This window comes from Ictidomys tridecemlineatus, chromosome 1 (assembly GCF_052094955.1).
Source record: "Ictidomys tridecemlineatus isolate mIctTri1 chromosome 1, mIctTri1.hap1, whole genome shotgun sequence".
Lineage (NCBI taxonomy): Eukaryota > Metazoa > Chordata > Mammalia > Rodentia > Sciuridae > Ictidomys > Ictidomys tridecemlineatus.
In genome coordinates this window covers 201194301-201338479 of record NC_135477.1, presented here as the reverse complement: position 1 = coordinate 201338479, position 144179 = coordinate 201194301, and the positions used below count along the sequence as shown (strand labels likewise).

General features: G+C 40.8%; 1 long non-coding RNA gene across 9 annotated transcripts; it reads left to right on the top strand.

The window, feature by feature from the left end:
• The first annotated feature begins 71315 nt into the window (after positions 1–71315).
• LOC144364913 (uncharacterized) lies at positions 71316–141417 on the top strand. 9 transcript variants are annotated; one of them, XR_013423042.1, is made up of 13 exons: positions 71317–72098; positions 103179–103281; positions 106527–109134; positions 112692–114429; positions 115807–115953; positions 116109–116387; positions 116929–117056; positions 120511–120660; positions 121098–121212; positions 121926–122108; positions 126564–126696; positions 129648–129821; positions 139708–141417. It is a non-coding gene; the product is annotated as an uncharacterized LOC144364913 (long non-coding RNA). The 9 variants fall into 9 exon arrangements; XR_013423037.1 differs by having other exon boundaries at positions 71316–72098; positions 120511–121212; XR_013423040.1 differs by lacking the exon at positions 121926–122108 and having other exon boundaries at positions 71318–72098; positions 112692–112755; positions 114308–114429; positions 120511–121212.
• The last annotated feature ends 2762 nt before the right edge of the window (positions 141418–144179 follow it).

Sequence of the window (144179 nt, the reverse complement as noted above, 5' to 3'; positions counted from 1 at the left end):
ACTTCATACTGCCTCTGGCCTCCTGGTGCTATGACACTCTCTGCCCATAAGGTGGAATCAGGAGATCATAAACCCTGGGTTGCTTTTGTGGAAAAAGTGCTCACCGCCACTAAAGGAGTTATTTCTCTTCTCTTTTAGCTACTGAAGACAATGCCCTCCTCAGGCCCCTGTGCTGAGAAAATATGATTGCACCAGGCATCAGAGTGATCGACACATAAACTGAGGCAAGAGAAATGGAGAACGCAGCTTAAAGAGCTGTGCTTAGGAAGAAGACATATCGAAGACCACCTCCAACAGGGCGTCTCAGGAGACGAACGGATGGTGAGGAGTTGGCGAAAGAGGGGGTGGAGAAACAACACAGACACCAAAGTGAAGGTGTTGATCCCAATCTTTACTTGTGAAGTTGATCATATATACTTTTCATTTTGGCAGGCTTACAGTACTTTGTTGTTACAAAACAGGAATTATTATTCAAAGAAACAAAATATTACGTAGTTACAATTAGAATAGAAGAATGTATCTTGGCTTATGCATAAGCAAGCATTTGTACTTTCAGTTCGTGTTTTGCTTTGAGCAGTTTCTGCTTAGTTAACTTTTAATAATAGTTACAAATGTCCCAAACTATTGGCCTATACCTTGACTATTCTTTCTTGACTTACTGACTGGAACCGGTGCCATGGTTACGGCAAGTGGTTGACTTGTTATTACTTTTAATCAAACAAGAGTAAGAGCACAAACCATTGTGCACAGGAACAAGAACAAGTTGCCCAGTACTAAGCACTAATCTGTCTTCTTAACATTAATTTTTCTTCTCTAGATTTTAATTTAATTTCTCAAAAACTTCCTTGACAGGAATACAGGGAGTTTTTTATTAGACATTAACAATTTACACTCCACAGTTGAATAATTGCATTTAGAGCAAACAGATCCATGCTTTAGAAGTAGTTGCATTAATTGAGAAAGTCATGTTTTTTCCTTCATACTTAATGGTCATATGAGAAATCGCAACTACACTTATTAAAGAAATACAAAAACAAATCAGCCCATTCCCAGAAACATACTGCACTCCTCCAGAGGATGGACGCCTTGCGCCATCCACCTCAGTAGGGCCTTGCCATTGCCTGAGTCAGGGGAGGGGCGCAGCAAAGACATGTCACAGGCACAAAGCCTGTACTGCTACTGCTGGCCAGGTTTATACCTGAAGACTCAGGGTGGTGAGGCTGTCAACATAGGTGCCCATTCTGAGCATTGTCTCTTTACCTCCTGGGGCTCCTGTATTTGAAAGGTGGAATTCAGCTTCTCCTAGATGGTACACCTGTTGGTGTGGTCAAGCTCCCCACCCACCCTGAGGCTTTCTGCTCATTTATTAGGACCTCCCACCTGCTTACCCAATACCTGCACTGCATGCCAGGACCCTCCTCTAAGCCTCTCCTGACTGGTGGCAGTAAGAGGGCCAAAGGGAGTGAAGTGCTACACTTCATGGAATCTATGGAAACCAGTGGATTCAACCTTCCGAAACCAGCAAAGAGAAGGTGTCACCTAAAAAACAAGGTAACAGCACCTTCACCATTAAAGACAATAAGAAGATGCCAGGATACTGATTCTACTTCTCTTCAATTTCTGTGAAGGCATGTGGCAGAGCTCCATAGAGGAGGAGGTAATTCATGGTGTGCAAATCAATTTTAACCCTATATAACAACCCAACTCTGAAGTAAGTGTTGGACTTCAGGTTGCTACAACAGCATAGAAAAATCTAAAACATAAATGAGTACGAGAAAAACTTTGTGTGTTCTATCATCAAATCTTCATAGGGAAGAAATCTCTTCTCCTAGTGTATCAAGTGGGGAAATGTGCTCACAGAAGTTAATTAAAATTTACATCAAATACTAAACACTCATCCCAACAAATGCCTTAATCTTTGAAATTTCTGGAGCTTCAGGGTTTTTTTTTTTTAATTTTTTAGGTGTTTATGGATGTTTATTTTATTTATTTTTAGGTGGTGCTGAGGATTGAACCCAGTGCCTCACATATGCTAGGCAAGCACTCTACCACTGTGCCACAACCCCAGCCTTGTTTGTTTGTTGTTTAAGCTCCCCAAATGATTCTGATGCTAGCAAGGGTTGAGAACACCACTTCAGAAAAATTTAGAGATTTTTTTTAAATGTATTTTTTAGTTGTAGTTGGACACAGTAACTTTATTTTTTATTTATTTATATGTGGTGCTGAGAATCAAACCCAGGGCCTCACATGTGCTAGGCAAGTGCTTTACTACTGAACCACAACCCCAGCCCCAAAATGTAGTGATTTTGGGGTCTCTTTACTCTCACGTTTCACATTGGAAGAGGTGTGGAACGTACCCAGGGAGAGCAAGGCAAGGGAGCCCCAGCTGCAGGTCTCAAACAAATTTATCCAAGTATAGGAAAGAAGGTATGGTATGGCAGGAGTTCCTTAGGTGGAAAGTGTGTCTGCTTGGACAGTATTTTTATTCTGCATCTATTTAAGGAAGAGCCTGGAAGTCTCCAGTTTCCAAGACCTTCACATAGCTGTCCCTGTCCAGCATAGCCTCTCCCAGACACTGGCCCCATTCAGACTAATGTCACTTAGATCAGGTTTTATACCCACAAGGCAGTAGAGGTACTAGAAAGCAGAACTCCTGCCTCTGGCCTTTGTATCCCTGTGTTATTATGTTAATACATACAGAAAATGTAAGAATGTCTCTATTTAAACAATTTATTTCTTGATGGAAAGGGTTATATGAAAGGAAAACAGTTAAATATTAAAATGAAATTTTGAAAGGCATTTTTTTCCTTTCACCTGTAGTTTTTCTCAAATGAAAATTATGTGAAACTAATCTGATAAAAACAACCTAAAGCAGAAAGATATTAAATACTTTTAATGGAGAAAATGTATATTTCATGGAGGAAACCTAAGTCTATTATTTTGGGGTTTTGAAAAATAAAAGGAACTGTGATGGGATAAAAGGCATAAAGGACAATGCTAAGGCACAATTGTGTTCCTTCTTTTTTTAGGAACAGAAACTGAATACAATCAGTTTAAGCATGAAGGATAAAGATAACTCATAATTGGATCCAAAAGCATATTTAAGGCTACACATCAGAGAATGTCTCTGAAAACAAACAGCAACTGGCCCATAGAGACTTTCAGAAGTTAGAAAAGACTGGAGAAGGCAGCAATTAGCACAAGTGTAAACCTCTACAGACCCCCAAAGCCCCCTGGCAAATGTCAGAATACTATGTCATTCCAAGTGTTTGTGGGGAATATGTGTATGCAGTATTGCACACCAATACATGTTGGAAGGTAAATGCCACATTTATCCTATGGAAAAATCTGGCAATGCTCAGTAAATTTCAGATTATGTTCTTTTGAATGAAAAAATTATATTTATGGGTACATATTCTAGAGAAATTCTCCCACAGGTTCTTAGAGACAATTTGTGTTTGTTGATGGGGGACAGCAGCAATATGACAATCCTGCATTACAACAAAATACTCCAGGTCAATGGAGAGGTAGGGTGTGCCAAAGCACATCAGAGGCTACTATGTCAGAGTTTGAAGCAGAAGATGAAATGTACATAAAAAGATCTTAGTAACTTGCAGATAAAGTCTTTGAGTGCAGATTAGTGGTAGAAGTGCTTGCCTGGCATGCATGAGGCCCTGGAGTCAATCCCCAATGCTATCCAAACAAACAAACAAACAACAAAAAAGAAAATGTTAAGATTTCTTCTAAATAAAATTAATTATGTCCCGTGAAACTTTTTTACATCAATTGAAAATATAATCACAAGAGGTTGAAATCATTGTGTTCATTTGAAAACACAAAGAAACTGCCAAGGCTATCAAGGGTATGAATATCCAAAGGGCCAATAAGTATCATAAAAAATGTCACTTTAAAGAAACAATGTGGTTGGGCATAGTGGTTCATGCCTGTAATCCCAGCATCTCCAGAGACTGAAATGGGAGGATCCCAAGTTCAAGGGCACAATCAACAAATTTGAGAGGTCTAATGCAGCTTAGTGAGACCCAGTCTGAAAATAAAAATATAAAAATAACCTATGGATGGACTCAGTAGTAGGTATCCAAAATAATAATACTAATTAATAACCAATAACTAAAACAAAACAATGTGTGCCATTCCACTGTTAAAACTAAAGAGTTGGTATGTGTGTCTTGGCTAAACAGTGGGGCTGACACAGGTCCATATACCTAAAGAAGTGCTATATTTTGGCAGACGTACTTAAGTGTGGAGAAAGTAATACTGATCTTGAGGGTTTAAATGTGTATTTTCTGGTCATTTAATGTATCCAGATTAACAAGGAACCAAGATACACTGCCAAACTTACAGATCTCATGGCCAAATTAACCCAAACATTTACTCCCCCTGCAACATTGAAATGAGCCTTAATGAAAAAAAATTTTTTTCTGAAGCTAGAAGAAAACACACACATGCATGCACACAACCACATACACAAACACACACACACACACACACACACACACACACACACACACACCCTAAATTTCTGAGACTGTCCTTGGACTTTAAATCTTCCTCTTGCAGGCTCTTGCTCAAATTACAGGTGTGCTCCATCACACCTGGCTAAATACACATTCAAATAAAATAGAAATGGGAAATATTGCAATGAAAAAAGGGAGAGTAGGCAAAGGGGAACAACTAAGGATAGAATATGCATATTTACATTAAAAAGGTTGGAGATCCTGAAAAAAATACTGTGGATAATGTGACATTTTCTCCATTCATTAGCCCTTTAGACAGGAAAATCATAGCAAACTTAGATATCCTTTGATGCAGGAAACCTAGACAAAGTTTAGAAAAATTACACTTCTAAATAGGCATATGATATTTTTTTCTCAACACCACCTGCTCCCTTACTCATATCTCCACTTAGCTATGTATGCTTTAAAACTTAGTTTCTCTATCCAACTCCAGGATGAAGTAGCTTACAGTCTTAAGATTATGATCCAGCCCCACTAAGTCTGATCTCGGAAACCAGCCAATCCTAGCACATATAAGGAGAATTAGCTGGGTACAGTGACCCATTTAGGCAATCCCAGAAAATGAAGAGACTGAGGGAAGAAAAACACATTTGAGGCCATACTGGCAATTTAACCTAATCTTGTTTAAAAACTGAAAAGAAAAATGGTTAAGAGGAAGCCCAGTGATAAGGTCTAAAATTAAATCACTAGCAGCACTGGGGAAAAAAAGAAAGAAAGAAAATGGGTGCAAATTTTGACACGGTAATTACACCATGTGTTTGTTTGTGGGTATACCAAGGATTGAATTCAGGGGCACTTGAGAATTGATCCACATCTCCACATGCCCAGCCCAGCTTCCCACTCCCCCAGTGTTTCTTTTTTTGTATTTTTTTAGAGAGAGGTTCTCTTTGAGTTTCTTAGCACCTCAGCCTTTCTGAGACTGGACTTGAACTCAACATCCTCCTCCCTCTGACTCCCAAGACTCTGGGATTACAGAAGTGTGCCATCATGCCCATCTAATTTGTCTATGTTTATCTGAAATAGGGAGATAATTTTTACACTGAATTGAAACTGCCAAGAACTGGAGCCTAGCTTCCATTCCACTAAAACCCACATTTTCACAAATTTAATCAAAACCAAGAAATTTCAACAATGCCTTCAGGAGTTCCTTAGGTGGAAAGTGTGTCTCCTTAGACAGTATTTTTATTCTTTAGATTGGTCCATTTGCAACTTAATCCTGTTAGGTTTTTTAATCAATTTGTAAAGCAAATAAATTTTCCTCCCACATAACAGGGTATGGCTTCTAAGGTCAACTACAGGACAACACTGTAAAAAGGTGCAGTCCATAAGAGACTGAATGATTTGCTTCTTTTCCTAGACCAGGTACACACCATGTCCTGGTAGGAAGCTGAAGCTATGGAAGTCTGTCTGTCAACTGTGGATCTCTGACTCCCAGGAAGGCATGTCCTGAGATCCACAGGCGACCAAGTCTGAACCCAGACTAGACTTGGGCCTGGGCCCTGGATAATTTTCCTGAACTGAGCCACCACTCCTGCCAGTGCCTCTAGAGCTGTGAAGATGTGAACTTTCACAGAAGCCAACTGCCTCACTAGGCTTACACAGAGCAGGGAGCTGTCTTAGGAGAACTGTTAGATCTAGTGTTCTAAGAGACTATGTTGTTACACAGGAGCAGGAAGTTGAGAGGGGGCCAGAACCAGGTTCAAGACCCAAGCATCCAGCAGCCAATGGCTGAAACCACACCATAACTCCAATGTAAGAATGACCTTAGCCTAAGCAACTAAATTTTAAAACTCCATTTTAAAATAAACCTGTAGTCCCCACCAGGCACAAGTCTACGGAGCCCTCCAATATTGTCATCAGGCATAATCTGATAAAATAAGTCACTTTTCACAACCTTGATAAGAGTGAGGATAAAGTCATTTGCCTCAGCCTTGATAAGATCAGAGGTATGATATCAAGGCAGAAATCACCTAACCTTTTGTCCTGACTCTGAGATGTAAAATGTCACTAAAACCTGGTAACAGCTGATAGGAATCAAAAGGGAGGACAAAGTCCCCAAAGTTTAATATAATGATGGAGCCAATGAACAAGACATTTGGGCCAAAAAACACTGATGCACTAAAGCCTCAGAGCCTGATGAGCGCCTGGACTGACATTCCAACTCTTCTCATCTTTCGCCTGATTTTCTGCATGGTCCTCACTGCTCTCAAACTCTGCAGCAGACTCTAAACCCTGGTAAGGAAGCTGACCTCTCCTTAGGACTTTATCTCCTCAGCCAGTCATTGACTCCACCCGAAAAGAAGTCTCTATTAATTCCTGACCTGATTGCTGAGGTCTGAGTTAAGTGTGACTCTGCTGGATTTAAGACCTAAGACTGAAGACTTTAAATCTAGCACAACTAGAGGATAAGTCATGGTTAAGAGTATTTGCAGTGATTTAGAGTTAACTTAGAATGTGTTTGCTTTGAATTAGTTGTGTTTATTGCTTTTATCAGTCTGAATTATTGTTTGTAGTTCCCAGCATTGTCATTTCTTGATTAAGAACCTATAGGGCTGGGCTGGGGATGTGGCTCATGCAGTAGCATGCTCGCCTGGCATGTGTGCGGCCCATGATGGATCCTCAGCACCACATACAAATAAAGATGTTGTGTCCACCGAGAACTAAAAAATAAATATTAATGGCAGTTCATAACCCACTTGAATCAAAGTATGAAATATGATATATCAAGAACTATGTAATGTTTTGAACAACCAACAATAAAAATAAAAATAAAAATAAAAATAATAATAATAATTTCTCTCTCTCTCTCTCTCTCTTTAAAAAAAAAACTATAGGGCTGGGTTCTGGCTCAGTGGTAGGGTGCTCATCTAACACATGTGAGGATCTGGGTTTGATCCCAAACCACACATATAAATAAATAAAATTTAAGTATTTTGTCTACCTACAAATAAAAAAAAAAAGAACCTACAAAGTGAAAGTTATTGAGTGATTTTGAGTGAATAAAGCATTGAAAATGACATAGAGCATGGACATTCTTTATCTCTCCCCTCAACTCCAGATTTCCTACCTTTGTCCACCACAACATCAAGTCACCCCTAGAAGGGACAAGCACTACTGTCAGTGGGACCCAGTGGACCCTGAACAATCAGGGAGGTGCCAGTGTCTGGGCAATTAGACAGACACATACTCATGCTGTCTCCTGGAACCCAGGTCAACCCCAGGAGCTGCTGAAAACTGAGGCTTATATCACAGAGGAACCCAGAAAGGAAAGGGACCCCAGGCTTGAGGATGCCTTGCAATACAATGATGCCCTTCAGCCAGTGCCCTGGAAGCAGGCTAAAAGATTTAAGTAGGGACCCTCATACTGTCCCTGTGGACTCATGCACTGGGACTGTGCCTTGCATACCTAGGAGCCTTGAAATCTTGGCTATGGTGATCATTTCTTATTTTGTTATTTCACTCCTGAATGATTTAAAAGTTCTTCAATATGAAAAAAAATTCATGTGCGCTGGGGATGTGGCTCAACAGTAGAGTGCTCACCTAGCACATGAGAAGAGCAGAGTTCAATCCTTAGCACCATGTAAAAAATGAATAAATAAAAGGAAGGTATTGTGTCAAACTAAAACTAATATATATATATATATATATAATGTGTGTGTGAATGTGTGTAAAAAGAAAAACTCTTCATGTAATTAACTTGTTAAGGAACTCTGATTTTAGATGGATGTAAAATTCTCATACTTTTAATCTGATTAAATTTTTCATGATGATTAAAGCCATTTCTTTGCTCACTGCTTGTGGAATTAATTCTGAGGGGTGAGTTAGGGTGGGAAGTTCTATAGGTTTGTCTGGAGCAAAAAAGATACAGTTATCCAAGTCAGAGCTATGAGCTGAACCCAATAGCCTCGTTGCAGATATGAGGGTAGTGTGGTCACTTGCTGGTGTTTCTTCAAAACTGAATGTGACATTCTCGAAGTTGGGACAGAACCGGTATCAATAAATGTCCTTAAGTGGTCTCCAGTTACATTAATAAGGAAAGGAAACAAAAATAAAATCTCTAGTCTTGGGCCTTCTGAGTTGACAACCAGAGGATCCAAGACATCGGCTTAAGTCAGACATGTCTATGCAGTTTCAGAATCCTGCCACCATGGGCTGTGTCCAGGATAAGAGACTTCATAGATTATACTTCAAGATCCACCAAAACTCAAGGCTTGTGGGTGGGGTCACATGCCTAAGGTCAGTTTGTTCAGATGTCTTTAGCAAACTGTCATCAAGAGGGTGCCATTATACATATCATGTGGGTAGTGTGCTAACTGAATATGTAGTTGGATATACCAGTAGTCCAAGCTACATAGGAGGCTCAGACAGGAGCACTGCTTGAGGCCTGGCTTTGGAGCCACCTAGGCAACAAAAAATTAAAAAAAGATAAATTAGTATACACTGGGCAGAGTTTCAAGAGCATGGATATGGACTTTTAAACTTTCCTGTCTCCTGAAATCCAGTAGGTTTTAGATTGAAGGGATATGGATTTAGAGGGGCTTAGGTGCCAGGTCTTCCTGAACTGTGGGATCAGACATATTTGCCTTTTTTTTCTCATCAGTTTCCTTGAGTGTTAACTGTCCATGGCAAGAAATGGGAGTAGAGGGTCAAAGAGGATTGGAGTGTTTTTGTGGTTCAGGTATAGGAGAACATTCCTAGGTGATCACTCTTAACTCTAAAGACCTTAAGTCTAAATCAGCTTTTCTTTTTCTCCCTCTCCTCATTGATTTCATTGAATCTTGGGGACAACTAGAGGATAAGTCTCCACAATAAATAAAGGCAGAAAGGCTAGGTGCAGTGGCCCATGTCTGTTATCCCAAGGACTTAGAGTGTGAGGGAGGAGGGAAATAAGTTCAAAGACAGCCACAGTAAATTAGTGATTCCCTTTCTCAAAGCAAAAAAATGGAGATGTGGCGAAGTGGTATAGGCCTTGTTGACCATGTGTGAAGCCCTTGGTTCAATCACCAGCACCACCAAGGGGAAGAACCCCCAAAAAGTGATCACCACATATGCCACTGCTCAAAGACCCCAGACCTTGAGAAATTGTACATTTTACAAAAGTAGTTGTACAAAAAGACATTTTTCAATTTTTGAGGAACTTTCATTGTTCTTATACATATACACAATGCCTACCAAAATAACTAACAATGTCATAATGTACTTTTCTTTGGTTTAATTAGCATGAAACCACAGTAGAATTCTCCAAAAGTCTTTATACAATTCATGCTTTCAGTATTGAAATGATGGGAAGGAATACATAGCATAGCACATGGTAAAAAGTAATGCTGGCAAAATAAAATAATAGAAAAATTAAAAGAAAAAGAAAAAAAAGTAAAATTGATATTTAAATGTGACTCTTTTTTATTTCTTGGTACTTGGGATTGAACCTGGGGCTCGTGAACACTGAGCTACATTCCTTGCTGTTTTTATATTTTAAGAGAGAGTCTCACTAAGTTTCTTGTGGCCTCATTCAATTACTGAGGCTAACCTGGAACTTGTGATCCTCTTGCCTCAGCTTAAGGAGTAGCTGGGACTACAGACATTTTAAGGATTAATTCTGAGCAAATGCACAGAGATAGTCCACACAGCTGGCTGGCTTTCACAATGACTAATTATATTTTAAAATCTTACATTGAAATGAATTGTGCCTTTTTATTTTTTTCAGTACTGAAGATTGAACTCAGGGGCACTTGGCCACTGAGTTATATCATTATTTTATATTTTATTCAGAGACATATTCTCACTGAGTTTCTTAGTGCCTCACCATCACTGTGGGAAGCTTTGAATTCACAATCTTATTGTCTGGGCTTTTGGAGCTGCTGGGATTACAGGCATGTGCGAATGTGCTTGAGCAATTTTGCCTTTTTTTTTTTAATTTTAGGACAAAACTCTCCTCAAAGATTATGTTCACATTTATTTTCTAGATGGTATTGTTTTTCTGAAATAGAGTCAAGAGTTTCATGATCTTGAATTGAAACTGATTCATGAAGAAATCTCTGTGGGACATGTTTAAGACAAAGAAGCCACAGTGTGGGTTTTTACTGTCACAATGATTCAAGAAGGGGTAGTTTTTATCATTGGGAATATAGGAATATACACAAATTTTTAGACTCTTTTACAAAGTTGCATCTTAACCATACAGTCAGGCTGAATTCTGCTTTGGAGGGGTTTATAATTTAGCCCTGCTAGAGATAGGTCCCCAGCTGCTACTAATAGAAATTAGTAGGATACCATGCAGGGCTCACCCACCCCCTAGGCAAAGCACCTAGGGCCTTATAATACACTAGGGGCCTAAAAAATTATTTTAATTTCTTTAAAACAGAAAGAAAAAATGACTTTCATGCCTAATATAACATCTTCTATATAATATTAACATATTGTCTTAAAAATATTTTGAAAGAATATAAATTTTTAATTTAATGTATTAGTTGGGTTTTTGGTACAGGAATGAGTCCATGAAGCGACAAGTGTGCCTGGGGCCAAGAGTCATGGTGGGTCCCTTCAAGAGGCAGAGAGCCAAAGGTTCTGTTGCAATTCCCCAGCCTCAGGAAGGTTCAGCCTTTGACAAGCACAGGGAGAGGCCAGAAGCTTTGGTCTGAGCTAGGAAATGCACCAGGAAGACAACGAGTTATCTCTCAACTTGACCTTCAATTAACTGTACTATATGATACCTTTACTTGTCTTAACTTATCTTTATATTTAAAAGTTTGTCTTTTAATAATATTCGGTTCTTTTGCATCCATTTCATAATTTAATAAATTTCTTTTTTTAATTATTATTGATATCATTTGCATCCATTTTGCAAACTGAAATCTCACTATATTTTTGTAGTTTTGTGACTCTACAAATACCTTGCTAAAAAAGTCATTATTTGGGCTGGGGATGTGGCTCAAGAGGTAGCGCATTCACCTAGCATGCATGGGGCACTGTGTTCAATCTTCAGCACCATATAAAAATAAAATAAAAATGTTGTTTCCAGCAAAAACTAAAAAATAAATATTAAAAATTCTCTCTCTGTTTAAAAAAAAAGTCATTACTTAAATTTTATTACACTAGAATAATTTCCAGGAAGATAGAAAAAGGAATGAAAGTGGAAGATATGAGATTAATATAGAATTAATTTTATCAAATATTTTTTCTAATTAAAGGTCCTACAAATACACAAAATTGTGTATCATCATTATCTTTGTTTAGGGATTTAAAATCTACATGATTCCACATCAACTGGGAGCCATGTTTTCATTACTATAAATATTTATGTATATATAAAAATACTGAATGCTTTCTACTTCTTGGTATTATAAGGCATTTAATGTGTCCTAGAATCTCTATACAATCTATTCCCTTTGGAATTCTAAGGGTTGCCTTGTTTCTAACTATGTGGTTATTTTTTTCTTGTACTATGAAAGAACAGTATTTTTTTCCTAAATTGAGTTTCTTGTTTATGCGAATGAATCTGGAATAAGTTCCTAAAAGTGGAATATCTATATCAAAATAGTATATTTAAAATTTTTAGTACACAAGACTATGTTGCATGTTGAAGAGTGCTACCAAATTCATTCAAACAACAGTTTTGAGGAAGTTCTTTTCTGCCAACATTAGTAAAAAAATTTTCTTAGTTATACATGGACACAATATCTTTATTTTGTTTGTTTTTATGTGATGCCTAGGATCAATCCCCATACTTCACATGTACAAGGCAAGCCCTCTGACACTGAGCCACAACCCCAACTCTTTGCCAACATTTTAACAGCATGAGCTATAATAAAAGTTCTTCTTTTATATTTAGCAGGAAGCAAATCTAGAGACTCATGCAAGTTCTTCACCACATACCTACATCCCTGGACTGTGTAATGAAAGTTTTTAACATGTTCTTATATACCATATGAATGTGTATTTCTTTTAATTTTTTGTGTCTAACATTAGTGAGGCTATGATTATCTTTCCTACTACAGAAGCATTTAATATTGTGTATTTATCTGTGGGAATTTGAAGAGAGTTCCATAATTTTAATCACTTTTCTAATTGATTATGGGTGATAGTTGATAATATCTAACTATCAATAATTAGTACTTCCAAAGGCTTAAAGCATCCCATCGTATGTACTTTGTTTTCTATTTGCCTCATTCACATACGGTTGTTTTGTCTCTACTCTCATCACAATCTGTTCTCCTGCTGAATCTTCAATTATGATTTCAAATCTTTGACATCCTAACATCTCTTTATGGCTCCACTTAGCACCATAACAGTCAAGAACTCTGGATACCCAGTGTAATCTGAACTCTCCTTTCCAGATTCCAGGTTCACACTGCCCCCAAACATCATTACTTTTCTGTTCCAGGAGAAACACTCATGTAGTTTCAAGGCAAGAACATATCAGCAGTCAGAATTAGGTGAAATTTGGTGGGGGGGGGAGAGGACATTACTGAGTGCAGCTTTAGATTGCAAGAAGAAAAATTCAGGAAGAAGAAACTACCTAGAGGTACAGGAAAAAGCAAGTGTTTGGAGCTGCATTGGCAATAAAAGTCACAGTGGTCATGCTGGAGCTTGGAATATATCAATGTTGTGTCCAGTATCTGAGAGAGAGAGAGAGAGAGAGAGAGAGAGAGAGAGAGAGAGAGAGAGGCAAGAAAAAGAAGTAAGGATGAAGAAAGGAAAGAGAAGGAGGCAGAAAGGAAGCCCTTTGGTCTGAAACAAGATTGCCAAGCTAAGAGTGCATGAAAAAATCAGAGGGAAAAATTTTAACTGAAGAGACCAATACCAAGAACAAATATAGATATAAGTGTCAATCCAAGGGATCAACCTTTTATACTTGGACTGAAAAACCTAGTGAAATACCATCTCATGTGTTGATTTAAAACCAAACTGCTTCTTTCTCTTATATACTATGGGGTTTAAAGTTTCTAATGCAATTTAAAGTCATCCCTCACTTTCTTTCTTAGTCAAATAGATGCTATAAACACACAAGTTATGGAACCTACTTTCTTCCCAGAATTATATATTAGAAGACCTTAGCACATTCTAGTCTAACAAAATTATTTGCTATATATTCATTAAAATTACTTTATGAACTGTTTTTTTTTTCAGTTATATCACTGAAGCATAAATTTAGCTATAGGCTGATATTTTGTGTAATATCACTGAGAAAAAGTTCTCTGGCTCCCTGAATACAAAATTAATTGTAAAGATAAATTCTGCCATGTGGATCAGGACAGAACAAGCTTGTAATCTCACTGACCTAGAAGGCTGACACAGAGGATTACAAATTTAAGACAAGGCAGTCAGAGTGACACACACCTGTAATCTCAGTGGCTGGGAAGGCTGAGAAAGGAGGATTGTGAGTTCTAAGCCAGCAATAGGAAAGGTGAGGTGCTACACAACTCAATGAGACCCTGACTCTAAATAAAATATGAAATAGTTTTAGGTATGTGGCTTCTTGGTTGAGTACCCCTATGTTCAATCCTGGTATTAAAAAAAAATAAAGAAATGATTCAGCAACTTCATTAGCTTTACTTGTAGATGATCCCTTCCAAAACACTCCTCCAATCACAAAATCATGTCTCAAATCAAGAACTAATAATTACTAGAGATATATCTTGTATTATTGTCAAAATCCAAAGTCCCATGATTTCAAGTTCAAATTTTTAAAATGCTAGGAAAAGTAGGGTCCAATAAGGCCTCCCTTGTGGAAGTTCCTTGGAGGCCCTCTAGCAGCATGACCCTCTGTGTGGAGTCTTCTGGAGGATCTCTGCCAATGGCTGAATACCAAGTTTAGAGGTGTAGCTTCTGGGGTCTTTCGAAAGGCCTCACAGTAAGTGGAGTCAAGTGTGTAGTGGCAGCTGTGACCCAGACTAAGAGGCTTGCCTGCTCTTCTCTGGCTTGAGTTCTACTCTGGCTTCTTGAATCCTTTGAATCATAACTGCCTGAACAGATTCTGAGTTCCATGAAGAAGAAGTTGTACATGGCTTTGAAAGGAAGACAAGCAGAGGTATCAGTCAACTGCAAGGTGTCAGGGAACCCCTGAAATATCTTTGGGGGAACTAAATGACAGAATAGCACAGAAAGATCATTTCTCATCTGGGTTCTCAAAGTTGCTGTGTATCTACTTGGAGATTTTGTATATCACTACAATGGTGCCCTGTGTACCCACCTCTACCTAGAAGATGCTGCCAGCTCACCCTGCCAATAAGCAAAGCAAGAACAATGAGGGAGGATCCCCTTAGATCCAGCCTTGACCCCCTTAGATCTGGACATGGTCTCTCACCACCAGTGGTCTGAGCCGCCTCTTTTCCCAACATCCCCAACAGAAGTACACTAAAACCAATAATTTCACATTTTTGGCACAGTCTTATTGAGAAAACAAAAGAAAAATGCATAAAAACTTTGAAGCCTCCATGGTGGACAAGCAAATACAAGCTTTACTTGTAGATGATTCCTTCAAAAACACTCCTTCAAACATGGTTGCAGCAGAAATCTTAGTGCTCCGGAGTTCCAAAGATTGCAGACTCAAGCAGCCTCAGGAAGTCTTGTGCAGAAGGGCACAAATCCACTCCCAGGAGCCTTGGCTGGTCACCTGGTCACTGACCGGGGAAGGGGGAAGAGGACACTTACAAATGTCATCACCACCAGAGGTCTTGGGCTCCAGACATCCCTCACCCATGGACCAGGAACACAAAAGAGCCCCAGCAATTGGTCCATGGTGGGGCACTTTTGAGAACCCTGAAATTCCTAGGGTGCCTGCAGATTCTTCTGGGTTGCAGATGCCTGGTCAAGGAAAGGAATCTCTGTGTTCGCGTTCAAGGTGCTATGTGCTCTGGGAAAGTCATCTTTCCATGACCAATGCCAGGGAAGATGCCCTTGGGGGGGTTGATGCAGGTCACAGTGCCAGTGTTGGCTGTTGTGGGTGACAACTTGCAGCTGAATGTAAAAGGGCAGTGACCTGGACCCAGTATATATTGAGCTCAGGTTTGGAGGCCACTGGAGCCCTGGTGGCTGGTCTGCAGAATGCCAAGCCTTTGACACACAGCAAGGAAAATGCTGCTCCATGGTTTTGTGGGTCTCACCCCAGGTACAATCAAGTATGTGGAACTTAGCAGGCAACAGATTTGGTGTTCTGAAACTCCTTTGCCCTCCAGGGAGTTTCTAACCACAGACTGGAAATCTGGGTGGCATTTGTTTTAATCCTGAAATGAAATCCCATCAGAAAGCTCAATTAATGAGATTGACAACAACAAGAATTATCTGATAGTCTCTGTAATAGGAAGACTTGCTCCAAAGAAGACACTAAAAACTAAGACATTTTTCTTCTGGCTTTAGCAGGGTTGTCAACACAATACCTAGATAACCACAACATGGTTTATTTGTAACCCTTGTTCTTCCTAAACTCTGCCTCCATGGTAGAATACCTGTGACTTGGAGTACTTCCAAAAAGCAATTTAAAAATAGAAAATGAGTTTTGGGTTTCACATCTGGGGCTATAATCTGATTGATCTATCACCTCATCCCCCACTTCATCCAATTCATAACTTGAGAAAGAAATTAATGATATGATAATAAGAAAACTTGGGGCTCTCTGGAGTAAATGAGGAAATAATCCCTCATGAAATGTATTAAGGGCACATACTGGATTATTTAAGAAAAATATTTTAAAGATAGCTGCCAGTATCTTCAAAACACACAAGAAAATGAAGCTAGAAATCAATGATAAAAAAGAGAAATGAAAATTCAAAATTTGTGGAAAGTGAGAAAGCATTGAAAACACTATTCTGATCAAAAAAGAAACCAAAGGGATAGAAGAAAATACATACATAATTAATAACAATGAAAACAAACTGTAACAAAATTTATGGATGGAGAACAAACACTGACCAGGAAAGTGTCTTATTCAGGGTTCTGGAGAGAAACAGCATGAAAAGGAGGCATGATAATAAAAAGGGGATTTATTAGATAGGCTCACTTGAACAGAAGCTGGATAGTCCCCAGTGGCCCACTGCAGGATGCAGAGTTAGAGGAACCAATGAGTGAACAAGTGGCAAAAGCCCCTGAGATGAGAAATCAACAGTGCTCTCCTAGTCTGAAAAGAAGTCTTCTGGAAACACCCTGGACAATCCCTGGCAGAGTCCACTTTGCAGGAGTGAAAAAGCAAGAGTCAGATATCCTCAAGTGATGGCAGCAGCAATCAAGAAGAGAAGCACTGGCATTTGCTCCTGCTTCCTTGTTTTTTCAACATTTATTCCAAGCAAGCCACCATTTTATTGGATGATGCTGCCCAACTTTAGGGAGGGTCTCCACTTCAATTTCTTTTTTTTCTTTTTTTTTAAAGAGAGAGTGAGAGAGGAGAGAGAGAGAGAGAGAATTTTTAATATTTATTTTTGAGTTCTTGGTGGACAAAACAGCTTTGTTGGTATGTGGTGCTGAGGATTGAACCCGGGTTGCACGCATGCCAGGTGAGCGTGCTACCACTTGAGCCACATCCCCAGCCCTCCACTTCAATTTCTATCCCACATGCCAATGATTCCTAGACACACCCAGAAGGCTCTTACTCATTGGCATGTCCAAATCCCATCAAGTTGAATGAATGCTAACAGTAACAAGGGCTTTCAATACTGAATGAACAAGAACACCAGAACAAATCTACAACTTGATTGCCGTTAAATCAGGAAGCAAACACAAGGTGAGGCTGGGGATAGAGGTGAGTGGTACAGAGCATTTGTCTGAGGCTTTGCCTGGGTTCAGGGTCCATCACTCGGGGGTGGGAGGAAGAAACACTAGTAAGTAAAAGTTCTGGGCATAGCAGTTTCATCAGTGAATTCTATGAAATATTAAAAGAAGCATGGCTGTCTACTCTAAATCTTCTTTCAAAATGTTGAAGAGGAACGGGGAAAAAACTGCAGACCTCTACTCCTAATTCTATTAATGGCAGTTTGCAAGTTGGGTTATAGAGAACTGCCAGTGTGTGAATTCAAGGGATATTTCAATTGCACCAAAATTTTTTATTTCACCCAAATTTCAATAATGTACTTTGCAATTGATACCATTAAGTCGTGCATGAAAAAAAAAAGTATTAAATTTGGGACTGTCCTTCATTTCTGGTCTTACTGGTTGTATTTGTACTGTTCAACTCTTATAAAAAAATTAATATTTTTTTTAACCCAAAGCTGAAAATTGAAGAACTTTCTTGAAGGCATATGTGCATGTCAACAACTGATCTGGGTCATCAGTTTCTCGGGGAACATACTTTGCTTAGCATGTTTTGCCTTTTCTGAAAATATTCCTTTTGAATCTGAGAAAGTAAAACATCTCCCTGTGGTGAGTCAAGCTGTAAAAGTAAGACTTTTGCAGTTCACTGTAGGAAGTGGAGGGAAGGGGTCCAAAAGTTCAGACAACTCTGGGATAAAGTCCTGTGAATGTTTGGCCCCAGAATAATGACAGAAGTGAAATGAGCTGAAGAATTCTTGTAATTAACATTTAACATACATTGATACTGGGCAGGATTAACAGGCAATGGAGAACCCTGTCTGGCCCTGTGCAAAGGGGACCCCAGCATCCATCCCTTTTCCCGCAAAGAAAAGACACCTGCACAGGGCCCATGCTGGCATCCAGCCAACCAACCTTTCATTTCCCAATCTCCAAATCAAGCACACTAGTGAAAAACGATTGTTTTCATGATTTTATTATACAAGGGATAGAAAATTTCATGAAAATCCAAGAACCCATAAACTTCTCCCTTGATTGCTAATCTGAGAACTGTTTATTTTAACATGATTTCTTCTCAGAGGATCATCCAATGCAGCATGTTCACGGAGATGCCAGTGCTCTCAAGGCAAAGGAAGGCAGCCAGGAGTCCAGAGCCTTAAAATCTGAAGCCTCTGCATGGCAGTGGAAACTTCAGATTGGGGTAGCCTGGGCATCGGTCTTCCTGGTTTCTTAGAGGCATCCAACTCTCCTGGTGCAGCCCATGGCTCCTGCTGGGTCTGAGGCTTTGGGCCAGGGCGGGCAGGCAGGCAGCTCTGAGCCTCTTCTCAAAGTGCTGTGCAATCCAGATCCGTGGATGGGGCAGTCAGAGCTGAGAAACCCACAGGGTCTTAAAAGTGTTTCACGGTTGAAGTTCTGGTGATCCCCAGAAAGGAAGCCCATCCTGGGATACAAAGGCAGAAGCCAGGGCCCAGCATCTGCTTCCTTGAGGGCTGGCAGTGCCTGGGGCCCTGGAGCATATTCTCCAGAATACCAATTTCACACAGTAGGGAAAATGCTTCTCCATAGGAGCTGCAGACTCTCAGACTGCGAAAAGTCTTCAGAGACTGCTTGCAAGATAATTTCTACTCTCTTGGGCTCCTCTTGACCTGAAACACAAGGTGTGGAACTTATGGAGACAGGATCTCATGGATACATTTCTGCTTAAGGGCAAATTCAATCATCTTGGATGTCCATGTTGGATTGAATCAATGTTGTTGATAGATAGATAGGTTTCAAACAACTTTCTAAAATCCCAGGATCTCCATCACTGGTGGCCATGACCCACACCTAACTACCCTGGTCTCCAAGGAGGAAAAGTGAGAGAAGAGGGAGAAATAGAAAGGGAGAGACGGAGAGAGACTATGAGTTAGCCTTGGAGGAGGCTGAGGCTGGAGGATTGCAAGTTCAAAGCCAGCCTCAGCAATTGAGCTAGACCCAAAGCATTTGAGGAGATGTTGCCTGAAGAAAAGAAGAAAAAAAATGCTGAGGATGTAGCTCAGTGGTTAAGCAGTTTGGGCTTAATTCCTCTGCATTAGGCTTCTTGAGAGGAACAGAATCAACAGGAAGCTTGGTCATGAAAAGGAGACTTACTGGGTTGGCTTATGCACCAGAAGCTGGATAGTCCAAAATGGTAGTCTGTAGGCTGGAGAGCTGGAAGAACAAGCACATAAATCCCCAGAACAAGAGAGATCAGGGCGCTCCCCTACTAGTAGACCAAAGGTTTCTGTAGAATTGCTGGCACAGCCTGCTTTGAAAGAGAGAAGGAGCAAGAGTCTAACATTCAATCACAGCAGCAATCAGGAACTGTTCAAGAGGAATCAGCTTGCATCGGCTGCTGCTTTGCTTGTCCTTCCAACTTTTATTCTATCCAAGCCATCATCTTATTGGATGGTGCTGTCCATGCTTAGGGAGTGTCTTTGCTTCCATTGGCTATCACATATGCCAATCATGTCCAGTCACACCTTCATTGACACACCCATAAGCCTCTTGATCCTCTGCATCTCTTAATCTCATCAAGCTGGCCATTGGAAAGAACCATTACACCCTGGTACAGTGAATAAATAAATAAATAAAGTAATGAATTGATTACTATCCCAGGCTTCTGGAAACTCCCTGGACAATCCCTGGCAGAGTCCACTTTGCAAGAATGAAGAAGCAATATCAGATATCCTCAAGTGATGGCAGCAGCAATCAAGAAGAGAAGCACTGGCATTCACTGCTGCTTCCTTGTTCTTTCAACATTTATTCCAAGCAAGCCACCATCCTATTGGATGATGCTGCCCAACTTTAGGGAGAGACTCCACTTCAATTTCTATCCCACTTGCCAATGATTCCTAGACACACCCAGAAGGCTCTTAATCATTGGCATGTCCAAATCCCATCAAGTTGAATGAATGCTAACAGTAATGAGGGCTACCGAGACTGAATCAACAAGAACACCAGAACAAGTCTTCAACTTGATTGCCGTTAAATCAGTAAGCAAACACAAGGTGAGCCTTGACATAGAAGTAAATACTAAACCCACTCTATCCTCTTTATGATGACAACATGTAGATTGCCATACTAAATGAGGATAAATCATTAAAACAAACTATAATATATTCTAAATATTTTCTTGGTTAATTTTTTTAAACATCCATTTTCTTTTTAAAAAAAAAAAAAAACATTGCTTTTAAAAAATATCTTTATTTTTTTTAAATGTGTGATTTTGAGGATCAAACCCAGAGCCCCACAAATGCTAGTTGAGTGCAGTATCACTTTGGCCACATCCCCAACCCCTTGATTTTATATTTTTAAATAGATTTTATGTGTACCATGCTGTCTCTTTCAAACTATAAAAGTCTGTCTGAGGAAAGGCCTACTTAGTTATAGAGAGAGTAAATCAAGCACAGTTTTTCCTCAATATTCATAAATGTAGTCTAAGTCATGTGAGTTTTTCCTTGGTAAGATTTCTTTTGTTCCCTTTGCCAAGCATTCTAAATTCTAAAGAAAGTTTGCACCTAATTGACCACTATGTTCACTGCTAAGTAGACTTTCTTTAGATTGACAGAACTTAGATCATTTGGTGACCTTCACATTACATCAGAATGTGAAATGCACATCCTAAGTCTTTACTTCTGTGTATCAGTTAACTCAAATCATGTAAATTGCTGTGAGATTTAACTTGCAGAAAAGTAATCAGTCTGGCTAAAGAAATGTAGGAACTATTGCTAGGAAGTTCAGGTTGGTTGGAATGTTCTAAGGAGGGAAAACTATAAAGCAGGCAGATGCCCTGGATGAAGATCATCCCCATCACACCTTCTTCCTGCCCATTGCTTGCTACACAACATTTTCCTCACTTTACAAGCACATTCATGCACCTGAGTTCCCTGAGGTGGTCTTTCTGGGAATGATGTCTGCACCCCAGCTACTCAGGGTGCCAACCTTTGAGTAAACCTGATTGTTTTTGAACTCTTGATTCCCAAGTACTTACACACCAGGGGTGAATACATGGACTTGGATCCAGTAATAGATTCAGCTTTTAACAATTTGAGTTCACTGGGGACCTGTATCTGCATCTTTCTCATGCCATACATGCACTTTTGAATGGCCTGGCCTGGCCTTTGTCCTGAAATACCAAGCAGGAGAGTAAATCTATTTCCCACATGAATCTATTTCCCCAACTCAAGCTCTGATACTCCAAAAGTGGATTTCTTGTTTTGTACTGAATACCTGAACTGGATTTACTCAGACAACTCAACACTAAGTCTACCCTCTTTGTGGATTCCCTGTCTTGAATAATGATACCCAGAAATGTTAACAGTAACTCAGAAATCTAGGATGAATGTTCTCTCCCTCCCTCTCTCATTCTTTTTTATTGGCGTCCTTTTTCCTATTCTCGTTTTGAAATTCCCTACCTCCTCCACCACAATACTAACTCTAATTCTATCTAGAGACTGAACCCTTCATGCCATATTAGTTATCACTGGTTAAAAAAAAACTGAGATATTCTAAATTTCAAGACAAGGGCTAGAGAATGGGGAGAGAGAGAGAGAGAGAGAGAGAGAGAGAGAGAGAGAGAGAGAGAGAAGAGATATTCAATGAGTTTACTGTTTAGGGTCAGACTGATAGATATGTCCCACATTCCTGAATATATGCTGAAATTTTCACTTATAACCCCATCTGGTAGCCAAGCAGAGCCACCACATCTAGCTTATGTGTGAATTTTCTGGACTATTAACATTGTCCAATCCAGAAGCAACAAGTGAACTGTCTCACTAGTCTTCAAATTTTCCCATTCTGCACTGTAATGCCTCTCTTATCTATAGCCAATGTAAGCTAAATGTAAAATGATTTATGCTTTCCTTCCTCACATTTTCATGATAAGAATACTTTTGGATCTTAGATTTGGTATACATATTTTCAGCCACACTCCAGCCTTGTTGTTGATAGTTGTGGAACTTGTCTTGGGTCCTGCCCCTTTTCTGGCTAGCATCCAGCATGGCCCAATGTGGACAGTGATTTCAGAGAACCTTCAATTTAAAGGGGTTTTGTTTAGTTTCACCTTCTATGTACGCATTCCCCTTTGTAGGGGGAATGATGTCTGCATTCACTGTCCTCAGTACATGTTTCTGAGGCAAGTTCACTAAGACTCACTCCACAGTTTGGTAAAAGAAGAAATTCTCACTAGGTTCTTAGTGGTTCAATTCATGCCTAACATTCATGGACTCAGATTGCCTTGTGTAATCTGAACTCAACTAGGCCCAGGTTCATGCTGTCCCCATGCACTGCTGCTTTCCTTTCACAGGAGAGACACACAGTCCTATCCCAGAGTTGGGTGTGCTCCCGAATTCAGTAACTGAATACAGTCCTAGATTATTAGAAACAACTGTACCCAAAATAAAAGTAGCACCAGGAAGGAGACACTATGTGGAAGGATTAGGAAAAAAATCTTTCATTAATGTATTGTGAGTGCTACATAGGAAGATCCTCTTCACCCTGCAGGAAGTAGAGAATCAGGGTACTTATAATCCATCCATCTCTTCTAGAAAGCATCTCAAAGCAAAGTCCTTTGAGCTGCAATAAGGATGAAAAACTGACACTAAATGACCAGAGAAAAGGGTAAATTTTCAATCCAGGAGCCCTATGGAAAATGGTCTCTTTTTGGCTGGTGAATAAGGTGCACATTGGAGTTCTATGTTGAGACTAGAGCCAAAAAAAAAAAAAATGTGAACTTTGTATCTCAATGTTACTGACCCTGGGGAATGTTCTCTTTTACTTGCTGCTCATTGGTCACCATGGTCTTTTTTTCACCTGAAATACCAGGCCCAGGGGTGATCACTGTTACCTCAGTATTGAGCCTCAAATTCACATTTGAAAGAAGGAGATGGAGATCCTTGTTATGGTTTGAATGTATCCCTGAAAGCTTATTCACATGAATCTGAATCCCCCCATGCAACAGTATCAGAAGATGGGGCCTGAAAAATGTGATTAGGCCAGCAGAGCTCTGCCTCCATAAATAGCTTCAGTGCCCTGTACAAAAGGGCTTTTAGTAGTGGGCCCTTGCATACGTGTTCTTGTGCCTTTCCATTATAGGATAAGGTAGCACAAAGGCCCTTGTCAGTTGCCTGCACCATGTTTTTTACCTCACTAACTCCAGAACCCATAGAAAATGTGTTTATTTTCTTAATAAATTGCCTTGATCCTGAGATTCTGTTATACTGACAGGGACCAAATTAATACAATTGTTACAATTAGGAGTTTTTCTAATGAATGGGATTATGAAACAAAGTCAGGATATGCCACCCTCAATATATGCTACTTGGTCTAAGGATTATTTTGAACTAAAGTCATTTGAGTTTCTGAAATCTCTCTTTATACCTAAAAGTAGGGCTTTCCCAAATAACTTGATCATCATTAGTACTCACCCCAGGAACAATTACATCTCCCTCTGATAAGAGAATTTGCCACCACACTCAAACAGACATTCTCTACAAACTATCTTAATTCCCTATTAAGAGGATTGTAAATTCTCCTATTTTACCACTCCTTTGGAGGATTTAGTTCTTTCTGTGATGCATCCATACACACAAAACTTAAAATTCATAAATCGGTTATGCCTTTGGTCCTGTTCAGCTGTTTCCAAATTATTTCAGTCCCAACCAAGGCCATTGAATCTACCAAGGCAGAGGAAATTCTTTTCTTTGTTTTCCTAGAAAACATAAGCATGTATTATTACTATCTCTCTAAGATATTACTGCATAGCTTCTGAGCCATGTCCACACCTCCCACAAGGCTCACATGTGCACACTGATATGGATCCAAACTTCCTTTCTGCATTTTTGCTTCAAATGTTAGAGAATGTCTGTTGTGTGTCACCTTCTTTCAGTCAATAGTATCTTAATAAGTCTTGTTATTGTACTGCGTTTCTTAGTTTCGTAAAGCTTTTTTTAACAACATTTTACAGACATATCTTTCTCTGTTTACACTTTGTTTTCTCTTTCCAATGACAAACAAGCATAGACACTGTGAAAAGCTGCAAATCATATGTTTTTCTGTGCCCCACAATTGGCCCTGGGCTGTTGAAACCATGGCCTAGCTCTCGATATGCCTGACATTGCCAGCCTGCCTAGAATGTAGCCGATTTCAAACTGCAAAAGACTTAGAGTCTCCTAATGGGGAATATGCCCTTCCCATAACTAGTGTCCGGCCATTCTCACAGGTGCACAGCATACTGGAATTAGACTGAATTTGAAGGCCTGAAATAGCTCTGATGCACACTCCTTCACGGGAGTATCTCCTACCAAACTCCTCTTTAGATTCCTAAACTTGAGTTGGTCACCCTTACCACTAGTGGTGCTAATTCTAACATTTCTTCTAAGATGCAAGGCTATGATGGAGGGAAAGAGTTGAGGGTTTAGCTCAGTGGTATAGCACTTTCCCAGCATGCCTCAAGTACCTGGGTTCAATCTGCAGTACTTAAAGTGGGAAGGAAGGAAGGAAGGAAGGAAGGAAGGAAGGAAGGAAGGAAGGAAGGAAGGAAGGGGTGGATGAGTGGGAGAAAGGACTGATGGGCCCTCAGTTTTTCTTTAAACAGTTCTCTTCCATGGCCTCTTGATCCTGATAAGGTGGCTGTAACTTTTCCTATGGGGACAAGGCACTTCTTCCTTTATTCTGCAGATCCACAGCAAAGGAGGCAATTGGAAATGCTTCAAGTACTAGATAGGGTTTTGGCTAGGGGAGGAAATGGTAAGATAGTGGGGGAAGACTGTAGTAGTCAGCTTGAGAGTAGGTGAGATAAGAGTTCAAATGGGGTCCCCTTACCTCTCTGGGGCACCTGTCCCCTGCTGCAAATAGCCGAGGTTCATCTGGAGAAAGGATGGAATTGATGTGATGAGAGCCAGAGGAGTATGGGAGATCTTAAGGGCTGCTGGAGATGCACACGGTAGAGTCTGCAGTCTCTGTGGGGCATCCCTTCCAGTAGTGCAGATCTTTGGGGGAAGCATAAAAAGTCGTGGGACAGAGCAATTTCCTTCTGTGCAGTGGCAACTCCATATTTTGTAGAAAAAAAAGTAATTCAGAGGCTTCAGTCTTTCTTGAAAAGTGAGTGGAAAGGGAGGGTTCAAGTGCTTGAAACTTTGCCACCATTGCAACATCTCAAGACAGGCAAGCCTTCAATGACTCATTTAAATAGTTAATTTGACAGAAGAACACCAACTAAGCAATTAGGGAGGCCTAGTTTGAAGGTTCGGGGGCAGAGTTTTCTATCAGAAAAGGATGTGTTTCTCTGACTTGCCTTAAAAGCACTGAGGTATCTATAAAATGAGAGGGGTCCTAGACCAAGACAGAGGGGTGGCATGCGAGGAGTACCCATCACTGCTTTTTGCTAGCAGAGCTGTTGGTGTTCCGGAGGCCTTACTTTTCCCTTAGACCAGGCTGATTGGTGCCCGCCTTGGGCGCTACTCAGCCTGCTCTCACCGCGTGCAGCCCTCTGGGTAAGTTGCTGGAGGCTTTGGTAATTGGGGACCCGGACTTCGCCAGGAAAAAGAAAGGTTTTGTTATGAAGCGTGAGTTTGGGTACAGCCAGTGGGAGTGGAAATCTCACTAGCTTCATTGACTCACCGACATTGCTGCTACCTTCTCAGAGCTGGCATAGATTTACCTGCTGCACCGCTGATGGAGCCAGATGTGATGCCTTTGACCTTGGCAAAGCCATAAGCTGGGTTTGGCTTTTGCAGGGTCCAGTGATGCCAGCAACTGGAATCCTGGTTCACTAGTGCTGCACCCAAAAGGAAAGGAGCCTGCTTTTCCCCTTAGCACTGCCATTAGTTGTGGCATGACTCAGGAGAGAATGTTTCTCTCCACCCTGGGCAGTCCCTTTCTCAGTCCATCCTAGGAGGGTTAGTGCAGCCTTTCCCAGTGGCCTTTCCTGGAGTTCCCATTCGCTTTCTGACCCGATGCCTGACCCCGACAGTTTTCCAGTCATAGCACATATTTTTACGAAGCCTGGGTGGCAGTAAGGCTCCTTTCTTTGCATCACCAGATTCTAGGTAACAACACCACCGTGGTTAGCGCCAAAGTGGAAGTTTGTCAGTGGCAGCAAGGCTAGTTGAGGTCCTTTGCAGAATCCCAGACCACCATTCTCTCCTGCCCACTTTCTCCTGGTCTGGACTCAGCTAGTTGTGCTGTGTGTGCATTTTTCGGTGGCACCCCCAAGTACACAGGTCTCATGGGTTCTAACGTGCAGTTTCTGCTGTTTCCCAGAACAGAGTTCCTTAGTGGCAGCCCGGCTGGCAGGGTTGAGGCGCCTCTGCCACTGATCCCTTCAGCTATGTTCCAAGCACCCTTCTATCCTTCACTGGCAAAGAACTGAGTTTTGTTTTGGTGGCAGCTGCCCCTCTGTCTCAGGATCTCTGGCCTCCCTGCGCCATGCATATATTGGCTTAGCAAGCATCAATTTAGAGGCTCCTGTGATTTCCATTCCTTGTCCGCCCAAGTATCAGAAGTGTCCTGATTGGAGGCGAAGCTAGAAGCCTAATCGCGTCCTGAGGTCCCTCCCTGGGTTTCTGGTACTTGGAGTCCCCTTTTGTCCATGGCCAGTTAGGACTTAATACCAGAGGGTGATCTCTTCATCCCAGCAAGTCCGGGACTGACCATTTCTTAAGGGTTTATTCCAGCCTCCAGTGTTTAGTCCTAAGAACTCGGGTTTAGCAGCAGCACCTGCCATTTAAGTGGAAGCAAGTTTGGAATCCTGAAAGCAAACTCCATTCCAGCTTTGGGGGTGATGGTTAAGTCGAGTACAAGCGTGGGTACAGGAGAATGCCATTTTTCTGAAATGCCACTTAAACAATTGCCACTTTACCACTATGGGCAGTTTCTTTTTCTTAACAAGTTTGGTTTTGCAATGGAGAGTTCCGCTTTGACTATGCATGCAGCCGCCTGTGATTTTTTTATTCACATAGAACTCAGGGAACACCAGCTATTGGGACTTGTAGGTGTCGCCAATATTGGTGTCTTTTTAATATTAGGAAATATAGGTTAGGCAGAAAAGGTCTCAGTTACATCACACGGGGACATCACAGTTCAAGATCACACCATGCAACAAACCATGGTTTGCAGTTTCCTTGTAGGGCTCTCTCTGTTTTGTTAATTTTGAAGAAATTTTTCTTTTGGTAAATTTTGCTGTGTGTTTTGTTATGTTTTTGTATTGGCTTTTAATAAATTTATTACTTGTTTGTACTTAAGTAAATGTTATACTTTTCCTAGGGATTCCCTCAGTGTCGCCCCAGGGCTTTTGCCTCCAGACTTGTTCCTCCAGGAGGTGGCATTATGGTTTAGGTGTGGTGTGCCCCATAAGCTCAGGTGTGAGAAAATGCAAGGTTTGGAGGAGAAAAAAATGAGCTTAATTAGCCTGGATTTAATGGGTGAATGGATCGCTGAAGGGATTGACTGGGTGGTAACTGGAAGCCATTGGGATGTGGCCTGAGGAAGCCATTCCCTTGGGGCGTGGATAGGGGCTATAAGTCCCTATCTTGCGGGTGGGGTCACCACCACCACCACCAGGCTACAACAAGAGTTTGTGCCACTGGGAAGTTCTGCCTCACTCAAAGCCCAGAGGAATGAAGCTAGCCTTCCATGGACCAAGACCTCTGAAAACTGTGAGGCCTTAAATAAATTTTTCCTCCTCTATAATTGTGCTGGTTGACTCCTTTTAATCACAGTAGCAAAGTAGTCAGGAAATAGAGCTTGGCCTCAGGGCGGCTGGTGCACAGCCAAGTTCTGGTGCCTGCACTCTCTTAGCCCTACAGGGAGCTGGGTTTCTCACCAGCCCTTGAGGAAGCAGCACCTAGAGGATTTCCAGGTTGAGGCTCTGCTCCAATCACCCCCCAAACCTTGTCTCCCTCAGGAGACCTGGTGGTTCCCTGTGCAGGCACTTTCTTGTTCCTAGCATCGCTATTTTCCCAGGGCTACTTTTCTTTCAGGAGGTGTTCACTGAGAGGGCTGGACCTCGATTTTTCTGCCACAGGTTTTCACCGCCTGTGAGTTTTCAAGGCAGAAAGATAACTGAACCCCAAGAGATCACCCCTCAGTGACTGCAAAGCCACTAAGCACAGGCAGAAGGCCTGGGAAAAGTCTACTACTTGTAGTAAGCAAGGGGAGCACTGAGACTGGTTAGCAGTGTCCCCCAAACAAGAAAGGCAGGGGGAACACTACTGGGAAGACCTCGAGCCTATTCTTGCTGGTAAGACTTGTGACAAGTAGCAGGTGGGCAGTTTCCTGCGCATGCTCAATTGAGACACTTAGAAAAGTCAGTTAAAAGATCTGGGCTGTAAGGCGCTAGGACCCTTCCTAGCCTGAAACTGTGTGCAATTGAGTGAACCCGTGTGGGTGCTGAAACAATGTAGGTTTGTGCATCATCATGGACTCTAAGCTATAACACCACAACTTGAGCTCCTTTTGCAACTGTTTTATTGAAACAGTTTGAAGTCCATTTCATTATGGCATAAACCACGAATCAGATTAGTAAATGGACATTCCTCATTTAAGTAGTCCAGGAAATAAAGGTAATGCCCTAGTGGAGCCAGGAGAATAATCTGGTGAATCAGTCATTTATTCCCAGGTGCTTCTGTGGATATTTGTTAAAGCCTAGATGCCTGTTATGAATTTTTTCAAGGTGCTTTTGGATTTCACAAGTGTTAATATTAATGCAATAGGAAGTATATTGGCAATAGAAAAATATCCTTCTAGTTGGGCTGGAATATAAACTAAAGAAATTTTGTTATGGTACACTGATTTCCCTAAGAATTCTATACCTTTTTGGTGGGCACAAGATGGCCTAGGAGATTTTATTAGTTGTACTTTTTCAGGGTTAAAGACTTGTAATCACATGTAAAAACACAGGCACATGCTGGCACTTTCCTGAGCATGTTCAGTTAGGATCATGATTCTTCAAACCTGTGTTCACGGGTGGCAGAGGGAACTCCTCCAGGGTGAACAATTCTTCATTATAAATAATTTGAAGCAAGTGGCCTCCAGATTCCTGATGAAGGGGTGTTTCCAGGCAGCTTGGATTATGGTAGTCAGCTAGGTGTAGCTGAGCCCTCCTCCTGCATTGCTTGGAACTGCCAATTCTAGTCTCAGGAGTCCCACCATTCATCCCTGAGGACCAAAGAACCTGAGGTGTCACCTCAGGCTCCTGGGTCTTGTGTGAACTAGGGTCAAATCATGTGTTGGTATGTGTCTTCCTCCTCTTTGGAGAGTCTCTTTTGCTTCCCTAAAAACCAGAGAGGATCCAGCCAACAAGGATTAGTAGTAAACCAGTGGTATCCCAAGTTTCTGACTCAGGGACTCCAGGCTAAGAGAGTATAAAGCACACCTGCTCAAGGTCCATCCCACACAATCCTCACCACAACTAAGCATCCACTCTTATGTGCAGACTTCCAGCTTAACAAGGTTCCCCACCAGAACTCTAGCAAAACTTCTTTAAAGTTTCTGTGTTGAGAATGATGAAGCAATAATGGATACTTGCCCAGCTTTAAGTGGCCAATCCACTGCAGCTCCATAAGATGCAAATCATGAAGACTCTATACTTGTATATGTGTACTTCTTCTGAATAAAACAAGACAGTGTCCTATAACCAATCATTCCTACTCATGTACATGTAAGCTGGGATTTTAAAAACAATAGCCTCAATTTATCCCCAACATATTTGGCTACCAAATGAGCTTCATAGTCAAATGTATACTCCAAACATTAGGTTTAAATGTTTTTGGATTATTGTATTGCTAATGAACTTTCATTGAACTGTACTCCAAATTCTTTCTTGCAAAGGAGCCTATGGGAGCTGAGTGCCATTGTGCATGCCTGTAATCCCAGTGGCTCAGGAGGCTGAGGCAGGAGGATCAAAGATTTAAAGCCAGCCTCAGCAACTTAGCCAGGCAATAAGCAACTCAGTGAGGCCCTGTCTCTAAATAAAATATAAAAAAATGATGGAGGGGGGGTCATTGGGGATGTGGCTAAGTGCCCCTGAGTTCAATCCCCTGTACCAAACAAAAAGAGACTGCCTATGGGGGCCTGTCATTCTCTTGCTGAAAGCAAAGAATATTACCTAAATTCTTCACCTTCCAGTGAGAGGTCTTATTGATTTCAATACCAAAAATAGTTGAGGAGGAAAGTGAGAAATAATTTTGAGAAAATAATTCCTTTCCATTGCTTACTGATAGTCTTTCCTATCTGTATCTTTTGAGAAATAAGGTGCAAAAAAGTAAATTACAGTCTTTAAATAATGGCATTTCAGTGTCCCCAATATATGTCTGTGTCCTCACTTTATAGCCTAGGTCTTCTTTGGAAAAACTCACTAAAATATTTCCTGGAATACTGAAAACACAGAGTTATCCTTCAGTGGAGTGCAACACATGGAGAAAAGTAATACTTTGCAATTCACAACAGGGACATGTATGGTTCTTCAATAATGGCATCCACATCAACAGAGGCAACACAAAGAAGTGTGACACAAAGAAGATGTGCTGGAGACTGGGGTCTCTCTAATGCCCTGATATGTTGTAGCAGCACAAAGGAAGGATCATCATCTTAGAATTTCCACTTCCTGAAATATTTGATATTGTGCTGATCATCTATTTTATGTCAGTGTTCTGCTTGCTTCTCAGAATGCAGTGGGTGCTCTCAATTCCATTCCCTATTGACCCTATTGAGATGTTCTGGCACTTAAGCCAATTAACAGATGTTGGAATTTCAAGCAAGATACTGTCTCAAAAAAATAAAAAGGGCTGGGGACTGGTAGTAGCTCAGTGTCACAGCACCCCTGATTTCAGTCCCCACTACCATGAGGAGAAGGGGGAAACTGCACTCTTATGACCTGATGGCAGGTTGCCTTCTTTTCAGGCTTTTTACGGTTTAGGTAGTAGTTGCCCCCCCCTCCCCAAAGCTCATGTGTGAAACAATGCAAGAAAGTTTGGAGGTGAAATTACTGGGTTATGCAGATATTAACCTAATCAATGCATCATTCCTGTGATAGGTATTAACTGGGGGGTAAATATAGGCAGCTAGTGTGTGGATGAAGGAGGTGGGTCCCTGGGAGCTGCCTTTGGTATATGTTTTGTCCTTGTTAAGTGGAGCTACTTTGTGCTCTCCCTCCCACCACTCCACTGTTGCTCTCACTTTTTTCTGGTTCAGTGACCTGAGCTGCTTTTCTCCACCACACATGGTGTTCTGCCCCACCTTGGGCACAGAGCAACAGAACAAGAGTTGGTCACCTGTAGACTGACATCTCTGAAACTGATAGCCCCCAAATAAATGTTTTCTTCTCTAATCATTCTTCTCAGATCTTTTTATCACAACAGTGAAAAAGCTGACAAAACAAAACCAGGGCCTGGCACAGTGGTGGCTCATGCTCAGGTGCAATAGTGAACCATCTGCCCCCAAATAGCTCAGGAGACTGAGGCAGGAGAATCAAGAGTTCAAAGCCAACCTTAGCAAAGTAGCCAGGCACTAGACAACTCAGTGAGACTCTAACTAAAATACAAAATAGGGCTGGGGATGTGGCTCAGTGGTGTAGTGCCCCTGAGTAAATCTCTGGTACAAAAAAAAAAATGGGACTCAGACTACCACATCTACTTCCAGGCTCTGTTGTTGCACAAATGTTACTAAGGAAACTTGAAGCCATGTGCCTGACACTCAACCAGCAGAAGAAGAAGTCGTTTAAATAAAAAGAAAGAAAACATTTCTGCAGTGCAATTAGGAAACAATACAAACCAAACATATCCATCCAGGGCCAAAGTATCCAAAAGAAAATTTAAAAAGCAAAGCATCCAGGCAACCATTTTCACAAAGTGAAGCTACAAACTTGGGGCAAGGGCTGTGGGTGGAACTCAGTGTAGCATACTCCAAGCCCTGGATTTAATACCCATGCACCAAAAACAAAAACAACACCCAGTGCATTCTGGGCTACTATATTGATTATCCACGTATCATTCTAAGCCAGCGTTCTTGCTAACTAGAGTTGCTGGATAGGCTAAATTAAAAAGATTTGTTTACACTTGTGCAACTGTGACTGTTGTAAACTGTCATGCGACCAAGAAATTCTTGGCGCGGGTAAGAGAAAGGTGGTAATGCCTAAGTAATCCACCAATCAGGTATTCTGTGCAACTAAGAAGTCTAAGGCACTGCTTGGCTAGTACTGGTTTCCTCTCACTAAGTTCTAACCTGAAAACGCAAGGCAACCTTGGGAGGCGGTTCAAATCTCAAGCATAGCTAGCTGGATTTGATTTCTTACTCTTACCAAAAAACAAAACAAAACAAAACAAAACAAAAAGAAAGAAAGAAAAAGAAAAAAAAAGAAAAGAAAAAATCTTTCACCAGAACTTACTCGGAAAAAAGAAAATTTCAAAGCACAACTAAGAAATCACAGGCAAGGAATAAACAGGAATGTGTTCCGCTTAATTGGTTCACATTTAAGGCTACAGGAGACGTGGAAAATTCTGAGAGCTAAATCTGAGAGCTAAATCGGATCTCATCAGCCTACCCGCACTTGCCTGGACAAAGAAATCTCAGATATGGACAAATAGAGTTCTGGTACACTTAAATAATGGTAGCACTCGCCTTAAGTGCTAAACTGTGCCTTCCACAGAAACAACCCCCCCACCCACGCAGGACTTTTGACAGGATCAAAATTACTGAGCATGAAACCCAATGGAATGCCATCCTTAAAAAAAAAAAAAAAAGAAGACCTGAGAATAGAAATAAAACGAACTGGGACTGGAAAAAAATGACAAAAATATACAAAATACATAAATACTAAAAACAAATCAGTTTGTAAAATCCCATTAGAGCCCAGCATGGTGGCGCATGCCTACTGTAATCCTGGCAACTCGGAAGGCTGGGGCAGGAGGATCACAACTTCGGAACCAGCCTCAGCAACTTAGTGAGCCCAGTCTCCGAAGCAACTGAGCTAGACAGTGTCTTAATCAATCAATCAATCAATAATTAAAAACCACGTTGTAAAAACGAAAGGGATATGAAATGAGCAAGCCACGGCATATTTATATTGTAAATTGCACTAAGTAACAAATCTTAATGAGTATTAAAGATTAAGAAATAAAATCAAGAAACCAATTCATTCTTTGAAGCTACAAAATTCTGAGAGTGATTCTAAAATCGTACATGTCATTTCTAAAAGTTGAAAAGGATAAAATTCTAAAGTTATGGAAGGGAATATGTAATAGGACAAATACAAATGTTTGAAACAGAAGAAAACGGCAAGTAATAGGCGACCTGAAACGCTACAGAGAATCGTCAGGAGAACGAGAATTTTTAAAAATTGACAAGGAACAACTAAAGGCAAATCTCAGTGCGTTTTGATTTCCTAGTGAAGCCGTTTTGTAACCCAGAATCTTTTCACAGAGTAAGACTCCAGAGGCTCTTCTCTGACCTAAGGCTGCCTTGCTGCCAGAGAAGGATGGCAGCACCCCCCCACCCCCCAACCCACCCCCACACACAGGGCGCTGAGAACTCCAGGGAATCCACCAGGAGCCTGAGGAAAGCAGGTGCGGGTTCCACCAGTTGGAGGAGCCAACTGGGAACTGAACCTAAGAAATACAGAGCCAGCTCTGCAGGCGGCATCACTGTAGTGGTTGCACAAATCACCTCCTGCCCATTTGTGCGGTGTCCTGCTGGCATTTGCACCCGCCGCTGTGCGGGCTCCGGCTCTCTTAGAACCACAAGAGTGGCCTGTTACTGGCACCGGTTTCCTACCGCGCCATGGCATTTCTCCCAGCTGGGCCTGTGGATGGAGGTGCCGCACCCTCTCCCCAAGCTCGCTGCTTCCCTGTGACTGCCCAACTAAATGACTAAATGCAGCCCAAAGCGGTGTTCTTTGGACAACAGCAACACCCTTCCCAGGAGCCCAGTATCTCCTACGCCACCGTCTGGGTTCCCAACCCGCCAGGCGCAGGTCTCATTGCCAGGAGACCTAGGGGCCAGGCAGTGATTGCCGCCCCTTATAGGTTCAGTTTCCCTTCAGCTCCATTTATTGCGGTTTGTTATTCAACTACATTTTCCTATGGCATTTAATCCTTTCGGTTTTCTTTAGGAGACTCCACCCGCCAGAGAGCAGTGTATACCCAATAGCCACGCCCCCAGGGAATCCCTTCCTCAGGCCACACCCACCTGCCTCCAGTTACCACTCATTCTCATCAGAGATTCAGTCACCCAGTAAATCAAGGCTAATTAAGCCCAATCATTGCTCCTCTAAACTTTGCATTTTCTCACACATGAACTTTTGCGAAAAATCACATCAACTGTAACACAGCCTCCTGGAAGAACAAGTCAGAAGGCACAAAGATTTCCAGACTGCAGATGGCCATTGTTGACTGCCCAGTTTCTGGTCAAGTAAGCCAATCTAATCAATCCCCTTTTGATAATCATACTTCCTGTTGATTCTGTTCCTATGGAGACCCCTGACTAATATAACTTACTGGTCACTGTTCCTGCTTCATCTCCCAAACTTTGGTACCCAGTGATTTTCATTGTTATTCACATCTCTATATTTTTTACTTTACCTTGTGCTTTTTTCCTTGATCAGAAAATTGTTTGAAATGCTTTTTGCTTTCTACAAATTTGTGAATTTTTACTTCCCCTTCTTTATTATTGATTTCTAGCTTCATCCCATTGGGTATATACAAGACACTGACGGCTATCTTTAAAATGTTTTTAAAAATCTCCATTATGGGCCATGTTGTGAGAATCTGGGTATTGTGCTGACAACCCAGCTAAAACCAGAGGAAAAATATCTATTTTTCAGTGACTTGTATGGAGCAAGACTGCCTCCCAACTATACAAACTAACAGATTTTTGTTATTGTTAATCTCGTTAACTGAACTTTGTGATGGGATTTCCTTTTAGGATCAAAGCCAACACCACCCAGGTTCCCAGTCTGTAGTTAGAAAGTCACTGGAGGCCAGAGGGGTTTAAAAACACCCAAACTGCTGTCTGCTAAGTCCCACATACTTGGTGGTGCCTGGTGTGAGGCCCACAAAGCCATGGAGCAGAATTCCCTGCCATGTGCCACAGGCTTGGAATTCTTCAGAGCAGGCGCCAGGGCTCCAGAGGCCTCCAACCCTGAGCTCACTATATCCTGGGCCCTTGCCACTGTCCTTCTACATCCACCCACCAGACATCTCCTATGACCACCAAGACTTCCTCTGTGACCTGCATTCTACACCTCAAAGACTTGTTTCCTAGCATAGGTAAAAAAAAAAAGGTGACTTTCCCAGAGAACACAGCACCTTGTGCCAGGACACAGAGCCTCCTGTCCTGGACCAGGCATCTCTGACCAAGAAGAACCCCCAGGCACCCCCATAAAAGTCAGGGGTCTCGCAGGTACCCCTCCATTGGTTGTCTGCTGAGACTCCTTTGTCATGTTCCAGGTACACATGTGAGGGATGTCTGGAGCCCAAGAAATCTAGTTGTGGTCACCCTTGTAAGAAGGCTTTCCTACTGCCCCTGCCAGCAGCCAGGAAACTAGCCAAGACTGTTGGGAGTGGATTCCAGGCCTTCTGCACAGGACTCCCTGAGGCTTCTTGAGTCTGCCACCTTTGAAACCCAGGAGCATTGAGAATTCCCGTGCAACTCTTGTTTAGAAAAGCGTTTTGGAAGGGATCATGTTTTCTCAATATAATTGTGCCAAAATGTGAAATTCTTTGTTGTATAGTCCTCCTGTTGGGAATGTTGGGGAAAGTGGAGGCTCAAATGTTGGGTGGTAAGAGACCATGTCCAGATTTAAGAGGGTCAAGTCTGTATCTAAGAGGGCCCTACCTCATTGTTTTTGCTTTGCTTATTCGTAGGGTGGGTTAGTGGCTTTTGCTAGATATAGGTAGGTTAGACGGGTAACTAGTGTACCAGGGGTTTCACATGCTTCGTCTCCAAGCAGATACACAGCAGCCTTGAGCACCCAGCTTGAAAAAAGATCTTCCTGTGCCACCCAGTCCTCTGTTTCCTCTAAGTCTAGCTCAGGGGTGCTCCTGCCATATTGTAGGATTTAATCTCAGTCATAGTTTTAGATTTGTTCTAGTTTTCTTCTTGTTTCAGCCTTGGTAGGCATTGTTAATTTTAGCATTCATCCAACTTGATAGGCTTAAGAGTTGCCAATGATTAAGATGCTTCTGGGTATGTCAATGAGGGTATGCCTAGAAATCATTGGCATGAGGGATAGCCAACTGAAGTAGAGTTCCTCCCTAATATGGCCAGCACCATCCAATAGGATGGTGGCTTCGATGGAAAAAAAGGGAGAAGAACAAGGTAGCTGCAGCAGATACAATTGCAATTCTTCCAGAACTTGTTCTTGATTGCTGCTGCCATCACTTGAGGATATCCGACTCTTGCTTCTTTATTCCTCCAAAGTAGGCTCTGCCTTTGATTGTCCAGGGAGTTGCTGGAAGCCTTCTGTTTCAGTACCTGAGGGCACTATTGATTTCTCTTGTTTCCTGGGCCTTCAGCCACTGTGTTCTCTGAAAAAGTCATCTTTTTTTTGACCTATTTAACCTGTGCAGCTACAGCTTTCTCCAGCTCTACAGCCTGCAGACGGCCATTGTGGACTACCCAGCTTCTGATCAAGTAAGCCAATCTAACAAATCCTCTTTTTATAATCATACTTCCTGTTGATTCTGTTCCTCTTGAGAACCCAAATACACCTTCCTGGTCACGGTTCTTGCTTCATTCCATAAATTCCTGTACAGTGTTTGTCATTGTTATTTATATAAATGTATTTTCTACTCTCCGTTGTGCTTTTCTTTTTGATCAGAAAATTGTTTGAATAGTTTTTTGCTTTCTACAAATTTGTGAATTTTCACATCCCTTTTTTATTATTGATGTCTAGCTTCCTCCTATTGGTTGTTACAAAGACACTGACAACTATCTTTAAAATATTTTTTAAAAATCTCCAATATGGGTCAAGAATATCTTTCATAAGAAACTTGACATAATGTGCTCCAAAGAGCTCCAAATCTTTTTATTATATTAGAGATATGTTTTTTAAGAGATTAATTGGATGGAGTCAGGTATGAGGTCATAGATCAATGAGATTTTAGCACGAGATATGAAACTCAAAACTCATTTTCCCATTTTTAAATTGCTTTTTGGAAGTATACTTAGTCACAAGTATTCTATGACTCAGGAAGAGTTCAGGCAGAAAAAGGGTTAAACCAAACCATGTTGAGAGAATCTGGGTATTGTGCTGACAACCCCAAGAAAGCCAGAAGAAAAATGTGACTTACATGCAGCAAAATGGCCTTCCAATTACAGAAACTAACAGATGATAGGTTTTTACTGTTATTGTTAATCTCATTAATTGAGCTTTGTGATGGGATTTTCTTTTAGGATTAAAGTGAGGTTCCCAGTCTGTGGTTTGGAACTCCCAAGAGGCCAGTGGAGTATACAAATTCAAAAGGTGCTCCCTGCTAAGTCCCACATACTTGGTGGTACCTGGTGTGAGGCCCACAATGCCAAGGAGCAGCACTTTCTAATCTATGTGCCACCAGCTTGGAATTCTGCAGACCAGACCCCTGGGCCCTGGCCACTTCCCTTCTATAACCACCAAGAGGATAGCTCCTCTGAAAGCCAAGACTTTGACTGCAATCTGGTTTCCACACTGCAAGGAGGTCTTTGCTGCAAACAGTCTGAACAAAGTGACTTTCCCAGAGCACAATGTACCTTGTTCCAGTACACAGAGCCTCCTGTCCTGGAAAGGGCATCCACAACCCAGACCAAGCCCCGAGTGCCCCACCATCAACCACCACCTGGGGCTCCCTTTTTGTGTTCCCAGTGCACCTGTGAAAAATATCTTGAGCCCAAGACCTCTGCTGGTGGTTATCCTTGTAAGAGACCTCTTCCTCCTGCCCCTGCAAGCCACCATGGGACCAGCCAAGGCTGCTGGGAATGAATCCGGGCCCTTCTGCCCAAGATTCTCTGAAGATGCTTGAGTCTGCAACCTTTGGGGTCCAGCAGCGCTGAGATTTCCCTTGTTTGGAGGAGCATTTTGGAACAGATCCTGTAACAGTAATACTTGTGAGTCTGCTTCTACACACGGAGGCTTCAGAGCTATTAAAAATGTTTCTTTTATTTTTTATTTTTCTCAATATAATTGTGCTAAAATGTGAAATTCTTGAGTGTAGTGTACTCCTTCTTGGGATTGGGCAAAGAGGAGGCTCAGAAAACTGGGTGGTGAGACACCATGTCCAGATCTAAGAGGGTCCATCCTCATTACTGTTGCATTGCTTATTGGCATGGTGGGTTGGTGGCATCTTTTGGCTATAGGTTGGGTAGACAGGACACTTGTGAATTGGGTGTTCTACAAGCACTACATCTCCAAGCAGAAACAGAGCAGCCTTGAGAACCCACGTAAGAATGATCTTATGTGCCACCCTATCATCTGTTTCTCCCAAGGCTATTTCAGGAGTGCACTGATACCTTGCCACCTCTGCCTGTCTTTCTTTCAAACCCACCTAAAACCTTCTTTTTGGGACTCAGAGTCTTCCCAGGCAGTTAGGATTCAAAGGAGTAAAGAAGCTAGAGTAGAAGATCAAGTCCAGTCAGGGGAGGGCAGGCCACTCCCAGTCTGGATTTCAGCTGCCACTACACCCTTGACTGCACTCACTTTGAGGCCTCTCAACAGACCCCAGTAGCTAGACCTCCAAACTCTGGGCCTAGGTATTCACCCATTGGCATAGATCTTCCAGAAGACTTCACACAGAATCTTTTGCTTCCAGGGGACTTCCAAGGTACTCTACTAAAGCTGGCCTTCTTGGGTTTTAAAAGTTTCAACTTGAAATCATACTCTGCTTTTTACAACCTTATCAGATACATCCACAATACTTTTAGATAACAAATACATCCTTAGTAGTTTTTTTGTTCTTATTTTGACACATGATCTAGTGCAGTTGCAGAAGCTTCTCTTGAATTTGTAATTCTTGTGCCTCAGCCTCCTAGGTAACTGAGAGTTTCTCCTATACTACCCTGACACATATTGCAAAATTTATCTTTACAATTAATTTAATATTCAGGGAACTGGAGTACTGTTTCTCAGTGATATTTTACAAAATATCAAAAGGGAGCTAAATTTTTGCTCCAGTGAAATAACTGAAAAAGGACAATTATGTAAAGTGATTCTAATTAATATATGGCAAGTGATTCTGCTCTGCTAAATGTGCTAATGTCTTTAGTATATAACTCTGGGAAAAAAGTGGATTCAATAAGTTGTATGATTATAGCATCTATTTAATAATTCTCAAAGCAAGGGATACCTTCAATTTGCATCAGAAGCATTACACTCTGTAGTGTATAAGACAATGGAGTAGCTTGGGTTTGAATCAACACATGAAATGATATTTCATTGGTTTTTAGGTCCAGATATAGAAGTCTAATCCCTTGGATTGAAATTTATGTTTGTATTTGCACTTGGAATTGGTCTCCTGGGATAAAATTTCACCCAGATATCTTTCCATATAGTCATAGTTTGGCGCCCTTATTTCATCTATAAGGGCTCCCTCTCCCTATCTTTCTCCTTTCCTTCTTCCCTTGCACCTTTCTTTCGTTCTTTTTCAGATACTGTGCACAATTTTGATGGATCCTAAGCTCCAGGATGACTACTGTGACTTCCATGGCCAACGCAGCTCCAGACACTGGCTTATTCCTGGACCTCTATGTAGTTTCTTCTTCCTGAATCTTGCCCTCTGCTACATTATCTTCTAGCAATCTGGAGCTCTATTCAGTGATGTCCTCCCCCCACCAAGATTTCCCCTAATTCTGACTGCTGATATGTTCTTGCTTTAAAATTACATCAGTGATTTTCCTAGAGCAGAAAAGTAATAAGGCTTGGAGGTGGTATAAACCTGGAATCTGGAAAGGAGAGTTTAGATTACACTGGGTATCCAGAGTTCCTTACTGTTATGGTGCTAAGTGGTACAATAAAGAGATGTTATGAGGTCAAAGATTTGAAATCATAATTGAAGATTCAGCAAGACAACAGATTGGAATGAATAATAGGGAAGAAAAAATGGATACGAATGAGGTGAAGAGGAAACAAAGTACATGAAAACTGGACACTTAATGCTTTTCAACCTACTAATTATTGATAATTAGATATAAACAATGACATTCACCCAAAATTAATTACAATAATGCTCAAAATTACAGAACTCTTTTCATATTCCCTCAGACAAATATATAATACTACAAGCTTCTTCAGTAGGAAAGATAAGGCTAGCCTCACTAATGTTAGACGTAAGAAAAGTAAAAGAAACACACATTTACATAAGATATTAAAAAGTGCTAAGGGGCTGAAAATGTGGCTCAAGCAGTAGCACGCTTGCCTGGCATGTGCGGGGCACTGGGTTTGATCCTTAGCACCACATAAAATAAAAGTTGTTGTGTCCACCGAAAACTAAATATATATATATATATATATATATTAGAAAAACAATTCTCTCCTCTCTCTCTCTCTCTCTGTCTCTCTCTCTCTCTCTCTCTCTCTCTCTCTCTCTCTCTCACTTTATCTCTTTTTGAAAAAAAGTGCTAAGAATTTTTATTCTTAACGTGTAGTCTAGGGATGTAGGTCAGTGTTGGAGCACTTGCCTAGCATGGATAAGTCCCTGGATTTGATTCCTATTTTATAAAACAAAAGAAAAAGTTTTCATTATAACCATGTTGTTAAAAAGTTAGCAAAAATATGTTCTTCAAAACTGGTTGTTTGGTAGGATACATGAATATGCAACATAGCCATGTGTACTAACAATTTTAAACACTTTTTGACACAGGAATTCCATTTTTAAAAATTTATTCCACAGATTCATTCCTGAAACAAGAAACTCTATGAAATACAAGTGTTTTTTTTTCATAGTACAAGATAAAAATGATCCATTTAGTTAGAAAGAAGGCAACACTTAGAAATCAAAAAGGAATAGATTGTATAGAGGTTCTAGGACATACTAAATGTCTTTATAAGTCCAAGACGGAGAGAATACTAAGGATTTTGAATCTATGTACATGTTTATGTGATGAAATCATGGCTTCCAATTGACATGAAATCATGAATATTTTAAATCTCTAAACCAACATAACGATGCTACACAATTTTACAGATTTCATGTAGGACCTTCAATCTTTCACTTTCATTTCTTTCTGTGTCTTCCTGAAAATTATTCTAAAGAAATAAAATTTAAGTAATGACTTTTTTAGCAAAATATTTGTAAAGTCACAAAAACCACAAAAATATACTGAGATTTTAGTCTGCAAAATGGATGCAAATGAAGCTTATTAAATTTTGAAATGGATACAAAAGATACTGAAGATTATTAAAAGACAAAATTTTCAGTCATACAAAGATTAATTAAGGTTAGTTAAAGATTAGTTACATAAAGGTGTCATAGTACAATTAAGTGGGGGTCTAGTCAGGAGATACCTTCTCTTCCTGGTACATTTTCTAACTCAGACCAAAGGACTTGGCCTCGCCCTGTGCTACTTGTCAAAGGCTAAGCCTTCCTCAGGCTGTGGAATTGAAACAGAACCTGTGGTCCTCTGCCTGTTGCAGGAACCCACCCTGACTCTTGGCCCCAGGCACACTTGTAGCTTCAGAGACTCATTCCTGCACTGAAAACCCAATCAATACAGTAAATTAAAAATCATATTCCTTCACTACGGTTTTAAGACAATATGTTAATATTATGTATCAGATGTTATATTAGGTATGAGAGTTAATTGTTTTCTTTCAGTTTTACAAAAAATGAAAACAATTTTGTAGGCCCCTAAATTATTATAAAGCCTTAGATACTTTTTCTAGGGGGTAGGTAAGACCTGCCTTGTATCCTAGGGATTTGTGTTAGCAACAGTTGGGCTCTGTATCTAGAGTGGCCAAATTATAAACCCACTTCAAAGCAGAATTCACTTGGTCCTGCATGTTTAAGATGAAACTTTGTGAAAAAGTCTATGCTTTTGTGTGTGTTCATTGACTCCTAATGATAAAAACTACTCCTCCCTGGATCTTTGTGAAAAAATTTGTTAGAATAAAACCTACACTGTGGCTTCTTTCTCTCAAACAGAGATTTCTTCATGAATCATTTTCAATTCAAAGTCATGAGACTCTTGATTGTATTTCAGGAAATCAATACCTTATAGAAAATAAAAACAATCTCTTAGGAGAGTCTTAAATTTTAAAAAAAAAGAGCTGGGTTGTGACTCAGTGATAGAGCACTGCCCTAGCATATGTGAGCCCTGGGTTAGATCCTCAGCAGCACATAAAAATAAATAAATAAATAAAAATAAAGTTATTAGGTCCAACTATAACTAAAAAATAAATATTTTTAAAGCATAATTTCTTTCAATGTAAGATTTTGAAATAGAGTTAGTGATTGTGAAAATCAGCCAGCTTTGTGTACTACCTCTATGCAATTGACCATTATCAATTCCTAATATGTCTGTAATTCTACTACTCCATCATTTATACTACTCAGAAGGTTGAGGCAAGAGGATCACAAGTTCCAGTATAGACTCAGTAATTTAATGAGGCCACAAGCAACTTAGTGTGACTCTCTCTTAAAAGATAAAAACAGCAGAGGATGAAACCCAGAGTAAAGGTATTTCAGATTCATTCCCAAGTACCAAGAAGAAGAAAAAAAACTATTTAATGTCAATTTTTCTTTTCTATTAATTTATTCTGCTAGCATTATTTTTTATCATGTGCTATGCTATGTATTTCTTCCCATGATTATCAATATTGTTAGCAAAAGTTGTATAAAGACTTTTAGAGAGTTCTAATTTTGTTTTATGCAAATTTAACCAAAGGAAATTACAGCTAATTGTTTTGCTAGGCTCTGTGTGTGTGTGTGTGTGTGTGTGTGTGTGTGTAAAAACAATGAAACTTCCTCAAAAATGAAAAGATTTCCTTTTTTGTACATCTACTTTTATTTATTTTTTTTAAGAGAGAGTGAGAGAGAGAGGGGGACAGAGAGAGAGAATTTTAACATTTATTTATTTTTTCTTAGTTTTCGGCGGACACAACATCTTCGTTTGTATGTGGTGCTGAGGATCGAACTCGGGCCACACGCATGCTAGGTGAGCGTGTCACCGCTTGAGCCACATCCCCAGCCCTGTACATCTACTTTTTAACATATAAAATCTCCCAAGGTCTAGAAACTTTGGGCAGTGGCATATGTAGTCATGCCTCATTGTTTTTTTTTTTTTTTCTTTTTTCCCCTTGATGGTGTGGGTGATTGAAACAAGGGATTCACACATGGTCAACAAGGCCTCTAACCCTCACCTCCATCTCAATTTTTTTTGAGACAGGAACTTGCTTATTTGCTGTGGCTGACCTTGAACTTGTTTCCCCCTTCCCTCAGACTCTAAGTCCTTGGGACTACAAAATTGAGCCACTACACCTAGCTTCCTGCCTTTCTTTATCATGGAGCCTAATACTCCAGTTGTTCTCAAGTTTCAAACAAATCAACAAGGTGAGGGAGAGGATGAAAAGCTGATTTAGATTTTAAGTCTTTAAAGTGAGGGTGATCACATGGCATGTTTCTCTATATCTGAACCACAAAAACACTCTAACTCCTCTTTTATCCTCTACTCCTATTTCATATCATGGACAATTAAACTGAGGAGAAACAATAAAAACAGGCCTAATCCTACTGTTCAGGAAGACCTAGCACCTAAACCCCTCTAAATCCAAATTTCCTTAATCTAAAGCCTACTGAATTTCAGGGAACAGGAAAATTTAAAAGTTCATGTCCATCCTAATGAAGGCATTACTTCCCTTAAAGCTCAGCCCATAAGAAACTTAGTGAGACTCTCTCTTAAAAGAAAAAAAAACAGCGGAGGATGTTACCCAGTGTTAAGGTGTCCCAAGTTCATTCCCAAGTACCAAAAAAAAAAATAGTTTAATGTCAGTTTTTCTTTTTTATTAATTTATTCTGCTAGCATTATTTTTTATCATGTGCTATGCTATTTATTTCTTCCTATGATTATCAATTTTGAAAGCATAAGTTGTATAAAGAATTTTAGAGAGTTTGAATTTTATTTTATGCAAATTTAACCAAAGGAAAGTACATTATGACAATTCTAATTATTTGGCTAGGCAGTGTGTGTTTGTGTGTGTGTGTGTGTGTGTGTGTGTGTGTGTGTGTATGTGTGTGTAAAAAAAATGAAACTTCCTCAAAAATGAAAAGATGCCTTTTGTACAACTACTTTTGTAAAATATAAAATCTCCTAAGGACTGGAAATTTTGTGCAATGGTATATGTAGCCATGTCTCATTTTTTTTTTCTTCCCCTTGGTGTTGATGGTGATTGAAACAAGGGCTTCACACATGGTCAACAAGGCCTATACCCCTTACCTCCATAGAATTTTGTTTTTTTTTTTTTTGAGACAGGGACTTGCTCATTTACTCTGGCTTATTTTGAACTTGTTTCCCTCCTCCCTCAGACTCTATGTCCTTGGGACTACAGGACTGGGCCACTACACCTAGCTTCCTGCCTTTCTTTATTGTGGAGCCTAATCCTCCAGTTATTCTCAAGTTTCAAAAAAATCAACAAGAAGAGGGAGAGGATGAAAAGCTGATTTAGACTTTAAGTCTTTAGAAGTGAGGGTGATTACATGGAATGTTCTCTCTATATCTGTACCACAAAAACACTCCTCTTTGATCCTCTACTCCTATTCCATGCCTTGGACAATTAAACTGGTGAGAAACACAAGACAAACAGGTCTAATCCTACTGTTCAGGAAGACCTAGCACCTAAGCCCTCTAAATCCAAATCCCCTTAATCTAAAGCCTACTGGGTTTCAGGGAACAGGAAAACTTAAAAGTTTATGTCAATCCTAATGAATACATTTACTTCCCTTGAAGCTCAGCCCAGTGTATACTAATTTATTTTCATTTTCTTGCTACAGGATATTGCTGTGTTGTTCAGGGTGGCTTCAAAAGTCCTGGGCTCAAGCAAGGCTTCTGAGTCTGAGCCTCCTGTGTAGCTTGGTCTACTGGTACACATCATAGCACACTGCTGATGACAGTTGGCTAAAGCAACCTGAGCAAACTGACATTTGCCATGTGACCGCACTGTCTTGATGGGTAAAAGGTGCAATTTTTGCAGTCCTGGGGGAGAAATAAATAATGTCCATATGCTTCCGCCATTTTGAATGCTTTATTCACTCATATCACTCAATACAATTTTACTCTATAGGTTCTTAATCAAGGAACTGAGAATCCTTAATGTTAGGCACTGCAATAAACATAATCAATTCACAGTAAACAATTTTAGATTAATTCTAAGAACTGAAAACACACTTAATCATGACAGGCTCATGAAAGACACTCCCTGTGCATGCTAAGCTGAAGTGTCAAATCAAACATCTCAAGCCTTGGGCTCTAAGTCCAGCAGATGCACACTTACTCTGACTGTGGAGGTCAGATCAGGAACCAAGGCAAGCTTCTCCCAGGGTGGAACTGATGTCTGGCTGAGGAGGCAGTCATAGGAAAAAGTTTTTCTCACTAGAGTTAAGAGGCTGCTGTAGAGTCAAGAGCTGTGAGAACAATGCTGTGAGGATCAGGCAGAAGAGAAGAGTTGGGATGTCAGTCTAGGTCCTCATCAAGCTCTCAGGCTTGTGTGCATCAGTTTCAGCTGGCAGAATATCTGTTTATTTGACCTATTATTTATACTAAGTTTTGGGGCTTCTTACCATCCTTTCAATCCCTATCAACCGCCACCGGGTTTTTCAGTGACATCATTTGCTCTGGGGTTAAACATCTGGTCTGGTTATTGCCACCCTGATTTTCTTGCTTTTTGCTCTGATCAGGATGAGGGTAACATGAAAGAGACTCGACTCTGAGCTTGTCAGAGTAGGGAGAAGTGACTAGTTTGGTTTGAGGGCCATACTAGAGGGCTCTGTATGTAGGCATGCCTGGTGAGACTGCAGGTTTCAAATTGGAGGGTTAAAATGGAGTTGCTTAGGCTAAGGCCTAAGGCCATACTTATACCCACAACTGGACAGAGCCCACCAGGGCAGGAATCTGTAACTGCCTGGACATGTCTGACCTAAAGATTATGTCTTGGATTCCTTGGTGGTCAACTCAGAAGGCCCAAAACTAGAGATTTTATTTGGTCTCCTTTCCTAGTTAATGTAACTGGAGACCTTTCAAAAGACACTTATTGATGCTGGTTCTCTCCAGAGCTCAAGAAGCTCACATTCAGTTATGAAGAAACACCAGCAATCGGCCAGCCAACTACACATTTTGCTAGCACACTACCCTCATATCTCCAGAGATGCCCTTGGGTTCAGCCCATAGCTCTGAGCTGGGTAATTGTCTCCTTCTTGCCCCAGATCCACCTATACATCTTCTCACCCCGACTCACCCTCTTAAAATCAATAGACAAATAGTGAATAAAAGAATGGCTTTAATCATCATAAAAAATTCAATCAGATTAGAAACTATGAGAATTCTCAGTCCATCTAAAAGAAGAGTTTTTTATCAAATTAATTACACAAAGAAGGAATATTTAAAGTTTAAGACCAGTCTCAGCAATTTAGAGACATCTTTCTTTTTTTGTTTGATTGTTTGTTTGTTGTTGTTTTGTTTTTCTTTTTTTTGTGCATGTGTTTGTGTTCATGTGTGTGCATTTTCTTCTTCTGGTTTAGGAAAACAATTTTTTTCAGTAAGGATCATCTCAGTGGGTTAAGGGAGTTCATGTACAGGTTAATCTGGCCATGAGCTCTGTAAGTGTGGCAGTATATCTTGGTTCTTTACTCATTTGGATACATTAAATGACCAAAAAAACCTACATCTAAATCCTCAAGTTCAACATTACTCTCTCCATATTTAAGAATGTCTGCCAGTATTGAGCACTTTTTTTTTTTTTTAAATCTATAGACCCTAATTCAGCCCGACTCTTTGGTCTAGACACTCCAATCAACTCTACCATTTTAACAGTGGAATTGCAAACATTTTTTGTTTGTTTTTGTTTTTTTGGATGATGAATGAACCCAGGGGTATTTAATACTGAGTTAATCTCCAGGTCCTCTTAAAGTTTCAATTTTGAGACAAGGTCTCACTAAGTTGAATAAAGCCTCACAAAGTTGCTGAGGATGATCTTGAACATGGGAATCTCCTGTCTCAGTCTCTAGAGCTGCTGGGATTATAGGCATAAACCACTATGCCAAACCACATTGTTTCTTTAAAGTGACATTTTTTTCAGACACTTGGTGGCCCTTTGGATATGTATACCCTTGATTGTTGGCAGTTTCTTTGTGTTTTAAAAGTTAGCACAAAGATTTGAACCTCTAGATTTGTAAGATTTTGTAGGGTTATGTGCATCAAGACAATAGTGACCTTTTTCACAGATCACCTTGGACAAGTTATAGGAAGAGGAGTGATTCATTTTTCAGGTGATTATATTTTCACTTGATGTAAAAAGCTTCAGGGGACATATCTAATTTCATTAAGAAGGAATTTCAACATTTTTAAAAATGTATTTATTAATTTATTTTTGCGGTAGCATTGGGAAGTGAACCCAGGGCCTCATACAGGCCAGGCAAGAACTCTACTACTAATCTACAATCAAAGCCCTTCTTTGTGAGTTACTAAGATCTTTTTATGTACATTTCATCTGTGGCTTTGAACTCAAACATAGTAGCCTCTGATGTGCCTCAGCACACCCTACCTTTTCACTCGCCTGCAGTGGATATTCATATTGCTGCTATCCTCTGTCACTACACATAATTGTCCCTATGCACCTGTGGGAAAATTTATCTAGGGAAGGTGCCCATCAACATAACTGTTCCCTCAAAAGAATATTACCGGAATTTTGCTGAGCACTGCCAGATTGTTTTTTAGGTGAACATTGCATTTACTTTCCAACAATAGTGTTGTGTATTACTGCATGCACACATTCCCCACAAACACTTGGAGTGACCCTGTATTCTGACATTTGCTGGGGCTTTGGGATTGATGGCCTCCTGGTCCACTTTTTTTCTAATTTCTTAAATTTACTCTTTATGAGTCTGTTGCTGTGTGTTTTTGAGAGATATTATCTGATGTTCAGTCTTAAATATGTCTTTGCTTTTTGAACAGATTTTGAGCTATCTTTATTCCTTATGCTTAAACTGAGGGTTTTCGGTTTCTGTTCCTAAAGGCAAAAGGAACACAACTGTGCCTATCTTTAAGTCTTTTACAATTTCTTTTATTTTTAACAACTGCAAAAGAATGGATTTAGGTTTCATTCATAAAATATACATTTTCTCCATAAAAAGTATTAAAATCTTTCTGCTTTCAGGATGTTCTTATCAGGTTAGTTTTACATTTTGATTTGAGCAAAAATATGGGTAAAGAAAATCCCTTTCAAATTTTTATTTTGATATTTTACAGTTTTCCTTTCATATAAGAGTTTCAATCAAAAAATAAATTTTCTAAACAGACATTTTTACATTTTCTATATATATATTAATTACATTAGTACAGGGATCCAGAAACCAGAGGCAGAAGTTTTGCCTTCTAAGACCTCCTCTTTTGGGTGGGTATTAAATCATATCTGAGTGACATTAGTCTGAAAGGGATCAGTTTCTGGGAGAGGCTGTGCTGGGCAGGGGTAGCTGTGTGAATGCATTAGAAACTGGACATTTCTAGGCCCTTCCTTAAGTAGATGCAGAATAAAAATACTATTCAAGGAGACACACTTCCCATCTAAGAAACTCCTGCCACACATTCTTTTCTATACTTGGATAGATTCGTTTGAGGTCAACAGCTGGGGCTCCTTTGCATTTCTCCCCCTGAATACCTTCCATACCTCTGCCCACCAAAGCAAGAGGAGCCCTTTACTAAGGCTCTGATATCAAGTCGAAAGCACAGCTCAGAATCAGAGCTTTGTCCCCCACCCCTTGCAGCACCCCTCCATCCTCTATTCTCTCTTCATTCTGCCTACTGTTGAGCAAGTGAACCAAATATTTAGGAGAACCTTTAAAAACAGTATCAACTGCCTATTAGAAAGTAAAAAAAAGAGACATGGTAAGAGAGAAATCTTATATTTGTCTGAGAGAAGAGAATAAATAGAATCTCTCAGTTTGAACGCTCAGTACTCCTGGGACTCAGTGATCATGGGCCAGGGGTAAGATCAGCATGTTTCTGGGCAGCCTGTCTCCAGGACTACATGAATGTGACCAAGAGAAGCTGCCAGGGTAGGCGACTTCATGGTTGCTTTGCAGCATGGCACTCTCCTGAAGCTGAATTTGAGTTCTTGTGTGTCATGGGCATACGGTTCCAGGGAGGCAGGCAGGAGGAACTAGGCATGTTTCTTAGTATCTGGGCTCCAGGCAACTGACTACGTCAAGGGCAGGCCCAATGTAGTGGCCCCCATGGCCTAGATATAAGTTCCCAGTAGAAATGTAGGCTGTGCCACCAGGGTTCTTCCTAGCTTAGGATAGAAGGGGAGTAGCCATGGCCTAGAATCTTCTGAGCTCAGTGTCAAAAGTAACTGGGATCTCAGTGTCATCTCTGCAGGATCCAGAGCCTGCTTCACACAGGAGTAAATGGTCCATGATGATTTTGGCCTCTAGAGCAGGAGAAACAGTGTTAGGGCTGAGAGAAGTGGCAAAGGATTTGAGTGGATGCTAAGCATTCAGATGCTTATATATGGCTCTCTTGCACAGTCTTAACGTAGAGTTCATTATGTTGGATGATGATGGTACTCTTGGAGGCAAGTTGCTTCAGAAGGCTGGGTCTGATGAACTTCAGTAGAAAAGCAATCATTTTCACTCGACTATCCTGTATATCTAAGAAGAACAAATGAAAAAAGCAAAACAAAAAAGGAAAGAAATCATCTTGAATGCACTTATAATAAATCAAAATGGTATCAGTTATTAATTAGATTAAGGTTAAAATATTTTACAAAGGCTTACTTATTATGAAATGTCAGTCTCTCTGTTTTCTTTACATATGTGATATTCTATGTCACATAGCATTTCTTCAGGGCATGAACCTTTTTCTTCTACAAAGGCTTAATTCATTATTTCAAATCAAACCACAGGCTATGCTGTAGCTGAGAATGAAATTTAGGACCTCTTGGGGAGGAATGTTTGAAAGAAGATGGAGATCAATTCTCCAGTCTTCACTGGAATTCTCAGCTGCCTGTTGTGTTTCTGTACAGATGAATTTCTATATCAAAAGGACTAAGCAGAAGAGAGAGGTGGTGGGAGGGAAGGAAAGGGAGGGAAGGAAAGCTATAGCTTAAATATCAAATAACTAAATTCATTTCAGATTTGAATTCTTGTCTCAACTTATAACAGATTTAAGTGTCATTTAAATTTTCCAAGCCACAGGTGGTGGTGATTGATTAACCTCAGAGTGAGAACCAAATTGTTAATTTCAAAAAGCAGATTGTAGATATTAAGAAATCATAGAGGTCAGTCAGGCACAGTTGTCTCATACACCTGTAATCTTAGCTACTAGAGAAGCTAACACGAAAAGAGTGAAAGTTTGAGGCCTGGCTGAGTAACTGAAGGAGATCCTGTCTCAGAATGATAACAAAGGCTGGGGATGTATCTCTGTTCTAAAGTGATTCAGCTTCAATTCCCAGTACTGAAAAAGATAAATGAAAATGTAAACAAAGTGACAGTTCCTGAGACATAATACGACTAATAACTCTTTTAAAATTATATTTATTCTTACGTCATTGGTACTATCATGCTAAAAACATAACCCCAATGAAGGACAAATGCATGACTGTGGCCCTTTAAACATCTCTCAAATGTAAGAGAATTTTTCACGTTCTTGTACCAGATCCACTTTATATTTATTTATTTATTTTTTTGAGAAAGGCTCTTACTAAATTTCTCAGGTTGTCCTAAAACTTGAAATTCTTCCATCTCAGTCTCCTGAGTGGATGGGATTACATGCATGGCACACTGTTGCCTTGCTATCGGATTCACTTTAAAATTGTCAGAAGTACATATATTTACCATCTTATAGGACTACAGTCTACAGGGATTAATTATCCTTTTACTTTCAATGTCATAAACTCTGCATTAGTATTAACTTAAGCATATACAGAGTGCTTACCTTTTGCCAGGTGTTATGAAAATAGCTATAAGTATGTCATATTCCTTCTCAAATGTGGAATTTTTTTTATAAAAAAGCATTACTTTAATGTAGAATAGGAATTATTAGGGACTCGGAAGGCGTCAAGAGAAGTAGAATAAGAGTGGATGGATGTGACATTACCACTCCATATGTATATATGGAATTATTACATTAATCCCTCCCCAATATGTACTTTTTAATATGTGCCAATAAGTAAATCAATTTTAAAGGCATTACATAAGCAAAGATGAATAAAATCCATTATTCCCTCTCCTTTAGGAGCAGGCACAGAATTCTACAACCCTAGAGCACCACCTAGAAAGAGAACAGGGTTAGGGAATAATTCCCCAGCTTGAAAAGCCTTCAGGAGACCAGATCCCAATCTAGTTTACTGGGGCTGATGAGCAGAATTCTTAAAAGCACAGAAATGACTTTCACATGGATAGGATTAAAGACTTCTGTCTAAGCACCTATCTGGTCTTGGCAGCCCCAAGCTGCTGCAGATGAGGTTCTTGTCCCAGTAGATTAGGAGATACAAAAGAACAGAAGGGAAGAAAAACCTAATGGATGCCATATGTGTCCCCAGAGGCTTTCCCACAGCCTGCTCCTGCTTTCTTGGTCTCTGAAACACATTTCTGTTTCTGATCCATTGTTCTGTGCTGCTGTCCCCACTCAGGAGCCAAGCAGATTCACACAATCCTGGGTTGGGTTGGAAAGGCACAGGGTGGAGTGGTGCCCAGATCTTGAGCCTGGAATATGCCTTGGCACAGGGACAGTTTCCTTTCTGTGCCTTTTCTTTCTAGACATTTAAGAAGTTTTGCAAATTCAACAAACATTATTTGTTCTATAATAATAATAATAATTATATATATATAATATTTGTCTTAATTAGTTTTATGGATTGTGAGGGAATATTTCTCAATGACATTCTATCTCCTCTTCAAATAGAGAAAAAAATAAGTCATCATTTCATGAATTTATTCAGTTAATTATTAAGTAGGGGAGCAAAACCCTCAGTGAATGGGGCAACAGAAGATCCTTTTTTGTCCATATGCCTCTAGGTTCTGACCTGACTTTTGCCTTCCTATTCCCTGTTACCAGCACTAGCTTTTTCCTTGGGCCTGGCTACAATCCTATCCCTATCTTTCAGAATCCCTTAAATGAGTTCACACCACACCTATCATTGAAAATACATAATTTGTTATGGAAAATTGAGATTTCCTCATTCATCTTGTTTTATTTTTTAGAGTGAAAAACTAGAAGGCCATTATGAAAGGCAGAGGTTGGAACATGACAAAAGAGACCCTTTCAAGAATGAAAAAACTTACTTCCATGCTGAGGATCCAAGGTGACTGCATCCCTGCTCTATGTATGCCCTGTCCAGTCACCTTCCATTGCCACTGTGGAGCTCTGGACTGTTCTGACGCTGAATGCCCTTAACTGTCCATGCCCCACCAAATAGAGAACAAGGACTTTGCCCCTTTAAGCAGAAAATAGCTTGGAGATGTCATTGCCCACTTTCCATAGAAATGGAGGCTATAAATTGACAATGGGAAAATGTAACAGGGGATCATTTGATGCTTTCACTATATCCCTTGGGGCTTTGAAACTTACATTTTTTTTTTCTCCAACCTTTTTCTCCCTGATCTTATTCCTAGTCTTTTTCCTATCCTTTTTTTCCCTGATCTTCAACTTCCTGATCTTTTCTCCCTAATCTCATTTTCTCTGAATCACCTCTATAAAAGCTCCCTGATCCTGCTAATGGGCAGAACCACAGCCTTTGGGAAAGGAGACCCCTGTGTTTCTCCTTTGCTAGCAAAGCAATAAACTTTCTTTTCCATTTTTATCAATGAATAAAGGGACTTAATTTTGATTTTACAATTGAATGCATTTGGATAAATAGACTCTACTCTTTTCCTGCCATTAGATGTGAAAAGACAAAGACTCTTGATCTCCCATTCCTATTTACTGTTCTAGGTTTATTATAAGGTGTTTTAAAAAATAGAGAAAGATATCTAAAGCCAAAGATAAAGTAGGAGATAGTGATAAATCATAAAGGGCATCTTTTAATCACTAAAGGCAACTGAAATTAAAATGATGTTGCGCAGACATAAGTTTTCATTGCCTAAAATAAAACTTTATTTTCCAATGCCATCAAAACCCCCAAGTATATCCAAAATATTGAAAGGGAAGATGTTGGAACACCAGGGTACCAATGACAATTGTTTCTAACGGATCCAAAACAGAAAGCGAGAGCTCAGAGTTTTGTTTATACTACCCTGCCTAATGGCACATAGAAATCACAGCTCTTCATACCTCATGAAGCAAAGATCTTCTCTTCCCTTTTTTATAATGGCGGGTGGTGTGCTGCAGCTGCAAACACCAGGATCTGATTTGTGAAAAGAAAATACAAAAGGCTTTGCCCTGTAGGCCCAGGTCATGTTGGCTGTGGTTTTTAACCTATTAGCACTGTGTGGTGTGGTTCCTTTCTGTGGGCTTCACCCGAGGGCTGGTTAAAACTGAACTTCCACCTACTGAATCAGAATCTCTTTTTAAAGTATAGGCTAGCGATTCCTTTTTGCATTAGAGTTTGAGGTGCACTTTGCAAATTGGGTCCTGGGAGTTTGGAAACTGTCTGAGGAAAAATAAATATATGGAGAGTTCAACAGCTCAGATTGCTACATCCAAATGGATGACAATAGACAAACAGTTACACTTTTATGTGCCCCTCCTTCCCCAGGCACCTCTGGGCAGGGAGATGGGCAGCAGTGGAGGTGGCCTGGACATTTAGCTCTGAGTCAGTAGGGCACATCTTTTTTTTGATTATTGCTGCCAGTTTCATAGGGCAGAGAGGCTGTAGGCAGATGTGGGGCCGAGAGAAATGTTCAGGGCTATGGAGGGTGTGAGAGGGAGATGCTAGAGTAGTTGGAGGCTTATCTCAGCTCTGTTTGTCTGCAGATGTGCTGGGCTTTGGCTAGGGCTCAAAGCTGGCTCTGATTCCTTCTAACTCTTGGGCACAGACAGTGTGTTTTGTTCTCTTTTTTCTATTTTTTTTAAACTTTCTCTGAAGGTCTCTTGACATCTCTTTATCTTTAGACCTTCTTCTTTGTTGGGGCCCCATCCTAGGTCTGGATAATGGGCTGGAAACTGGAATTGTAACATATCTTGGAGTAGTGCAGCCTGGCTAAATCTGCATATGTATATTCCTGCCTTTTGTTCTATAAATTGCAACACTAGTGTAGGATGAGAGAAGGAAGACTAGCTGCCTTCTCAGTTTGGGTCAAACTACAATTAAATTTATTTTTTTCTTTTTATGTTGTTTTTTCTTATTTCAGTTGCAAAAGCCAAATCCACTTCATCTGAACACCAGCAAGGCCTCTGCCCTGGGGTGCCAGGAACTGGGAGGTTGAGACAGAAGAATCACAAATTCAGGACCAATATGAAGTGAGATTCCATCTCAAAAGCAAAAACAAAATAATGATAACTGAAGACAAAACCACAAAAGTTTAGAAAAATAAACTCTATTCAGTTATAATTTAGCAACTTGCCATCAAAGACAATACAAACTCCCACTGTAAGAATTGTTGTGGAAAATCCACATTTACAAGACCAGAATTCTCATCCTGGCTGGACACTAGAAACATTCAAAAGAATTGATGGTATCTTGGCCCTGACCCACCAAAAATTGGTCTGAAGAGGCCAATATACAATTAGGGTTGAAAAAACCTGCCGTATACTCCATCTGTTGATTGCAGTAGAATTTCTAGGGGCAAAAATTTGTCCTGGACAGTTTTGCAAAGCACTGCATGTGCAACTTGTTCTTCCAGGGCTGCTTTTCTTCCTTCCTTCCTTTCTTTCTTCTTTCTTTTTTTTTTTTTGCCGTACTGGTGTTCAAATCCAGGGCCTCGTGGATGCTAGGATCCCTCTACCACTGAGCCACATCCCCAGTGCCCAGGGCTGCTTCTGACCAGCTTCTCACTGAGAGATGACAGGAAGTTCATTTGCTTACCTTAATCTCTCCATCCACTTCTACTTTCAACACCACCTGCTGAAACTCCCCATTGTAATGTCAGCTCTTTTTTCTTTTCTTTTTTTTAAAGAGAGAGAGAGAGAGAGAGAAAGAGAGAGAATTTTTTAAATATTTATTTTTCAGTGTTCAATGGACACAATATCTTTATTTTATTTTTTATGTGGTGCTGAGGATCGAACCCAGTGCCCTGTGCATGTCAGGTGAGCATGATACTGCTTGAGCCACATACCCAGCCCCCCTTTTTTAAATTAATACCTTTTAGTTTTACATGGGCACAGTATCTTTATTTTGTTTATTTATTTTTATGTGGTGCTGAGGATCAAACCCACTGTTTTTAAAATTTTCTTCCTTTTATGGCTCTATATCCTTGTGAGTTGGGGAAAAACAGCACATTCTATTTTATGAAACTGTCTTTTTATTTTTGCATTAAAAACAACCTTCCTTTCTTTTGTTGACAATCAGAATTATCTTTGATCATATTTAATCAATTTCTCAGTTTACCAGGGATACATGTAGTGAAGTAAACCTCAGAGATGAATGTTTAGAATTATGTTATGACGCTAGAAGCAGTTGATAAGAGACACTTGGAAGAAATTCACGACAATGTGATCATCTTGTATAAATGATTCTTTCCTCCCCTATTTCACGTAAGAATGTCAATAGATGTAGTTAGCAATCTGTTAAATAGACTACCTTGTCGAACCCAAGACTGAGAACTGTTTTTTAGTCATTTTTACAGAACTTTGTACATAAACTGCCTTGCATTTGAGATGGGTTCATCAAATATTTAATTGAATTACTCATATTAATCAAACTGTAGATGAAGAGACACCCAAACCCTAAATTAACTATAAACCCTAAATGGCATCCAGGTTCTTAAAGCTATCCAAAAATAGAGTAACATGAGTGTATTATCAAAAGGTAAATTTAACTTCCACAAAATCTGCCCTTAGGGTGAGCACCATACATGACATCCTAGGGGACTTTCTCCAGGAGACTTCCCCATTCCTGCATCATTGGTCAAAGTAGAAGGACAGCAAGTTTGGATAAGTTTAGTATGTTGTGTACCACAGACCTGAATGAGAGACCCATGTAAGAAAACTTTACCTAAATAGACCTGGGGAAGAAAAGCAATGGCTTTCGTAAATTTAGAACTTCTTAGTAAACAGGTGCTATATTGAGTTCTTTATAAATAGCAAGCCTCACTATTTCCCACCACTTGGAGATGAAGAAAGTTGAGAAAACTGAGGGGTAGAACATTAAGTAACTTCGACAAGGTCTCCCAGCTCAGGAGTAGCAGTGTTGGGATTTGAACTCAGGCTGTCTGGCTCCAAACTCATTATCTCTCCACTATGCTACCTCTCCAAATGTATTATTAAACTTTTTTTTTCTTATGTAATAAATTAAGACTTTTTCTATTTTTTTTCCACTGCCACCTAGAACTCATTTGTCTTGTATTCCATTCCTAGCTCATTGGACAAACTTATTCATAAAACCCATTCTTAAAAACTACACTCTGTTGACAAGACTCCTAAAGAACATGAAATTAATCAAGAATCAATAAATAGATGGATTCAAGCTGAAGTGTGGTTGAATACAAGAAAACCCTTGGACAATGGTTCTTTCCAAGAGTGCATGAGGCTCAATATTCATAGAAGCTCAATTCACGATAGCTAAGACATGAAACCAACCTAGATGCCCTTCCACAGAAGAATGAGTTGAGCTTTGTACATAAACTGCCTTGCATTTGAGATGGGTTCATCAAATATTAAATTGAATTACTCATATTAATCAAACTGTAGATGAAGAGACACCCAAACCCTAAATTAACTATAAACCCTAAATGGCATCCAGGTTCTTAAAGCTATCCAAAAATAGAGTATAATGATTTAATTTCATTTTGCTACATATGAATTTCCAGTTTTCCCAGAACCATTTGTTGAAGAGACTATCTTTTCTCCACAAATGTTTTTGGTGACTGTGTCTAGTATGAAATAACTGTGCTCATGTGGGTTTGTTTCTGTGTCTTCTATTCTGTACCATTGGCCTACATGTCTGTTATGGTGCCAATACCATGCTGTTTTTGTTACTATGGATTTGTAGTATAGTTTAAGGTCTAATATTGTGATGCCTCCTGCTTCACTCTTCTTGCTAAGAATTGCTTTGGCTCTTCTGGGTCCCTTATATTTCCAAATAAATTTCATGATTGCTTTTTCTACTTCTATGAAGAATTTCATTGGGATTTTAATAGGAATTGCATTAAATCTGTATAACACTTATGGTAGTATAGTCATTTTGACTATACTAGTTCTGCCTATTCAAAAATGGGAGATCTTTCCTTCTTCTAAGGTCTTCTTCAATTTCTTTCTTTAGAGTTATATAGTTTTCACTGAAGAGGTCTTTCACCTATTTAGTTGGATTGATTCCCAAATATTTTTTTGTGAGTCTATTGCAAATGGGGTAGTTTTCCTAATTTCTCCTTGAGTGGATTCATCACTAATATATTATGGGTGTTAATTTTTTATCCTCTTACATTGCTGAATTCATTTATGAGTTCTACAGATTTTCTGGTGGAATTTTTTGTGTCTTCTAAATATAGAATCATGTCATTGGTAAATAGGGATAGTGAGTTCTCCTTTTCCTATTCATATCTCTTTAATTTCTTTCATCTAATTGCTCTGGCTAGTTTCCTGGACTATGTTGAAGAGAAGTGATAAAAAAAAGGCATTCTTGTATTGTTCTAGTTTTATTTTTAAACATTTTTTAAAGTTGTAGTTGGACACAATATCTTTTTTTATTTATTTATTTTTATATGGTGTTGAGGATTGAACCCAGTGCCTAACATGTGCAAGACGAGTGCTCTACCACTTAGCCACAATCCCAGCCCCTTGTTCTGGTTTTTTAGAGAAAATGTTTTCAATTTTTTTCCATTTAGAATGATGCAGGTCTTGGGTTTAGCATATATAGCTTTTACAAAGTTGAAGTATGTTCCTACTGTTCCTAGTTTTTCTAGTGTTTTGAAAATGAAGACGTACTGTATTTTGTCAAATGCTTTGTCTGAATCTATTGAAATGATCATATGATTCTTGTCTTTAAGTCTGTTGATGTGATGAATTACATTTATTGATATCTGTTTTTTTTTAAAGAGAGAGTGAAAGAGGAGAGAGAGTGAGAGAGAGAGAGAATTTTTAATATTAATTTTTTAGTTCTCGGCGGACATAACGTCTCATTTATTGATATCTGTATGTTAAACCAACCTCGAATCCCTGAGGTAAACTCCACTTGATTGTGATGCACTATCTCTTTAATGTTTTTGTATGCAATTTGCCAGAATTTTACTGAGAATTTTTGCATCTATATCCATCAGGGATATTGGACAGAAGTTTTCTTTCCTCCATGTGCCTTTGTCTGGTTTTGGTATAGGGTGATATTAGCCTCATCTAAAATGAGTTTGGAGGGGTTTTTCTTTTTCTGTTTCATGGAATAACTTGAGGAGTATTGGTATTAATTCTTTTTTGAAGATCTTGTAGAACTCAGTTGAGAATCCATCTGGTCCTGGGATTTTCTTGGTTGGTAGGCTTTTGATGGCATATTCTATTTCACTGCTTGAAACTGATATGTTTAAATTGGATATGTCCTCCTGATTCAATTTGAATAGGTCATATGTCTCCAGAAATTTGTTGATGTCTTTAAATTTTTATTTTATTTTCTATTTCTATTAGACCCTGAACCTACTAGAAGAAAAAGTAGGTAGAACTCTTCACCTTGTTGACTTAGAAACTGACTTCCTTAACAAGACTTCTAAAGTGTTAAGAAGTAAAATCAAGAATTAATAAATGTGATGGATTCAAACTAAAAAAAACTTCCTCTTGGCAAAGGAAACAATCAATAACATGAAGAGAAAGCCCACAGAATTAAAGAAAATCTTTACCACATGCACCTCGGATAGAACATAAATCACCAGGATATATAAAGAATTCAAAAAGCTTAACATCAAAAAAAAAAAAAAACCCACACACAAAAAACCTAATCAACAAATGGGCTAAGAAATGGAACCAGATGATTCACAGAAGAAAAAAAACAATCGATCAAAAAATATAAGAAAAAGAGTTCACTATCAGTAGCAGTTAGAGAAATGCAAATCAAAACTAAGATTTCATCTCACTCCAGTCAGAATGACAATTATTAAGAATAAAAGCAATAATGAATAATGGTGAGGATGTAGGGGAAAATGTACACTCATACATTGCTGGTGGGAATGCAAATTGGTGGAACCATAATGCAAGGCAGTATGGAGATTTCTCAGAAAACTTAAAATGAAACCACCATTTAACCCATCTATTCTACTCCTCATTATATATCCAAAATACTTAAAATCAGTATGCTACAATAATACAGCCACATCAATGTTTATAACAGCTCAATTCACAATAGCCAAACTGAGGAACCAACCTAGATGTCCTTCAAGAGATGAATGGATAAAGAAAATTTGGTATATATACACAGTAGAATATTACTGAGACTTAAAGAAGAATAAAATTATGGCATTTGCCAGTAAATGGGTGGCTCTGTAGACTATCATGCTAAGGGAAATAAGCCAGTTTAAAAAAAAAAAAGCCAAATGTTTTCTCTGATATGTGGATGCTAATTCACAATAAGGGGGTGGGGGCTAGGGAAGAACAGATGTAATTGAGGTTAGACAGAGGATAGTGAAGGGAGAAGAGGGAATATGGGAGTAGAAATGGTAGTAGAATGAATTAGACATTATTGCCTTGTGTGCATATACAATTACATTACCAGTGTGATTCTATATTGTGTACAACGAGAAGAGGGAGGAGTTCTCCCTTAATGTATGATGTGTCAAAATGTGTTCTACTGTCAAGTATAGCTAATTAGAACAAAGAAAGTAAAAACGGATAAATGAATAAAGAAAATGTGGTATATATACACAATGTAATATTACTCAGCCACAAAGAATGAAATTATGGCATTTGACAGTAAATGGATGGCTCTGTAGAATGCTAACGGAAATAAACCAATTCCAAAAACCAAATGCCAAATGTTGTCTCTGATATGTGGGTGCTGACTCACAATAAGTGGGAGAATGAGGGAAGGGCTGGAAGTTTATTGCACTGGACAGGGAAGAATGGGGGAAAGAGAGGAGGGATGGGAATGGGAAAGATAGTAGAATTAATTAGACATACCTTTCGTATGTTCTTATATGAACACATGACCAGTGTAACTCTACATTATGTACAATCATAGAATGAGTTGTTATACTTCACATATGTATAATATGTCAAAATACATTCTACTGTCATGTATAACTAAAAAGAACAAATAAAAAATAAAAAGATCAAAAAAATTTTAAAAAGTGCATGTGGCAACACATGACTGACTTAATTCCAATGCAAATTCCTTGAGGCAGAGACCATCTCTACTTTGTACTTTGGTATCTGCAGTTGGCAAGTGGGTGGCACACAGTAGTATCAATATTTTGTGAAGAATAAACAAGATGCCATGAATATCCAGATGCCATGGCACATGTATGTAATCCCAATGGCTCAGAAGGCTGAGGCAGGAGGAATGTGAGTTCAAAGCCAGCCTCAGCAATTTAGCAGGGCTCTAAGTAACTCAGTGAGAAAAGGCTAGGGAGGTGATTCAATTGTTAAGCACCCCTGGGTTCAATTCCTGGTACCAAAAAAAGAATTAAACAAATGAATAAATTAGGAAGTGGTTATATCAGCCATTTCTCATGTTTGCCAACTTTAATGAAGAGTGAGTTTTCTTCACCATTTAGTTATTCCAAATGTAAACTTATAGAATAAAAATTTTCCTCATTTCAAAGGATGGTGGTTACTATAACAGCCCTTAATCAGAAGCCTGTCTTAGTGATTGCAACTGAACTTATTCACACATTTTTCAACCTTATTGGAACATAGAGTGTTTATAGAGTGACAGGAGGCACTGTTTAATCTGAAGATTATGCTGAGTCACCTGAGTTATGCTGCGGGGAGATTGATGGTACCGGAAAATTAAATACAGCACATTTTCAAGTTAGTGTAGGAATTGTGATAGGTTGGTATCAATAAATAATTAGAGGATGACATTTCATTTTATGGGTTTGTGTCAGCAACAAATTATAAAATGTCAACACTTTCTTATTTGGTATTGTAAAACACCAGATGTCAGATTAATAGTTACATAAAGATTTTATTCATTTTCCAAAAATATCTTAGACTTGAGTCATAAATAATAGACAATACACTTATTTTGTACAACTCAGTCCTTTTTAATAACAAAGAAATTGATTATTTCTTTGATAATTCCATAATTCAAATTCCACTGTAAGTAGCTGAATTGGATACATTCTGTGATATATTTGTTAGAAATATTTGCATTTCACATACAGCAGTGCACAGCGCCAGATCATTTGAGCACTCATATCTGGCCCCAAGATCTAGATAATGTCAGAAACACATGGTAATCAGAGACCCAATACTTCTTATTTAATATATTATATGACTATAGAATTTAATTCAAATATGACTGGATGATCTCTACCGTTTTATTAACTTTTTTTGTGTAATTTTCCAAATGTTCTCATTTGGTTTATTTTATTTGATTTTAGCCTGACACGGTTGGATGGGTCTCTTTATAATTGGGTATCATAGGTAAAAATAATCCAGGTGGTCTAGGACATATTTTAGAGTTACCTGTGCTCTAAATGGACAGGTGAATGGACAGAAGGGGTCCTTCTCAGCATGAGCTGTCACATTCCTTCTTTCTTTTCTCTTCCTAACACCTTTTTTTTTTTCCAACAGAGGGATATGGTGACCCAGTCGAGTAAGGGCTTACAGATAGGAACAATAAAAACTAGCAGAGTTTGAGGGCTGGTGTTATGCTCAGTGGCAGAGGGCTTCCCTCGCACATGTGGAACACAGGGTTCAATCCTCAGCACCACACAGGAAATATATAAATACAATAAATATACTGTGTCCATGTATAACTAAAAATATATTTTTAAAAGCTATCAGAGTTTGATTTCAGTAGTTAATGACTAAAGGTATAGCTTTTACAATGTGCTTTTAGTTTATCTATGTAAAATGCTATATAGGTTAACTGAACATCATTTTCAAAAAGAGAAAAAAGGAAAAAAGGGCTAGTTTAAAACCATCCTAATGACTCCATGTGACAAACTTACCTTCATTTTTGTCTTACTGTGATTGATTTAGACTTCATCAGTATTTCTTTTCAATGAAACTTGAAGTTCCAAGTCTTCTACAGACAATAAATTCTATTCAGATAATAAGTATCTTGGGATGTGCTTGGTCATTTTAAAAATTCTAAAATATCCTTATATACATGTTCTTTGTCCAAAGAATGAAGTAGGGTTGAAGATGCAACTCAGTGGAAGAGTGTTTCCTAGCATGTGCCAGACCATAATTCAATCCTCAGTATGGCAACAAATAAAATAAGGTAGATTTGATGGATAAATACAGCTTTTTAAAAATCATTCTATGGGCCTGAGGATATAGGTCAGTTGGTAGACTGCCTGCTTCACTTGCACAAGGCCCTGCGTTCAATCCCTAGCACCACCAAAAAAAAAAAAAAAGTAAAACTTGCTATGAATGTAAACATCATCAATTAAAACAAAAGGCAGGGCTGGGCTGGGGTTATGTCTCAGATATACAGCACTTTCTTAGAAGGTGTGAGGAACTGGGTTTGATTCTTAGCACCACATATAAGATAAAATAAAGTTTCATCACTGTGAACATCTAGTGCATTTGGGTCCCTGGGTAAGGGTCGCGAAATCACCGGGACACAGGGGATGAAGAGCCAAGGCAGCAATTGCAACTGCATGCTGAGGTTTATTTGCAAGTTTCTTTTATATTCTTTTTCTAACAAAGCAAGCAATTCTTCAGTAACATTTCATCTACATTTGCCCAAATATCATGTCTCAGCAGGTACACAGAGCTAAATTCAGATTGTTCCTGTTCATTTGATAAGTACCCTCCCAAAGTTCTTTGTAGACATTATCAAATCCCCGAATGTACTATTCCCAGGTCCAGTATGCAGGAAGCTTCTTCCTCTAGGCCAAACCATGCAGAAGCTTGTGTCTTGCGATAAGGGGAAGAGAAATTTTCCTCCTCCTAGCGAGGTGTGCCTCAGCTGGCCTAAATCACAGTTACAGCTTCTTGCAAAGTGTCAGGCTGAGGGAGCTAAACTCTGAACACTTAAACCCCAACACATCACCAACTAAAAAAATACATTAAGTTTTTTTTAAAAAGGAATTTGCTTACAAAATTATATTCTACACAATTTTTAAAAGGATACAATAAACATCCTTGGTAAGCATCTACCAGGTAACTCTTCCAGACCATTGCAGACCTGGCCCTGTAAGAATCTGTAAGTTAATAATTCAATCAGTTGCCATTATTGAGTCAATAAATACTCAGTAAATGTGTATGTGCACAGAGCTTTGATATGTTGTAAGAGAGACAAATATGAGTGATAATTTAAAAATTTTTAAAGTTATAGATGGATAGCATACATTTATTTTTATGTTGTGCTGAGGATCAAACCCAGTGTTTCACACAGGCTAGGCAAGTTTTCTGCCACTGAGCTCCAGCCCCAGCCTGAGTAATAAATTTTTGACTGTCAAGGAACTTAATCTTAATAGTAGCTGAGAGCCAAGATAAACAACCAAAATTACCCTAAAGGCAAAATGACACAGGAAAAGCACAAAACAGATGCAATGGGAGACACAGGAAGAAGAAAATGACAGTTGACAAGACACAATCACAAAATAAGAGGACCATAATGAGACGACAACCCATTCACTCTTGGCACTGGGATTTCAGCACCACACTCAAACCAAGGGGAGGAGCTCAGAGCACCTCAGCTAAGAGCTAAGTTCTGTCTTCAACTTAAATCACCTGCCACCTTCATCCTCAAGCTCTTGAAGAGTTTTAGGGGTAAATTAATTGAGATAAGCCATACACTTGCTAATTTCAGGTATCGTGAGTTTATAAGGAAATATTTTATGTATTGTAATTTAATGGATGCATTTTATTTCTCATCATTTCAGTCAATATGCCTAATAGTATGTCCACTGTACTTTAAGGAGCTGGCCAAGGACAAACAGACAGTTGTGATGTATGGAAGACTAGCATTGGAGCAATACAGCCTGGCCAACAATTTGGGGAAAACAGAAAAATAAACGTTTTCTTTCTAGGGACTCCATCTCAGTTAAGTTGTTTTGGTACCCAGGGGACCAAGAGAAAGAAGCAGCAACAATGACAGACAGTAGCTATGGCTGTTGATAAGCCATGAATCTCATCCAGAGTACATGTAGACATGCAGCAGGGACCAGTGTTACTAGCACACTCTTTGTTCTCTCCCCTGTTTACCCAAGTGTTTTCAATGAGATAAATCTTTTTTCTGCTCAATTTCAGACACTGCAGCAAAATTCCTCTATCCTTGGAGCGCAATTGCATGTTCAGAAGAAAGATGCAGCTGGGTGTGGTGTAATCGCAGCAGCTCAGGGGTCTGAGGCAGGAGGATTGCAAGTTCAAAGCCAGCCTCAGCAAAAGTGAGGTGCTAAGCAATTCAGTGAGACATTGTTTCTAAATAAAATACACTAGGGCTGGAAATAGGCCACGTGCCCCTGAGTTCAGTCTCTGGTCCCCCCTCCAAAAGGAAAATGCAAATGGAATTGACAATTACCAAAATCATTAAAGCCAATGGGTCAAGATGACTAATGTTCTCTTACATAGAAGCAGCAGCAGGGATTAGCAAATCAGTATATCAAGAAATCAACTGTGTTAAAAGAAAAGAGAATCTCCTTTTGTCTCATTTCATGCTTGCATTATTGCTCATTCTATTTTCCTTAATAGGCTCAAGAACTCTCTTATCATTTTTTCAATTGTGTTTGCATTCTGTGGCAGAATGTCAGGACTAAAATCACTTTCTTCCTTTTTTTAATTTATTTTTAGTTGTTTATAGACCTTTGTTTTATTTATTTATATGTGCTACTGAAAACTGAACTCAGTACCTCACACATGCCAGAGAAGTTGACTACCAGTGATCCCCAGCCCCAGCCCCTGAGATCATTTTATTATATGTGTAATACTAAGTAGAATGTCAACTGTATCAAGTTATTAAAGGGGAAGTTTTCTGTTTTAAAGTACAAAGTTAAATTTAACAAAACATACACAAAGCACCAGATAAGCATTGGGAATTCAGGACCCTTCAGAGTTTTCCCCACTTCTCAAGCACTAACAATTTATTCTCCTTAGCAAGCAGGCTGATCTCTTCCCCAAGCTAGTAAGAAAGAGGTATATTTCATCTGTAGGTAATTCATTTGCAACAAAGTTAGCTCACTCGTTTCTATTGCAGCTTAACTTGCCACTAACATAGACACAGACATACCATTCTTTACAAGTGTTGCTTCCTTGGAAGGCTCTTAGACAATTGAATTGTTTCCTTCATGAATTACATTATAATTTCATCAATGAGTTCAATGATTATTTTTGAAATGACCACAATTGGGGATTTTTATTTTTAAATTTTATCTATCTATTTATTTATTTGCAATGCTGAGAATTTAACCTAGGGCCTTGCACTTGCTTGCTAGGCAAGCACTGTATCACTGAGCTATACTCACAGCCCTATTTTTAAAATTTTTGACTTTTAAAATGCTCTTGCATTCCTCAGAAAATTTGGAATGGGAACTAGCATTTGGCCCTGCTATCCCACTCCATGCTATATACCCAAAGGACTAAAAATCAGCATTGTACAATGACACAGCCACATTAATGTTTATAGCAGCTCAGTTTATAACAGTTAGGCTATGGAACCAACCTATCATTCAACAGATGAATGGATAAAAAAAATGTAGTATACATACACAATGGAATATTCTCAGAAGAATGAAATTATGGTAAATGGATGGCTCTGTAGACTATCATGCTAAGTAAAATAAAGCCAGTTGTAAAAAACCCAAAGTCAAATGTTCTCTCTAATCTGCAGATGTAACAATGGGAGCAGCTATGAAAGTTCAGTGGATTATACAAAGGAGAATGAAAGGAAGGGAGGATAAAAAAGGATAGAAAAGACAATAGAATGAATTGGACATGACTTTCCTAGGTACATAAATGAATACATGACCAGTGAAACTCCATATTATGTATAACCCACAAAAATGGGATTCTGATTAGTATAAGATGTACTCCATGTTAGTAAAATACGTCAAAATACATCTACTATCATGTATACCTAAAAGAAGATGTTTTAAAAAGAGAAGAAAAAATTAAAAAGTAAAATGCTATTGCATTAAGTTGCATACTTATTTAGAGGTGATTATATATGTGTATACAATTTTCTGGTACAATTTTTTTATGTACTAAGAAGTACATTAAAAAAAAGCTGGGCACCATGGCATCTGCCTGTAATCTCAGCAAGTTGAGAGACTGAGGCAAGAGGATTATAAGTTTGAGGCCAGCCTTAGCACCTTGATAAGACCCTGTTTCAAAACAAAACATTTTTAAGAAGGGGCTAAGAATGAAGCTTAGTGGTAAAGCACCCCTGGGTTCAATTCCCAATACTGGGTTGGGGGCACAGAAATAAAAGAAATATTCAAAACAAAAAAAAATGTAAATAATAATATTTTTTTCCTTCAACAGCCCAAAATCTAATTATAGAAAGCTGGACATTCATACTTTAAGCAGTTGATAAACAAGGCAGAATGAATAATTGAGTGTAGACAATTTACCACACTCACTTAATGGCTTAAAAAAGCATGAATGTATTCTCTTAAAGCTCAGGAGGTTAAGGCTGGGGTTGTCACTCAACAGTAGAGCGCTCACCTAGCATTTCCAAGGCCGTGGGTTCAATCCTCAGCACCACAAAAAATAAATAAATAAATAAATAAAATAAAAAGGTATTGTGTCCAACTACAACTAAAAAATAAATATTAAAAAAAAGTTAAGGAGGTTAGACTGTGAGCTGTCAGGCCTGGTCCATATGCTGTGTGCAACACCAGTTCTCCTGTCCCACTAAGAATGCCCAGATTAGGCCAAGTGGGTCTGAAAGCCATCAAGAAAAGCTCATCCAGTGTCCTGTGTAGCTCTAAGGCACCATGTCGGACATTATCTGGGTGGGGACCAAGGCCTTTTCTCCCTGGCTGGCAAGAGGAAGTGCAGGGAGAACATGCCCAAGTGGTCTTTGAAGATACTCTGGGACTGGCTGTACTTGCACTGCTACAAGCCCTGCCCTTCAATTCAGAAGCTGAGCTTTCTGGACAGACCAACCTCTCAGTGCTGCACATATATGTCTGGCTCATCAACCTCTGGCGGTGGCTTCCCCAGACACGCTTTGGAAGGATGTCAAAGTCCCCAATCAGTTTAACATTTCCTGTCATGGTGCTAAGCCCTGGAAAGTGGCCCTGCCAGGTGGCAATAGCTGCTTACTGTAACAGTGCTGATAGTATCAGTACCAGGCCCATCAGTGTGCTCTTTGTCTGTGTGCTCCATGCTGCTCCACACAGGCCAGTGGGGAAAGCCAGCAGCCTTCTTCCAACAGAGAGAACCCCTCTCCTGCTGATCTCTAGTAGTACACCTGACCAGGGCTGAGGCTGGGAACCCGACAGGTGGACTCATCAACACACCACAGTTAATAAACTAGGCAGAAGAAATGATTGAGTGCAGACAATACCCTCACAGGTGTTAGACCACGACGCAAGAAAAGACCACTTACTCCAATTAAAATCATATTAAAGCAAGCTTATTATTTTGACCCGCCGGGCTGCCTTGCCCCTCAAAATCGTGGGAGCCAAGGACAGCCCTGAGGCTTCTTTGTGGCCCAGTTTTATAGCCCAAAAATTTACACAAAGGGGAGTTACAGATAACAACACTCTGAAGAGCATAACACAAGTTTACATTTTTGCTGGCCCCGGCATCAGAATTTATGGAGATCTTAGAGACTCAGAGAGGGTCCTTATCCAGCCAGGGAAGGCCAGAATTTATGAGGCATCACTAAGGTTTAGGAAAGGGTTGTTATATGGTCAGGGAAAACTGGACCTAGGTGAGTTCAGGGCACGGGCAGGCATTCCAATCAGCTTTACAACATAAACTAGTGGCCAGGCCATACAGACATCCTGATATTTTTACAGAAAACAGAAATGAATCCTTCATAACTTGTGACAAGCTGGCTTCTGATCTAATGAGATAACTAGGCTAGGTATATCAACAGGTAGGAATTAGAGTCAATTGAAAGAACTAGGGCTTCATCAAGAGCAGCAGGACCTGGCACCCTAGATCCTACACATTCCCATCACTTTAGTTTTTGAGAACCCCAAGAAGGCATCAGCCAACAGGAGTGCTCAAGGCTCAAGCCAGCTGTTCTGGGTTCCTGGTTCACTTCCCTTCTATGCAGAGGGTCTTCTATAGATCACTGCCAAGCATCAGGACCATCTTCTCTGTCCAGAGGTCTTTAGCAGGATGGTGTCAGCTGGCATCACTGCATTGTGACAAGGACTGCTCTACTAACACTGCCAAGTCTCCAGGCCTCCTCAGTGAAGAGACAAAAGATCCAAAGAAAGAAAAGGCCTCAGGCTGGTGTTGTGGCTCAGGGTAGAACACTTGTCTAGCATGTGTGAGGCACTAGTTTCAATTCTGGACACCACATATAAATAAACAAAATAAAGGTCCAAAAAAAAAAAAAAACCCAATCTTTTAAAAAAGAAAAGAAAAGAACTGCTAACTCTAATCAGAGCCAAACAGAAAAAGGGAATACAGAGAAATTTGGGGAGGACACTATTCAATCCTCTGTATTCATCAATACCTTTCTAATCAATGAGGTGGTATCATGGAGGGAAGGCAGGGCCACTCTGCCTTCCCAGACCATCTTTCAGCACATTAAGGGATGGCCAGCCACAAGCCCTCAGGCAACAACAGGAAGCCCAGGTCAAAATGCCTCAAAGAAGGCTCACAAAAACCCCCCTCCCTTCTGCAATCTGCATTTGGGGTAAAATTGGGAGTTCATAACCCACTTCAATCTAATGTATGAAATATGATATGTCAAGAGCTTTGTAATGTTGTGAAAAACCAATAAAAAAAAATAAAAAATTAAAAAAAAAACACTCCCTTCCCTCAAACAGAGGCCTGCCTCAGGGGCATAACACAAGGGCTACAAGGGGAGATGCCAGCTTCTGTAATCCATAGCCCAAAGTCCCTGACACACAGCAAGTGATGAGGAGTTTCCAACCATTCAGAATAGCTCAACACAGAAACTTCTGTGGGTCCTGAGGGATGTGGGCTGCTGATAAGTAGAGATGGCTGAGAAGCTGATTCTCTTTCTCAGGACAAGTACAACAAAGGTTTGGTTATAAATGGCCAGAAAGCATATTTGAAAAGACAGGGCTATTGATCAGGAAATAATGCTCTGGTGGAAGTAGCACTCTTTTCAATGAGTAATTAAGATGGTATCACTTGATAGCTACTCCAGGGATCATCCCTCTTTCTGCTCAGTGTCATTAATCTGGTGTCATGGCAACAGGCTGGCCTTGGGTTCTCCCTCTGGATCTTTCTTGTGCTAATGTGGCAATTTCCTGCCTCTGCACAAGTGTGTACATCCTTTCAGTGCTTGTTCCCTTAGCAGCAGCAGCAGCAGCAGCACTGGGGAACTTGCTAGAATCTCAGAATCTCAGACCCCACCACAGCATCAGAATCTGACCTTAGCAGCATCCGCAGATGTTTCAGAGTCACAGTCAAGTTCAGAAAGCACTGCTAGATAGAGACTTCCCTTTAAGAACACCAGCAACAGCTTCATGCAGAGGTTTCTCTTCTGAAGAGCCACTTTTTTTTTCCTATTAGTGAGCCTTGCTGGCCTGTCAAGATTTCAACAAAGAGTATGTGAGAGACACTGTTTATACTGTAAGGAAAAAGCCTTGGAATGTAGCCTGGGACTCTGGACTGTGAATCTGGCATCATGTTCCAGCTGTATAAAGCAGAGGAGGCTGTTCCAGAATCTGTACCAAACAAATGAGATCCATTCCAGCCAGGCTACAAGAGGATCCATCATAGCAATGAATTTCTTGTCTAAACACTGATCTAAGAATGTTCATGAAAAAGTGTTGCTATCCTAGAGAATCAAGTTTGAAGAAGTTTTCTCCATTCCTAGAAGGCATAGGAAAGGCCACAAGGCAGGTCTCTGCAATCATAATGAAATGAGAAAGAAGCCAATTCCCTGGATACTTTCATTCCTCTTAGTGGGAGTAGATCTAATCCTCAACAGTGTAATGATAGACCCAACCTGATCTTTTATTAAATTGGGAGCCATCTTGCCACAAAGCCATGAAAAGCTAATTTTGGCTTTACTATAAATTACTGCAAACTCTGAAGCTGCTTGGAATGCCTGCCCGTGCCTTGAACTCACCCATGCCTGGCTCTCTGACAAAATAGCAGCCCTCTCTGAAACTTTAGTGACACCTCATAAATATTGGCCTTCCCTGGCCAGACAACGACCCTCTCTGAGGCTCTAATGGTCTTCATAAATTCTGATGTTGGGGCCAGCAAAAAATGTAAACTACCATTAGTGTGATGCTTGTCAGAGTTCTGTTATCTGTAACCCCCCCCTTTGTGTAACCTTCTGGGCTATATGTTGGGGTGCAGCGGAGCGTCGGAGGGGAGAAACCACACAAGAGACTCACTTCATGCAATCCCAGGGGGGAAGTTTATTGAGGATCCTGTTCCAGCGCGCTGGGACTCTGTGCCCACTCAAGAAGGGAGAGCGGCTCAGAGCCCAGAGCGTAGGTCAGGTGGAGCTTAAGTACACTTTTTGGAGAGGGTGGGGGGGCTTTGCATACATCAGAACAAATCATCATGAGGCGCGGGAAAATTGAACAACAACCCTGAGTCAGGATTAGTGCATACATTGGCGGGAACAATTAGGGCAGGAGTGATTGGTGCTCCTAGGTGGGGTACACATTCAAACTGATTGGTTTAGGTCCTGCAATGCCTACGTGCCAAGCAACTCGGAACCCTTAGCTATTAAACAACCAGAAAGTCAGTGGAAATATTTACTGGGTAGTTCCAGTATTGTCCTAACAGCTACAGGGATTACAGGTTTTGGGGGTAGCAGAGGGACTCTAACAATACTAGTCTTTTACTTTTTAACCCAATCCCTGCACTTTGGAAACTTTAGGATGCCTGGTCTTTTACACTTTAACTCAGGCTCTGCGGCTTAGAATCAGCTTGGAAATTTTACCTTTACATATAAAGATGGGCTGTAGGAAAGGTGGGGCTGCTGTCTTGTTCCCACTGTTTTGGGAGGAAAAGGCAGTCCGGCCAGTCGAAATAATAAGCTTGCTTTAATTTGATTTTAATTGGAGTCAGTGGTCTTTTCTTGCATCCTGGTCTAACATTTTGGAGTTCCCCAGCATGATGACCCTGCCTGACCAGACCACAAGACCAGACTGCTGGAAATTCTGAAGCTGGCCTTAGCTCCAGGGCTCAGGGCTAGAGAGCCACTCTAGGGGGTTCGCAACTTGAGAAGTTCCAAGGCCTCGGAGTGAGCCTTCTGTCCCTGGAACCCTGCAGTGAACTGCCACACTAAAACTATCAGCAAGCACCTGGTGGAGGAGGCCTCCATAGGTAAGTGGCGCCTTTATAACATCTGATATCCGGTTAAGGGAGATCTCTTCTGATGACAGAGAGGTGGCCTGGCGAGGCTCACATACACTCCTGTCCGGACAGTATGAGAAATCGTTCTGTCTTCTGTTCTGTTCTGTAGGGAATTCCTCTGGAAGGGTAGAGAGGTGCAGATGGGCACGTACGCACTCCTACCCCGGAGCTTTGGCAAGACGTTGCATTGCTCCTCTGTTTTTCTGTTTTGGCGCCAGGTTTCTGTTTTTTTGTGTTTTGTTCTGTGTTCTATATGTTTTTTGTTTGTTTGTTTTTGTGCATTTTGTTGTGTGATTTCAGTGGTAAAAACTTAAGGATATTGGACGTGAAAATGGGTAATAAAGCAAGTCAGCCTGACACCCCTTTGAACTGTGTTTTAAGGAACTGTGATGAACTTTACCCCCCTTTGTAAGCAGAAGTAGAGAAGCCCCTGGCTGCCTTCTGGATCACACCCACTGCAGGAGGGCAATGCCTGCTGAGGATCTAAGAACTGAGTATCTCCCAGGTTAACAAGTGAGACTCCTTTAAAACCCCTTGTCCCTCCAGATCAAGAGAGTCACAACCTTTGGGCAGAGTCCCTGGTGTTTCTCCTTTGTTAGCAAAGCAACAAAACTCCCTTTTTATTTTTCTCAAAACCCTGTCCTCATTATTAAATTGGCATTAATTGGCTCTGAGGTCAGGAACCGAACTTTCAGTTACAAATTTTAATACCCCCCCACCCCCAGAACTTTTTGAGAACTGACTACTGAATTGTTAGGAGATGGAATGTACTTTGGGTGGAATCCTGTAAGTAAAAGGAGGGACTGAGGTACTCCCAGCAGCTGCGGAAGCCCTGTTGCTTTGGGGAATTCCTGCCTTCCTTCCTTGAACTGTAAGGATTATGCCACCTCTGTCTTCTTAAAAAAAGAGAAAAAGAAAAAGGAGAAACTTAATGCAGTAAAGTCGCCATGGAGACCCTTGATTTTATATTTTAGATTGCCCCTCTGTGAAAACATCTGGTCCCCTTGTGGGTGTTACCGCTGTTGACCGGTGACGAGTTCTTGCTCCCCGATGTTGAAGAATAACACCAAAGAAGCACGCTGAGGCAAGGTCAGAGTAGAAATTAGAAATTTATTAAAGGACAGAAGAAAGGACTTCTCCCAGAGAAAGAAGGGGACCCAGAAGGTGGAATCCGTGGAAGTGCGGTTGTTTCCCCTTTTTATAGTTCTTTCAGTGATGGAATGTAGGTTGGAAGGCCCGAAGGGTGGGACACAGGTGGGCCAAAGAAGTAGTCTGAGCAGGAAGGACTTCATTATCACTTCTTTGTGATGGGCTATCTCCAAATCTGTTGGGGCTGTATCCTGGGCTTCATTAACATTTCTTTGGGATGGACTGTCTTCAAATCTGTTGGGGGCTGTTCATTAATACTTCCAGGTAGACTTTGGCCTAGGGCATTTTCGGAACTTCATTAACATTCCATGAGTTGTCCTGTGTTTTTCCTGAGTCATTCCCAGCATGGCCTCCATTTTAGATTTCACTCGGGTTAGACCCGAGTTAACTACACTAACTACCTAACTTTAAATCTGGCTTCATGGGGACATCTATGGTGCCACTGGTGTAGGAGATTTTTCTATTATCTGCTCTGTTTTAAAATATTTCTGTCAGCCATAGCCATAGTTTCTGGAGCTCCTCTCTGTCTGTCCTGTGTCTTTGTTTCTGACCCTTTAAGACATGTGCAATAGTGTGTTGATATTATAAATTGTTTCTTGGGAATGATCTTGGCTGAATGTGTGTCTAAAAGATGATGTTTTATTGTAACAATCTGGTATCTGAATGGGTTTTTTGATGCATTGCACAATGCTGCAGTTAAAAGTTGAGTTTAGGTAATTGTTTAGTTTACGATTTCAGATAATTCATGCCAGAGAACTTAAATACTGTTGGGGTGCAGCGGAGCGTCGGAGGAGAGAAACCACACAAGAAATTCACTTCATGCAATCCCAGGGGGGAAGTTTATTGAGGATTCTGTTCCAGCTCGCTGGGACTCTGTGCCCACTCAAGAAGGGAGAGTGGCTCAGAGCCCAGAGCAGAGTTCAAGCGGAGCTTAAGTACACTTTTTGGAGAGAGTGGGGGGCTTTGCATACATCAGAACAAATCATCATGAGGCGCACGAAAATTGAACAACAACCATTGGCGGGAACAATTAGGGCAGGAGTGATTGGTGCTCCTAGGTGGGGTACACATTCAAACTGATTGGTTTAGGTCCTGCAATGCCTACGTGCCAAGCAACTCGGAACCCTTAGCTATTAAACAACCAGAAAGTCAGTGGAAATATTTACTGGGTAGTTCCAGTATTGTCCTAACAGCTACAGGGATTACAGGTCTTGGGGGTAGCAGAGGGACTCTAACAATACTAGTCTTTTACTTTTTAACCCAATCCCTGCACTTTGGAAACTTTAGGATGCCTGGTGTTTTACACTTTAACTCAGGCTCTGCGGCTTAGAATCAGCTTGGAAATTTTACCTTTACATTCCCCACTCCTTTTTTTTGACTACTTTTAATCTTAAAAGTACTGAATGAAAATTATTGGAAGGTCTCATTTTCCATTTCCACCAGTGGAGCATATTGCTGCCTGATTACCATGAGTTGTCCTGCGTTTCCTGGAATCAATTTCAGCATGGCCTACATTTTAGATTTCACTCGATATTAGATCCCGATTTGTCTAGCTACACTGACTACCTAACTTTAAATCTGCCTTCATTCCTCCCTCTAATTTGGGAACTCTTTACTGCTGTGAGGAAGGGGGACGAAGAGAATCTTTCTGGCTTCTTCAGGCTGAAAAGGGACGGCGTGGGGCAAGCAGTTCGGAGTCCCCCCTAAAAGTATCGGGTCTATCGAGTGATCCATGATAAAAGTCCAATTGAGGAGTAATAGGCTGGAGGGTCATTTGAGTGATGGTTGGTCTACAAGAGAAACAAGAATTCATTAGTACTGGAACCATATTGATGCAGCAATGAATGCCATAGCACAGGAGTATGCCAATGAGTATGATGGCAAAGACAAAGACTAATAATGTTTTCCACCAGGAAGTACCAAGAACCAGGAGCTGAGATATTGTTTCCATGACAAAGTTGCTGAGGACATGGCTTCCATCTGAGCATATAAATCTTTAAGGATATTTGTCACATTGCCAGAAATATCAGGAATGTAAAAACAACAACCAACATCTAGGGTTACAGATATCTTTTTCCTTAAGATATAGTCTAATAATTTAATGCCATCTGATTCTGCAAAATCCTTTTACTAGTATGACCTCTGTGTCTAATAGAGAAATCTTTAATTTTACTACTTAGGGCTGGATAACCATATTAGCAAACATCAAGCCTACCTGCCTTGGCTAGAAATAAAGGCCTTAGACTAAAACTGCTCTAGCAGTCCCTTTGACAGTTATCAGGCATTTTTGTCTAAGAATCTTTTTTGCAGCCTCCAGTTTACTTATTCTTGGAAGTTACATTTAACTATTATTATCATTTAAGATGTCCAGGAACAGCTGTGCTTTGGCTTTGACTGTCTTTGCTAAGTGTTTAAGATGAAGCAAGTCAAACTGACTTTGTTTCCACCTATTTATAACAGTCAGCTGAATTACCCTGGGGTGTCCTCAGGAACTTCACAGCAGCTTCTCAGTTCTGCTAGTGCCATTTGTGCTAGGATGGGTCCAGGCCTTGCTTGACCGTGTGGCTTCCCTTGGAAGCATCAGGGATGTCTCCCTTTTCTGATGACCCTCCTCTTCACAGCAAATGCACTGATTGGCTTTCTATCCTCTACTGGTCTCATTAATCTCCCTGATCAGGAGGTTATGTAGCCTAGAGTTGCAGAGCCCTTTGGAAAAGTTCCCTATTCCCTGATTCAGACTGACTCAGAGGGCAAGAGCCAAGTTTTTAATTTTAAAACTTAATCTTAAACATCCAGCAAATAAGTCAACAGCCTTATATTAAGGGCACTGAACCTCAATGTCTATCTCTCTATCCTGTAGGTGATAACTCCCCATCCTAAGTTAACCCAGGTTGTGAGTTCTTAAAGCAGTACCTCTTTAAAACATTAACAGGCAATCCTTAGACCATCTAAAAGCAAACTACAAAACAAAACTAACTAGGATAAAAACATATTTAGTTTATGTAATAGCTACCTTGAATTTTGGCAGAGTTATACATTATAATCCCCTGTTTGAGGTCCTGGCAATCGTGACAAAAACCAGCTTTTGAACACAACCTTAAATGCACTGAAATCTGGTCTATTTCTTTCATAGTCACTTTTACATGCAGTGAGATGGGACATAGAGTTTTATCTCAAGTAAGGCGGGGCTCTTTATAAATCTTAAATGCTATAGTTCTGAAGCTGATCTTTGCTTTTTAGACATCATTTTACAAATCCTACATAAACTGTTGCTCAAGTTTACATGGACATTAGCTACCACAACATAATATCACATCTAAAACATGAATTAAGGGAAGGCTTAAAGCTTTTAACCTCTTGTAGGAAAGTAGCAAAGTACTTCTGTGTTTTACAATAAAACCTTTACCCAGATTAGGCTCTCATTGTCTTAAAAATACATTTAAATTATATCTCAGTGTAGAAAGTAACATAGAAATTTACATATCTTACTGATAACAAGTCCAGTTATAGAAAACAAATGATAAATAAATTTCTAACATGTTTTTTGTTTCTTTGAGCCTAAAATTACCATACAACTTTGGAACACCAGCTTGTAAAGCTTTTACCTTACAGACTTGTATACCTGGAAGATATGAACACATTAGTAACATCACAATTACATTGATGATTTTATGCTAACCAAGTTTGGCTTTTAAAGAAATGACTAAGGGGGAGATGGCAGGGCTTGGATAAATGGCAGGCAACCCGTCTATTGGCAAGTTTTTTTCAGATATCATCACCAGCACCTAAAAAAGATCAGAGCAAATAAAAACAGAATGAAGATAAAAATTAGAGCAAAGATCAATTTATGGCAGAAGTTCCATGTTGGGGGGCTGACAGAAAAGAGACCAAGGACCATGAGGAAGCTTAAAAGGACATAAAGACTCATGAATCCAGGATGGCAGATTAAGAGGTTCTCTGAACTTGTTGTTTCCCGCTGTCCCATGTCTGACGCATTCCATTGTGCCTGGTAGTGAGCTTCAGCACTGAGTGAATTGTTCTCTTGAAGATGTTGGGGGTCCATCAGTCATCAGGGGCTGGTAGTGCCTAAGCAGAAGGTGGTTGGAAGTTTGGTTTGAGACTTTCTGAAATCGGATTTGAAGGAACTTCATTATTCAGAGCAAGAGAGCACAAGAAAGTATTGAAAGACAACAGTTGTTGTTTAACCATAGTTGTGTAACTTACTCAAAAACTTATACACATAACCAATTTACATAAACCTCCTTTATCCCTTACTTAAACCCTCTTGATTACTTAGTCACATAGACTCTCCTATCTAGAAACACAATTTTTTTTTATTAGATCCATACCTAGAACCTTTTAGTTTCTCTTTTTTTATCTACTAACCTCCTTTTGTTCACATTTTGAAACAATACTTGCCAACCTTTAAATTTAAGCAGAGTTAACATTTTATTAGGGCCTTTTTTGAACACCTAGAGAAACTTATAAGTTTAATTTTAAGGACATCTTTACTTTTATCTGTTTACCCAATCTAAATTGAACCATTTGAATCACGTGAATTAAAGATATTTGAAACTATTTTTAATTTTTCATGAGCGCTCCTCATCTGGCAATTGTTATATCACTGCAGGATATATGGACATACACATACAGACATACCAACATGCAACACATAACAGGAGTGTGCACACATAACAATAATAAAGGCCTCGTAGCTTTTCGCAGATGAAATCTCCATTGCAAGGTTTTTTTTAAAAAAAAAAAAACTCCACTGATCAGAAACACATTAACCTAGGTCCTCAGGATCAGAATTACGAGCTCAAAAAAAAAAAAAAATACAGAATCTAAGAAAAAACAAGAGTCCTATAAAAAAAAGATGACTGGCCAGTAGTTAGTAAATACCATACAATTTACTTCTTGGTTTGGTCTAGTTTGAGTTCAGGTAAAAAGACACTTTTACTCTTTTTTTTTTTTTTTTTCCTTGGGCCTGAGCTCCAAGTTGCTTCTGTTTGCATATCAGCTTAAGCCCTGGCTAAGATCTGGAAGGAGCAGGGAAAAACTGCTATTTTGAGCAGACAATTTAGACCTAAGGCATTTTAACCTTAAGTTATATTTACAAATTTAAGAAGCAATTTCCAAAATTTCATATCTTTTTACACTAGAAAAACTTGTTTACATAAAACTAGAAATAGGGTCTCTACCATCAGAAGAAATTTTTTTAGGACCTCTAAACTGCTTTGCTTTTTCTGAAGTTTTTAAAGTAGCATTAAGTTACATTAAATTTGCCCACACACTACCATGTATATCTGAAATTAAGCTTTGAAAATTTCTAAGACTGTTGGTATTTAATTATCTAATGTCATTTTAATAAGCCAGACCAACGTTGTAATTTAACACCTTTCCCTAAATCTTACACACTGAGAGAAACAAATACCAAATCATAATTTATTATCCTTGCCCAAATCAATGCACTGTATATCTAATGAAATCTCCTTAGGCTACCCAGTTCAAAAATTGATTAAAAAATAAAACTGAATGATTGGGAGTTACTTGCCAACTTGGAAGTAGAGTTCTTTAAATTTTTTTATCCTAAGTATTTAAGTTCTATGGCATGAATTATCTGAAATCACAAACTAAACAATTGCTTAAACTCAACTTTTAACTGCAAGATAGTGCAATGCCTTAGAAACTCATTCAGATGCCAGATTGTTACAATAAAAATTAATTTTTTAGACATACATTTAACCTAGATTATTTCTAAGAAACAATCAGACAACCAGATAAGAAAATATCTCTCCATGTTTTGAACTTTCATTTAATTATGACTCCCATCAGTGGCACCATAGACTTTCCCTTGAGTGGACCAGATGTTTTCACGTAGGTAAATGTAAAATTAAGGGTCTCAGTGTGACTGGCCTTACTGCATTCAGTGTCCCTTCTTTTTAAGTAAACAGAGGTGGCTTAATCCTTAAGATGTAGATAAGAATTGAGGACACTCCCCAGAGCTAAATGGCTCTGGCAGCTGCTGGGAGTCCCTTAATCTTATCTCTCACCCGCAGATCAGCTCCTCCAGTTTGGTTTGACCTTAGGCACTAGGCATTTTTTTTTTCCTAACTTTTTAGTAACCAGCTCCCAAAAAGCTCATCCTCTGCTTGCAGTTGTTTCGAGTGCTAGGCTTCCCCAAGAAAGCAGAGTGGAGACTCCTTAAAAGTTTCCTCGGGAGTGTTAAAATTTGTGACTGAAAATTTGGTTCTCATCTCTAAAGCCAATTGACACCAATTTAATAATGAGGACAGGGCTTTGAGAAAAGTCAAAGTGAGATATCAAAGTTGTTAAATCCCCAGCAGGCATCTCTATTTGCACTCAAGCCGATTATGAGAGGGAAAGAAAACATTGTTTCCCTAGCCTCAGTATTTAGCCTTAGACAGAATTTATCACCCGCCTTGGGCTGCATTTCCAAGCAGCCCGACTCCAGGAAGACCCGTTCGCTTCCTTGGCCCCGTAATCACTGCGGCCAGGGAGGGCTGTAACACTCAGGGGGATTTGGGGACCTGGTTCCTTCTACCCCCACGAGAGAGGGAGAGGGCCGGTGCCCTGGCGCCGCTTTTTTTTTTTTTTTTTGCTCACCTTGCGGACAGGGGGCAGAGCAGTCCCTTGCTGATTCCATCTCAGACCCCGCCTGCCCTGCTGTGGTGGCAGCCGGTTGCCTGCAGAGGAGCTCGAGGAGGGGCCGTCCCCCGCCGACCTCACCCCTGATTCCGTCAGCCCGTCCCCCACGCCCACCAGAGCACCCCCCCCTCCCGGGAGCCGGCCAAGGGGGGGAGAGGACAGGCAGGTGGAGGGGCCGGAACAGGGACAGGACAGATCCTCCCGGCGGACTGCGAGGACCCCACCCATGCAGGAAGAGATTCGTAGAGGTCCTGAAAGGTTAGAAGCCATGATCTGGATGGCCATGAGGCCCCGGCTGAAAGACAATATCTCTGACTTTGCAGATTAGAGAGAGAGATGGAGGGACTCTCCTGGGGGCCATTCAACTCTGAGGGTGGGCAACTCTGAAGCGCAGAGAGACAACACAAACGTGACGCAAACACCCACACACACATAGTAAACGTTTAACACAAGTTGAGAAGCAAAGATTAAAGACAGGCAGTAAACTCAACCTGAGACAAAACAAAAGAATTGCCGGCAAAACCAGACGGGTTGGCAGCACCAATGGGGACGTTTTCGCCCCCCCCAGAGGAGGGACCTTTGTCCCTCCCTGCTCCCCAGGGCATCCCTCTGGGGATCGTGGCCCATGACTCCAAAGCATCCACAGCCAGCCACAGCCAGGGAAAACTCACGTTTTCCACTGGAAACCACACGCTACCAACCCAAAACCAGAAAGGCTCTGAGACCTCACGGTCTCTGGGGGCTCACGCCCGCCATTGAGCCAGAAACCGAACCCGAATGCCCCCTGAGAACTCACGTCCTCCACTGGGCCAGACACCAAACCGAGCGATCGCAAAAGAAAGACAAGAAGGAGAAAGGGAGAGAGAGAGAGACAGAAAGAAAGGCACCTTACTTACCCCCGAAGCAGTCCGTTGCTGGGGTCTCCCTGTCCGGCGATGCGCTTTTCCCAGCCAATGCACCAAATGTTGGGGTGCAGCGGAGCGTCGGAGGGGAGAAACCACACAAGAGACTCACTTCATGCAATCCCAGGGGGGAAGTTTATTGAGGATTCTGTTTCAGCGCGCTGGGACTCTGTGCCCACTCAAGAAGGGAGAGCGGCTCAGAGCCCAAAGCAGAGTCCAAGCGGAGCTTAAGTACACTTTTTGGAGAGGGTGGGGGGCTTTGCATACATCAGAACAAATCATCATGAGGCGCGGGAAAATTGAACAACAACCCTGAGTCAGGATTAGTGCATACATTGGCGGGAACAATTAGGGCAGGAGTGATTGGTGCTCCTAGGTGGGGTACACATTCAAACTGATTGGTTTAGGTCCTGCAATGCCTACGTGCCAAGCAACTCGGAACCCTTAGCTATTAAACAACCAGAAAGTCAGTGGAAATATTTACTGGGTAGTTCCAGTATTGTCCTAACAGCTACAGGGATTACAGGTCTTGGGGGTAGCAGAGGGACTCTAACAATACTAGTCTTTTACTTTTTAACCCAATCCCTGCACTTTGGAAACTTTAGGATGCCTGGTGTTTTACACTTTAACTCAGGCTCTGCGGCTTAGAATCAGCTTGGAAATTTTACCTTTACATTCCCCACTCCTTTTTTTTGACTACTTTTAATCTTAAAAGTACTGAATGAAAATTATTGGAAGGTCTCATTTTCCATTTCCACCAGTGGAGCATATTGCTGCCTGATTACCATGAGTTGTCCTGCGTTTCCTGGAATCAATTTCAGCATGGCCTACATTTTAGATTTCACTCGATATTAGATCCCGATTTGTCTAGCTACACTGACTACCTAACTTTAAATCTGCCTTCATTCCTCCCTCTAATTTGGGAACTCTTTACTGCTGTGAGGAAGGGGGACGAAGAGAATCTTTCTGGCTTCTTCAGGCTGAAAAGGGACGGCGTGGGGCAAGCAGTTCGGAGTCCCCCCTAAAAGTATCGGGTCTATCGAGTGATCCATGATAAAAGTCCAATTGAGGAGTAATAGGCTGGAGGGTCATTTGAGTGATGGTTGGTCTACAAGAGAAACAAGAATTCATTAGTACTGGAACCATATTGATGCAGCAATGAATGCCATAGCACAGGAGTATGCCAATGAGTATGATGGCAAAGACAAAGACTAATAATGTTTTCCACCAGGAAGTACCAAGAACCAGGAGCTGAGATATTGTTTCCATGACAAAGTTGCTGAGGACATGGCTTCCATCTGAGCATATAAATCTTTAAGGATATTTGTCACATTGCCAGAAATATCAGGAATGTAAAAACAACAACCAACATCTAGGGTTACAGATATCTTTTTCCTTAAGATATAGTCTAATAATTTAATGCCATCTGATTCTGCAAAATCCTTTTACTAGTATGACCTCTGTGTCTAATAGAGAAATCTTTAATTTTACTACTTAGGGCTGGATAACCATATTAGCAAACATCAAGCCTACCTGCCTTGGCTAGAAATAAAGGCCTTAGACTAAAACTGCTCTAGCAGTCCCTTTGACAGTTATCAGGCATTTTTGTCTAAGAATCTTTTTTGCAGCCTCCAGTTTACTTATTCTTGGAAGTTACATTTAACTATTATTATCATTTAAGATGTCCAGGAACAGCTGTGCTTTGGCTTTGACTGTCTTTGCTAAGTGTTTAAGATGAAGCAAGTCAAACTGACTTTGTTTCCACCTATTTATAACAGTCAGCTGAATTACCCTGGGGTGTCCTCAGGAACTTCACAGCAGCTTCTCAGTTCTGCTAGTGCCATTTGTGCTAGGATGGGTCCAGGCCTTGCTTGACCGTGTGGCTTCCCTTGGAAGCATCAGGGATGTCTCCCTTTTCTGATGACCCTCCTCTTCACAGCAAATGCACTGATTGGCTTTCTATCCTCTACTGGTCTCATTAATCTCCCTGATCAGGAGGTTATGTAGCCTAGAGTTGCAGAGCCCTTTGGAAAAGTTCCCTATTCCCTGATTCAGACTGACTCAGAGGGCAAGAGCCAAGTTTTTAATTTTAAAACTTAATCTTAAACATCCAGCAAATAAGTCAACAGCCTTATATTAAGGGCACTGAACCTCAATGTCTATCTCTCTATCCTGTAGGTGATAACTCCCCATCCTAAGTTAACCCAGGTTGTGAGTTCTTAAAGCAGTACCTCTTTAAAACATTAACAGGCAATCCTTAGACCATCTAAAAGCAAACTACAAAACAAAACTAACTAGGATAAAAACATATTTAGTTTATGTAATAGCTACCTTGAATTTTGGCAGAGTTATACATTATAATCCCCTGTTTGAGGTCCTGGCAATCGTGACAAAAACCAGCTTTTGAACACAACCTTAAATGCACTGAAATCTGGTCTATTTCTTTCATAGTCACTTTTACATGCAGTGAGATGGGACATAGAGTTTTATCTCAAGTAAGGCGGGGCTCTTTATAAATCTTAAATGCTATAGTTCTGAAGCTGATCTTTGCTTTTTAGACATCATTTTACAAATCCTACATAAACTGTTGCTCAAGTTTACATGGACATTAGCTACCACAACATAATATCACATCTAAAACATGAATTAAGGGAAGGCTTAAAGCTTTTAACCTCTTGTAGGAAAGTAGCAAAGTACTTCTGTGTTTTACAATAAAACCTTTACCCAGATTAGGCTCTCATTGTCTTAAAAATACATTTAAATTATATCTCAGTGTAGAAAGTAACATAGAAATTTACATATCTTACTGATAACAAGTCCAGTTATAGAAAACAAATGATAAATAAATTTCTAACATGTTTTTTGTTTCTTTGAGCCTAAAATTACCATACAACTTTGGAACACCAGCTTGTAAAGCTTTTACCTTACAGACTTGTATACCTGGAAGATATGAACACATTAGTAACATCACAATTACATTGATGATTTTATGCTAACCAAGTTTGGCTTTTAAAGAAATGACTAAGGGGGAGATGGCAGGGCTTGGATAAATGGCAGGCAACCCGTCTATTGGCAAGTTTTTTTCAGATATCATCACCAGCACCTAAAAAAGATCAGAGCAAATAAAAACAGAATGAAGATAAAAATTAGAGCAAAGATCAATTTATGGCAGAAGTTCCATGTTGGGGGGCTGACAGAAAAGAGACCAAGGACCATGAGGAAGCTTAAAAGGACATAAAGACTCATGAATCCAGGATGGCAGATTAAGAGGTTCTCTGAACTTGTTGTTTCCCGCTGTCCCATGTCTGACGCATTCCATTGTGCCTGGTAGTGAGCTTCAGCACTGAGTGAATTGTTCTCTTGAAGATGTTGGGGGTCCATCAGTCATCAGGGGCTGGTAGTGCCTAAGCAGAAGGTGGTTGGAAGTTTGGTTTGAGACTTTCTGAAATCGGATTTGAAGGAACTTCATTATTCAGAGCAAGAGAGCACAAGAAAGTATTGAAAGACAACAGTTGTTGTTTAACCATAGTTGTGTAACTTACTCAAAAACTTATACACATAACCAATTTACATAAACCTCCTTTATCCCTTACTTAAACCCTCTTGATTACTTAGTCACATAGACTCTCCTATCTAGAAACACAATTTTTTTTTATTAGATCCATACCTAGAACCTTTTAGTTTCTCTTTTTTTATCTACTAACCTCCTTTTGTTCACATTTTGAAACAATACTTGCCAACCTTTAAATTTAAGCAGAGTTAACATTTTATTAGGGCCTTTTTTGAACACCTAGAGAAACTTATAAGTTTAATTTTAAGGACATCTTTACTTTTATCTGTTTACCCAATCTAAATTGAACCATTTGAATCACGTGAATTAAAGATATTTGAAACTATTTTTAATTTTTCATGAGCGCTCCTCATCTGGCAATTGTTATATCACTGCAGGATATATGGACATACACATACAGACATACCAACATGCAACACATAACAGGAGTGTGCACACATAACAATAATAAAGGCCTCGTAGCTTTTCGCAGATGAAATCTCCATTGCAAGGTTTTTTTTAAAAAAAAAAAAACTCCACTGATCAGAAACACATTAACCTAGGTCCTCAGGATCAGAATTACGAGCTCAAAAAAAAAAAAAAATACAGAATCTAAGAAAAAACAAGAGTCCTATAAAAAAAAGATGACTGGCCAGTAGTTAGTAAATACCATACAATTTACTTCTTGGTTTGGTCTAGTTTGAGTTCAGGTAAAAAGACACTTTTACTCTTTTTTTTTTTTTTTTTCCTTGGGCCTGAGCTCCAAGTTGCTTCTGTTTGCATATCAGCTTAAGCCCTGGCTAAGATCTGGAAGGAGCAGGGAAAAACTGCTATTTTGAGCAGACAATTTAGACCTAAGGCATTTTAACCTTAAGTTATATTTACAAATTTAAGAAGCAATTTCCAAAATTTCATATCTTTTTACACTAGAAAAACTTGTTTACATAAAACTAGAAATAGGGTCTCTACCATCAGAAGAAATTTTTTTAGGACCTCTAAACTGCTTTGCTTTTTCTGAAGTTTTTAAAGTAGCATTAAGTTACATTAAATTTGCCCACACACTACCATGTATATCTGAAATTAAGCTTTGAAAATTTCTAAGACTGTTGGTATTTAATTATCTAATGTCATTTTAATAAGCCAGACCAACGTTGTAATTTAACACCTTTCCCTAAATCTTACACACTGAGAGAAACAAATACCAAATCATAATTTATTATCCTTGCCCAAATCAATGCACTGTATATCTAATGAAATCTCCTTAGGCTACCCAGTTCAAAAATTGATTAAAAAATAAAACTGAATGATTGGGAGTTACTTGCCAACTTGGAAGTAGAGTTCTTTAAATTTTTTTATCCTAAGTATTTAAGTTCTATGGCATGAATTATCTGAAATCACAAACTAAACAATTGCTTAAACTCAACTTTTAACTGCAAGATAGTGCAATGCCTTAGAAACTCATTCAGATGCCAGATTGTTACAATAAAAATTAATTTTTTAGACATACATTTAACCTAGATTATTTCTAAGAAACAATCAGACAACCAGATAAGAAAATATCTCTCCATGTTTTGAACTTTCATTTAATTATGACTCCCATCAGTGGCACCATAGACTTTCCCTTGAGTGGACCAGATGTTTTCACGTAGGTAAATGTAAAATTAAGGGTCTCAGTGTGACTGGCCTTACTGCATTCAGTGTCCCTTCTTTTTAAGTAAACAGAGGTGGCTTAATCCTTAAGATGTAGATAAGAATTGAGGACACTCCCCAGAGCTAAATGGCTCTGGCAGCTGCTGGGAGTCCCTTAATCTTATCTCTCACCCGCAGATCAGCTCCTCCAGTTTGGTTTGACCTTAGGCACTAGGCATTTTTTTTTTCCTAACTTTTTAGTAACCAGCTCCCAAAAAGCTCATCCTCTGCTTGCAGTTGTTTCGAGTGCTAGGCTTCCCCAAGAAAGCAGAGTGGAGACTCCTTAAAAGTTTCCTCGGGAGTGTTAAAATTTGTGACTGAAAATTTGGTTCTCATCTCTAAAGCCAATTGACACCAATTTAATAATGAGGACAGGGCTTTGAGAAAAGTCAAAGTGAGATATCAAAGTTGTTAAATCCCCAGCAGGCATCTCTATTTGCACTCAAGCCGATTATGAGAGGGAAAGAAAACATTGTTTCCCTAGCCTCAGTATTTAGCCTTAGACAGAATTTATCACCCGCCTTGGGCTGCATTTCCAAGCAGCCCGACTCCAGGAAGACCCGTTCGCTTCCTTGGCCCCGTAATCACTGCGGCCAGGGAGGGCTGTAACACTCAGGGGGATTTGGGGACCTGGTTCCTTCTACCCCCACGAGAGAGGGAGAGGGCCGGTGCCCTGGCGCCGCTTTTTTTTTTTTTTTTTGCTCACCTTGCGGACAGGGGGCAGAGCAGTCCCTTGCTGATTCCATCTCAGACCCCGCCTGCCCTGCTGTGGTGGCAGCCGGTTGCCTGCAGAGGAGCTCGAGGAGGGGCCGTCCCCCGCCGACCTCACCCCTGATTCCGTCAGCCCGTCCCCCACGCCCACCAGAGCACCCCCCCCTCCCGGGAGCCGGCCAAGGGGGGGAGAGGACAGGCAGGTGGAGGGGCCGGAACAGGGACAGGACAGATCCTCCCGGCGGACTGCGAGGACCCCACCCATGCAGGAAGAGATTCGTAGAGGTCCTGAAAGGTTAGAAGCCATGATCTGGATGGCCATGAGGCCCCGGCTGAAAGACAATATCTCTGACTTTGCAGATTAGAGAGAGAGATGGAGGGACTCTCCTGGGGGCCATTCAACTCTGAGGGTGGGCAACTCTGAAGCGCAGAGAGACAACACAAACGTGACGCAAACACCCACACACACATAGTAAACGTTTAACACAAGTTGAGAAGCAAAGATTAAAGACAGGCAGTAAACTCAACCTGAGACAAAACAAAAGAATTGCCGGCAAAACCAGACGGGTTGGCAGCACCAATGGGGACGTTTTCGCCCCCCCCAGAGGAGGGACCTTTGTCCCTCCCTGCTCCCCAGGGCATCCCTCTGGGGATCGTGGCCCATGACTCCAAAGCATCCACAGCCAGCCACAGCCAGGGAAAACTCACGTTTTCCACTGGAAACCACACGCTACCAACCCAAAACCAGAAAGGCTCTGAGACCTCACGGTCTCTGGGGGCTCACGCCCGCCATTGAGCCAGAAACCGAACCCGAATGCCCCCTGAGAACTCACGTCCTCCACTGGGCCAGACACCAAACCGAGCGATCGCAAAAGAAAGACAAGAAGGAGAAAGGGAGAGAGAGAGAGACAGAAAGAAAGGCACCTTACTTACCCCCGAAGCAGTCCGTTGCTGGGGTCTCCCTGTCCGGCGATGCGCTTTTCCCAGCCAATGCACCAAATGTTGGGGTGCAGCGGAGCGTCGGAGGGGAGAAACCACACAAGAGACTCACTTCATGCAATCCCAGGGGGGAAGTTTATTGAGGATTCTGTTTCAGCGCGCTGGGACTCTGTGCCCACTCAAGAAGGGAGAGCGGCTCAGAGCCCAAAGCAGAGTCCAAGCGGAGCTTAAGTACACTTTTTGGAGAGGGTGGGGGGCTTTGCATACATCAGAACAAATCATCATGAGGCGCGGGAAAATTGAACAACAACCCTGAGTCAGGATTAGTGCATACATTGGCGGGAACAATTAGGGCAGGAGTGATTGGTGCTCCTAGGTGGGGTACACATTCAAACTGATTGGTTTAGGTCCTGCAATGCCTACGTGCCAAGCAACTCGGAACCCTTAGCTATTAAACAACCAGAAAGTCAGTGGAAATATTTACTGGGTAGTTCCAGTATTGTCCTAACAGCTACAGGGATTACAGGTTTTGGGGGTAGCAGAGGGACTCTAACAATACTAGTCTTTTACTTTTTAACCCAATCCCTGCACTTTGGAAACTTTAGGATGCCTGGTATTTTACACTTTAACTCAGGCTCTGCGGCTTAGAATCAGCTTGGAAATTTTACCTTTACAATACTTAGGATGGAAAACTAAAGAACTCTACTTCCAAGTTGGCAAGTAACTTCCCAATCATTCAGTCTTTTTTTTTTCACCAATTTTGAATTGGGTAGCCTGGGAAAATGTTACTGTGTGTACCAGTGCATTAATTTGGACAAGGATAGTAAATCATAGTATGGTATCTATTGACAAAACAAGATGTACAGATATAAAATTTTGTGAATTGTATCTTAAACTTGTATCATAATTTTCAACATTGGAACCTGAAAATTATGACTTATGGTTAAAATGCCTTAGGCCTGAGGTGTCTGCTCAGAATAGAGTTTTTCCCTGCTCCTTCCAGACCTCAGCCAGGACTTATGTTGAAATGCAAATGAAAGAAGCCTGCAAGCTCAGTAGGAGACTGATTTGAGACCTAAGGAAAAAAAAAAAAAGAAGTAAATTGTATGGTATTTACTAATTACTGGCCAGTCATTTTTACTAGGACTCTTGTTTTTTTTTTTTTTTCCTTAGATTCTGTATTTTTTTTGAGCTCATGATTTTGACCCTACAGACCTAGGTTAATGTTTTTCTGATCAGTCCTATTTTTGACCAACTGTGGAGCTTTTGAAACATTGCAATGGAGATTTCACCTTCGAAAAGCTACTAAGGCCTTTACTATTGTTATGTGTGCACACTTTTTTATGTGTTGTATGTCTATATATACATATGTCCGTATATCATATATATGATATACAAATTAACATATATAAGGAGCGCTCATAAAAACAAATTTAAAAAAAATGGATCCAAAGATCTTTAAATCATGTGATTTAAATGGTTCAATTTAAATTGGATAAACAGATAAAAATAAATGTCTTTAAAATTTAAGCTTACAAGTTTTTCTAGGTGTTCAAAACCTCATAAAATATTAATGTCTATAAAATGTCTAATATGCCTTGGTTCTAGGACTTTTCCTTCAACAAAAAATGGTTTACACTGTTCAATACATTTGTCTAATATTTTGATAAATAAGTAAAGTAAATGTGATATGGGATTACTCATGAGTACTTTTGTTGGATATCTGATTGATTTACTAAGGTCTATATAAGTTTGTACTAAAGTCTATATAAGATTGTAAAAATCAGTCATGTGTTAAAGAGACAAAAATTTCTTAAAACATAAGTTTACCCATAACATTGTGTTTATTAAGTTTTACTTTTTCTAGAGCAAGCAACAATAAAATTTAAACAACTGGTTAAATAAGAACTGTTATTTTAAAGCACTGTACTGCCATTTCTTTAAAAGCTAAACTTGATTAATGTAGAAACATCAATGTAATTGTGATGCTATTAATGTGCTCATATCTTCCAGGTGTACAAGTCTGTAAGGTAGAAACTTTGAAAGAGCATTATATCAAGCTGGTGTTCAGAAGTTGTATGGTAAAAAATATATTGGGGATTTATTTACCTGTTATCAATAAGATATGTAAAGTTTTGTTACTTTTTACATTGGGGAACAATTTAAATGTGTTTTTAAGTTAATGAGAGCCTAATCTATGTAAAGGTGAAAAACTTTCAGCCTTTCTTTTATTCATGTTTTAAATGTGATATCATATGGTGTTAGCTAATGTTCATGTGACCTCGAGCAATTTATGTAAACTTTGTAAAATGATATTTAAAAATACAAAGATCAGCTTTAGAACTAAGACACTTAAGATTTATAAAGAGCCCTGCCTTACCTGAGATGAGGCTCTGTGTCCCATCTTACTACATGTGAGAATGACTATGAAAGCAGTAGGCCAGATTTTAATTCATTTAAAGTTATGTTCAAAAGTTTGTTTTTTTTTCTGACAAGATTACTAGAATCTCAAACAGGGGATATAACGTATAACTCATCCAAAAATTCAGGGTAGCTGTTACAGGAACTAAGTGTATTTACTCTTGTTAATTTTATTCTGTAATTTCCTTATAAGTGATCTAAAGATTCCCTGTTAGTGTTTTACAGAAGTGTTGCTTTAAGAACACAACATGGGTTAGTTTGAGATAATAAGCCATCACCTACAAGACAGATAGGATAATACAAATCCCAATTAATAAAAAGATGAATTATTATAAAGTTATAGACATTATAGCCCAGTATTCTTAATATAAGGCTGTTAAAATTTATTTGCTGGATGTTTAAGATTAAGTTTTAAAATTAAAGTTAAATTAAAAGGGCCAGAAAAATTTGCCTCTTGCCCTCTGAGTCAGTCTGAATCCAGGGAACAGGGGACTTTTCTAAAGAGTTTTGCAACTCTGGACCACATAACCTCCCTATCAGAAATAATAATGAGACCACTGGAGAACAGAAAGGCAATCAGTGCATTTGCTATGAAGAGAAGAGTCATCAGAGAAGGGAGACATCCCTGGTGCTTCTGAGGGAAGCCACATGGTCAAGCAAGACCTAGACCCATCCTAGCACAAATGGAACTAGCAGAACTGAGAAGTTTCCCCAGGAATGACTCCCATAAAAGCTCAGCTTACTGTTAACAATAGATAGAAACAAAAGTCAGTTTGACTACTTCATCTTAAACACTTAGCAAAGACAGTTAAAACCAAAATACAGCCATTCCTGGGCATTTTAAATAATAATAATGATGATAATAATAATAATAATTATTATTATTATTTAAAGTATACACTTTATGTTAGCCTCCCAAAATAAGTAAGACTGGAGGCTACAAAGAAGGATTCTCAGACAGAAATGTCTGATAACTATAAAAAGAGACTATCAAGAGGAGCTGCCAGAGACAAAAGTTTTTAGTTTAAGGCCTACAGATATTCCTAACGTACACAGGTAGGCTTCGTGTTTGCTAGTATAATTATCCAGTCCTGAGTAACAGAATTAAAGGTTTCTCTATTAGACACAGAGCTCATACTAGTAAAAAAATTTTGCAAAATCAGATGAGATTAAATTATTAAACTGTATCTTATGGGGAAGGACATCTGTAACACTAAAAGTTAAATGTTAAATTTACAGGCCTGATAACTGGAAATGTTAAAGCCTGGTGAGGGAACTTCTATACAGTGACACGTTCCAGCTGCTGCAACATTTACTCAGTACTCATGGTTTTTGTTTCTCTCATAGAAGCACCCATCCCCAGATGACTTTACAAACTGTTCTTCCCCAACCAGACTTCAAACCGAACTGACTTCTAAAAGGCAACTCATGTCCCTCAACTGACTTCTAAAAGGCAACTCATGTCCCTCATGCCTTGCCCCCTCATGTCACCCTCTCTCACCTCAGAAGAAGCCAAAATGAGTGACGCCTGTCTTCTTACAACAATGGAGCCAAAAATAAATAGATTATCAATATAAGTAATTAATTAAGTCAGGTAAAATCAGGGAGACCAGTTTGGGGTGAGTTCTAAAAATTTAGAGACTGTTAACCTGAGGGATTAAAATTCCCTCAGTGCTCTTCTCCTACCCTATCAAAGATTTGAAAGGGACACATAAGAAAAGGGGGGAATGATAGACCCAACCTGATCTTTTATTAAATTGGGAGCCATCTTGCCACAAAGCCATGAAAAGCTAATTTTGGCTTTACTATAAATTACTGCAGCCTATGAAGCTGCTTGGAATGCCTGCCCATGCCTTGAACTCACCCATGCCTGGCTCTCTGACCAAACAGCAGCTCTCTCTGAAACTTTAGTGACACCTCATAAATATTGGCCTTCCATGGTCAGACAACGACCCTCTCTGAGGCTCTAATGGTCTTCATAAATTCTGATGTTGGGGCCAGCAAAAAATGTAAACTACCATTAGTGTGATGCTTGTCAGAGTTCTGTTATCTGTAACCCCCCCTTTGTGTAACCTTCTGGGATATAAAGCTGGGCTGTAGGAAAGGTGGGGCTGCTGTCTTGTTCCCACCGTTTGGGGAAAAAAAGGCAATCCGGCCGGTCGAAATAATAAGCTTGCTTTAATTTGATTTTAATTGAAGTCAGTGGTCTTTTCTTGCGTCCTGTCTAACAGTAATAGGGAGAAGTTCATCACAATGTAAGTGAGTCTCCTGAAACCGCTTATCCAATTGAACCTTAAAGTCCTTTTCATCCAGAACTCCGAAGTCTATACACAGTATGTAACTTCCATCTGATGTTTACACTTTTGGTCAGTAATCATATCACCTCTGTCAAAAAGCTGGCCCATTGTCTGAGCCAACAATTATTGGGACATCAAATGTGGGAATAATTTTCCAGAGAAGCATCCTAGTATCTCCCTAGCCTTTTCAGTGCAGGTGGGAAAGGCTTCCACCCAGTCAGAGTATGAACACACAAAAACCAAAAGTTATTTATAGCCCCCTGAGCATGTAGTTCAGTGAAGTTTACTTCCAAGTCTTCAAAAGATGCTCCTCCTATAGTTTGGATTTCTGTTGGGAGCTCTGGCCCCTGACAAGGATTGTTGTGAGCACAAACCTCACATTGTTTGCAGATCATCCAGGTGTTGCTTGTGAGCCAGGGGACATAGAATTGTCGACTCAGAACTGTCTCAAGTGCTGTATGTGAAGCCACGTTTAAAGATAAGTATATATGTAGTTAGTAAATTGGGTCTAATATCCAGTAAAATAAAAAATGAAGGCAATGTTGAGAATGGAGCCCAGGGAAGCAGAGCAGCACTTGGAGAAATTGAAATGTTAACATTCCCAAGGCCCAGAGCCCACTCAAAAGAAATGTTAAAGAAGCAGCTCCCAGCCAACTGGGAAGTGCTAATCAAAGGCAGCCCCAGGCCCTTCCTGCTCAGATTACTCCTCTGGCCTATCTACCCCTCACATTTAGTCTGCTCACCTACATTCTATCACTTCAAGAAAACAGAACAAAGGACAGAAATGTGGGAAAGATGGAAGAAGACCTTAGCTATAATCCCTTCCAAGATTCCACCTCTTGGGTACCCTTCTTCCTCCAGGTAGAAGTCTTTTCTGCTGTCCTTAATAAAGTTTCTACTTTCCACTCTAAATTTGCCTGGGTGTGCTTCTCAGGTGTTATACTTCAGCATTGCAGAAGCAAGGACTCATCAGTAGTAACATAGGTCCAACATGTTTTCCTGCGAAACTGTCTGATAAAGGCTGGGGCTAGAATCTCCGGGATGGCTATTCCAGCCATCAGAAAATCTCCACCATTCACCTAGGAGAAAAGTTTTTTTTTCAGTCTTAAATCACTTACTTTCATGTTGGGAGTATGTTGGCTCCTATTCTGTTAGCTAGTCAGCCAGACAGAAGGGCAGCATTTAAACCTGGGACTGGATTTTCTTCCCGTTTCTTGCAGATAGGTAACCTGGCCTCTCTGTCAACTCTCTGGGTTTAGAGTTCTGAGGACCTTGACGTGGATACGTGGATTTTCACATATAATGCCCTGATATTTGACCATTTTTTCATTAGCCAACCAATAGTGTCCTTTATATTCTAACAATGTCAAAATTGAATGAGGAACTCTGACAACCAGCTCTTGTCCCATGGCCAGTTTATCAGCTTCCAGTACCAGAAGAGCTGTGGCTACAAGGGCCCGTAAACCAGGTGGCCAGTCCTCTGCTACAGAGTCCAGCTATTTAGACAAATAGGCCACTGGACGGTTCCATGTCCCCAGCATCTAAGTCAAAACTCCCATAGCCACTCCAGACCTATCATGGACATACAGAAAGAAAGGCTTTGTGAGGTCAGGGAGCCCTAATCCAGGTGCACCTGTGAGTGCTTGTTTAATATCTTCAAAGGCCTTTTGCTTAGTTGGCCCCCATATTAGAGGATCCCATTCTCCACTCTTTGTGGCTTCATAGAGGGGTTTTGTCTTAACTGAAAGATGGGGATCCATATATGGCTGAACTCAGTAGCCCCCAAGGATTCTCTAATCTGATGGCAGGTTGAAGGGACTGGAATTGAGCAGATCTCCTGTTTCTTTTGAGGCCCAGTGGTTGTTCTTTTCTGTTGCTGAGTCAGATGGTGACTAAGGTATTTCACTTTTTCTTGATAGATGTGGACTTTTACGTTAGAGTCCAGTGCTGTCACAAAGATGGTCTACTCAAGCACCTGGGAGGAACTGTCATTTAGGGAAGGGAGGCATATATAGAGCCTCTGGTGCTTTAAGATGCAGGATTTTTTTGTTGTTGTTGTTATTTCACAGTGAAGGATCTTGGCTGCTAAAATTCTCAAACTCTTAAATCTAATGTAAATCTTAACAGAGACTGATGATCTGGCACATCATTTGTGTAAAAGCCACTTATGTCAATCTCGTCATGGGCTGTCTGCCAAGGATAAAGGGCAGTAGTGTGGTCCCGTGCAGGTCCCAGTGTGGCAGCCACATTGTGCCCACCTAGGTGTTGCTCCTTGACTGTGTGGCTTTCTCCTCCTGCCAGGTGGAAGCCTTCTCTAATTGTCCATAGTAGCTGCCCCACTTGTGTTTTTGTTCAGTATGCCTGGGTGCATGGGTCTCTGTGGCCCTTCCTGCTGGTGGCTCCCAGCATGTGGGTTGGAGCCAGGGTGGCATGTCCTTTTGCAGTGAGCACCCTATGGCCCACTATCGGCTGTTAACATGAACATATTCATGGTTCATTTGGAGGCTTGCAGCAGCTGAGCCCTCCTGAGGTGCTGGGTCCCAAGCATCAAATGCAGTTGTGTGTCTATGGGACCCCTGCCATATTTGTCAATCATTAAATTCCAAGCAAATGGGAAGAAACTGAAAGGAGGGGCTGGGGCCAAAGGCTGGAGGAAAATATTCACTCCTTCTCTGTTCAAGGCTTAGCATTTGAGCATGGCAGTGGGTGCTTGCCTGCTGGGGCCACTGGAGGCTTCCCATTTTTCTGGCCATGCTTTTTTTCCTTATAAACATGTGGACCATTGGCTTTGTTATAGTGAGACCCCCCCCTTTGAGTGACCTCTGGGTTTGTGGTGAGGGCCACTGTAAAAAGTTCCATCCTCCTCTTCATCTTTTTGGTCTGCCTGTCTTTGAGTCTCTGGATCTCGATTGATGAAAACTGTGGTTGCCACCTTAATCAACTCACTGGCACACTTCTTAGTAAAGCCCTCTAGAAAGGTAATTTTTGGCAAATGGCTCTCTGATCCTGTCCCACTAAGGCTGCATTGATCACCTGTTGCTTGCACCTGTGCATTTCTTTACTGACAAACTTGCATTGTGGCTGTTACACTTGTATGTGCACCTCCTTACCCGGACACTTCTGGGCAGAAAGAGGGGTGACAGTGGAGGTGGCCTGGACATTTAGCTCTGAGTCAATTGGGCACATCTCTTTTGATTATTCCTGCCAGAGAAATGTTCAGGGCTATGGAGGGTGCGACAGGGAGATGCTGGTGCAGCAGGAGGCTTATCTCAGCTCTGATTGTCTGAAGATGTGCTGGGCTTAGGCTGGGGCTCAGGGCCCAGACAGTGTGTTTTGTTCTCTTTTTACTTTTCTTTTAGAGTTTCTATGAGGGCTTTTTGACATCTCTTAATTTTGAGACCTTCTTTTTTGTTGAGGCCCCGTCCTAGGTCTGGATAATGGGCTGCATCAGATCAGTCATGGTCCAAGCTTTCTCCATGTAGAAGGGAGTATGATTTTTCCAGCTTATGAGCTCAGTGGTGGTGAAAGGCTGGCACATAAAACTGCCTTGTCTTACTCAGACATTTTCCTGTTGTCAACATGGGTATGTCCTTTTGTAAGGGTCTGGCGGACCGTCGGAGGGAGAGACCACACAAGAGACCAGCTTCATGCAATTGCAGGGGGAAGTTTTATTGAACCAGCATGCTGGGGCTCAAGGCTCACTCAGGAAGGGAGAGCAGCCCAGAGCCCAGAGCAGAGGTCAAGCAGAGCTTAAGTACACTTTTTGGAGAGGGTGGGGGGCTTTGCATACATCAGAACAAATCATCTTGAGGCACGGGAAAATTGAACAACAACCCTGAGCCATGATTAGTACATCTATTGGCGGGAACAGTCTGGGCAGAGGTGATTGGTCACCCCTGAGTGGGGTACACATTTAAACTGATTGGTTTTGTGGCCTGGATGCTTACGTCTGAGCTATTTGGAGCCCTTAGCTAAAAAACAACCAGGGAATCAATGGAAATATTTACTGGGCAGTTCAGGTATTGTTCTAACAGCAACAGAGATTACAGGTTCCACGGGTAGCAGAGGAATTTTAAAATACCTGGCCTATTATATTATTATTTTTAGCCCAAGCCTTTCAATTTAGAAACCTTACAATCCCCAGTCTTTTACACTTTAACTCAGACTCTTGCAGCTTAGAGTCAGCTTAGAAATTTTACCTTTACACTTTAGTCCCTTGCAGGGGAATCTGGAGAGTTCTCATCTGAGTTGTGGCTATGGTCTTAGGACAGATCTTCTACCTTCATCTTTGGAGGTGAAAGAGTCTTTGGTCCTAGGAAGCCTATAGCTCTGAGGACATCACAGAGGAAGGAATAGCCAGTATTGGGGGCCATCATGTGTTACCTCTGAGGATAAGGGGCCTGAAAGGAGAGTCTGTTGTCCCAGCGGTCTTGGCAAAGTTGTGTAGAGTGGCACATAAAGGATTGGGTCATCTTCTGGCTCACAAGAAAAACTGTTTGCCTTCCCCTTTCCTACTCAGATTTTCTGTTTAGCTCCTTTCTGCTGGGTATTAGAGATGCTCCTGGTGAACATCAGCTTGGACTGTCCATCTAGACAGGCTCTCAACCAAGGGGGCTGTTCCTGAACTATCTCTTGCAAACAATCAATATAAGCAAATTGGTTCAGGGGTTCCAACAACAATAAATAGGACCTCAGAAATGACTCTCTCTTCTAAAGATTCATCTGGTGGCCAGCCCACATCTTGGGTGGGCCATTCTAATTCACAGAGTACACAATATTTGTGGAGTGAGTTTCACTCCACAGTTACCAGGAAAACCTTCTAAAGGTTTCTAACACATTTCAGAAGGCTCAGTTTCCTTAGTGTGCCTTCATGTTCCACCCAGCATCGGTGGAGCACACTTAGAACAAAACACACTTAGGAGAAACGTTGCTTTGTCCATCTCCTGCCACTCCTCTCATGGGGACTTAGGGCCCTCTTAGCCTTGCAAGTCAGTATCAACCGCTGACCTGGAGCTTTCAACTGGATGTTGTTTGGTGAAATTCCACCATAGACTGTATGAGGTGCCACGGAACCGAGGATCAGGACTCTGCACTTGCTTTGGCCCTTGGGTTGAGTCTGAACCCTTCCCTTTGTCTGTCTCATTCACAAAGTTTAACACACTTTCCCACAGACATGGCCAGGACAGAATTTCTATACCGCCAAAATTTCAATAATTCCAAACCAAACAAAAAGGGAGTCATGGTTTCCCCTCTGCTCGCTGTCCCTGAACGGAGACTACTCTGGTGTCTCCCCGGGTTCATTTCAGTTTCAACTACTTTGGACAGTACTCCGGACCCAACAGAGGTTGATCTCTTGTAGGGTCAAACAAGGCAAGGCACTGAAGATGGCAGGAAACTGTTTTATTTGGCTGTAGCCAGGTTCAGAGGGTACAGCCTTTGCTGTAATCAATCAATTCCCTGAATCCCGAGTTCAGGGAGTTTCAGAGTTTTATACCCAGCATGTAAGAGGAGGGTCTCAGAAGTTCACAGTCTTCAGAAGTTCACATAAAAGCAGCTTTTTCTTTCACTGTTTTGGGCAAGTCAACTCTTCAAGGACAACACCTGAGAAGGGGAGAGCTTCTTTTTTCCTTTTTTCCTCTTGAAGCCAGATTTAAAGTTAGGTAGTCAGTGTAGTTAGGTAAATCGGGTCTAATATTGAGTGAAATCTAAAATAAAGGCCATGCTGGGAATGACTCAGGGAAAACAGGACAACTCATGGAATGTTAATGAAGTTCCGAAAAGGACCTAGGCCAAAGTCCACCTGGAAGAAGTGTTAATGAACATCCCCAAACAGATTTGAAGACAGCCCATCCCAAAGAAATGTTAATGAAGCCCAGGATGCAGCTCCCAACAGATTTGGAGATAGCCCATCCCAAAGAAATGTTAATGAACAGCAAACTTGACTCGGAAATGCCCAGATTACTTCTTTGGTTCACCTGTGTCCCAACCCTTCCCACCTACATTCCATCACCAAACCTATAAAAGGGGAACACATTGCCTGCTAACTGGATTCCACCTTCTGGGTCCCCTTCTTCCTCCGGAAGAAGTCTTTTCTTCTGTCCTTTAATAAATTTCTAATCTCTACTCTTGCCTTGCCTCGGCGTGCTTCTTTGGTGTTATTCTTCAACATCAGGGAGCAAGAACTCGTCACCGGTCAACAGCGGTAACACTCTCCCTGCCAGTTGTTACCAAGGAACCCAATTGTAACTTATCTTAAAAATATAGACATCTCTGTGAAGGCCAGCTCAAAGCCAGAGGCCTTGTTTGCACATTTCTTCAAAGTACTATACTGAATATGTTTGTGAAAAACTAGTAATGGGTGTCCAGAACCTGGAGTGCTGCTATCTTCTCTGCCAGTGGCCAAGTAAAACAGGGCAACAAGAATGTAGGAAGTTTATTTACATTGCACTCTTTTGCAGAGACTCTTTTGCTGACAGTAATAAAATCAGCCATGGTAGAGATTTCTGGGGAAGCCCAGTTAAGACCTTCCTGAGAGAGGGAGTGCCACTTCAATGCTTCAGGGTCTGAGCTGTGGTCTTATTAGAAAACCTGTGGGTGTTCTGGCTGTTCTGGGAACATTCCCTCTCTCCCTAGATTGTGATCTGTGCTTCAACTCCTCTTGAACTGAAGGGGGGGGTGCCTCTGGACATTTACATTATTTGCATAGAATACTATGCTGAGCACTCCCTTTAGGTCCTCAACATCTTGTTGCTAAATTTAGCAGCCTGCTCTTTCTTTCCTTTGTCTTTTTTGTCTTGTGAAGGAGAATCAGAATTCTTTGGTTTCCCACTCAACCCCTCCCTACCTCTCCTGACTCTGATTGATCTGTTGTTCTCTGAACTATCCTTCTTTGCCCACTGTCTGTTAAGATATCTGCTTCTATTGCCCCTTGCTGTTTGGATTTTTCTGTGGGTGACCCTCAACTGACCTAAGGTCTGCAGCTTTAATCTCCTCCTGGTTGGCCCCTTATAGTTCTTTTTTGCTTTTTGGTATTGGGGATCAAATATGACTCATAATCCTAGGCAAGCACCCTACCACTGAGCTATGCCCCTAGGACCTTAGTAGAGCTTCTTAATGTTTGTGCCTCTGTATCATTTAGAAAATTAAATAATTTTATTTTACTAAATTGTGAAAACAGAGTTTATTTTAAAATTCAAGTGATCTAGAAATGTCTCATTAGGAAGTAGTCATGGAAATCATAGTCTAATGTGACTTCAGTACTAATATTTTCATAGTTAATTTGAGGTTATCACCCTGGATTTCTGTTTACTATGCACATATAACACATAAATTTACCTGAATGAACTCACATTTTGTTCCCTGGTATTTTAAAATTTTGATTCTTATTTATTGGCATCAATAAATAAATTGGAATTGAACCCAGGAGCAATTAACTACTGAGCCACATCCCCAGCCCATTTTAAAATTTATATTTAGAGACAGGGTCTTGCAAAGTTGCTTAGGGCCTCATTATGTTGCTGAGGCTAGCTTTGAATTTACACTCCTGCAGCCTCAGCCTCCAGAGCCATTGGGCTTACATGCCTTTGCCTCTGCCATTGCACCTGGCTTTTTTCCTGCTGCCTTATGTGACAGTTTGTCTTAAGGTTTTTCATATCAGTAAATGGAAACATGAATAACTTTTAAAAAATTAGTGAAGCATTTTCTTTCTTTTGTATTTATTTATTTATTTAATTTATGTTTAGTTTTAATGGACATAGTACCTTTATTTTATTTATTCATTTCTATGTGGTGCTGAGGATGGAACCCAGTGGCTCATATCATGACGGGAGCAGGAGCAGGAGCCGTGCGCTCCTTCACTGAGAAGGAAACCCTGGAGCATTTTCAATATTCACAAAAGTTGAGAGATTGTGCTTTTGCCACTTTTCACCTCTTCAATAGTTCTCCATGCATGGCCAGCAAAACCTTTGCATTGAATGTTCTATTGTGTATCTCTCAATGCTAAATTTTCACAAATAGTTAAGACTATCAGCATTAATTCATTACTATTGTCACACTGGTGGTGTTTGGATTTCCTTAGTTGTCTTACAACATGAAAAGTTTGTTTGCCTCATTGTCTAATAGTTTCCGAAAGGCTGAGTGATATTTTGTTTGGATGCACACTAATTTACTCCACCCTATTGAGGGAGTGGTGATGCCAGAAGTGTGCCATTAGTGTGCTGAAACTTATCTCCTAGGGGGAGGACCCTTCCACCTTTTGACCCTGGGGGTGGAGTCCACACCCCAGGATATAGCTGTGGCTATGTAAAGAAAGTTCCAAAGTGATTCTCCCTTTTGTGAGGAGCCTGCAGGAAAGTGTCTTAAGCAATTTGGAAGCAGTCTTCAATCTCCAACTTCTACTTCTGCAAAACGGTAAAAATAAATTGTTTGCAAGGTAGAGATGCCATGGAGTCTTGTTTTAGAAGCCTGAATGAGCCAAGGCTCTGATATTTCCTCATAGTAGTCTGCCGTTGTTTGTTTAAACTAGTTTTGCTAATGGGGATTGAGCCTAGGACTACTTTATCGCTTAGCTACATCTCCAAAATATATTTTTAGTTGTCATGAATCTTATTTTACTTTTTTATATGTGGTGCTGAGAATTGAACTCCACATCTCACACATAGTAGGCAAGCGCTCTACCACTGAGCCACAATCTCAGCCCCCTCAGTCCATTTTTGTTATTTATTTTACTTTTTATTTTGAGTCAATAGGGTCTCACTGACTTGCTTGAGATTGGCCTAAAATTGGTATCCTCTAGGCTCGTGCTCCGGAATACTTGGGATCTACTCAGGCACTAGTTCGCCCACATTATTTGCCATTATTTAAGTGAGTTTGTGGAATATATTTGTTGAATTGGCCCTAACTCTTCAAAATGAGTTTGTGGAAGTGAAATCGCTGGGTCAGTACCCAAGGTCCAGCAACAGGGTTGTGAGTCTTTGCATTTCTGTGGGTTCGGTAGGTAGACTTCCTTTGCATTTTGTTCAGCACCTGTGTGGTAGAACATTTTTGTCTTTTTACAGTTTGGGGGGTCCCGGGGTTTGAACCCCAGGGAGATTAATTACTGAACCACTTTCCCAGGTGGTTTTTTATATTTTATTTAGAGACAGGGTTTGGCTAAGTTGCTTAGGGCCTTGCTAAATTGCTGAGACTGGCTTTGAATTTGTACTCCTGCCTCAACATCCTGAGCTCTGCTGAGATTATGGAGTGTGTGCCACCTTGCCCAGCCAGTCTTTTCTTATAATTGATTTTGGTTCTTTTTTTTTTTTGGCGGTACTAGGAATTAGACCCAGAGGTGTTCTACCACTGAGCTTTATCCCTAGCCTTTTTAAATTTTTTAGAGGTGTAAAGGTAAAATTTCCAAGCTGATTCTAAGCCGCAGAGCCTGAGTTAAAGTGTAAAGGACCAGGCTTGTAAACCTGCTTCTAAAACTGCAAAGCATGGGTTAAATTCCTGAGGCAGTTAGGACAAGGCCCTACTGACCATTTAGTGATTTATGGACTGGGGTCCTGTGCAACTCCTCACGTAAGCATTCAAGACCCTGTGCAGTTTGTCACATAGATATTCAGGGTCCAAACAAATCAGTTTGAATGTGTACCCCACCTAGGAACACCAATCATTCCTGCCCTGATTGTTCCCGCCAATATATGTACTAATCATGTTTCAGAATTGTTGTTCAATTTTCCCGTGCCTCATGATGATTTGTTCTGATGTATGCAAAGCCCCCCACCTTCTCCGAAAAGTGTACTTAAACTCCACTTGAACTCTGCTCTGGGCTCTGAGCCGCTCTCCCTTCTTGAGTGGGCACAGAGTCCCAGCACACTGGAACAGGATCCTCAATAAACTTCCCCCTTGCGATTGCATGAAGTGAGTCTCTTGTGTGGTTTCTCCCCTTCGCCGCTCCGCTGCACCCCAACAGAGGAAGGCTAGCTTGGAACTTTTCATCCTATTCCCTCACCTCCAAAAGTAGAGTTATTTTATATTTGTTGTTGTTGTTTGTTTTCTTTTTCTGAAAGAGGGTCTTCCTATGTTGTCCTAAAGTTCAGGATTCAAGTTGTCCTCTTGCCTCAGCTTTCTGAGTAGCTGAGACTACAGGCTGGTACTTTCTGGGTCCAGGTTTAGGCGTTTGTTTTTTATTTTCTTTATGATTTTTATGCAAATAGAGGTTTGACTCCAGTTGGGTGAAGTTTTCATCAATTCAGGAAAGTTTCGCAGTTTTATAATTGTAGAGCTTGCATGAGAGTTTATTCCTAAGTGTTTTATTATATATATTTGAGAGAGAGAGAGAGAGAGAGAGAGAGAGAGAGAGAGAGAGAGAGAGAATTTTGTAATATTTATTTTTTACTTCTCGGCGGACACAACATCTTTGTATGTGGTACTGAGGATCTAACCCGGGCTGTTTTCATTAAAATTATAATTAAAAATTTAACCTTGTTCAATCATTTACCTCTATGGATTATGAAATCCTGCTGGCAGCCAGTTGTTGTATATGACAGAAATGAGGAGATAATTTGCTGAATCAGAGTTTATTTAAATACAGTGAGAATTGTTGTGTAGGTATACATGCTCAGAGGGGAGAGAATAATGTGAAAAATCTTCATAGAATACTGCTGGTAGATGAAGTACTTTAACCACATATTAATGGTTTCCAAAATTATTAAAGCCCACTGTTTAATTAATATGGAAACAGGCTTTGTGAAAAGTAAAGAGTCCTTGAAGCTGAGATTTTCCTGTAAAGGAGCAGTTCTTGAAGAAGCCAGCTCGACCACCTTGGTGGACAGTCAGGATAAGAGGTAAGGTCTCTAATTACTAGTTGATAGCAGGTGGTATTGGTGGATGAGGCTTCTGAGATTAATTCACAGCTGATGAGGCCTTGTCACTGCTTGGCTCCAGGCTTTCAGAGAAGTGTCATGGTCTTTCACATGACAGAGGTGGCCCTACCTTAACCTAAGCTCTCAGGGTGTCTGGCAAAACTATGGAGTTGAGATTTTTCTGAAGCTCAGTAGTTTAGATCAGTGGCTGATACATGGGGAGTCTGATGGGACATATAAGGTCTGGCAACACATCATGCTCTAGCAAGGAGGGAAAACTCTCTAAAACGTCAAACTTTTAGAAGTATTTAGAAATATTTCATAGTTACATAACGTATGGCCTAGCACCAAAACCAAGCCACCCTCTGCCCTGGTTCCAGGCTCAACCCATGACCAGATGGACAGAAAATGCCATTATTCCAAGCCTTTGTAATTCTGGAGTCTGAAAAGGCTACCCAGGAGCTTTAAGGAGTAAGTGGGTAGAGAAAATGATTTCTTAGAAGAAGAACCTGACTGGCTTGGTGGCCCATGCCTATAATTCTAGTGACTGGGAAGGCTTAAGCAGCAGGTTTGCAAGTTGGAAGCCAGCCTCAGCAACTTACAAAATGCTGTTTCAAAATCAAAATGGCCACAAGTGTTGCTCCATGATAGAGTGACCCTGGGTTCCATCCCCAGCACTGCCCTCACCACCCCCCTCCAACCAAAAAATGTGTGGTTGCTCCTGCCTGCAAGACTGTGCAGTTCAGAAATAGACAAAGCATTCACTCTTGCTTCCCACATATCACAGCTAGTCTTTACAAGGTTGGCCCCCTTCCCCATACCTCTTCAGATATATTTTCCAACAACTTTATCTTACTCCCAAAGTTTGTGATATTGATTAAAATTAACATTCATTATGACATCTTGTTTCCAAAATTAATGTTTTTTTGACCCATGCAGGGCATGTGTTCCCTGCAGTCACCACATGTGCCCCTTACTGAAGTTTGGCTCTGCATATTTTTTTTTTAAAGAGAGAGAGAGACAGAGAGACAGAGAGAGAGAGAGAGACAGACAGAGAGAGAGAGAGAGACAGAGAGAGAGAGAGAGAGAGAGAGAGAGAGAGAGAGAGAGAGGGAGAATTTATTTATTTAGTTAGTTAGTTTTTGGCGGACACAACATCTTTGTTGGTATGTGGTACTGAGGATTCAACCTGGGCTGCACGCATGCCAGGCAAGCGCGCTACCACTTGAGCCACATCCCCAGCCCCTCTGCATATTTTTTTAATATTTATTTTTTAGGTGTTGATGGATACAACAAAATGCTTTTATTTATTTATTTTTTTATGTGGTGCTGAGGATTGAACCCGGGTCCTGCTCCTGCTAGGCAAGCGCGCTACTACTGAGCCACAATCCCAGCCCCGAGCTGCATGTTTTTTATGTTGTTTGTTCCTGAGGATTTAAATATTTTATGTCTGTTGTGAAAGGGAGACTTTTTTTTTTTTTGTGGTGGTGCTGGGAATTGAACCCAACATGGTGTGCATGCAAGGTAAGCACTCTATCAACTGAGCTGCATCCCAGCCCTGAAAGGGACTTTTATATGAGGTTATTGCTGATTCAGTGATTTTTCTAATGATTTTCATGAGAATGAGAAATGATGGATTTTCATTTTCTTTCTTTCTTTCTTTCTTTCTTTCTTTCTTTCTTTCTTTCTTTCTTTCTTTCTTTCTTTCTTTCTTCCTTTCTTTCCTATTTTCTACTTTGTGTAATTGGTGCAGGTATCATCAGGTAGTAGAAATGTTCTTCAGTACTCCTGTCTGGTCCCTGAAAGCTTGTGTCCTTTAGCTCCGCCATGAGGCTGGTTATAAAATTCAGTTGTACCTGTGTTGAACTCTTAAGTGGGTGTTGACCTTATAAATTCAAGTGGGTGTTGACCTTACAAAATATGTTCCTGAGGCTGTGAGGTCGATATTAGATTTAGGTTAGATTCAGGTTCTTAATGTTTAAATTTGTGGTCCTGTCTCTAGCTAAGAATGTGGTATCTTTTAATTTTTTTTTTAAGGTACTGAGGATTGAACCCAGTGGTGCTTAACTACCAAGTCACCTACCCAACACTTTTTAGTATTTTACATAGAGACAGGGGTCTCATTAAATTGCTTAGGGCTTTGATAAGTTGCTGAGGCTGGCATTGAACTCACAATCCCCCTGTCTTAGCTTCCTGAGCTGCTGGAATTACAGGTAGGAGCTACCACTCCCAGCCTGGGGCATTATTTTCAGGTTTTTGTGTCACTGTTAGACTTGTTAAAACCTCTGCCATTGTTGTTTCTGTTTGACCGATCCACCCAACCCAATCATGGCATTTTTCTGTGTACTTGAACTTTACTTCATTTAGGAAATGGTTTTTTTGTGCATCAAATTTGGCCTGCCACATGTTTTTCAAAGTAAGGTTTCACTGGAACACAGTCATGGCTGCTTTCTTGGCACAGGAGTATAGTTGAGTAGTGGAGCACACTGGATGACCTACAGGCAGAATTATTTACTGGTTGGCCCTCCAAGGAGGCATTTTCTAGTCTGTGCATTCCTGTATCCTTCACCTCCCCTAGACAAGGCTTGTGGCCTGTGTTAGTCAGGTTTTTGTCACGAACAATAAAGTACATGATAAGAAAACTAGTTTCAGAGGTTCAATCCATGGTGGACGTACTCCATTGCTCTGGGCCCAAAATGAGGCAGAATGTCATGGCGGAAAGGCATGATGGAGGAGTGCTTCCCCATTGATGTTGCCAGGAGATGGAAAGAGGGGAAGGGGAAGAGGCCATAGGGAATATGGACCCATTCCAGATAGGTACCCAGTGACCCACTTCCTTCAATCATACCCCACCTGTGTATGATTACCACCCAATTATTCTATTCAAAATAGGATGAACTGATTTAGGTCACAGCTCTAAGTCTAATCATTCAACTTTGAATCGTTCTGCATTAACAGTTTTCACTTTATGTCCAAATCATAACATGATCCTTTTCAATTAGACTGCAGGGACCTTGCTTCAGTATTTTCCTTACCAGGAAAAATGCTGCCCTTAACAGGGTATATGTTCTAGTGGGGGAGAGATTGGCAATAGGAAAGAAATTAGTAGATTATGCAGTAAGTTACAAAGTTTTGGTGGATGTTTGAGAGGAAGCAGTGGATGGTACATTAGACACTGAGGTTCTTCCCAGGCCTGGCATCCATGAGCTCTTGCATTTGTCCTTCAGCTTTGACCCTTCAAGTGAAACTGGACTTTTCACACCTCCTTCCTGCATCTCCCCAGCTGCAGCCAGTGCCCTTTCTGGTCTCTACAAACTGTGAGTACTGAGGTGAAGAACCTGCTGGACAAAGTCCTAGGGTGAGTGCTGCTGAAAATGCACCCAGGGCTGTGTGGGTGGGGGCAAAGAGAGTCTGGAAGAGGGAATTGAAAGGGAAGTGGTGTTGGGTGCCTGGCTCAACGAGCTGCAACCAGGTGGACCCTCTTTCCTGTATCCGACCCCTTTGTGGGTCTCTTGGTAATCTGTCTTGCTTTGGAGTTTGAACTTGACCTGTGGGCATTGACCACATGATATTAATATGGGAGTTATAAGAATTTTCGTCACTTGTGTGTTTTCAAAAATGATAGAAATAATGGACCCATGTGAGGACTGTAATGGAAATTCAGTAGAAGTTATTTGTAATGTCTGGCACATGGTTAAGTACCAGCAACATTTGCGAAATGAAGTAAAATAGTTGTATTCCATATAGTTATAGTGCTTAGGAACTTTGGTTTTTATGCTTAAGTGTTAGTAATAGTTGAGTGTTATCTTCTATAAGATGGAAGAGAATGATCAACTTTAGTTTCCACTGAGTATTAACTCAAATGGTTGAATATAGGTTTTCCAAGGAAAATGAAGATAAGATGTACTTAAGGAATACATTTGTTATGGGTTCATGTTTTTAGCCATTTGGTGGACATTTTCTTACCAGGAGGAACATTTATATTTTCAGTATAAAGATTTCATAGAAAAGTGAGCCGAATGCTTTTATTTTAAAAATAATGGTGATTTCAGTCATGTATTTAAAAAATAAAATACTTTTGTATTGGTACTTGTCATCAAGTTCCTATAGGTTGATGCCTCCAGGATATTAATGGTGAGGAACAGAGTCCCAGGCAAGTGGTACATTTCTGGTGTTTTAACTAATAATTTTCTTAAGTCAATATTTGTGGTTATATGATTGAGGTTTTATATATTTGATAAATATTTTTAAAAATAACTTCAGGGCTGAGGTTGTGGCTCAGCGGCAGAGTGCTTGCCTAGCATATGTGAGGCACTGGGTTTGATTCACAGCACCACATATCAATAATTAAAATAAACGTCCATTGCCAAGTAAAAAAATTTCTAAAAAAGATATAAAGATGCTATGTCAGTTTTTCATGGCTGTGATCAAAATAACCTAAACAAGAACAACTTGGAGAAAGAACAGTTTATTTTGGTTCATGGTTTCAGTGGACTCAGTCATGGTCAATTAGCACCATTGATCTGGCACCCAAATGAGGCAGAATATCATGGCAGAGGGTATGGTAGAGAAAGCTGCTCAGCTCTTGGCAGTGGGGAAGCAGGGTAGAAGAGGAAGGGGCCAAGGACAAATACTGTTCTCAAGGCCAAACCCATAATGACTTACTTCCTCCATTCATGCCCCATATGCCTATACTTTTTACCACCTCCCTGTGGTCCCTTCAAATTATTAAGCCAACTAATTGATTAACCCACTGGTAACATCAGATCCCTCATGAACATTCACCTCTGGAACATGGTGGCGTTGCCTTAACCATGGGCTTTCCATATTAAGAACAGTAACAGATTTTATTATTGGTTCTATTTTAGCATAATGTAGTTGTTATAACTGAGTTTCATGATGCAGTTTGTTGCATGACTTTGTATTGTCCAAGTGTGTAGAATATCAGAAGAAATCCAGACTCAATAAAGAGGAGACATGAGGGAGGTCGGTTATTAGGGGCAGGGTTATAACAGGGGAATTGATCCTATAAATTCAACACAGGATTGACATGTTTATCATAGAGAAATACACATCTGAGATGAGAAAGAGCAAATTCACTTCAATTTGTTCTTGTTTGGTGGCCCCATATTGTTGGTAGAATTAGAAGACTAAGGCTCTAGGACTTGTTTTGTTCTTGTGATTAAAAACCAAGGCCTGGTACAAGATAGGGAAGCAATCACTGATTGACACTCCTAGCTTTAGGCAGCAGGCTGTAAAATTTTAGGAACCTTTTCTACCTTAGCCTCTCTTTGGAGCACAATGGACAATTTTAATTGTAAGGCATAATAGTAAAAGTAATTTATATAAAGGAACAAAATGATGCTTGTTCACAGGCACACACTTAAGGTATTGCTCTATGATGAAATGTTTTCTGACAAATGCATCCTGAGGTAATTTTGTCCATATGCAAACATCAGAGTATGTACCCACATAAAGTAAGATGGCTACATCACTAGGCGATCTAGTCTGATGGGACAAACTTATAAACTAATCTTCATTGACTGAAATGTTATTTCATATGTGACTGTAACTGGGACCACAGAGGTAAACCTTTTGTCAACAGTTCAGTATTTTTTATGGGTTTGCATGATTTTCACACAAACAAACTGAGGTTTGAGCAGAAGACTTGCTCCTGAAAGTCTCCTATGTCAGACTTCCAGGAAGGGCCAGTTTGACCCATTCCTAGCCAGTACCTGATGTGTGAGAATCATGTGACTGAAATGATGAAGAAGAAGCACTTTCCATCTTGAGGGGCTATACTGGTGGCCAAGCCGGAAGTCCCTGCTTCAGATGGTAAGTCTCCTTCCTTCATATAGTGGTGGGGTGGGGTGGGGGTAGGGGGTTGCCTAGAACTTTTGGTTTCCTGAGATTGGATTGTCATGGGACTTCTGGGCTCCTGTCACACCTGGGGCTGAACACTGGACAGAGCAGCAGACCTGGAAACATCACAGGCAATCAGGCCTCTCAGCTCTACCATGCAAGTGTGAGAAATAGGGTTATGAGGAAAGGACATAGGTGCACAGTAGGTATGTGTGCAGGAAATAAGATCCAGCTTAACAGTGTCAGTGTGGGCACCGGATATGGCGATGTGACTGGGCAATGCAAGAGTTGTGACCTTTTTTGGGGGAAGCTGCAGATAGATATTCCATAAGCCCCCCCCCCATGCCCAGCTTCTCTTCCTTTTGGTGTTACTGGCTCCTTACACTAGTTGCCTAGATTTCTTGCTTTAAACCCGTTTAAATTCCTTTTTAATATTCCCTGCACCAGTACTGTGCCATTATCCCATTCCCACATGTTTACTGGCTGGTCTTAAAAACTTGGCCTCACAAAATTACGATGTCATTGTGTACAACTTCTATGGCCATAGATTCCCAAACTTGTCTAGGTTTAAAAACCCTTTCCTTAGATACATAGTCCTGGGACAGTGCCTGGGTGGACCTGGGCCTTGAGCCTTCCTCCCCCCTGTGCCACCTGCTCCACTGTCTCCACTCCCTTTCTCTCATCCCCTGGGCCTGATGGGGGCCCTGGTAATTGGCTTTCCAGACCTGGGCCTGGCTCCTTGCTGTAGTACCAGATCACTCATCTCCAGTACCCTGGCCCTGTCCCCATCTCTGGATCTCAGGCCCCTTGCTGGCACCTCCTCTTGAGCCTCCCCTCTGTTGCCCTGGTGCTGTGGGATCCCTGCACTACCTGGACCATCCGGTCAACCTGATTCTCCCAAGCCTGGGCTCCTCCATGGGTCCCGGGTTCCCTCCCACCCAGACACCAAGCTTCATGCTGGCGCGGGCAGCCTTTCCACACGAAGGGCCCTCCTTTTGCCCTTCTGTGGTCCAGGTCCCATCCCAATCTTTAGGTTCTACTTCCCTGGATTGCAGAGGAGGGCAATAGGCTGGCCTCAGACACTGAAGGTTGCCTATGGGAAACACAGGCCTGCCCCTCGCCTGGGCCCCCTTGGCTGCCCACAGCCTGACACCTGGCAGTGGATGTGGGCGCTGCGCTGACCTTGGCCTGCGCGATCCCCTCCCTTCCCTCCCCTGCCCTCTCGCCTTGTCTGCTGCCCCTAACCCAAGCCAGACCTCCCTAACCATGGAGCTTTAAGTTGTAGTCCTGGGGCCTGGCTCCTGGACTGGGCCCCTGAGCACGTGTTCCTAGTCGTGTTGCGTGGCGTGCCATGGCGTCGGGTGGCGTTGTCGGGTCAAACCGGGGGGCCCCTTGCTTGGGCCCCCTCTCGCGCACGCTCCCCTCGGTGCCCCTCAAGCACCCTCACCCCAACCCACTCTTTCCTCCTCCTCCTCTTACCGCCCCTTCCTCCCTTTCCCTCTCTTCCCTTGCGCTCTCTCCCTGCTCCTTGGCCTAGGTGGCGTGGCTCTCTAGCCAGGGCTCCTCCAGTGGGTCCTGGGACCCCTCCCAGCCAGCCACCCAGCTTCATGCTGGTGCTGGCAGCCTTTCCACACCCAGGGCCCTTGTTTGGCCCTGCTTGGTTCCAGGTCCCTGCCTGGAGGATCTACTCCCATGGATTGCAGAGGAGTGCAATGGGCTGGCCTCTGTGCCCTGGAGGCTCCCTAGGGGAAACACAGGCCTGCCCCTCGCCTGGGCCCCCTTGGCTGCCCACAGCCTGACACCTGGCAGTGGACGGGGGTGCTGCGCTGACCTTGGCCTGCTCATTCCCCTCCCTTCCCTCCCCTGCCCTCTTGCCTTGCCTGCTGCCCCTAACCCAAGCCAGTACTCCCTAACCATGGAGCTTTAAGCTCCAGTCCTGGGGCCTGGCTCTTGGGCCGGGCCCCTTAGCGCGAGTCCGTAGTTCTGTTGCGTGGCGTGCCATGGCGTCGAGTGGCATCGCTCCGGGTCGTCGAGTCAAACCGAGGCCCCTTGCTTGGGCCCCCTACTGCATGTGCTCCCCTTGGTGCCCCTAGTGCCCCCCCACCGCACTCCACTCTTTCCTCCTCCTCCAGTGTTTGCCAGTGTTTCTGATTTGCAAAGGAAGGGAGCATCCAGGAGGGAATGGACATGGGGTTGGGAGTGTTGTGTGGCTCAAATGGAGGCAAATGTAATTGGGGCTTTCCCTCAGTGTCATTCATCTATGGATCACCTTTTATACCTCTTATGGCAGCTGGGAGGAATTTTCAGAGAAGGAACCTTAGGATTTTTCCTGAGTGTATCTCAGGCCAGAAATTCCTCATGTTGTTCCATACTCCTTCATTCACTTCCACACATCCAAGGAAGATCGGGACTAGGGACACTGTGTACTCAAGCCAATTGCTCTCTGAGCCTGGACAGAAGAGTAGGAAGAGGCTTCAGCAGACCCCATCATGCCTGCTCTGTTTTTAACAGGTGATTAACAGCTGCCTAGGCCAGAAACATTTCACCCTAGTCTTAAAGAGTGGTGGCTGCACTAACTGCATTTAAATAGCCGACAGGTACTCATCATCCTCCAAAATAAGAGAAAAAAAGATGTACCTCAAGCTGATGTGGGATGTATGGAGAGGAGCTTACCTCAGTATAGAGGTAAACTCCTCAAAATAAGAATCTCCAAATATGATACTGCTGGTTATTGATGAGGACTGCTGCTTCTGCACATGGTGAAGTTTGAACATTAGAGAATCAGGCCAAGGCAAGCAAATAAAGCAGGGTTTATTTAAAAGACTACTCTTGTGAGGGAGAAAGGGGGCATAGCTGCTATCCTGGTATCCCAAGAAGCCAGGTGTTCTGTCCTTTTTCTATGTCCTAGGCTTCCTTTGATGTCCTCCTTCCCCCCTTATTTTTCCTCTTTCTGTGGTCATGACTAGGCCCAGGAATGCTTGGTGGGATGGCCAAAAGTTGGGAAATAGGTAGGCTGAAGGGGGAAGGGCAGGATCAAGTAGAGGAAAAACAGCCTAACAACCTTATAGCTCCTTGTAGGGCAGAGATTTTTCTGAGACTGGTTACTTCGACAACTGGTTGGAGCAGGGGCAGGTTCTTGATAAGTTCCCTCACGGACAGTCTCCCACTTCCCAGACTCACTCAAAATTGGCCTCCTAGATGTGACTTGACTTGATTTACTTATCTATACTGATACCTGTCTAATTCTGGTTTCCACACCCTTAGAAAATCGATCTTTAACTTCCAGAGTGCTCCTCAAACTCTAATGCCAAAAGGAATCACCTGCTCATATTTTAACAGGAGATTCTGATTCAGTAGGTCTGTGGGGAGCCTGAGAGGGCAGTTCCAGCCTGCTCTCAGGTGAAGGCCTCCCAGCAGGAAACAGCTCACAGCACTCAGTAGTCTACAATCCACAACCAATGGGACCCAGGCCCACAGGGCAGAAAGTGGGAAGGCTAAGACAGCCTTATCTGTTTTTCATTCACAAACAGGATGCTGTTGCTGGATGCTGCAGCACACCTACCACCACTGAAAAGAAGTGAAGATCTTTGCTTGGTGAGGTGTGAATAGGCGTGGTTGGAATGAGCCATTAGGCAGGCAAGACAACACAACCTGTGCCTCTTGATTCTGCTTTGGATCAGTGAGGCACACTGGTCTTCAGCACCCTGATGCTCCAACATCCACCCTATCAAATGTTAAGATATACTCTGGGGTATTGATGTTGCTGGGAAAGAAAGTTTTATTTTAGGTAGTGAAAATTTTTTTACATCTCAGTAACATTGTTTTCATTTCAGTGGCCTTTAGTGATTAATAAATACACTCTATGCATTGTCAGGATCTCTTAAGCAATGAGTTAAGATACTTTTTCTATTTTCTAAAAACTTTTTCATAAACCTAGAACATTAATAAACAATGGGAGATCAAGAGTCTGTCTTTTTATATCTAATGACAGTAAAAAAATTGTTCAGATCATTTATCCAAACACTTCTAATAATTAATCAAATTTAAGTTCCTTCCTTTTTAAAAATTTTTTAGTTGCAGATGGACACAATAGCTTTATTTTATTCATTTATTTTTTATGTGGTGCTGAGGATCCAACCCAGTGCCTCACACATGGTAGGCAAGCCCCCCACCACTGAACTACAACCCCTGCCAGTTTCTTCATTCTTGAGAGGAGACCATCTTTTTCATATTTTACTCTTTGCCTTTCATATTTCCCTCTAGTTTTCTCACTCTGAATAAAACAAGATAAAAGGGAAAATGTCAATTTTTCATAAGATATGATATGCTTTCTATGATAGACCTAATGATAACTCACTTATAGGATTCTGAATGATAGGAGTATCATAGTAGCCAGGGCCCAAGTCAGAATCTGGTGCTGGTAAGAGCTTAAGTTTGAAAATGGCAAGACAAAAGTTGGGGCTTAACCTAAAGGCAAATGTTAAAAGAAGGGGCTTTTGTTTTCCCATTCACTGAGGGTTTTACTCTTCTGCTTTACAACTAACTGACTAAATTCATGAAATAACTACTTATCTTTTTTTCCTTTATTTAAAGAGGGGATAAAATGTCATTTAGAAAAATTCCCTGGGCTGAAGCCATACCTCAGTGGTAAAGTGCTTGCTTCACACGTGTGAGGCACTGGGTTTAATCCTCTGTACCACATAAAAATACATAAAGATACTGTGTGTTCATCTACAACTAAATAAATATTTTTAGAAAATCCCTCACAATTACTATAATCCATTAATACAAATCTCATTATGTTATTATAGACCAAAGAAGGCTGATTTAATCTGAAAATCTTCCTAAAGGTCTAGAATACAAAGGGCACAGATGGAAAGTTTGCCTGCACAAAGACACTACTATAGCTAGATAATCCAGGTTCAGTTTGGGCACCACTCCACCTTGTACCTTCCAACCCAAAAAAGGAAGGTGTGAATCTGCAGGGCTCCTGTGTGGGGCTGGCGGCCCAGGGCAGTGGATCTGAAATAGAAATGGGTTTCGGAGACCAAAAAAGCTGTGGGAATGCCCCTGGGAGACATATGTGGTGTCAAACAGGCTCATATTCCCTTCTGTACTTTTGCATGCACTGATCTTTTGGGACTAGGACCTCATCTGCAGTAGCTTGGGGATTCCAAGACCTGATAGGTGCTTATACAGAAGCCTCCAACCCTATCCATAAAGGAAGTCATTTCTGTGACTTTAAGGATCCTGCTCAGCAACCCTCAGGTAAGTGGATTGGTTCTTGCTTTCTCAAGGCTTTCCCAAGGTGGGGGAATTTCCCCCCACATTGTGGTCCCTTTCCAGGTAGAACTCAAGGACTACAGAATTCTGTACCTGCTCCAACAGGAGAGAAAAGAATTAGTTTTATTCATCTTCATTTTTTGTATTGCTTTAAAAATGTATCTATTGACATATATACAACAAACATTGAAGGGGTTCATGTTATATCTTCATTCATACCGAGGGCATTGGTCACTTACACCAACTTGTCTTTCATCTTCTCCTCAATCCTTCCTAGACCCTAATAATCCTTACTCTACATTCAAGTAAACTTTTTGTTTATAAAATTCTACATTTGAGAGAGATCATGCCATACATGTAGCTCTTTTCATAACAACTGGCTGAGATATGCTTGATTGAATAATATGCTGGATTGAATAATAATGCAGAGTTGATGACATTGAAGGGATCATGAAACAGGGGGGCCAGTGTTTCTATAAGATTTAAATATATGTGTGCTTCTAATAATTTTTTAATAACCAATTTCTGGTAACCTTGCAACAGTGGTCCATACCTCTAATCACACCTATTAAGGAGCCTGAGGTGGGAGGACTGAAAGTTTTAGAAAGCCTGGGATATTTAGGAAGGCTCTGTGGCTCAAATAAAATACCAATAAAGGGGCTCTGGTAGTGAAATGTGAAAAATTCTTTTACATTAGGGAGATGTTTTAAAGGGCCACAGTTTTTTTCTACATTGGGGTTATGCTTCTAGGATAATAAGCAGTATGATCATGTAAGAATGATCAAACCTTCACAAAGGTTATTTGTTGTACTATGTTTCAGGAACTGTTGTTACTTTGTTCATATTTCCTTTTTTCTTCTTCAGTACTGGGAATTGAAGCAAGGTCCCTAGAACAAAGCTACATTTCCAGGCTTTTTATAATTTTGAGAGAGAGTCTCCTTTAGTCGCTCACCTGACTTCAGACTTTTATTCCTTCTACCTCAGCTTCCTAGTAGCTATGATGACAAGTGTGTGACACAACTATGCTGGACTGACCTATGGTTTTTTAGAATCCTAAGACATAATTTTCAAAATTAAGAATTTTGTTCTCACTTCACAGATTGAACAATGTCCACCAGCTGTGACTTAAAATTTTTAAATTTATAATCACATTTAAATATATTAAATGTTGAGATAAAAATTTAAATCTGAACCATATTTGGTTTTTTGATATTTGAAGAGTATAGCTTTCCATCCCCCCACCCCACCTCTCTATTCCCCTTAGTCCTTATAATTTAGGAATTCATCAGTAGAGAAACAAAACAGGTAGCTGAGAATTCCAATCAAGAGTGGAGAATTGATTTCCATCTTTTCTCGTAACAGAGGACTCGGTTGCAGCATTGCCTTTGGTGTGATTTGGGATAATGAATTAAGCCTTTGTAGAAGCAAAGGTACATGCCCTGAAGAAGCACTGTGATCATGGGATTTCATATACACAAAGGAAACAGAGAATCTGGTGTTTCATAATGAGTAAGCCTTTGTGAAATATTTTAACCTTAATCTGCTTAATCTAATTAATTAATTACTTAATCTAATGAATTACTCATACCAATTAGATTTATTATAATTGCATCCAAAATGATTTCTCTTTTTTTTTCTTTTTTTTTTTAATTTGTTCATCCTAGATATACAGGACAGTAAAGATGATTGCTTTTCTACTGAAGTTCATCAGACCCAACATTGTGAAGCAATTTACTACCAAGAGTACCATCATCATCCAACATAATGAACTCTACCTTGAAATTGTTCATTCAAGCGGGCCATCAGTAAAAAACAAATGCTGAGCAGCCACTCAATTTGTTCCCTCCTCTTTCAGCCCTGCCACTGCTTCTTCGGATCTAGAGGCCAAAGTCATGGACCAATCACTCCTGTGTCAAGCAGGCTCTGGAATCTACAGAGTTACAGTAAGATCTCAGTTGCCTTTGTCACTGAGCTTAGAAGATTCTGGGAAATGGTTCCCCTTTCTGTCCTCAGCTGGGAGAACCCAGGTGGGAAAGCCTAAAATATAGGCCATGGGGGCTGCTATATTGGGTCTCCTTCCACCCAGACACTTGCCCAGCGCCCATACACCATAGAACCATCACTAGTTCTACCTGCCTGCCTTTCCAGAACCCTATGCCCATGACACCAAAGAACTCAAATTCATCCTCAGGAGAGTGCCATGCTGCAAAGCAACCAGACAGTCCCCTGACCTGGCAACTTCTCTTGGTGAAATCCATATAAGCCTAGAGAAAGGCTCCCCAGAGACATGAAAACTTTTAACCCTGATCCATGACCACTGAGTTCTAGGAGTACTGAGTTTTCAGATTGGTAGATTTTGTTTTTACTTCTGTTCCAGAAAAATGTAAGATGTATTACTTACCAAAGTCTTCTTGTTTACTTTCTAATAGGCAATTGATGTTGTTGTACAGGCTCTCATGAATATTTGGTCCTCTTGATCAACAGGAGTCAGAATGAAGAAAGAAGAGAGGATGGATGAGTGCTGCATGTGGTAGGAGACAGAGCTCTGATTCTGAGCTGTGCTGTGGACTGGACATCAAAGCCTTAGAGATGGTCTCCTTTGGTGGACAGTGGTATGGATAGTATCCAGAGAGGGCGATGCAAAGGAGCCCCAAATTTTAGCCTCAAACAAATATATCCAAGTATAGGAAAGAAAGTATGGGATGGTAGGAGCTCCTTAGCTGGGAAATGTGTCTCTTTGCACAATATCTGTATCCTGCATCTACCTAAGGAAAGGCCTAGAGTCTTCAGTGTCTATGACAGCTACAAGGCTGTCCCTGACCAGCACAGCTTCTCTCAGACATTAGGATCTCTGAGTGGTGTCACTGAGATCCAGTTTAATACCAACCAGGGAGAGGAGGTCCTGGAAGGCAGAATGTCTGCCTCTGGTCCCTGGATCCCTGGGGTAATGAGTTAACCTATATAGAAAATGTACAAATGTCTCTATTTAAACAATGTATTTCTTGATGGAAAGGCTTACACCGAAGAAAACCTATAAAGTATCTAGATGAAATTTTGAAAGACATGTTTTCATTTACCTGTATATTTGCTCAAAGAAAAAATTATATAAAACTAACCTTATAAAAACATCCTAAAATCAAAAATATTTTAAATATTCTTTTTATGGAGAATATGTATTTTTAAAATATTTTTTCTCAGTTGTAGATGGACACAATACCTTTCTTTATTTCTCTTTATGTGGTGCTAAGAATCAAACCCAGGGCCCCACACATGTTATGTGAGCACTGTATCTCTGAGTCACAACCCCAGCCCAACAGGAAATGTATTATTTTATGTAGCCATTCTTCTGGGGTTGTCAAAAATGAAAGAGATTATAATAAGCTCAAGGCACAAAGTCATATATAATAGCACAATTGTATTCCTTCAGTCTTTAGGAACCCACACTGAACACACACAGTTTATGCACAAGGGATAAAGAAAATTAGCAATCCGATCAAAAAGCAGAAGCAGATTTCAGACTGAATATCAGAGAGTGTCTTTCAAAAATCGCACAGCAACTGCCTCATAGAGAGAGTTTCAGAAATTAGAAAAGACTGGACAGGTAGCCATCAGCACCAGAGCAAACCTCTACAGAGCCACAAAGCCCCTGGAAAATGTCAGAATACTGGGTCATTCCAAGTGTTTTGGGGGAATATGTGCATGCATTACTGCACATCACTATTGGAAAATAAATGCTCCACCCTAAAGAACAATCTGTCAATTATCGGTAAAATTAAGGTCATACACTTTTTATGGAACAGTTTTATTCATCGTCACCTGTTCTAGAGAAATTCTCCCACAGGTTCATAGAGACAATTATGTGTGGTTATGGGGACAGCAGCAATATGAATGTCCACTGCAGAACAATGGAGAGTTGTGGTGTGCTAAGGCACATCAGAGGCTACTATGTCAGAATTTGAAGCAGCAGATGAAATGTACATAAAAAGTTCTTAATAACTTGCAGATGGGGACATTGAGTGCAGATTAGTTGTAGAGTGCTTGCCAGCATGCATGAAGTCCTGGAGTCAATACCCGATGATACTTAAAAAAATAGTCAATAGAAAGAAAAAGAAAAAAAAAAGGAAATGTTAAAACTTCTTCTAAATACAATTGGGTATGTCCCCTGAAAATTTTTAACATCAATTAAAAATACAATCTCCTGAAGAATGAATCAATCCTTTTCCTATAACTTGTTAGAGGTTATGTGTGAAAATGATTCACTATTGTCTTGATAAAAAGCTCCAGAAAATCTTGCAAATCAAGAGGTTCAAATATTTGTGTTCACTTTTGAAACACAGCAAAACTGTCAAGACCATCAAGGGTATGCATATCCATGGTCTTAAGAGTATGATCCAACACCACTGAGTCTGGTCTCTGAAACCAGCCAGTCCATATGTGGAGAACTAACTAGGTGTAGTGAACCTTGCAGGCAATCCCAAAGAAGCAAGAGACTGAGGGAAGAAATACAGATGTTTGAGTTCATCCTAGGCAATATAGCCAGATCTTGTCTCAAACACAAGATAAAATGGGCTGAGAAGAAGATCAGTGGTAAAGCCTGATATTCAATCACGAGAATTATTGAAAAACAAACAAAAATTAAGTGCAGAATTAGACTAGTGATTTTGAATTTTTTTTTATGTATTTTATTTAGAGACAGAGTCTTAATGAGTCGCTTTGCACCTTGCCCTTGCTAAAGCTGGCTTTGAAGGTTTATAACTTGGCCCTCTAGAGTTGAAGCCTTAGCTGCTGCTAACATAAATCAGGAAGATTCCAGGCAGGTCTCACCCATCTGTTGTGCAAAGTGACTAGGGCCTTAAAATACATTATGGTCCTACAAAATTGTTTTAATTTTTTTTAAACTGAAAGAAAAAAATAATTATCATACATAATATAACACCTGTTATATAACATCAGCATATTTTATAAAACCATAGTGTTTGACAACAATTTTTAATTTAATGTATTTATTAAGTTTTTAGTTCAGGAATAAGTGCCTTAAGGCAAAATAATGCCAAGGATCAGATGGGTTTCTGCTAGGGGCAGAGGGCCACAGTATGTGTTCTAATTCCCCAGGCCGAGGAAGGCTCAGTCTTTGACAAGTAGCACAGAGGGAGGCCAAGTGCTTTGGTCTTAGCTGGTGAATGCACCAGGAAGAGGAGTTATCTCCTGACTTGACCTCCACTTAACTGTACTATGACACATTTACTTGTCTTAAGTAATGTTTGTATTATTTAAAAGTTTGTCATTGAATAATCTTTAGTAACTTTTATATCCATTCATAATTTAATAAAGTTCTTATATAATTATATTTGATATCATTTGCATCCATTTTGCAAACTAAAAATCTCATAATATTTTTGTAGTTTTTGTGACTCTTGCTAAATACTTTGCTAAAATATTCATTACTTAAATTTCATTTCACTAGAATAATTTTCAGTAGTACAGGAAAGAGAATGAAAGTGGAAGATATGAAATTAGAGAATGATTTTATCAAATATTTTTTTATTAAAGGTCCTACACAAAATGTATAAAATTGTGTAGCATCATTATCTTTCTTTAAAGATGTAAAATCTAAGTGATTCTATATCAAAAGGGAGCCATGTTTTCAATATCATAAAAATTTAGATATATATAAAATTCCTTAATGCTCTCTACCTCTTAGAATTATAAGGGCATTTAATATGTCCTAGAACCTCTATGCTATCTATTCCCTTTGAGATTTTAAGGGTTGCCTTATTTCTAAGTGGATCATTTTTATCTTGTACTATGAAAGAACACTATTTTTTCCTTAATAGAGTTTCTTTTTTTCCTGTGAATAAATGTGTACAATAAATTCTTAAAAGTGGAATTCCTATATCAAAACAGTATATTTAAAATTGTTAAAACACATGGATATGTTGCATACCAAATTCATTCAAACACCAATATTTAGGAACATCTTTCTGCCAACATTATTTAAAAATGTTTATTTAAAATGGTTTTCTTAGTTGCACAAGGGCATAATATCTTTATTTTGTTTATTTTCAGAACCCTGTGTTTCACATGTGCAAGACAAGTGCTCTGACACTTAACCACAACCCAGTCCTTTGCCAACATTTTAACAACATGGATTATAATGGACACTCCTTCTCCTTTTTTATATAGCAGGAATCAAATTCTTGAACTCATTCATGCTAGGCAAGTGCTCCACCACTGACCTACATCCCTGGACCCTGTTATTAAAGTTTTTAACTCTTTCTAATATGCCATTTAAATATGTGTTTCTTTTAATTTTCTGGTGTCTAACATTGGTTAGACTAGGCTCAACATTGCTACTGAAAAGCTAGTAATGTTATGTATTTGTCTGTGAGAATTTGAAGAGTTCCATAATTTTCATCACTTTTCTAATTGATCTGGAGTGACTGACATTGATAATATGTAATTGTCAATAATTAGTACTTTCAAAAGCTTAAAGCATCCCATCTTATGTACTTTATATCCTCTTTGCCTCATTCACATCCATTTTTTTCTCCCTAATACTCATCCCAATTTGCTCTCTTGCTGAATCTTCAATTATGATTTCAAACACTTCACCTCGAAACATCTCTTCATGGCTCCACTTTGCACCATAACAGCCAAGAACTCTGGATACCCAGTGTCATCGGAACTCTCCTTTCCAGATTCCAGGTTCACACTGCCCCCAAGAATCATTACTTTTTGCTCCAGGAGAAAAACTCATGTAGTTTTAAGGTAAGAGCACATCAGCAGTCAGATTGGGTGAAACATGGTGGGCGGGGGGACATCATTGAATAGAGCTGTAGAATTCCAGGAGAAGAGGTAGCAGGAGAAAAGATTCAGGAACAAAAACTCCCTAAAGGTCCAGGAAGAAGCCAGTGTCTGAAGCTGCATTGGCCATAGAAGTCACAGAGGTCATCCTGGAGCTTGGGATCTATCAAAGTTGTGTGCAGTATCTGAAAAATAGAGAGAGGGGAGAAAGAAGAAAGAGTGCGTGGAGGGAGGGGAAAGGAAAAAGAAGGTGGCAGAAAAAAAGCGCTTTGGTCTGAAACAAGAATGCCAAACTAAGAGTGCATGCAAAAAACTCAGGGTGAAATTTCACCCAAAGAGACCAATACCAAGAATAAACACAAACATAACTGTCACTCAAATGGATTAGCCTTATATACTTGGACTTAAAAACCTAGGGAACTGCCATCTCATGTGTTCATTCAAAATCAAACTGCTTAATTCTCCTATATACTATGGGGTGTAAAGTTTCTGATGCAATTTGAAGTCATCCCTCACTTTTCTTCTTAGTCAAATACATGGTATAAATACACAACATATTGAATCAACTTTCTTCCCAGAATTACATACTAGAAGACCTTAGCATATTCTAGCATAACAGAATTATTTGGAATATGTTCATTACAATTAATTTATGCACTGTTTTGTTTTTTTTCCAGTTAATTCACTGGAGCAAAAAAGTAGGTACATTTTGATATTTTGTAAAATATCACCGAGTAACAGTTCTCTGGCTCCATGAATAATAAATTGATTGTAAAGATAAATCCTGCCAGGTGGTAATCTTGTAATCTCAGTGACCTAGAAGGCTGACACAAGAGGACTACAAATTCAAGACAAGGCAGGTAGGGTGGCACACACTTGTAATCCCAGTGGCTATAGAGGCTGAGAAAGGAGGATTGTGATGTCTAAGCCAGCCACAGCAACAATGAGGTGCTAGACAACTCAGTGAGTCTCTGTATGTAAATAAAATGCAAAATAACAAAATGGGGCTTGGTATGTGGCTCAGTGGTTGAGTACCCCTAAGTTCAATTGTGGTGTAAAAAAAAAAATTCAAAGAGCTGGGATTGTGGCTCAGTGATAGAGAGCTTGCCTAGCATGTGTGAGGCCCTAGGTTTGGTTCTCAGAACCACATACAAACAAATAAAATAAAAAAGTTATAAACACCTAATAAAAATACTTTAAAAAAATTCAAGAGACTGTTCAGCAACTTTATTAGATCATGTCTCAAAACAAGAACTAAAAAGTATTAGAGATACATCATGTAAAGTTGTCAAAAACTAAAGATCCATGATTTCAAGTTCAAATTATAAAAATGCTAGACAAAGTTGGGTCCAAGAAGGCCATCTTTAGTAGCTTACTTTGCAGGACCCCTGGCAGCAGAACAATCTGGGTGGAGTCTTCTGGAGGATCTATCCCAATGGGAGAATACCAAGGCCTAGAGTTTGGAGGTCTAGCTATTGAGGTCTGTTGAATGGCCTCACAGTGAGCGCAGTCAAGGGTATAGTGGCAGATGTGACCCAGACTGGGCAGATTGCCTGCCCTTCCCTGGCTAGACTTGATCTTCTTCTCTGGCTTCTTGAGTCCTTTGAATCTTTGTTTAATACATTTTATTTATTAATTTATTTGTTTGTTTATTTATTTATTTATTTATTCATTTATATGTGGTGCTGAGGATCAAACCCAGAGCCTCACATATGCTAGGCCAGTGCTCTACCACTGAGCCACAACCCCAGCTACACTCCATTGAATCTTGACTGCCTGGGCAGACTGTGAGTCCCAAGAAGCAGAAGATTGTAGGTGGGTTTGAAAGGAAGAGAGGCAGAGGTAGCAGTTAGTCAACTGCAAGGTGTGAAAGCACCTCTTAAATAGTCTTGGGGGAAATAGATGGCATGGTAACACAGGAAGATCATTTCTCATCTGGGTCCTCAAGGCTGCTGTGTATCTACTAGGAGATGCAGTGTGTGTAGAACACCCAATACACCAGTGCTCTGGATACCTGGAGACACCACCAAATCACGCTGCCAATAAGCAGAGAAAGAACAATGAGGGAGGGCCCCCTTAGGTTTAGAATTGACCCCTTAGATCTAGACCTGGTCTCTCACCACCCAGTGGTCTGAGCCTCCTCATCCCCAACAGGAGTATACTACAACCAAGAATATCGCATTGACACAATGTTATTGAGAAAACAGGAGAAAAATGCACAAGAGCTCTGAAGCCTCCAAGGTGGACAAGCAAACACAAGCGTTACTTCTAGATGATCCCTACCAAAACGCTCCTCCAAACATGGTTGTAGGAGAAATCTCAGTGCTCTTGGGTCCTAAAGGTTGCAGACTCAAGCAGCCTCAGGGAGTCTTGTGCAGAAGGGCCTGGATCCACTCCCAGCAGCCTTGGCTTAACTCCTGGACGCTGATGGGAGCAGGGGGAAGAGGAATATTACAAGGGTCACAACAAGAGGTCTTGGGCTCTAGACATCCCTCACCCACACACCTGGAACACAAGAAAACCCCAGGAGATGGTTGATGGTGAGGCATTATGAAGACCCCTGACTTTCCTGGGGGTGCCTGGGGCTTCTTCTGGATTGCAGACATAGAGTCCAGGACAGGAAGCTCTGTGCCATGGTGCAAGGTGCTGTGTGCCCAGGGAAAGTCATCTTTTCATGACCAATGCCAGGGAAGATGCGCTTGGGGTGTGGGATGCAGGTTTCAGTGCAAGTCTTGGTAGTCATAGGAAGTATCTGGCGGTTGGATATAGAAGGGCAATGGCAAGGGCCGAGGACATATTAAGCTCAGGGTTGGAGGCCTCTTTAGCCCAGGTGCCTGGTATGCAGAATGCGAAGCCTGTAGCACACAGCAGGGAAAGTGCTGCTCCATGGCATTGTGGGCCTCACACCAGGTACCACCAAGCATGTGGGACTCAGCAGGCAGCAGCTTTGGTGTTCTGAAACTCCTCTGGCCTCCAGTGAGTGTCCAACCACACTGGGAACCTGGGTGGTGTTTGCTTTAATCCTAAAAGGAAATCCCATTACAAAGCTCACTTAATGAGATTAACAACAGCAACAATTATCTGTTAGTCTGTTTAATAAGAAGTCTTGCTCCATACAAGACACTGAAATCTGGACATTTTTCTTCTGGCTTCAGCAGGGTTGTCAGCACAATACCTAGACTATCACAACTTGGTTTGGTTGTAACCCTTTTCCTTCCTGAACTCTGCCTGTGTGGTAGAATACTTGTGACTAGAAATACTTCCAAAAAGAAATTTAAAATGGCAAATGAGTCTTGGGTTTCAGATTTGGTGCTATAATCGGATTGATCTATCACCTCATCCCAAACTCCATCCAATTCATAACTTGAAAAACGAAACCCCAACATGATAATTAGAGAACTTTGGGCTCTTTAGAGTAAATGAGGCCATAATCCCCCATGAAATGTATTTATGTCTCATACTGGAGATTTTTTCAGCAAAATATTTTACACACATTAGTATCTTCTAGACCCTCAATAGAAGGAAGCTGGAAATCCATAATAAAGAGGAAGTGAAAATTCACAAATTTGTCGAAAGCAAAAAAGTATATAAAATAATATTCTGATCAAGGAAAAAAGCATAAGATAGAGGAAAAAATACATAGATAACTAATAATCATGAGAACACATTATACCAAAATTTCTGGGATGAAGCAGAAACAGTGACCAGGAAGGTGTATTAATCAGGGCTCTGCAGAGGAACAGAATCAACAGGAAGTATGATTGTAAAAAGGGATTGGTTAGATTGGTCTACTTGACCAGAAATTGTATAGTCCCCAATGGCCATCTGCAGGCTGTAGAGCTAGAGGAACTAGTAGCTGCACAAGTGACTGAAGCCCCCGAAACAAGAGAGATCAACAGTACTCTCAGAGTCTGAAACAGAAGGCTTCCAGAAACTCCTTAGATGATTACTGGCAGAGCTCACTTTGCAGGAGTGAAGAAGCAGGAGTCTGATATTCTCAAGTGATGGCAGCAGCAATCAAGAACCCTTCCTAAAAGAATCACACTTGTATCTGCTACTACTTCCTTGTCCTCCCACTTTTTATTCCATCCAAGCCACCATGCTATTGGATGGTTTTGACCCACTTTAGGAAGGGTCTCCACTTCAGTTGTTATCCCACATGTCAATCATTCCTAAACACATCCTCACTGATACACTCAGAATCTCTTAATCTTTGGTATGTCTTAATCCCATCAAGTTGAATGAATGAAAAATTGTGTGCTATATGTGTAATAGGAATTGTAATGCAGTCTGCTATCATTCATTTTAAAATATAAAAAAAAAGAAATAGATAGCAGATTAGTGAATGCCAGGGGCCCAAGGGTGGCTTGGCTCTGCTCTGGTGAGATCCTGGTCACAAGAGATCAAATTACACTTAGATGGGAGGGATGAGTTTCAAGCATCTAATATATAATATAATAACTACACTTAATAAAAACATACAACAGAATGACTATAATTGATAATGTTATATACACATGAAAATGACTGAGACAGTAGATTTTAAGGGTTCTCACTACAAATAAGTATATGAAAGAGTGTATATCTTCAATAGCTTGACTCAGCCATTCTTCAGTATATACATGATTCAAAATATGTTGTATGCCATAAACATGTACAAGTATCATTATCATCAACATCATCATCATCATCATCATCATCATCATCATCATCAGGGATTGAACCCAGGGTTGCTTATTCATTGAGTCACATCCCCAACACATTTTATTTTTCATTTTGAGGGGAACTGGGAAGTTGTTTAGTTTTGTAGATTGATAACTCCTTCCTGAAACTGGAACTCTGTTTAAAGAAAAAGAAAGAAAAAGAGATAGGATGAACAATGAGCACTGCCTTCTTCAATTAGCACTGGGCCTGATAGTGGATAACCCTCACCAAACTTCTCCCCATGCCATCTCCCCAGGAACCATAATACATGGTCTCTGTATTAGCCTGCTTTTGCTGGCTCTAACAAATTACCCAAGAATGGGTACTTTATAACGAGATGAGGTTTATTTAGCTCAGAGTCCAACAATTGGCAGCCCCTGTGATCAACCTTTGGTGAGAGTGCTTACAACATGGTGAATGGCATCATGGTGAAAGGAAATGCAAGGGGTACAGGCTGCATGACGAGAAACTGGGGAGCATGAGTCTTGTTCTTTTTATAACAAGCCTCTCTCACTGGAACTAATGGGAGCCCATGAGAAGTTTATTACTCCCTTCCAAGGGTCTCATCCTCAGTGGAACAATTACCTCCCACTAGGCCCCATCTTTTGCAGGTGCTACCAGCTCAACACTGCCACACCCAGGACCAAGCCTCCAGCCTATGAACATTTGGACGACAAACCAGATCCCATCTTCACCAGCTCCAACAAACCCACCATTGTAAAAGCAGGATTTCCCAGTATACAGGTGTGTATGTGAATTCAGGAGAGGGTTGCTCTCAGAGGGCACTGGAAGCAGCTACAGCCCCCATTCCTGAACTGCTCTGATGTCACACTTGTAGTCATGGTACTCTGGGTTCCAAGCCAGGAAAAGGAGGGGTTTGGCTCTCATTTGTTTGAGAGCAGGCATCAGAGCATGAGTATCTCAAATGCTTTCTGGTCCCCACCCCCACCCCAAGCAAGATCCTGGCTTTTCTTGAGACATTGGGCTTGTTTGACTGTGACAGCACTGGTCTCTCTGAGCACAATATTCTTCACCTTTCCATGAGTCTCCATGCCAGCTGTCAGGTTTCTCACCAAGAGACAGACAGGAAATAGTGAGAATGCAGAGGCAGGGAAGTGGAGGGAGGTCAGGAGGGGAAGGAGGATATTTAGTTAGAAGCACAGAGACATGGGAAGCCTGAGGCTTTTAGAGAAGTATGGAAGGCTGATAATGCTGGTGATATTTGGTGAAGGAAATGGGGTCTGTCTCTACCTGGATATTCAGATCTGACCTTAAGGTGTGTGAGACTGACCTCAGGTGAGCAGGGCCTCATGGGGGCTCCGGGTTGTCCCAGATTAGAACTGAGTCTGGCCCTGGTTTCAGATGCTGAGCACTGGCCCAAAAAAGAGTGGGCTTTTTCATTGGCCATGGGTCTTCTCTGCCTCCTCACTATGTACAGCCTCATTTCTATGACTATATCGGACCCAGGCATCTTACACAGAGGTAAGGCCTCAGACCCCTGGGATAGGCATGTGGCACCCAAAGGGCTGGTGTCTACAGGGGTTATTTCTAAAGGGCTGACCCCACCTGTGACCTCAGGATTCCTTCTTATCCTGTCATCATTACTTGGGCCCTGACACTTCATTTCCCAAGTCACTGAAGTGTGAAAAAAACAGAATCCCTGGAGGTTTCCCAGTTGCTTTAGAAGAGAGGCCTGGGCAGTCTGGCATGAGAGGCCTACATATTCTTCAAACACCATGTAGTTCACTTCTCCTCCTTCCCATTTCACACAATTCCAAGCATTGATTACTATTCCAAAAGGGGGAGCAACATACAAAGCTCTTGAGGCTGGACAGCCCCTTCTCTTTGACTGCCACCTATCTGAATTGTCAGCTTGCTCAACAAGGACCAGGATTCCCCTGTTTACTTCCACCCCACCTTCTTGTTGCCCAGTGATGCTATGGGTTGCCCTGTGCAGCAGAGTGATACAAGGGCCACCTCCACTGCCAAAACCTCTTTCCCTGCCTGGCACCTTCGAGCAGGACCCTGAGGCTCCCTACATGGCATGAGTGAATGGCAGGTTATAGGAAATGTTGTGGTGTCCCACCTCTTATTTTCAACTCATGCCCTGAACCTTCCACTGCAAAAGCTGTGACGTCTGTGTGGAGGTGAGTGCTCCTCCTCCCTGTCCACTCACCAACCTGTCCCTAGGCACTTGAACAGGACCAGGAACCTCACATCATGAGTAGGCCAGATGGGAGTATCAGACCATGTTCCCAGAGTGCTTCAAGTGGCTCTCAGCCTCTGTTGGTCACTTATATATGTCATCACCTCTGTGTTTGTAGCTCTCCATGGAGGCTGTCCTTGCTTGCACAGGTGCTAATATGCCAAAGAGGGGAGCTCATCTGTGCTGGGCCTGGTGGAGTTGGGGAGGAAAAGTAGTGACTGTCCCCTTTCCTGGCTTGCTGATACTAGATCCTCAGCCCTTTAAGCTGACTGCTGCGGTGTCCTGGGTATCTTTGCCTGTCTTGGTCTGGGTGTCCCAGTTGGAGGGTTTCCTGGGCTCTGAATGTGTTTCTCGGATGTGCCCATCCTGCTTGGGTTCACAAATGCAGATGTCTGGATGGGCGAGGATGTTTTTTCATCTTGATTCAGTTTCTGTAAAAACAGAGGTCCAGAGATGTTATATCCTGCTCCAAGCGACACCAGGCAGGTTTTGTCTCTATACACCTCACTCAGGACAGGTGACCTGATGAGCCATGGGGTCCTAACTGTGCTCTAACCTTGGAAATGCCAGGTTCTTTCTGAGATGGAACCTGTGTGTAGGGCAAGAGCAGGAGGCCTAGAGGGCTGAATTGGGGGAGGCCTCAGGATTAAGGGGTGATGGAGGCCATTCCATAGGGATCCTTGGTCCTGCCTCCTCTCCCCTAAAAATTTGATCACCATTGCAGGTGTTTGAATAACTGTGTGAGGCATCAAACATCCAGCTCTACCTGCTATTCCTCCTGTCCCTGTGCCTCTACCTGGGTGCCATGCTGGCCACCTGTGTGCTTTTCATCATGCACAGGAGGCACATGGCATTCCTGGACTATACCATGATGTATCCACACAGTCCCAAAGGCCAACACTGTGAAGAGCTAGTGTGGTGGGGAGGTAGGGGTGAACAGCCAAGAAGGAATGGGGGAGACCAAGGTTAGGGCTAGAGGGAGAAGTCACTTGGGAGGACTTTTGAAGGACATGTGGAGGGACAGTGGAGTTAGGGATATGGGAGTGTTAGGATGACTGTGAAGTTAAGAATCTAGGGGGGCCACAGAGTAGCGTAAAATAAGTTGAAAAGGAACAGGTGGGAGGACAGTGTGGTGAAGTTAGTGTTCACTTCGTTTTACTGGACTAACTGTCAAGTCCAGAAAGTGAGAGTTGGTGGGCGGTGCTAGCTGCGGTAGGAGGGATTAAGGGGATGATGCGGGTTGAAAGGCTGGACCAAGAAGGAGCTATTCCATGGCTTCACTTCTTAGCCTGTACAAAGCATCCTAGTAGCTGTACCGCGGGAGCCCTCCTTCTCCCCCTCATTCTGAAGCTGTTCATCAAGGCTGTGGCAGTGGGCAATGCCAGGCGACCCTATAAGAATCAGGTAAGTGGTATGAGTGTTGTGACCTTGGCTGTGTGGAGGCAACTTGCACCTCTGCAATTAGGCATTTTCTGTTCTTTATCTGCAGGCTTGGCCCTGATTGTGCCTCAAGAGTCCTTCCAGACCCATCTATGAAGATTCAGCTTATATATCTCCATACCCTGGAGCTTGCTGGCCATTCTCCCTCCTAGGTGCATTGAATTGAAAGCCTACAGTGTGCTGGGTGTGCTAGGTGGTAGTTATTTGAGGGATGAGTGTAGAGGTGAGTAAGTACCTCATTTACTTGTGTTGATAAACAACATGCAATCAGAATAACACTGGGAGATACCCAGGAACTCTGTGAGCCAAGGAGTGAGTCCTGAGTGATATAGCAGACTGAAAGAGACTGGGAGTTTGGCAAGACCCAGGCTGTAGAATAGAACATGTCCCTCTCTGTGTCTTTGGTGTGCACTTGCAGAGGAGACAGGAGGGCATTTACTGTGAGAGGTACAATTTTGCAGAAAGGCACAGAAACCTGAAAGTAGGGTGTTAACAGAATGATGAAGAAATGGATCTAGTTCAAGCACAAGGTGGCATGGGCAATGAGTTTGGTCCTGTGGGGGTCAAGATTAGAAAGATCATCAAGCAAGGGAAGTAGTTTTAAAGTAGTGGAAATCTGGGCGGCATGGTAACATTTTGTAAAAATGTCATTTATTGTGGAATAATTAAAAACAGTAAAATTCACTCTTTTTGTCTATAGTTAGAAATTTTGGCCAATGACATTGTATACTCTCCTCTAAGATCAAGGTTAACCAGTTCCATTACCCCAGAGAATCCATTCATCTCTGAGTTCTTGTGGTTTTCTCTTTCCAGAATCATGTATAAATGGCATTGTAGGCTTTTTAGTCTAGCTTCATCCATTGAGCATGACACATTTGAGATCCATATATGCAGTTGCTCATATCAGTAGTTTATTGTCTTTTGTTTCGGCATAGTATTGTATTTCCCTAGAGATTATTTATACATTCATCTATTGAAGGATTTTTACTTTGTATCTAGTTTTTGGTAGTATTATTTTTGGTTTATTTTGTTTTGTTTTGTACCAGGGATTAAACCCAGAGGTACTTAACCTCTGAGCAACATTCCTAGCCTCACCCCACCCCACCATCAGGACCCTTATATTTTCTTTCTGAAAAATTTTTAAAATTTTTAAGTTGCTTAAAGCCTTTTTAAGTTACTAAGTTACTGAGGCTTTGAACTTGCCAACCTCTTGTCTTATCCTCCCAAGCCACTGGGATTACAGGCATGGGCCACCTTGCCCAGCCAGTTTTGGGCAATTATAAATAAAGCTGCTATAACAACCATTGGTGCAGAGACATGTGGACATAAGTTTTCATTTCTGTTGGATAAATTGTTAAGAGTGGCATTGCTGAGTCATAAGGTAAACATATGTGGGAATTTTTAGAAAACAACTGCACCATTTCTACTTTCTACTGGCAATGAATGAGATTTCCAGTTGCTTCACATCCTCACTAGATTTTGACACGGTCATTTATTGCTATTCTTTTTGTTTTCAAATTGTAGCCTAATAAATGAGTAGTGGTATCTCATTAGAGCTCCAATCTGTATTTTCCTAATGACTAATGATGTTGAACATATTTTCATGTCTTCTCAGCCATGAGTATATTGTTGGTGATGTGTTTGCTCCAATCTTTTGCCCATTAAAAAAATTGTGTTGTTTTCTTACTGGGTTTCAGGAGTTCTCTATACTGGCTTCAGATCTATGTTTTTCAAATCTTTTTTTGCATTTCATGGCTTGTCATTTTATTTTCTTAATAGCATCTTCCAAAGAGCAGGAGTCCTTAGTTTTGCTGTTTTTCCAGTACTGGGGATTGAGTCAGGGGTGCATGATCACTAAGCTTCTTTCCCAGCATTCCTTGTTGTTCCCTCTGAATGGAACCTCATGTCCTGTGTGAGGAAGAGTTTCATTGCTTTCTTCCCCATCTGTGTTATTTCTTTTTCTTTGAGCTTCAACTAGGAATGCTAGGAGTGGGCATCTCTGCCATGGGATTCCTTTAGTATGGCAATCACTTGACTAAAGGCTCTTTCAGAAATACTGGTGGGCAGTATCAATGGGGGAGGGGAAGCCGCAGATCCTGAGACAGCTGAACAGACAGAGGATCCTGTCTGCTCATCACCTCCCATCCTTTTATTCAGCACCCCATCACTGCCATATGTGGTTCCCTCCCACATGTGACTCCTATGCTTGACCCTTTTTCTCAGCCCTGTGGTTTGCCTGTCTTCTCCTTTCTTCAGCTTCTAGTATATCATTGAGTTTGCCTAGCAGCCTTTTTTCTTCCTCCATCATGTGGTTCTTTCATCCCAGGTCAGGCCAGAGGCAAATGCCCTTTCTCCTCTGCTCAGAGAGAGGCTCTCCAAGACCAGAATCCCCAAGTCTCAAGGGATCTAATTGTGGTCTGTCTTCTGGCATTCAACAAACAGGGCTACCTTTCATTATTGGCAGCACTAATTTCAGGCACTGACCCCATGCTCCAGCTTTCATTCCCACCATACTCCATTCCCTGACTGCAACTCCTCCTGGAGTCACTTGTTTGGTGGTTGGTGGCAAAGACTCTGGTGAAAACCACAAAAGTTCAAATTACAGCTCTAGAACTGAACAGCAGGGAGACCTTGGGTATGCTAATTAGCCACTTGGTCACTCAATTTTCCTATCTGTAATAAAAGAGGGAATTGTGGGTTAATTCAGGTAAATCACATAGAACAGTGGCTGGTGCCAGAAAGTGCCCTATGTGCTGCTATTACCTCACTACCATTCCTTCCCATGGTCATCTACATATGTTAGGGCCTCATCTTAAAAGTCATACTAGTCCCACCCTTACCTGTTGTACCTTCTGGGTCTTATTCTCTGAAAGAGTTGACCTTGTTCACTAGCTCACCCTTCACTTCCTGGCCCAGGTCAGTCCAACCCTTGCTGTCAGGATGATGCTCTCATTAATGGCCAAAGCCAGCATACCTCTTCAGACTACTCTTTCTGAACTGGACACAGCCTCTGAAACCAGAAGTAGCTGTCTCAGCACTTAACTCTATGGGCTTCTCCTCTGCATGTACCTGGGTGCTGTGAGCTGCATTGCCTACATGGTTCTCATGATACTCTCTCTCTCTACTCTACCCTGGCCATTTCCCATGGTGCTCAGGGCCTCGTGTTGCAGCTGACCTCACTACTCTGAATGTATGCTGGCCATGTTGTTTGCAGGGTGCTTTCTACCCCCGTGCAGTGACTAGATGATGTTTTTTTTTTTTTTTTTTGCTATGAGGTATTGAACCCAGGGGGTCTTTATCAGTGACATACATCCCCAGTGCGTACTATTTTTTATTGTGAATCAGGGTCTGACTAAGTTGCTGAGCTGGTCTCAAGCCTGCCTCAGTGTCCCAAGTCACTGGGATTATAGATGTGCACCATGGTGCCTAGTTTTAGAGAAGCATTTTTGATGCCCTGAAATACTTCTGATGGGGGTGCATCTCAGTGGTAGAGTTTGTGCTTAGCATAAGCATGGGCTTGGATTCTTCAATCGAAGCACACAAAGAAAAAACATCTGGATAAATGAGTGAACCAATAAACAGAAGAATCAACATTTGGGGATAGAAAGAAAGAGAGAAAGGAACAGAGAAGCCTGATGCCTTGATCCCCCAGGATAAGGGGAAGAAGAAGAGGCAGCAGGAAGTTGGTCAGAAGATGGGGCAAGAAGAAGATGCTGCTGGATTTTGGTTTTGTGGAGTGTGAGGGTATTTGAGACACAGAATTGGAGCAGGAGTCCCAGGAGTGGAGCCAGTGAGAGATGCTGGTCTGTGTGCCTCAGAGCTGTTGGATTCCAGTTGTGTGTGATAGGGTTTCAGTGAGGAAGGTATTCACATTTACTGATCAGTACTTAAGAATTTATTATCATTCCTTGAAGCATTTTTCTATACCTTATGTACAATCAATATTTTCTATACATTATATATAAATTTTTTTTCTAGGTTTAAAAATTCTGTAATTTTAAAAATAATCTGCCATTATTAAGTTATTTCTTCTGGTACAAGGGATTGAACTCAGGGGTGCTTTACCATCAAAGCTTCATCCACAATCCTTGCTATATTTTGTTTTCTGAAAAGGTGTCACTAAATTGTTGAGGGCCTTGCTAAGTTGTTGAGCCTGGCATTGAACTTGTGATGGTCCAAGTCACTGGGATTACAGGTGTGCGCCACTGCACTTGGTGGTATACTCATTTCTTAAGTGTTGTGAACACCTTAAAAGAGGCAGAACCTCATAGAGGACATGATTCATGTTGCCTTTTGGACATATTCCACAACTGTTCTGATGTGGAATCATCTTTCCTTCTGGTGGAGAATAGTGTTGAAGATCAAAATCTTTATATGTTTGCCATGGGAGAGTTGGGGGTGGATAGAGGTGCTGCTGGACCACTTTTCATTATAACAGAGTGTTTGCTAGCTGAAGCTCTTGAAGTTGGGGTGAAAATCAACCTGGTCTGGAAGGAGGAGGGGTTGAGGCTGGACTCAGCAGAGGGAGAAAGTGGAATAAGGGAGAGGAGATAGCAGTCAGTGTCCAGGAAAGGAAATGACCTTTGAGCTTGACCTTTACTGCTTTGTATACTAAAGGCCTTCAGCCCATGTTTTCCTGGAAAATCTGATTTTTGACTAGGAAAATATGTCTGGGTATCCTCCACTGCCACTGCTCTCCCAGATGGTGAAATTCAGTTGAGGTAGATTTTTAGAAAAAATCAAGATTAAAAGAGTAAAGTAGGAGCAGGGTGGTGACACCATCTTTGGATCAGTTGAGTAGAGGAGCACTAGAAAGATTTTAAAAGGTGCATGGAAGGACATGGTGGGAGGACAGGTGTGGCCCATGGAGACAGAGCAAGGTTTTTACAAAGGGAGGCACAAGGAGATGAGGAGCCCTGAAAAGGCAGGAGAGGTGGGTGCTGAGTCAGCACTCTCTGGGGAAAACTACTCAAAAGTGGGTCTAGAGAGGTCACTCTTCCTAGGAGCCTGGGAAGGCAGGAGGCCCTGGGTCACTCACTCTTGGGCACTCCTGTACCTAGAGCCTGGCCTCAGGCCCAGGTTGAACCCTGGCTTACCTGACCAACTTAGGGAGGGTCACTGGAAGATTGTCTTGTGTAGTCCTGCTGATTCTGAGCTCCTGTTCCCTTCCTTTCCTCCTGTTCCCTTCCTGTTCCCTGAGCTTTCTGTTCTCCTTCCAGCACAATAATCTATTTGACCAGGGCTGCACCAGGAACTGCTATATCATGCTATGTGCTCCCCTGTGACCCAAGAGAGTTGGTAAACCAAGGGCTCAAGTGGTGGACCCTGCCTGGGGCTGGTAAGGTGAAGCTAAATCTTTTTACCTGGTATCTGACCCCAGCTCCCAGACCCTGACACTCACTGTTCCTATCCTTTGGGGTTTTCTCCAGGGTGCTCTAGGAGTTTCTGGGAATTTCACTCTTCCTTGTTGTTGTAGGTTCTTGCCCCAAGAAATATGGTAGAGGGGAATGGCAGTCTGGATAGGGCTCCTGGATGAGAGCCCTGGGCTCTGTGCTTTCCCAGCTGAGGGGTGAGAGTGGTCAAGGAGACCAGGCCAATTTGGGTAGTCACTCCTTGAATTTGGTCTGTCGCTTTGCAGGTACATGTTGGAGGCTGTATGCCTTCAAGTGGAGCAGGGTACCAACTGGGGGCCAATGGATGTGCACTACTCAGCACACCATCTTAAAGACATTTCTAGGCCCAGGTCTGCAACTCAGGTCTCCCCAAGGAGTGGCAAGTTTGCACCCTTACAGGAGGTGAGGAGTATTGGGTATGCTTTGAAACATGAGAGTTTGTGGTTGCACATGTGTTGGGGGAAGCCCCTGATTTTAGGCTGGCCCTGAAGCTGAAGCACTTGGGGTGTAAGGATGGGATTATGGACCTGGAGGATGCAGGGTCCAGGTCACAGGGCTTCAGAGCACACTAAGGTGTCCCTGAAAAGAGAAAGAAAAGACTGAAACACTAACTTTCTAATTGGCTTTGGGCCAGTCCTTACATTTTTTTGTCCCCAGTTTCCTCAGCTATTAATGAGGACTGAGACTACTCCAATAGTTTGATTTAAAGAAAATTCTGTTTCTTTTATATTTGTGTGTGTGTGTGTGTGTGTGTGTGTGTGTGTGTTAGTTGTAGATGGAAACATATATTTATTTTATTTGTTTGTTTTTATATGGTGCCAAGAATTGAACCTAGTTCCTCATGCATGCTAGGCAGGCATTCTACAACTGGGCCACAACCCCAGCACCCCAGATTCACTTTTTATTGGAAATTTTTATTTGACATATGATATGAAACATTTAGAGTGGAGAATTAGAAGTGCAATGGGGTTGGTCACCAACAGTGCCCCCCATGGTCTCTTGCAGTGATGTGGTTCCAGCCTTCTTTCTTGTCCTGCCTCTAGGCACCCAGAGACTTGAATGTGATCTGTGGGATGAAGATTAGGGAGAGCCCCCATGTACTAACTCTGTGTTTAGCTTACCATTAGCTCAGTGGTGTATTGGGAGGTTTTCAGAGGAGGCTTGGCCTCCCATTCTCCCTTCACACCCAGCAATGCCAGGACACACACAAAAAGTTTATCTCTTGAGCCACATGTGGGGGACTTGTGCCTGATTCCTCACTCACTCTCCTGATGAGAGTGCTAAGACCCCCACACCTGTTATATACTCATATATTTTGCTGCTTCCTATGGCTGCTGTGCTGTCTGTCCTAGGTTCAGGGAAATGGGTTTTCTGGGCATGAGTGGAGGCTCAGTGGGGCTGGGATAGAGCCCTTCTGGAAGGGAAGATCCTTGCTCTCTGGAGACTCAAGCTCAGGAACCAACACTGCCTTACTCTTTGACCTTGGGCAAAACATTCAGCATGTCTCTCACTCTAAAAACGTGGCAACAGTAATAATCACAGCAACTGACCTTGCTGACTTCCTGGCAAGAGCTGGAGAGGGGCGTATGCCTACCAGCCTGGATAATATGAAGTGCACCTCAAACAATTTCATAAAATAGGAAGTGAACTTGTTTATTATTAGTCCTAATAGGCTAGTATATTAGTCATAAATTAGAAAGTTTCAGTTAAACATGAGTAAGTTTTGGAGATATAGTGGTCAAAATGGTTGTTGCAGTTAATTTACTGCATACTTGAAAACTAATAATAGAGTTGGGTACAGGGGTGCACATCTATAAGTTCAGCTACTAAAGAGCCTGAGGCAGGGGGCTGGGGATGTGGCTCAAGCGGTAGTGCACTCGCATGGCGTGCGTGCAGCCCAGGTTCGATCCTCAGCACCACATACCAACAAAGATGTTGTGTCCGCCGAGAACTAAAAAAAAAATAAATATTAAAAAAAAAAAGAGCCTGAGGCAGAAGGATCACAAGTAAGGATCAGTAACTGAAAGATAATTGTTTTATTTCTCAAAATAAAAAATAAAAACAACTGTAAAAATCATAGGGCTGTAGGTCAATGGTAACACACTCCTGGATTCAATCCACAGAGGTGGAGAAGGAAAGAAAAATTGACAATCAGTTTTGTGGGTTTTCTGTTTGTTTGAGGTGGAGTCCAAGTATTTTGGCCAGGCCAGTCTTAAACTCCTGAGGTCAATCTGTTGAGTGCTCCTATGTCAATGTGCTGAGTGCTGAATGGCAGGTGTGCACCACTGGACTGGCTAGAAAAGAGATTGTAAACTGGGTTTGGTGGCACATGACTAATTCCAGCAACTCAGGAAATTGAAGCAGCAGGATCACATGCTTTAGGCCAGCTTCTTCATTTTAGCAAGATTGTAACCCAAAATAAGAAGAGCTAGAGATAAAGCTAAGGGGTAGGATGTCCTTGGGGTCAATGCCCCAGTTCTGGGGGAGGGATATACATACATACATACATACATACATACATACATACATAAATACATATTCTATCATATAGAAGGATTTGGAGATTTTAGATTTCTACTTTTGGGCTAATATGAATAAGCATGGAAACTATTGTTCTTGATCATGCTAGACATTGAGTCACACCAGAGACCTTACATTTAAATTTAGGTTATTTTCCCCCTGTTAGTTATTGAAGCACCCCACTTTTATCTTTTTTTCCCATTTTCATTGGTGGTCTTGTGGGGCTTCCTGTGATGCTCAGACTGGTCTCAAATTTGTAGGCTCAAATGATTCTCCTGCTGCTGCTTTCTGATCAGGTGGGACAACAGGTACATACCACCATACCTGGCTATATAATTTCATATTGATAAGACCTTTTACATGTGACAGGAAACCCAGAATACAAAGCAATTTAAGATGACTGGGCATAGTGTCATAAGCCTATCATTCCAGAAGCTCAGGAGGCTGAGGCAGAAGGATCTTAAGTTTGAGACCAGCCTGGGCAGTTTAGCAAGACTCTATCTCAAAGTAAAAAAGGTTGTAAATGTAGTTCAGTGTTATAATGATCCTGGCTTCAATACCTAGTACTACCCAAACAAAGAATAAAAACATTAGAGTTGTGGCTCAGTGGTAGAATACTTGCCTAGCATGGACGAAGCCCTGGGTTCGATCCTCAGCACCACATAAAAATAAGTAAAACAAAGGTATTGTGTCCATCTACAACTAAATATTTTTTTAAAAAAATAAACTTTAAAGCTGGGCTTGGTGACACATGCCTGTAATTCCAGCTACTCTTCAGACCCATACACAAAGATCACTTGAGTCCATGATTTTGAGATAAGCCTGGGAAAAACAGTGAGACTTTATGTCGCAAGAAAAAAAACACACTAAATAATAATAATATTAATAATAATAATAATAAAAAAAAATTTGTGAAGCCAAGCACTGTGGTTCACCCCTGTAGTCCCAGAATCTCCAGAGGTTTAGGTAGGAGGATGCAGGTGTTGGGATCTTAACAAGACTCTTCAAATTTAAAAAAGGGTTGTGGGATGGGAATGAATCTCAGTGGTAAAGCACCCCTGGATTCAGTCAGGGAGATGGGGGAGGAAATAACTAGATAACGTTAAAATCTTGGGACTAGATGTGTAACTTGTAGTGTGTTTACCTTACACTTAGCAGCTTGAGGCCCTGGCTTAATCCCAAACACCACGAAAAGAATAAAAACAATTAAAAAACTTTATGTATATATCCCAAATCACAAATGAAAATGTTAGTTTCGCCTGTATACCTTTTGACCCAGAAATGTAATTTTTAGCATATGTGTCCTAGGGAAACAATAGAACAGCATATATTAAAAGTTTTGTCCCATTATTTAGATAACAAAATGTAGCAAAAACTCAACTCAAATATTATTAGTGGTAAATTGGTTAAAATGTGGCATGACAATTTAATGTACTACTTGGTTATTTTAAATGGATTTAGGGGTAAAAAACTGTCATGTATTGCTGGGCTCAGTGGAGCATGACTATAATTCCAGCAGCTTGTGAAGCTGACTTAAGAGGTTTGCAAATTCAAAGCCAGACTCAGCAACTAAGGGAGGAACTAAGCAATTTAATGAGACCCTGTCTCAAAAAATATAAAGGCTGAGGATGTGGCTTGGTGGTTGAGTGCCCCTGAGTTCAATCCTTGGTACCCCTTCCCCCCTCTCCCCCCCAAAAAATATATGAAACAGTAAACACTGTATAAGGTGGCTTCCTGGTTTAGAAACAATAAATTTTTATTTCCTGAAGTGCTGATGTTGGAATGGGCCTGCTGCCCTGTGTTCTGTATTGGTCTAAAGCTTAAACCAGAACCAGACATAAGCAAGCATCTTTCTTCCTGTTTGCTGTCCCCTGACTTTTGCTCTTAGCTTAAGCCTTTTAAATTAGGAGCTACTCTGGTGGGTGATTAACAGGAGGAAATGCAGGTTTGACACTTCTGTCCCTCTCCCCAAACAAACCCAGCACTCCATTCCTAGTACTCTGTTTTGAACATTCCTGTTCATTTGCAAAATAGATATGGAAATGTAGAATTCTAGAAGGCTAGACCATTTAGAATTTAGTCAAATCTAAAATTATGTGTATTGGTTTGTTTTATGTATGTTTAACATTAATTTCTGAAAACTAATTTATTAGAGCAATTGAAACCACAAGTAATTTCTGAATTTCTCTTTGTTAGGGCATGCCAGAGCAGTGGGCATGACTCCAACACAGTGAAGCAGAAACATCTAAGCTTTACTCCTCCTGGAAAGACATCAGAAAGTGGTAAAACACTGAATCACATGGAAACTTGTGAAGCACTGATAGATGAAAAGATCATTTCTGGAAAAATAAAAGGCTAAGCTATATTGTCCCTACTTTCTCCTACATAGAAATTGCTTTTTGTCAACTGTCCAAATGGCACTTGAACATCTTCTGGAATCTGAGGATTACTTTGATCTCATAGTTTTGTTAGAAATTGAATTGAATGTTTTACATTTTTTTCCATATTTCTTATACATTATAATTAAACATGGTAGTGGGACTGACACTTGTTCCATGTTGTTGCATTTACTTAGGGTGTTTCTTTTACTCACTGCCTTAAATTATTTTCAGTTTAGAAGGAAAAAGTTCGATTTATAGACATGTTTATGCTAGAAATATGTTTATTGTCAGTGGCATAGAAGAAAGTTTTTCTTTATTATTCAATAGACATCAAAATAAAAAATATTACAAGGCTCTCTAGTTGTCTTTTCAGTTTTGAAGAAGGTCAGCAAGATCCTTTAAAGTGTTCTTCTTGTATCACAGGCAACTCAGTGAGGGTCTCTATTGTCTGCTCAATTTTAAAACCTAAAATTTATACTAAAAAATCCATTAATTAGATATAATTTTATTTCTAGAAACTTAAAGGTAATAACCAAAAATTAAAGTCTACAAAGATTTTCTAAAGGGTATTGGTTAAATAATGAAAACACCCATATTAAGGCACTATCAATTTAGCCATTAGAATAATGTTATGATCAGATATTAGGAATGATGAAGCTGGCATATAGCTGGCATATAGTTTTAAATTTCATTGATTTTTCTTTTTCTTTCTTTCTGTTTCCTTTTTTTCTTTTTCTTTTTTCTTTTCATTTGCTTCCTTTAACTTAAATTGTTCTTTTGGCTTTGGCCTCTAAAAGCTAGATTACTGAATTTAGCTCCCTTTTCTTCTCTCATCTGTGTATTTAATGTTATAAATTCCCCTAAGTGCTCTAATTGCTTACACATTGCTTTGGGTAAATTGTGAAATTAAAATACATTGTATTTTCTTCATTTTAATTCAAAATATTTTAAAAATTCCCTTGAGACTATTTTTACTCATGTGTTATTTATAAATGTATTACTGAATTCCCAAATATTTGGGGATTTTTCAGTTCTCGTTCTATTAGTGATTTTTAGCTTAATTTCATTGTGATATAAGAATATGTTTTATTTTATTTCTAATGTATTAAATTTATTGATGACTCTTTTATGGCACAGGACATGGTGGACCTTTCTGAATTTTATGTAAACTTGAAAAGAATGTGTACTCTCTTCTTTTTGAGTAGAGTATTTTAGAAATGCCAATAAGATCAAGTTGATTGACAGCGCCACTCAGGTCAACTATATCCTTATTGATTTTCTGCTTCCTTCATCTATCAAGCCCTGAGAGATATGTTCAAAAGTCTGCAGCTTTAGGAGTGAATTTTGTCAATTTCTCCTTGAGTTATATGAGTTTTAGTGTCACATATTTAGATGTCTGTTGTTAAATGCTTACATATTTAGAATTGTTATGTCTTCTTGGAGTTTGTCCCTTTTTATCCCTGATAATTTTCCATATTCTGAAATGTACTTTATATAAAATTAATAAAGCTTTTGCATATTTCCATTGATTAGTTCCTATAGTGCATCACTGTTCATCTTTTGGCTCTAATTGTATCTGAGTCTTCTTAATCAAAGTGGTTTCTTATAGACAATATATGGTAGAGTTTTGTTTCTTTATTCAGTTTGAAACTTTTTCTTTAATTGTCATTTTAGACTAGTCACATTTTAAGTGATTATTGGTAGAGTTGGAGTAGTATTTAATGTATTTATAACTGCTTTCTCCATTTTGCATTTGTTCTTTATGCATTTTCCCACTTTTCTGGTTATACTTAGTATTTATATGATTTTGTATTATCCACTCTCTTAGAAAGAGGAGGTCAGAAAAAGTTCTTCAGAAAGCTAATATTGAGTTACCGTATGAACTAGCACTACTACTACTAGATATATATCCAAGAGAATTAGAAGCATATGTCTAGGGCAAGTGTTGTGGATAAGTAGAAGCATGCTTGCCTTGCATGTGTGGGGCACTGGTTTCCAATCTCAGCACCACATCAAAACAGAAAATTAAATAAAAATAAATAAATAAATAAATAAAAAGTATATGTCAATGGAGTGGAAGATGTAGATCAATGGTAGAGTGCCTAGCGGCCCTGGGTCAGTCCACAGCAGTGACAAAAATAAAAGGGCAATAAAAGCACATATTCACACAAAACATATACAAAGTGTTCATAGCAGTGTTATTTAGAATAGTGAAAATTGGAAACAATTCAATTACCTCTCACTTAATGAACAGTGGAATATTATTTGGCCATAAAAGGGAAGGAAGTTTTGATACATGTACACCATTGACCCTTAAATGTGCTCTACTAAGGAAAACAGGTGAAAGAGCAGATGGAATTGGATTTGAATATGCTTTCCCTGATGCTTTTTGCCCCATTGCCTGATTTCAGTTCAAGTAAGCAGTTAAAGTAGTTTTGACAGTAGATCTATTTAGAATACTTTCCAGAGCCATTTTCAAAACCCTTTTTTTTTCATGTATTTATTTAGCCAATATTGAATTTAGTCCCTGCCTTGTGCAAGGCACTGTTCAATTTGCTGCCTAGAAAACCCACAAAAATTTCTTCCCTGTACAACCTACACTTTAGTAGGAGAGAAACTATAAAGGAAATAAGAATAACACCTTAAGCAATGGACTCTTTAGGTGATGGACTGGCAGGAGAGTGAGAGTCAGAGGGTTGTTTTCATAGGGTTCCTTACCTAGGGAAGAGCATGACAAGCAGAAGAGCATGATTAGCATGGAAAGCCCTGAGGAAGGAATGTTCATTGTGCAGTGAAAGATCTTGAAGGGCTTTAGCAGAGTCACAGTGCACTGAGCAAGGAGTAGGTGGAGAGGGTCAGTGAGTGATGCCCTATGTAGTGCTTTGTAGGGCTTCTGGCTTCCACTCTAAGATGGGGAAACCAGTGGAAAGTTTTGAGCAGAGGCATAAAATTGTCTTACTTAAATATTAAGAGGCTCACTCTGGTCAATTTATTCAGAAGAGATTCTCAAGGAAGGCCAAGGTAGAAGCGGGAAGACCAATTAGAATGCTGTTGCAATAATTCAGGTGAGAAATGACAGATATGTAGACAAGAATGGTATCAATTCAGGTGAAAAAAAAACAATAATCAGATTCTGGATGTATTTTGAAAGGAGCGTCTATGTAAAGAAGAGTTGAGGGTAGTTCTAAGAGTTATGGCCTAAGAATGGGAATGATGAAATTAAAGTGTCCCTTAGTTGAGATGGGAAGGACTTCAAGATGGGTAGAGGGGTTGGGGTGGTAATTGAGAGTTTAGTAGTGAGCATTTTAATGTGTTTTAGACATGTTAAAGTTAAGACACCTAGTAAGATGTTCAAGTGGATATACTGATGAGGCTGTTGGGTATGCAAGCCTGGGATCCACGTTAGAGAGATAAAATTGAAGCTTCCTAGCTACAGATGTTTCCTAAAGCTGCAAGGCAAGATGAGTTCACAGAGTCAAGTGGGAATAAATGGACAGAAATTTACCTTGCACCCTGACACAGTCCATAACTAAGAGTTGATGAGGTATACCAGGAAGGAGACCAAGAAAGAATGAAAGGAAAGACAGGGAAAAAGATATGCCCTGAAATCTATAGGCAAAATGTTAGGGAGAGATCAGCTTTGCAGAATCCACAGTTATGTCAATAAAGATGAAGACTGAGACTTGATCAGGTAAGATATAATGTTGGTGAAAACTTGAAGAATGGGCACATCTACTTTTTGTTAAAATAAAGTAACTAGGACTATCTTAGTCCTTCTTGCTGAAAATGACTTCAAGAAACTAGATTATAGGAAACAGTGGTTTTCCAGATGCTATGTCAGACATTGAATGAAGGACAGTGATGTCAGAAAGTAACAACTGAAATGAACCCTACAACGACCCTAATTTCTAAGCCACGTGCAGAGAGGCATAACCCAGATGGGACATTGCTGGAGAAGCTGAGAAAATAGAAAAGATGGACACTCTCGAGCTCTGGGTAGGACCCCTCTTATGAATTCAACAGAGATCCATGAGAATAGCCACGGTAAAGACTGAGATATAATTGTCTGGTGAGATTGGCAAGAACTGGGCTGAGGTGTAGTTCAGTGACAGAGTGCTTGCCTAGCATGCACAAGGCCCTTGGTTCAACCACCATGAGTAGGAATAAACCCTGGGGCTGGGTGTGATGGTGCACGCCTATAGTCTCAGGTAGTTAGAACACTGAGGATCACTTGAGCTCAAGTCTGGGAAACATGGTGAGACCCCCAAGCTCAGAAGAACAAGATCA